Raw genomic sequence first — 143252 nt, 5'->3', positions numbered from 1 at the left:
CAAAAAATAGGACATAATCATATTTTAGGATGCAGTCTGCCACAAGATCACAGAAATCATTAAGGAAGTTAGAGTCAGTCTTTGGCCTGCATTTGATATAGCGCCTTCTAGAGTCCTGGAACCACCCAAGGCACTTTACAGCACAATCAGTCATTCACCCATTCACACACACGCTGATGTGGATGAGCTACGATGTAGCCACAGCTGCCCTGGGGCACTCTGACAGAGGCGAGCCTGCCGAGCACTCGCACCACCGGTCCCTCTGAACACCACCAGCAGGCAATGTAGGTTAAGTGTCTTGCCCAAGGACACAATGACAGCGACAGACTGAGTGGGGCTCAAACCTGCAACCTTCCGATTACGAGGTGAACACTTAACTCCTGTGCCACTGTCACCCAACCAGACAGTGTGAACAGGTTTTCTGTGAGAAACGATGTAATGAAAAATGATTATCACTGATCTACTTCTGACATCTAAAATCACTGAAGCTGAAGTGGTTGATGATCAGCAGGAAAACAAAATCCCACGTAGGATCAGGAAATAGCCACACCTAACATAGAAAACGTAAACTAAACTACAGTAATCCAGAAAGTAGAGGAATAACTTTTATTGGGGAACCTTTTTGTCTAAGAGGAGTGAACTGTTTAAGCAGGAAACTAAACCAGAACAAGAATGGGAGACAACAAAACAGATTCAACTTATTAATCATAAAAAGATTAGTATCTCCAAATCAACAGGTTAGGTTTCTGTTAAAACAAATCACTGCTTTTGTGAAAGAAAGAAGACCAAGGATATGTTGGTAATATGGGTTTATTTCCCTAGTAAAACCGCCTCCTGCCTGATTCTTTGGTTATCTTGCTCACAATGGACAGAATTCCTTTGTCCGCATCATATCCCCATTTTTAGCTGCATCAGCCTTGTGTCATAATTAGGGCTGGGGGTAAACGATTATTTTTAAAACGATTATTCTGACGATTATTTTATCGAATAGTCGACTATTCTAATGACTATTTAGAAAATTAATCTAATGATTATTTTTCTATTGCACAATTAACAAAAACCAGAAAATCTCAAATAAATTCCTCAAAAAAATTGATAAATTCTTACTGTAAGAGAATAAACACTACAGGCCTTCCATGCTTTTATTGTGTTGCAGTTGGTTATGTTCTGGTGACATGTAGAACTTGGGAGTGCAGGCTGCTGCCTGAGAGGTGGTAGAAGATGGAGTGTCTCCATGCTGCTTTGTTTTGGTCACTTATGTGCGTGAGGCGAGTGGTCTTACGGGTTAAACCAAACTCAGGTGATATTTTACACTAAACCGAAAACCCACAACACTCTAAATGTAATAAAAGGGAGATCTACACCACAAAAAAGATGAACTCTAAACCAAAACGTAACAGCTTATCCCAACGCAAGAAGCTGTTAGCGAAGATGCTAACAGTAGCTTTACCAACATTAAGTTCAAGTTACCAAGTTTAAATAAACCAAAAAACACCCAGCAGCAAACAGACCAGCACGGAGGAGAGACTGCTACCACCAAAACAGCTCTCCTAATGTCTGAAAGAAGCTCCTTAATGAAGGGAGAAGCGCTCCCGGTGATTTTCTACATCTGCGATAGACACGAAGCAGCGCATCTGACCCCGGAAGTTGTTGTCCGTTGCCGGGAGACGAAGGGGCAAAACAGGAAAATAATCTAGTAGTGGACGGACATTGTTCCGGGTCTTCGGTATTTGGCGGAGATGTTAGTGAAGGCGGAGAAGAGGGCGAACTAGAGGAAAAACAGGCAGATTCCTCCTCTATTCACAAACTCCTGGGGATGCAACAAATGGGCGCGGTGCGTCGACTTCTGGATCTGACGTCGACAAATTTTTAGAATCGAGCCGTCGACTTCGTCGAGGCTTCGCTACAGCCCTAGTCATAATAAAACTAGAGAAAGCAAAAAGAAAGAAAGAAAGGAAACGATCTTTTCTATGGCGCTTCTCAAGATACAATTCAGGAGGTGCTTCAAAAATGCTAAGAAAGAGAGAGAGTGAATAGGAAAGAGGGAAATCAGTGGATCCTGAGGAAGACAGAATAAGGAGAGGGTGGTGATGAAGGTCACACCAAAGCCAGCCTGAACAGGTGAGTTTTCAGCTGCTTTTTGAAGGAGACCACTGAGTCCACTGATCTCAGGCTCAGGGGGAGAGCGTTCCAGAGAGCTCATTTTACCATTTGATTGAATATTTCTGGACTTGTTGCATCTTTTGCTTGCCTCAGCCTGCTTTTAGGTCCTAATCCCTCACCTCCCTGACATTTTGTCTGTTTACGTGGACACCATACAAGGCACAATATTAGGAAATAATATTTTCATAATGACTCAGACTTATTACTCAGAATCACACAACATGCAGAGAGTCAATTAGCAACCCCACATTAAAATGTCACAATGCTAGTGAGTTGGTATTAAATAACTTAATCCTAACAGACTTGTTCTGCAATCAAGACATTTTATTAAAAAACATCCCCCTCAATTCAACTTTAAAAGCAACTGTGCATTCAAAAAGTATTATTCCTTATTCTCTCAACAACAGCTGATTATTGTGAACACAATACAAAAAACCCAGATGTATTAAGTTTGTAAATAAAAAAATATTGTGAAAAAGAACCTCAAATTAAACTTTGGCAAGAATTTAGAAAATGACACGTGTTGGTTTTCATTAGGTTTGCTGCTTCGGGGTTCTTGCTAAATCATTGTCACGATCAGTGTCTAAGTCGTTTAATAAAACTTAAACAAAGTAAAAGTCCAAATTTTCTGTGTTGGGCTTTCTTGTTCAAAACTTGTGCAATTCCTTTTGGCATGCTGTTATCAGATTATCTAAAATCCTGACTGATTGAAGCCCACTCCATCCATTCTGGGAATTTTTCAAAATCTTTGGGTGTCTCTCTGTCCATGGAGGTCTTGAGGATTTCCTGTAAGTTTCCAAAAGTTTGGAGAGGTTTCTTGTTTGTGGACCCAAAACCTTGATGTATTTTACACCTCAGACATCTTAGTTATGAGTTTACACTTTTTATGGTGCTGCAAATTGGAATTCTTCACCAAACTGGTTTCAGGGGAGTTCCTCTTGGAGGATGTTTAGGTACTAATCTTAATTTATGGTTCTGAGGGTAGGGGCTCGACACACAAGAGGTGACGAACGAAAAAAACTTTTCGCTGTTGCTTTGATAACCTGACTCACAGCATAAGACATGTGGCTGTGGCCAGCGGCAAAGCCAACAACACGCTCTGTTCAAGGGCGAATAGCGAGTCTTCCCTAGTTCTGATTGGTCACCAGATTGGAGGGAATGTTGGGTTATTAAAGCAGTTCAGAAGCGGTAGATATGAAGTCTCACAAGGTTTTTGCTAGAGTTAAGTGAAGTCTTACTTCTGACTTTACTGTATAAAAAATAAATATATGTGGGTTCATCCCATATTACAAACAGAAAATGAAACGGTGAATATGAGACCACACCAACCACCAACTGACCAACAATTTCCCATGCGTCACCTTTTTGTGAAGACCTCTATATTCTTTTGTATGTTGTAATGTTGTAAAGCTCTTGGAAATCTGACACAGGAAGTATTACCTTTTCCTTCATGTTTGCCCGGAGATGTACCGAGAAGCATCCTGTCCGCTCATTGGTCAGTCAGCAAAACCTCTGCAGATTGGTCCTTGACCGACGGACAGCAATGAAAAGTTGAAAATGTTCTACTTTCTTGGATCGCGTCGCCGGCTCGCCTGTGCACGACACATGCACGAGCGCAAAGTTTCACATGCACGTTTTTTGCATGTAGCTTAGCAGGAGGGAAACCTGCGATTATCGCTTTGTCGCGCATGTCTCATTGAAAATGAATTGAGGAGAGGTGATGTCACCTTTCGTGTGTCGACCCACTTGAAATGTGTTCACTCCCTGGAATGAAAAGCACCTCCTCACATAAATGATCTCGAGATTTATTTTTGTTGGTGGGAAAAATAACTTTTTCTCCTCCAGACAATCTTTTTTCCAGATGCATCAAACAGTTGGAAAGATAATTCACCCGTCTTTTAGAGTCCAATCTCAAGTTAACAAGTTCAAATAAAAGAAATGTGTTGCTAGCATAATGAACTCTCCCCAAAAACTATCAATCAAGATCTTTTAATTCTTCTGAGGGTAAATATTAAGTAATGAGAACCCGTGACAAAATCCCCAAAAGACAGTGGTGTATAAATGAATAAGTACTGCAGAAGAAGAACACTAGATCCACTGAAAACAATACAGTCCCTGGAAAGGAATGAGCAAGTATTGTTTTGCAGGTAGAAACTCATCTCTGGGCAGCATGTTACTGTTTCACAAGTTCAGAAACCTTCAACAACATACCAGTCTTTGACTTTGACAGCTCGTAAATTCCTACGCAAGCATAAAGTCATAAACAATAACTATTACAGATCATTTTCAGAATTTTTTTGGCAACAAGATCAAAAATCTGGATTTTGAGGACATTTTCTTAAATTATTAGGATTAATAAGTGGATGTGGACACTTACGGTGAAAACATCCTGATCTATTACGGTTCACACCTTTGTTGGTTTTGGCTAAAGCCTGCCACATCATATCTGAGATGTAGTAACACCTGTGATGTGGGAGAGCAGTAACAACACACAGGAGCTGTTTAAAAGCTAATTGTGCTTCCTGGGGGAAACATCTAAAGAGAGAGGAGCTTGATATTTTATTCATTAAGCTTCTTATTCTTGCGTCCCGCTGTGACACGAAGCCTCTTCCAACTACAAGGAGATTTGAGTATCAAGATGAAGTCCAAGCTGGTGGTTTTTCTTTTTCTGACTTTTGCTTTTATCAGTTGCCTTTCAGCTGTAAGTACACGAATAAACATTACTGACTGATACGTTTTAAAACCAGGACTTTAAGTATTATGTTTTTGCAGCACCGCCATCGCCGGGGCAGTCACAGCAGTGAATCTTTCAGCTTTGAGGTGAGAATCTCATCATTTGTGCAAAGTACAGCGCTTTGTTTGTCTGCTTTGGGCATGTGAAAGCGCTTTATAAATAAAGTTGATTTGATTTGATTTGAAAGTAAAGAAAACCTAATCGACGATCTTTCATTATTGTTTACGATTTTGTCTTTCTCCAGAGAAGGAAACCATTCTACGGGTTTCCTTCAATTTGTTTGCAGTTACCTCGTCTCTGCATGCCATCTCTTCCTGTAGCACCAACAAAACCCACAACTACCACAACAACAACACCCAAAACAACAACAACTACTACCACAACAACAAAACCAACTACAACAACAAAACCAACTACAACAGCAGCTCCAACTACAACAACAAAAACAACTACAACAACAGCTCCAACTACAACAACAGCTCCAACTACAACAACAGCTCCAACTACAACAACAGCTCCAACTACAACAGCAGCTCCAACTACAACAACAGCTCCTACTACAACAACAGCTCCAACTACAACTACAGCTCCAACTACAACAACAGCTCCAACTACAACAACAGCTCCTACTACAACAACAGCTCCAACTACAACAGCAGCTCCAACTACAACAACAGCTCCAACTACAACCACAAGCACTCAGACCACTGACAATCGAGGAGACAACAGGTTGATTGGATTGCCCTGACTGTCCAACAACAAGAGAACTGTTCAGAGCAAAAGGAAATGCTGCCTATTTGCTGTTTTCTGCACTAATGAAGCCACAGCTAAAAGCAAATCTGCACAGCTTTAGAAATTGATTGTTGAATAAATTGTAGAAACGGTTTAATCGGCTTTCTGTTTTCATTTTTTGTGTTTCGCTCAACTTTGTGAAAAATGAATTTTTGTCTAAAATAAACAAGGAAAATGCTCTTGTATGCATGTTTAGAGAAAAGTAACATTGAGACAAGCACTTAGGGTGTAATGAGAAGTTGTGTGTGAGAGAGTGCTGACACACTCCAGGGATGAGTGTAATCTGGTAATCCGACCTTGGTGCTTCATCAGGGAAGTCTGTCATACCATCCACCTTCTTACTGATGTGTTCATTCACCTCTCTGCACTGTTAGCTTTTCACACGATGTGGAAAAGAACATTTATCTACAAAGAATCAATTTATGTTTTTGATTTTAAATGTTTGTGTCAAAATAATAGAAACAATTGACAAATCTTTTATATTGAATGTCATCTTTTTTTCTAAGTGTGCTCTTTCGGGCTTACTCTACTAGAAAACTTATTTTCCTTAAAATGTGCACAGAAATAAGTTTTATTTGTGTTAATTAAATACAATAAAAGTAAATGCAATTAATTTAAAAACATTAATTGTGTTTTTATCTCCTTGGTAAAATGGAAAAAATAAAATTAAACAATAATTATAATTATGATGATGATGACAAAGGTAATATTTTTCTTATTTTTTATTATTATAGATCCCAGTCATTTGTTGTTGGATTTGTTTAATTTTATGATCATCAGGATAATAATTGGGAATGGGAAATTGTCTTTGGTCTTTACATTTGTCTACTCTTTACGTAGAAAACCAGATACAGTAGCTGCACTTGTTTGTCATTGGTTGCAGTCAGTTTAAGGTTTTAGTGACTATTGCCTAAAGCACACATCCACCTTGTGGTCTCTTCAGTTTTTCTTTGTTTCTTTTTAGTCATTTTTGTATACATGTACACTTATAATATCCAGGCAAATGAACTAATATGGAAGTAGAAGTAGTGATCTAATGGCAGATTCAAATAAAAATACAAATTTTAACTCCTTGTAGACTAAAATTTTCTCACAAATTAGCACCAAATCACTGCCTTAAAGCACCCAGAGGGCATACAGGAAAAGCTGCCATTTCCATTCCTGTACATTTCTACTGGATCTACATGTGGCTAGGGGCGATTTTATTTGTCTTTTGTGGCCCGGTCCGAACTGCGGAGGTTGATTCATTCTGGAAGCATAGCACAAAAAAATAACCTGGAAGCAAAAGAAACACGTTCCTGCAATTCAGAGACTCTTCCAAAACCCTTCAAGGCCATTGAAAACACACCCATCCACTTTAATGGAGACAAATTGCTGTTGTTTCGCAGACATTATGCAACGCTAAAGGCTAGTTTATATTTCTTCTGTGTCAGTACGGAGACACGCAATGCCGTTATCTGTCATCACAAAGGCTCTCCAACTGACCCGCAACGTCAGACGGAGTAGAGCCCACTTTTCTAACTGTTCGTCGAAGGTGACAGACTGCATGTCTGTGATTGGTCAGGACGCAGCTTCCTCGACTCACTTCATCAACAGCACCCTCATTCCATACTACCAAAACGAGGTCCAAAATCTAGCAACAGACACGGAGCAGATCTCACGATATAAGTCAGACAATATAAATGTTTATACACCCGTGACTGAAGGAGTACAAAGCTAACTTTTTTTCGTGTCAGGAAATTACGGGTAACGTTAGTAGAAGCGTGTGACTGGATGGAGAAGTGGTTTTCATGTTAAAATGTCTCCGAAACACATAAACACATTAGAAACACATTGGAAACATGACTGCAATAATGGCAGGATACCCCAGAAGTGCCCTCTGCTGTCCTGGGGGAGAATTGCTTCACAACACAGAAACAGTATTATTGTAGAGAAGTATTAATGTAAAACCTTTACATTGATGTGTGTGTGTGTGTGTGTGTGTGTGTGTGTGTGTGTGTGTGTGTGTGTGTGTGTGTGTGTGTGATGTAGCGTATTTCTACATACTACAATCAACATTGTTTGCCATCAGTTGTTAGATTCTGAGAACGATAAAGCACATTAGCATATGACGCTTAGATCTTGTGTAAATATCCAGGATACTTACATAATCGATAGAAGTTCATACACACACCTGCTTGGTCTATATTTAATCCAAAGATTAATATTTAATTTAAGATAATTAAATTTAATAGCAAAAAAAACTTTTTTATCAGAATTTAAAGGAATCTTTGCTTTTTCAATAACCAGAAATATACACCATTCTGTGTTTAATTTCAAGAAGAGAGTCAAGTTTTTAAAGTTAAGAATTTATTACTAACAATTTTAAACTTGACAATTTGAAACGACAATTCAGAAATGACAATTTAAATGACAATTAAAAATGACAATTCTTGGAGGAACATTTACCAGCTTTGATATTAAACTTGGTATCAAAAGTTTTACCTTTGTCTGGATGGAAATCTAAAATGAAATGAGAGCTTGGACGTGTGAATGGATTCTCAGAAGGTTTATTTCAGAGAAACGCATTCTGGGTTAGAAATGATGGTTTGCAGCTAACTGAGTCGTTTCTTAGAAGAACAGCATCAAACATCATCTGTCGAAAGTGTCTACCTCACCCAGTTTCAGGAGACCCCCTTCTGGATCCGAGATGTCAGGTGGAGATGATTTCCTCCGGGCACGAGGCTGGTAGAAGGACCTCAATGCGACCAAATCAGTCCTGGGATGTCTCCGTGGGTCCCACGACTGATGAAACTATTTGCGTCTCAAAATCAATAACTATGAAGGAGTTTTGCGTCTTACTTAAAAATCAATAACTCTGAAGGAGTTTTGCGTCAGCTGGTTACAGGTGCGTTTATTCAAAGCTATTCTATCGGCGTGACAGACCAGCAGGTAGAGGCTTCAGGGCGGCCGTTCCCTTATCCTCAGGATGGTGGTTGGTTCACGAACTGAAGTTTTGCTGCTGGAAATTTAGTTTTGACAAACCCCTCAGAACATGCCCACTCTCAGCAAGAACGCTTTGGTCATGAGTCAAAGACATGTGATGGCAGTTTGCTTTTACCCTGGATACCCTCTGACTGAAGCTGGTTACGTGCGAGATGACCTTCTGGTTATTATACCCAAAGCATAATAATTCATTTCAGTAATTAAAATACATTTATACTGAACGAAGAGATTATTTATGATGATTATAATGAACAGTAATAAAGTCAAAGAGTTTATTAAAATTATTATTTAAATTATTATTGTGATCTTGAAGTGTCCTTCAATCTGGGACGGAACAGCAGCAGATAAAGATGATTTTCAGCAGACATCATGGCTCCTGGGTTAATCTGTGGAGCCAAAAGTTACAGTCTGACCCAGCTTGACCCAGCTGGGAAAATGTGACCTTTGACACAAATTAGAGGACCTTCGTGACGCTACAGACCCCCCTGGTCAATGGTAGGTGGTCCGCAGAAACCACCTGTCGTTGAGCACCGGATACATGAAGGGGCTTTCTTTCTGAAGGAGCTGTTGCAGTCCAGGTGAAGGCTGGAGTGAGGAAACGTTCCCCCACGCCAGTGAAGACAGGAGCATATCGTGAGAAGTTGGTTAAGTCAACAATTGTAGATCATTGTAAAGTAATCCTCATGAAGGTAGCTATTTCAATAGCAGTAGATTATCAATATTTAGTAATTCCAAAGGCATATGCAAAAGGATAAAGTAGCCTGTGTTCGCACACAGAGCAGAGCAGGATGTAGACAGACGACCAGCCGTCAGCGGCAGCAGGTTCCCAGATGACCTCCAGGCGACCTCTCAGCGCAGGGCACTCAGGACGTCTCGAACCACGACCGAAGCGGAGCTCCATGCGATAGGTGACATCAGGCGGGTAGCGTCAGGCAGCGAAGTCCCTCAGGCAGTAGGTCCCTCAGGCAGCATAGTCCCTCAGGCAGGAGCTCATGAGTGAGAAGAGCAGAGCATGTGCATGTGAGGCATGACACACGAAGATTGCGTCTGATGCAAATCATTGTTACGATCAGTTTCTAAGTCGTTTAATAACACTTAAACTAAGTTAAAGTCCACATTTGCTGTGTTGGGCTTTCTTGTTCAAAACTTGTGCAATTCCTTTTGGTATGCTGTTATCAGATTATCTAAAATCCTGACTTATTGAAGCCCATTACATCCATTCTGGGAATTTGTCAAAATCTTTGGGTGTCTGTTTGTCCATGCAGATCTTGAGGATTTCCTGTAAGTTTCCAAAAGTTTGGAGAGGTTTCTTGTTTGTGGACCCAACACCTTGATGTATTTTACGCCTCAGACATCTTAGTTATGAGTTTACACTTTTTATGGTGCTGCAAATTGGAATTCTTCACCAAACTGGTTTCAGGGGAGTTCCTCTTGGAGGATGTTTAGGTACTAATATTAATTTATGGTTCTGAGGGTAGGGGCTCGACACAAACGAAAACACTTTTTGCTGTCGCTTTGATAACCTGACTTGCGGCATAAGACATGTGGCTGTGGCCAGTGGCAAAGCCAACAACACGCTCTGTTCGAGGGCGAATAGCGAGTCTAGCCTTGTTCTGATTGGTCGCCAGATTGGAGGGAATGTTAGGTTATTAAAGCAGTTCAGAAGCGGTAGATAGGTTTTTGCTAGAGTTAAGTGGTCTTATTTCTCACTTCACTGTATGAAAAAATAAAAATATATGGGTTCATCCCATATTACAAACAGAAAAAGAAACGGTGAATATGAGACCACACCAACCACCAACTGACCAACAATTTCCCATGCCGTTGCCTTTTTGTGAAGACCTCTACATTCTTTTGTATGTTGTAATAATGTAAAGCTCTCAGAAATCTGACACAGGAAGTATTATATTACCTGTTCCTTCATGTTTGCCCAGAGATGTACCAAGAAGCATCCTGTCCGCTCATTGGTCAGTCAACAAAACCTCTGCAGATTGGTCCTTGTCCGACAGACAGCAATCAAAAGTTGAAAATGTTCCACTTTCTTGAATCGCGTCGCTGGCTCGCCTGTGCACGACACATGCACGATCGCAAAGTTTCACATGCACGTTTTTTGCATGTTGCTTAGCAGGAGGGTGTCATGAGCCGGGGTGAGTATTCTTCACTTCATTCACAACCTCTGAGTTCTGATTGCAGGAGAGGGAGCAACAGCTGATCCTCATCAGCGGGCCGGCTTTATAAGGAGGAGGGTGATCATGCTACGACGCCGGATGATTGTTACTAACTGGTAGTCACTAGCCCTTCGAGTTTTGCTCAAACCTTTGATTCAATTTTTGTGCTTGGATTTTTGATGACTCGCTTATGTGAATTTTTGGTACTCACCTCAGGTTTCTGCATCCCTGGACAACCCGCGTTCACTGGAAGAAGTTCTCCGGTTCGTTTTCTGCTTCACCTCTCTTCCAGCCGACCCGCTCTCCACAACACTCAACAGTGTGCTCCCTCTCCGAATCAGCCTCCTCACCCAAATCCTCCATACATTCATCCTCTTGGACCGCAGCCTCACTCTGGATATCACCCCGGCTCACTCCCCCTTCATTTTCCTGCTTCGCTTCCGCATAGTAAGTCCCAACTACAAACAATTCCCTCAAGACTACAGCTCCCATACTCACCTCTGTTTTCCCTGTAGACGCCGCTTCCTGATTCTCAGCCGCTGGACACCAGTGTGCCCTTAGTTTCTCCTGTTAAAAGTAAAATATTTTATTTTTTACCCTTCATACTTGTCTTGGTCTCTGATTCTGTATGTCTTGGGTTAAGCATCTACCTCTGAACATGACAGAATCATCCGGCCACAATTCAAACCCAGCAGAATCAGTTTTGTCTAATCTGTCTCAACGTTTGAGACAACAGGAACAAAATCTCCCTCTTGTCATGGAACAACTCTCGGCAGCTACAGGTGATCCCTCGTTTATCGTGGTAGATGCGTTCCAGACCTGGCCGCGATAGGTGGAAATCCGCAAAGTAGGGACACCATATTTACAGTACAGTACTATATTGAATTATCGTATGATCACATTCTCTTTTTGTGGGTAAAACTCAAGAAAACATTTTTTACTAGGTTTTTTTATAGTTTTATTTCAAAAAGTGCATTTTATGATGAAATTGATGAAAAAAAACCCAGGAATTTCTTGATATTTCGCATAGAAAAATGTCGCGAATCGGTGAAAAATACAGCGAATCGGCGAATTTCCCTTGAATAAGGCTCCAAAGAAAAAATCCGCGAAGTCGTGAATCTGCGATAAACGAACCGCGAAGTTGCGAGGGATCACTGTAATCAGCAATACCAGCAACTGGAAACACTAGTTCATCAAATTCATGACACCCTTTCCCAAACTAATCACCCACCCCAACCATCAGTACCGCCATCAGCAGCTTCAGCAACAGTAAGCCCTTCCAGTCAGGAGCAAGCTACTCATATGGAGAGGTCTCATTTTCGTGTGGCACCCTCACCACAGACTGAAACTTTTGGGGGTGAGTTTGATGACTGTAACAGTTTTTTATTACAATTTAAGCTTGATTTCGAACGTTGTCCCTCTGCCTTCATCTCAGACTCAGCTAAGATCTCTTATATAGTAGGATTGTTAAGAGGAAGGACTCTTAAGTGGGCTGAGGCAGAGTCATGATGACTCGTTTTTACAAGGACCTAATAATGCTTTCCTCTCTGATTTTAAACTCCCTTTTGGCGGACACGAGTCCATCTCTGATATAAGGAAGAAGCTCTGGACACTTTCTCAAATGAAAAGAACCGTGGCGGAGCTGGCCGTGGATTTCCGCATTTTAGCTGCCAGAACAACGTGGAATGAAGACGCCCTCATAGGAGTGTTTACAGAGGCTTTGAGTGACAAGGTGAGGAACCAATTAGCCTTGTGTCCTGAACCCAGTACACTGGAGGAACTCATCAAACTAGCTACTTCAATCGATAAACGTCAACAGGAGCTCAGTAGACACGCCTCCGTACCAGTAGCAGCCGCAACCCATGACCAGAGCCCAGGCACTTCTAGTCGCTTACAACCTGACACAGAGGAGCCTATGCAGATGGGGAGGACTCGTCTCACACAAGAGGAGAGAGAGCATCGCCAAAGGTCAGGACTTTGTTTGTACTGTGGAACTACTGGACATTTTGTGAATAACTGCCCGAAACTGTCAAAAGGCAGAGTCCGAAGGTAAAACTGGGACTACTGGTGGGTGGAGATTCAAATTTTTCTTGTTCCCGGTGTTTTTTCCCCTGTGTTTTGTCCATAAATTCTAGACCTGTCACACTTGAAGCTTTATTGGACTCTGGCTGCGAGCAATCACTCTTGGACCAGGGGGTGGTGGAAAAATGGAGGATTCCAACCACCAGGCTACCCACACCTCTCTCAGTCTCATCATTGGATAATAAGACCCTCACTACCATTACCCATCAGACTATCCCTCTGTGCCTCATGGTCTCAGGTAATCACTCTGAGATGATAATATTCTTTGTGTTTCCTTCTCCTCAGTTGTCATTGGTTCTGGGTCACTCCTGGCTAGTTCAATATAATCCCTCTTTGGACTGGAGAAAAAATCAGATCTTGGGTTGGAGTCTGGAGTGTTCGCTGAGTTACCTGCCGGCCAACCACCACCACCTTCGCCCCCAGAGGACATTGACCTCACAGCAATCCCTCAGGTCTATCATGACCTCCGCCAGGTATTCAGTTAAGACCGTGCCTCTTCTTTACCTCCCCATAGGCCCTACGATTGTGCCATTGATCTTCTGCCGGGAGCCCCACTGCCATCGAGCCGGTTGTACAATCGCTCCGAACCTGAGCGTGAGAGTATGGAGAAATACATCCAAGATTGTCTGGCTTCTGGTACCATTCGCCCCTCTTCGTCTCCTCTGGGTGCAGGTTTCTTTTTTGTTCCAAAGAAGGAGGGAACTCTCAGACCCTGCATTGATGATAGAGGCTTAAATCAGATCACTATCCGTAGTAAATATCCCCTTCCCCTTCTTTCTTCCACTTTTGAACCTATCCAGGATGCAACCATCTTCAGCCGTTTGGATTTAAGAAACGAATCAGCCTCCTCAACCAAATCCGCCATACATTCATCCTCTTGGACCGCAACCTCACTCTGGATATCACCCCGGCTCACTCCCCCTTCATTTTCCTGCTTCGCTTCCGCATAGTAAGTCCAGACAACAAACAATTCCCTCAAGACTACAGCTCCCATACTCACCTCTGTTTTCCCTGTAGACGCCGCTTCCTGATTCTCAACCGCTGGACACCAGTGCACCCTTAGTTTCTCCTGTTAAAAATAAAATATTTTATTTTTTACCCTTCATACTTGCCTTGGTCTCTGATTCTGCTTGTCTTGCGTTAAGCATCTACCTCCGAACACGACAGAGGGAACCCTGTGATTATCGCATTGTCGCCTCTCATGTGTCGACCCACTTGAAATGTGTTCACCCCCTGGAATGAAAAACACCTCCTCACATAAATGATCTCGAGATTGTTTTTTGTTGGTGGGAAAAATAACTTTTTCTCCTCCAGACAATCTTTTTTACAGATGCATCAAACAGCGTCCAATCTCAAGTTAAAAGGTTTAAATGAAAGAAATGTGTTGCTAGCATAATGAACTCTCCCCAAAAACTATCAATCAAGATCTTTTAATTCTTCTGAGGGTAAATATTAAGTAATGAGAACCCGTAACAAAATCCCCAAAAGACAGTGGTGTATAAATGAATAAGTACTGCAGAAGAAGAACACTAGATCCACTGAAAACAAGGTAATTACAGTCCCTGGAAAGGATTGAGCAAGTATTGTTTTGCAGGTAGAAACTCATCTCTGGGCAGCATGTTACTGTTTCACAAGTTCAGAAACCTTCAACAACATACCAGTCTTTGACTTTGACAGCTCGTATTTAAAATTCCTACGCAAGCATAAAGTCATAAACAATAACTATTACAGATGATTTTCAGAATTTTTTGGCAACAAGATCAAAAATCTGGATTTTGAGGACATTTTCTTAAATTATTAGGATTAATAAGTGGATGTGGACACTTACGGTGAAAACATCCTGATCTATTACGGTTCACACCTTTGTTGGTTTTGGCTAAAGCCTGCCACATCATATCTGAGATGTAGTAACACCTGTGAAGTGGGAGAGCAGTAACAACACACAGGAGCTGTTTAAAAGCTAATTGTGCTTCCTGGGGGAAACATCTAAAGAGAGAGGAGCTTGATATTTTATTCATTAAGCTTCTTATTCTTGCGTCCCGCTGTGACACGAAGCCTCTTCCAACTACAAGGAGATTTGAGTATCAAGATGAAGTCCAAGCTGGTGGTTTTTCTTTTTCTGACTTTTGCTTTTATCAGTTGCCTTTCAGCTGTAAGTACACGAATAAACATTACTGACTGATACGTTTTAAAACCAGGACTTTAAGTATTATGTTTTTGCAGCACCGCCATCGCCGGGGCAGTCACAGCAGTGAATCTTTCAGCTTTGAGGTGAGAATCTCATCATTTGTGCAAAGTACAGCGCTTTGTTTGTCTGCTTTGGGCATGTGAAAGCGCTTTATAAATAAAGTTGATTTGATTTGATTTGAAAGTAAAGAAAACCTAATCGACGATCTTTTATTATTGTTTACGATTGTCTTTCTCCAGAGAAGGAAACCATTCTACGGGTTTCCTTCAGTTTGTTTGCTGTTACCTCGTCTCTGCATGCCATCTCTTCCTGTAGCACCAACAAAACCGACAACTACCACAACAACAACACCCAAAACAACAACAACAATGACAACCCCAACAACAACTACTACCACAACAACAAAACTAACTACAACAACAAAACCAACTACAACAACAGCTCCAACTACAACAACAGCTCCAACTACAACCACAAGCACTCAGACCACTGACAATCGAGGAGACAACAGGCTAATTGGATTGCCCTGACTGTCCAACAACAAGAGAACTGTTCAGAGCAAAAGGAAATGCTGCCTATTTGCTGTTTTCTGCACTAATGAAGCCACAGCTAAAAGCAAATCTGCACAGCTTTAGAAATTGATTGTTGAATAAATTGTAGAAACGGTTTAATCGGCTTTCTGTTTTCATTTTTTGTGTTTCGCTCAACTTTGTGAAAAATGAATTTTTGTCTAAAATAAACAAGGAAAATGCTCTTGTATGCATGTTTAGAGAAAAGTAACATTGAGACAAGCACTTAGGGTGTAATGAGAAGTTGTGTGTGAGAGAGTGCTGACACACTCCAGGGATGAGTGTAATCTGGTATTCCCACCTTGGTGCTTCATCAGGGAAGTCTGTCATACCATCCACCCTCTTACTGATGTGTTCATTCACCTCTCTGCACTGTTAGCTTTTCACACGATGTGGAAAAGAAGATTTATCTACAAAGAATCAATTTATGTTTTTGATTTTAAATGTTTGTGTCAAAATAATAGAAGCAATTTTCACATATCTTTTATAATGAATGCCACCTTTTTTTCTAAGTGTGCTCTTTGGGGCTAACTCTACTAGAAAACTTATTTTCCTTAAAATGTGCACTGAAATAACTTTTATTTGTGTTAATTAAATACAAAAAAAGTAAACTACAATTGATTTAAAAACATTAATTGTGTTTTTATCTCCTTGGTAAAATGGAAAAAATAAAATTAAACAATAATTATAATTATGATGATGATGACAAAGGTAATATTTTTCTTATTTTTTATTATTATAGATCCCAGTCATTTGTTGTTGGATTTGTTTAATTTTATGATCATCAGGATAATAATTGGGAATGGGAAATTGTCTTTGGTCTTTACATTTGTCTACTCTTTACGTAGAAAACCAGATACAGTAGCTGCACTTGTTTGTCATTGGTTGCAGTCAGTTTAAGGTTTTAGTGACTATTGCCTAAAGCACACATCCACCTTGTGGTTTCTTCAGTTTTTCTTTGTTTCTTTTTAGTCATTTTTGTATACATGTACACTTATAATATCCAGGCAAATGAACTAATATGGAAGTAGAAGTAGTGATCTAATGGCAGATTCAAATAAAAATACAAATTTTAACTCCTTGTAGACTCAATTTTTCTCACAAATTAGCACCAAATCACTGCCTTAAAGCACCCAGAGGGCATACAGGAAAAGCTGCCATTTCCATTCCTGTACATTTCTACTGGATCTACATGTGGCTAGGGGCGATTTTATTTGTCTTTTGTGGCCCGGTCCGAACTGCGGAGGTTGATTCATTCTGGAACATAGCACAAAAAAATAACCTGGAAGTAAAAGAAACACGTTCCTGCAATTCAGAGACTCTTCCAAAACCCTTCAAGGCCATTGAAAACACACCCATCCACTTTAATGGAGGCAAATTGCTGTTGTTTCGTGGACATTATGCAACGCTAAAGGCTAGTTTATATTTCTTCTGTGTCAGTACGGAGACACGCAATGCCGTTATCTGTCATCACAAAGGCTCTCCAACTGACCCGCAACGTCAGACGGAGTAGATCCCACTTTTCTAACTGTTCGAAGGTGACAGACTGCATGTCTGTGATTGGTCAGGACGCAGCTTCCTCGACTCACTTCGTCAACAGCACCCTCATTCCATACTACCAAAACGAGGTCCAAAATCTAGCGACAGACACGGAGCAGATCCCACGATATAAGTCAGACAATATAAATGTTTGTAGACCCGTGACTGAAGGAGTACAAAGCTAACTTTTTTATTCGTGTCAGGAAATTACGGGTAACGTTAGTTTAGAAGCTGGTGACTGGGTGGAGAAGTGGTTTTCATGTTATAATGTCTCTGAAACATATAAACACATTAGAAACACACTGGAAACATGACTGCAATAATGGCAGGATACCCCAGAAAAGTGCTACGCCTTCTGCTGTCCTGTGGGAGAATTGCTTCACAACACAGAAACAGTATTATTGTTGAGAAGTATTAATGTAAAACCTTTACATAGATACATGTGTGTGTGTGTGTGTGTGTGTCTGTGTGTGTGTGTGTGTGTGTGTGTGTGTGTGTGTGTGTGTGTGTGTGTGTGTGAGCAAATTGCTATTGGAGACGTGTAAACTAGCGTTAGCATGTCCGGTGGAAAGGCCTGGTCCAAGCATCAGCCTCACATCTCAAATCAGAAGACACATTCCAAAGCTACAACATGGCAGTGCCTTTCAACCGGATCCACTGACTTAACTTTTGAATATTGAATTTAGATGAAAACACTTTGTGCACATTTCTTTACAGTCTTTGTTTCTAGACACAGAAAACAACCACACAAGTTAAAAGGTTCTGCACATGTATTTCCTTTGTATGGAACCATTTTCTCACTTTATATCTGAAAGATGTACAAAATCCATCCATCCATAATCAGCCACTTTCTGGGGCCGAGTCACAGTGGCAGTAGCTTAGGTAGAGCGGCTCAGACCCCAGCCACTTGGACCTGCTCCTCCCGGGCGAATCCTGAAGCAAAACCTCACCAGGGAGACATCCAGGAGGCATCCTAACTAGATGCCCAAGCCATCTCAGTTGGCTCTTTAAGGGGGTCCTGGAGGGTGCGTGGGAGTTCGCTTAACCATTTGTGGATTTGGAGAAGGCATTTGATCACCACCTCCTCCTTGAACCATCACCTTGTCGTAGTGGAGGAGTTTGAGTGCCCTAATGATCCTAGGAGCTATGTTGTCTGGGGCACTTTGTGCCCCTGGTAGGGTCTCCCATGATAAATTGATCTTAGGTGAAGGGTGAGACAAAGAACCCAAGTCCTTGAGAGGGGTTGGACACTCTCCTTTGCTGGAATTGCTCCGGGTGAGAGGCGGAGGGCTGGGGTTGGCTTTTTGTTAGCCCCAAGACTCTCTGCCTGTGTGTTGGGGTTTACCCCGGGGGAGAGGGTAGCTTCCCTGCACCTTCGGGTCGGGGAACGGGTGCTGACTGTTGTTTGTGCTTATGGGCCAAATATCAGTTCAGAGTACCCACCCTTTTTGGAGTCCCTGGGGCGAGTGCTAGATAGTGCTCCATCAGGGGACTCCATTGTCCGGCTGAGGGACTTCAGTGCTCACGTGGGCAATGACAGCTTGACCTGGAGGGGTGTGATTGGGAGGAACGGCCCGCCTGATCTGAACTCGAGTGGTGTTTCGTTATTGGACTTCTGTGCAAGCCGCAGTTTGGCCAAAACGAACACCATGTTCGAACATAAGGATGCCCATTGGTACACTTGGTACCAGGGCAGCCTAGGTCGCAGGTTGATGATAGACTTTGTAGTCGTATCATCTGACCTGCGGCCGTATGTTTTGGACACTCGAGTGAAGAGAGGAGCGGAGCTGTCAACTGATCACCATCTGGTGGTGAGTTGGATCAGATGGCGGGGGAAGATGCCGCGTAGACCTGGCTGACCCAGACGCTTAGTGAGGGTCTGCTGGGAACGCCTGGCAGAAGAGCCTTTTAAGATGGTCTTCAACTCCCACCTCCGGCAGAGCTTTGACTGCGTCCCGAGAGCAGTGGGGGACATTGACTCCGAGTGGGCCTTGTTCCACTCTGCGATTGTTGAGGCAGCTGTTGCTAGTTGTGGTCACAAGGTGGCCGGTGCCAGTCGTGGTGGCAACCCCCGTACCCGCTGGTGGACACCAGAGGTTCGTGGAGCCGTCAGGCTGAAGAAGGAGGCCTACAGGGCGTGGCTGGTCTGTGGGTCTCCGGAGGCAGCAGACAGGGACCGGATAACCAAGCGGAGTGCAGCAGTGGCAGTTGCCGAGGCAAAATCTCGGGCGTGGGAGGAGTTTGGTGAGGCCGTGGAGAAAGACTATCGATCGGCTCCAAAGAGGTTCTGGCAAACTGTCCGGCGCCTCAGGAGAGGAAGGCAGCAACTTGCTCACACTGTTTACAGTGGGGATGGGGAGCTGCTGACGTCAACTGGGGCTATAGTTGGATGGTGGAAGGAATACTTTGAGGAGCTCCTCAATCCCACCTACGCGCATTCCGAGGAGGAACCAGAGCCGGGAGACCTGGGGATGGACTGTTCAATCTCGGGGGCAGAAGTTGCTGAAGTAGTCAAACAACTACACAGCGGTGGAGCCCCGGGGGCGGATGAGGTTCATCCTAGGTATCTCAAGGCTATGGATGTTGTAGGGCTGTCATGGTTGACACGTCTCTACAACATTGCGTGGTCATCGGGGCAGTACCTGTGGAGTGGCAGACCGGGGTGGTGGTCCCCATTTTTAAGAAGGGTGACCTGAGGGTGTGTTCCAACTATAGGGGGATCACACTCCTCAGCCTCCCTGGAAAGGTCTACTCCAAGGTACTGGAGAGGAGGGTCCGATCGATAGTTGAATCTCAGATAGAGGAGGAGCAATGTGGTTTTCGTCCTGGCCGTGGAACTGTGGACCAGCTCTATACCCTTGCAAGGGTGATGGAGGGGGCATGGGAGTTTGCCCAACCAATCCACATGTGTTTTGTGGATTTGGAGAAGGCTTATGACCGTGTCCCCAGGGGCACCCTGTGGGGGACGCTCCAGGAGTATGGGGTGGGTGGCTTTCTGTTAAGGGCCATTCAGTCCCTTTACCAGAGGAGCGTGAGTTTGGTCCGCATAGCCGGTAGAAAGTTGGACCTTTTCCCGGTGAGGGTTGGACTCTGCCAGGGCTGCCCTTTGTCACCGGTTCTGTTCGTTACCTTTATGGACAGAATTTCTAGGCGCAGCCGTGGTGTGGAGTGTGTCGAGTTTGGTGGCAGGAGAATCTCGTCTCTGCTTTTTGCGGATGATGTGGTCCTCCTAGCTTCATCCAGCTCTGACCTTCAGCTCTTGCTGGGTAGGTTCGCGGCCAAGTGTGAAGTGGCTGGGATGAGGATCAGCACCTCCAAATCTGAGACTATGGTTCTCGACTGGAAAAGGGTGGCTTGCCAACTCCGGGTTGGGGGAGAGGTCCTACCTCAAGTGGAGGAGTTTAAGTATCTCAGGGTCTTGTTCACGAGTGAGGGTAGGAGGGATCGGGAGATCGACAGGCAGATTGGTTCAGCATCTGCAGTGATGCGGACGCTGAGCCGATCTGTTGTGGTGAAGAGGGAGCAGAGACAGAAAGCCAGGCTCTCAATTTACCGGTCGATCTACGTCCCAATCCTCACCTATGGTCATGAGCTTTGGGTAATGACCGAAAGAACGAGATCGCAGATACAAGCGGCCAAAATGAGTTTCGTCCGTAGGGTGGCCGGGCTCAGCCTTAGAGATAGGGTGAGGAGCTTGGGCATTCGGGAGGGACTCGGAGTAGAACCACTGCTCCTCTGGATCGAAAGGAGTCAGTTCAGGTGGTCTGGGCATTTGGTCAGGATGCCTCCTGGACGCCTCCCCGGGGAGGTGTTTCGGGCATGTCCTGCTGGCAGGAAGCCCCCGGGTCGACCCAGGACACGTTGGAGAGGCTACATCTCCAATCTGGTCTGGGAACGCCTTGGGGTCCTGCCGGAGGAGCTGGTGGAGAAGGCCGGGGAGAGGACAGTCTGGAGCTACCCTAATTGGGATGCTGCCCCCGCGACCCGGACCCGGATAAGCGGAGGAAGACGACGACAACGGCATTTGACCATGTCCGTCAGGGGGCCCTATGGGGGTACTTTGGGAGTATGGGGTACCAGGCTCTGATATGAGCTGTTAGGTCCCTATGTGACTGGTGTCAGAGCTTGGTTCACATTGCCGGCTGTAAGTCGGGCTCACTTCCAGTGAGAGTCAGGCTGCCCTTTGTCACCGATTCTGTTCATAACTTTTATGGACAGGATTTCTAGGCGCAGCCAAGGTGTTTTGGGGATCCGCTTTGGTGGCCTAATGATTGAGTCTCTGCTTTTTGCAGATGATGTGGTCCTGTTGGCGTCAACAGAACGTGATCTCCGGCTTTTGCTGGAGCGGTTTGCAGCCGAGTGTGAAGCAGCTGGGATGAGAATCAGCTCCTCCAAACCTGAGACCACAGTCTTGAGTCGGAAACGGGTAAAATGCCTTCTCCGTGTTAAGGATGAGGTCCTGCCCCAAGGGGAGTAGTTTAAATATCTCGGGGTCTTGTTCACGAGTGAGGAAAAGATGAAACGCAAGATCAATAGGCAGATTTGTTCTGCGTCTCTGAATGCGCTAAACCGGTCTGTCGTGGTGAAGAGAGAGCTGAGCTGGAAGGCAAAGCTCTCAATTTACCAGTCGATCTACATTCCTATCGCCCATGGTCACGTGCTTTTGGTAGTGACTGAAAAAACTGGATCTTGGATACAAGCGGTCGAAATTAGTTTTCTCTGCAGGGTGTCTGGGCTCGCCCTCAGAGATCGGGTGAGAAGCTCGGTCATCTGGAAAAGGCTCGGAGTAGATCCACTGCTCCTCCACATTGAGAGGAGCCAGTTCAGGTGGTTCCTGGAGTACCAGGAATAGAGAAAGCCTTTTCATTATTCTTTTGAGTCACTGAACTTCTGGATCCCATCAAGTCATTTGTCTACAATTTACATGTTTGTTGCAACTGTAGAGGAAATTCTTGTTTTTTGCATGTCACAGCTACATGGTTTGAAGATACAGTAATTACTACAGCTAGACGGTGACACATCAGCCGCACCCACCGGTGATCCGAGCAACAGGAAACCTGAATGTCTGAGCTGAGCTTGTCACTGTTTGTTTATCCATTTCTATAGACATTACAGCATCATAATTAGAGAAAAAGCTGCAATTCAGGAAATTCAGCAGAATTTCTTAGGTTTTAAACTCACTTCTTAATTTACAGCAGATAATTAGGTAAATTTAGTGGGTTTTTTTCTGTGATGTGATTGGTTGCTTCGTTCCATGACTGAAGCATAAGTTCATGCTCCTGTGCGGGTAGTTCCACTTCAACTTGTTCAGCGTGGTCAACTGAGTCTTCACTGGAAAATATTTTGTTGATCCATTTTAGAAACATTTCAAAAGAATAGAAATGTTTTATTTGTTTTCAGAAATGGTTTTCATACTTTTGTTTTTGTGTGGTGCTGCTATAGTGAATGGTGTCCCGGTAGGTAAACTCACATCACAAAATGTATGTTTATGATTTAATGTGCGACATGATTGTATATGTTTTGCTTTCAGAATAATCACTTATTTTTTGGACGCATCTAATTTTGACACTGTCTTTTCTTTTAAAGCTTAGTCCAAATGTCCAAAACCCTTTGCTGTTACACAAAGGAAATCCTCCAAGAGGTCAGAATGTTGAAGCTACAAACCAGAAATCTGAAGCTCAGATGGCAGATCCTCTTTCGCCCACCTTGGATCAAACACATCCCGGGATTCCCCAGCAACCAGACCTCCAGACCTCATTACAACATTACGCCATGCTTGCTCAGGGGGGCGGTCCGGTGATCTTCTCTCTGCCTCAGAGTGTCTACACATCCCGTCCTGGCAACCAGCTGACCCTGGCGCAGCAGCCTCTAGTAGGATATTTGTAGAAGAAATTTTGATGAGATTTCTGTCATTTTTTCTGCATTTTAACCCTCTGGAGGCAGGCGTTGCAGATTAGCAACAGTTAAAACCTACCTACCTGGTTACTCCACATATGTGTTTCATGGGCATTTTTGAACTCAGGAGTACCCCTGAAGGACTTAGTTGTTCGTCCTTTTATCAAAACTTATTTTGAGCCTCAGAGGGTTAATCTTTTAGTAGGAAATTTCAAAATGATTGATTTCTATTTTTTGTCACCGTCATCAGATTTTTCCAGCTTATGGATTCATGCCACTGTTCCCCTCACCCACTAGCAATCAGATGGTAAGATATCATTATCTCACACACACACACACACACACACACACACACACACACACACACACACACACACACACACACACACACACACACACACACACACACACACACACACACACACACACACACACACACACACACACACACACAACTACAAAGCATCATGAAATCACCATGAAAGATTGCACCTTGGGGTCTTCAACGCTTTGCAACAGTGAAATGAAGGCCTTTCCCTCTTTTATGTGCTTTCAAAGAAGCGAGACAGCCTTTCACAGGAGACTGTCGTGCAAATAAAGACATCTGTGTTTTGACATAATTATTGGTTGATTTTATGAGGCTCAGATGAAACAGTTGCTGTAAATGTGGCTCCTGTTAAACACTTCTTGAAAAAAAATCAAGGAAAATTGGGGGATTTTTAAAACTTCTAGGAATAATAATCAACAATGTAACATTGCATGTTATTTTTCTATCACAAGTTCTCTCCATTTGGATTCCCAATGGTCCCCCAAACTCTGACTCAGCAGCTCCTGAACAGTCCGGTGTTACCCTTAGAAACTGCCGCAGTGGCAGCTGGACCTGTAGCAGCAGCTGGACCTGTGGCAGCAGCTGGACCTGTGGCAGCAGCTGGACCTGCAGCAGCAGCTGGACCTGCTGCACCAGCTGGATCTGCAGCGGCTTCACCTCAGCAAATCCAGAACCAGGTATCTCCATTTGTTGCTCATAAAGCAAGATCTGAATATTAGAGCATCTTGATAAGACTATTTCTCATCCACAGAATCCCCAGGTTGTATACATGCTGCAACAACCCATGGTGAATATCCAATAATGCTCTTTGTGAACTTAGATTTGAACACAGCTTTTCATTGTTACACAACCTTTTTTTCTGAGAATATTTCATGTGCTGTCATTTATCTTTAGAGCCCTTCACTCGGCGGTCTTAGCTCGGAGGAACTTCAGGTAAGAGCCAAGATTTTTATCTGCTGCTCAGCGTGTTCAAACACCCTGCTTCAGTGAACCCAATGATCCTGTTGATAAAAAAATGGTTTCTTCTCCCAGGTCTAACAACACCTGTCCTTTTTTTCTTTCAGGCTGCAGCTAAAATGAGCCAGCTGGGTGTGTACGTGCCCTCTGTGCTCACAAACCTGCCTGCAGGTGCAGCAGCTCTTCAGCCTGAGAGCCAAGCAGCTGGACTCAAAAACCCAGATCAGCAGGCTGCCGGACAAACAGCTGGAGTCCCACCGTCACAGGGACTGCCTTGCTCTGGAGCACAGCCGAATGCTAACAGCTTCCCAGCAGGCCTGGAGCGAGCAGCGCCGGAGGCAGCCACAATCCCAGCACCTGGTTGGCCCAAACTAAAGCCAGCACGGGGGAACCACGTTTGAAACTGCAGCAGCAGTTGTAGTCATGGGGAAACTAAACTCATCTTTATCATAAAACATGGACTAACCAAGCACTAGTGGAGTTTCTTTACTATATATTTCATTATTTTTGTCATTTTTGCTTTTTGATGAATGAAAAATAAAACTATAACCATGTGTGCCTGTTTTGGTTCATTTTGCTGCTTTTCTACCATCCTACCACTAATCCTTCTTAAAGTTCCAGGAGTTTCTTACTGTAAACATGATACACACCTACAATAGTAATGGCACCCTCCATAACCTACAAAGAGATAATCCACACCAAGCCGTCACAGTTCAACAATAGCATTTGTTTGGAATATTTGCGTTTGTACTCTGTTATTTCCATTTGCACCTACTCCTAAGGGAAATCTCCGTCCCTTTTTGTGTTGCTCTGTGGTTCCTAGACAGGTACAGAAGTACTCTTTTTGCCTGACAGCTTGCCAGAAATCTAACAAAGACTTCAGAGCTTTTATTGTTGAAAGCTGCTGTTTTTTTGCTGATGAAGGTAATCTCCAGAAGCCGCTAGTGAACCATTATAGTTACCCTGTTACGGAAACACGTGTAAAATTTTAAATAAATGAAAAAATGCACTGGACTTAGAAAAGGTAAAAACAGCTTCCATCTTTAAGGAAACAATTCAGAGTTTTCCACTTTTCTGGAAATATCAGAATCTGAATCAGAAAAAGGTTTATTGCCATTGTCGGTGAACAAACAATTCACAAACTAGGAACTTGCTTTGGTTCTAATGTGCTACATATAACATGAACACACAATAAGAATAAAAATAGAATAAAACTTTCAGCTATAAAAATGGCAGGTAATGGTAACATGGCCGATAACGTGATGTTGTGTCGAGTACAGAAGACCAGCATGGTTGCATGTTTATAAGCTGTTCACAAGTCCAACGGCAGATGGAAAGAAGCTGTTCTTATGGCGGGAGGTTCTGGTCCAGATGGACCGTAACCTCCTGCCTGAGGGAAGCGGCTCGAAAAGTCTGTGTCCCGGGTGAGAAGGGTCAGCTGCTATCCGACCTGCACGCCCCCGAGTTCTGGAGACGTACAGGTCCTGGAGAGATGGAAGGCTGCAGCCAATCACCTTCTCAGCAGAGCGCACAATGCGCTGCAGTCTATGTTCATCCCTCACCGTGGCTCCAGCGTACCACACAGCGATGGAGGAGGTGAGGATGGACTCAATGATGGCCGTGTAAAACTGCACCATCATCTGGGCCGGCAGCTTGGCCTTTTTCAACTGCCGCAGAAAGTACATCCTCTGCTGGGCCTTTTTGATCAGGGAGCTGATGGATGGCTCCCACCTAAGGTCATGTGTGATGGTGGTTCCGAGGAAGCGGAAGGAGTCCACAGTGGTAACGGGGGTGTCCGTCAGGACGAGGGGGAGAGATGGGGCTGTGACTTTCCTGAAGTCCACAATCATCTCCACTGTCTTCTGAGTGTTGAGCTCCAGGTTGTTGCTGCTGCACCAGTACACCAGCCGATCCACCTCCCTCCTGTAGGCGGACTCATCACCATCAGAGATGAGCCCGATGAGCGTGGTGTCGTCCGCAAACTTGATCAGTTTAACAGAGTCATGGCTCGATGTGCAGCGGTTTGTGTACAGGGAGAAGAGCAGAGGAGAAAGTACACAGCCCTGTGGAGATCCTGTGGAGAAATATGTATTATGTTTTAGAAATCTTTAAAAGTCTAAAGCTTAATTTATATCTCTCCGTCTGCTCCATGTGGGAGAGACACGCACGGATGATGACGTTTTGCTCTCGGACTTCTTCGTCTCTTGGGGAGTGTTGCAAAGCAATTGCAAGTCGGGCTCAGAGTTCAAACAGAGTCATTTGCAAGAAAAAAATAACAGTGGCTTAAAGAACTTTCGTATTCTAATTACCAATTAATCTACAACAAACTTTGGCTCATTAAATAAATGTCATCAGATTTGAAACTGGATTTTTGTATCCAATCATCAAACATTTTAGCCGACTGTCTTTTTATACAGTTGATGCTAAAGGTCTGTACAACTGTATGTCACGTATATTCTGAAAAAAGTCAGCCTCCTCTTTCCATAAACTGTAGTCTGAGTTTATGCCCTGATGCACCTTATAAAATCCATCTGCAGGAGGATCATATGTCAAAAAAGATGAGCCCAAGCCAAAAATATACTGAGGGGTTTTGCCTAGAAAAGACTGAGCTGCCAAATTTATGTTCGTAAAATATAAAAAAATTGGCTTATCACCAATAACTGTCAAAGGGTTGCGCGTTCTTTGTTTTGTCGGCAAATAAATAGGAGCAGATCTTGTCTGACAGATCACAGCCCTCCTCGGGGATACCTTAGTACCCAGGTGCGTCCAGAGAAAAGAAAGGTATGAAAACAGCTTGCATCACGTCTAAGTCTATGTCTTCATGAAATATCTTTGTGGTTTTAAAGCTTTGCATTGAAGTTAATAACCAGAATATACTTTGTTTTACAGCTGATTTCAAAATGAAATTGATCCTGCTTGCAGCTTGCATCTTCGGGGTGGCTTTCTGTGCTCCTGTAAGGAAATGATTTTTGTCGTTTCTCAAGTTTGCTTTTTCTGCACCACCCACACACGTTTAATATATAGTTGTAACTTTTATAGAAGGGGCTTTCAGGAATTTTGATTTTATCTATTTTCAAAAAAATATTTTTTTTTCATTGTTTTTAATCAAATGCAACCAATGTTTTATGTTTGTAATTATTATAGCTTTTTACATCAGCTGCATTTCACAGAATCTGGATTTTTTTTGTTTGTCTAACAGCAACAGATGTACAAGGAGTTTGACATCCATCATGCTCCAGCTGAGGTATGAGGAAATAAAAGGTTGAACGAGCTGAAAAACAAAAGATCTATTATTAAGCATCGATAATTTAACTCGGCACCATAGCCTGCCTTTGGCCAATGTCCACTAATGGTCATGCAGCTGAGTGGATTGTTCACTCCTCCAGTCTCTCATGAGTGTAAATTATTATGAATCTGTTCTTGACAGGCAGCTCATGTGATCCCTGCTGGAGTCCCAGCTGGGAAACTGGAAGTGGTAAAAGTTTTTTTAATCATTTCCAGACATATTTATAGAGTATTTACACTTTTGTATGATAACTGGAGCTGTTTTTATTTCTAGTTGCTCCCAGTGGACAGTCAGAAACAGCCAATCGGAGTAGGACCTGTGAGTGACACATTTTCTACCTTCCAATAAAAAGACAAGGAGTGTAATGATTAGGAAAATACTATTTTAGAGATGCATGATTAGTTTATGTGCTCAAATGTTAATGCATTGTCATTAAAAAGGTCCGTGGATTCATCAAGCAGGAGATCCCTCAGCCGAATGGCAAAGACGAGGAGGTGGTAAGTGCTTTTAAAGTTTAATCATTTAATTTTAAAATTGTTGTTTAACTTTACTGAATAGATTTTTCCATTTTCTGCCTCTAGTTCTACCCTTTTGGGTTTAACCAGCCAGATCCTGCCCCATCTGCTCCCGGGGTCCCCGTTGCTCCTGCTGCTCCCGTGGTCCCCATTGCTCCTGCTGCTCCTGCTGCTCCCATTAACCCATTCCTTGTTGCTGCGATCCCTGTAAGAATAACCTTTCATTTCCAAAAGAACTTTGTTAAATGGAAAACAGTGACATGTTATCCAGATGCCTGATTTGTTCTGATAAATCTACTTGATGCTGCTGAAGGTTCTCAGTCATCCAGGTCATGGTAATCCAAAAGGGTTCAAATGAAGACAACTGGACTTCTTTGGTTTCTTGAAGACGTTTCATTTCTCATCCGAGGAGCTTTGTCAATTCTGACTGGAATACGGGAGAGTCAAGTTGATCAACTGTAGCTTCTTAACAAACTGAAACTACCTATGAATACCCCTCCTCCTTACCCACAGTGGGGTTGTTCATGTCGTTAAGGCTTATTGTGTTTGAATGGTTGTTTTGATTAGTTGCAGGAGGGTGTGACTTAAGCCTGAGTCATGCTTCTCCATCTGCGTCAGTGCGGAGACACGCAACGCCATTATCTGTCCTTGCGTAGCGCCCCGGCAGGCACGCAAGTACGGACGGAGTCGAGCCCACTTTTTTAAACATCTGTCTGTCGAGATGGAGAACGCAAGCTTGTGATTGGTCAGAGCGCCGCTGTTGTCTACACCGCCGCCATTGCGCCCTCAAAAACATAAAGAGAGCCGAGGATAACTAGCAGCAGACGCGGAGAAGCTTGAAGAATACCTCGTGAAAAAACTCTAAAATATGAACGTTTAATTCCCCCGTGACTGGAGGAGTGAAAAGATGCGCAGCAAGCGTTTTTATTTGTGGACGGAAATGACAGGAAACGTGGGTTTAGAGGTGGCGAGCGCATGAAGAGATGGAGGAGAACGAGAGACAAATTTATCAGTGTTAAGTCTCTTATATACAAAAAACACAATATAAACACACTATGTGGGACCGGATGCATGACAGGATACCACAGAACAGCGCTACGCCCTCTGTTGTCCTGCCGGGGAATTGCTTTGCAACGCTCTCCAGGAGACGGAGAAGTATGAGAGCAAAACGCTTCCGTCAACCCGTGCGTGTCTGTCCCTTGCAGAGCTGACGGAGAAGCATGAATCAGCCTTGAGACTGAAACTATTGGGGAATTAGATTTAATGCTGCATCGTAGGCACTGGAAAGATAAAACCTCAGGCCTCTTCCTTTGTTTAATGTAGGCTTTTCCCGTTTAACATAGACTGCTCCCTCAAACCATCTAGTCCACAATGTGCACTTTGTCATCTTCAAAAATATGTCCGTTGACCTGAAGAGGTGGCTCTCCTGTGTTGCGCCATGCACTTGTGTAGTTGTTGTTTAGTTCCCCACCGTGTAAAGGTTTGGTTTGTCTTTTGGATGGACCAATTTCTGTCTGAGGCTTCTTGGTTGAGACGTGAAACATCTTCAAGAAACCAAAGAAGTCCAAGTCTACTTGAATGAAGCGTGAAACAAGTTTATAAAAATGTATAAAAACTACTCAAGAGAGAAAAAAAAATCTACTCAGCTTTTAGGAAACATGAAGTCATCAGAAACATTTTGAAAGCTGTTCTTTATCCTGATTGGCTCACTGAAAGCCTCTGTCATTTCAGGCTGCCAAACCCAGGGGTGATGATGATGATGAAGACGACTAAATATGGTCTGAGTCAGCAACGCTCGTGTGTGCACAAACAGGTGCTACACTGACACACACACACACACACACACACACACACACACACACACACACACACACACACACACACACACACACACACACACACACACAAGGAAAAACCTGATGATTATATGTAATTTTCTCAGCTGACTGACTTTGTTTTCCTCTAAGGTGACCGGTGACGCTGAGAGCTGCAGCCATCTCTGACGGAGACCACCAGCCAGCTCTGCTGTTTTGCAAACTGTACAAAAAAGGAAAAAAGAAAAATGGTGCTGTGCATATTTGAGGAAATTCAGCCGGCAGACGGTGCTAATTTTTTTAAACAAAAACAGATAAAACGACGTTTTCATGCTTGTAATAAATGTGATGTCATGCTATAAGAAACGATTGTGTGTTTACATGGCTGCGTGTGATTTCCTCATCAGCTCTCTAAGCTTCAGAATAAATCAAACGATTGCATTAAATTGATCAGTTGTCTTATTTTTTAACTCCACTGAGTTTACATTATGAGGCCATTTGCAAACGCCTCCCTCTGCCTTCTGAGCCACATCGGCCCCTCACTTAAAGCATTAAACTGAGGTACGTCTCTGATATTTGGAGACCCGTCTTAAGACTGCAGACTGAAGATGCTGTGCTCCAGACTGTGTAATCAGACTCACTCTGCTATTAGTCAGGAGGTGGATGTGACCACTGGTCATTTAGTAAATCTGTGGACTAGATGCTCGCCCTGCCCACCCTCGTTGGGTGACTTCACTCCGTTTGACCGTAATTATCTGTTTGGTGGACGAGCAGCCCTATAAAAGTCAAAGTGTCTCACTGCTTGATCAGAAACGATCTCGCCGTCGACTTGAGTGTTTTATCTCCTCTCTCTGGTGTTTGTTTCGATCTCAGAGGGTGAGTTGATGCTCATTTGTCCAACAGGAAACCACCATCCAGTTTTTATTTTCCTGAATTTGTAACACCGAGTTTTGTCTCCCAGGACCACAGAATGAAGCTGGCCATCCTGTGCTTGTGTCTGGCTGGTACAGCCTGCGCTCTACCTGTAAGTGGTGTTACTTTATAGAGCAGGTAACGTCGTTTTCCTCGTTTTCATCGATTCAAGCATTTCTGTTTCTGCTTTTAGTATCAGTACATGCCACATTACACAGGCTTCAGGCAGCAGGAACCTCCCACACAGGTAATTATGCACACAAAGTATAGTTTTGCATCTGATTTCTTGTATTTTTTTATTTTTATTTTGATACACTGCAACATTAAACCCTCCTCCAGGTGAAAACACCCTTCACAGCTGGTTTCCCACAGCCTGCTCTTCCAGGAGCTTATAGTGTGGAATTTGTAAGCCTCATTCTTAAAGCACCACACGTTTTCATCTCACAGAAGTATAGCGTTAATAAAATGTGCCTCATTTTTATCTTTGTCTAAGATTTATCCACACAGAATCGTTGGTGGTGCAACTGGAACAAACCAAGCGCAGGCAAGTATCTGTTTTACTGCCTCTTTACTTTATAACAACTTATGATTAGAATCACTACTTTATAAAATATAAATATTTCTGTTACTTTCTTTTCATCAGACCTTCCCTTCTTATGGATTCATCAAGTACTCAATTCCTCAGCCACCAGGCAGGCAGAGCGTGGAAGTTGTACGTCTCATTCCGTTACTTTAATCAGATGTTTGTTGTAGTATTTGTCATTTTTACTGATTTATGTTTTTGTATTTGCAGTTCTACCCCTACGACTTCACCCAGCAAAAGGTAAAGCACTCAGAAGCTTTTGCATTTTGGCTAAAATAAAGATATAATGGGTCAAGACCTAAACGAGTGTTGTTTTTGTTGCAGATTCTGCCACACATGCCCCCTTTTTCAAATAGCCCTATGGGGCAAGATGTAAGACATTTAGTTTATTCTTTTAACTCTGAACCTCTGCTGCCAGTTCACAATTTCATATATTTCACTCATCTGCTTTATTTGTACTTTACAGATTCCTCAGTTTGGATTTCCACCCCTGAGCAATCCCCAGCAGCCCATGAACGTGAGATCAGAAACCTTTAAATAATCAAAGTAATAATCAAATCTTTGCAGGCTTCTCCTCATTAATTAATTCTTGTTTTTCAGATGCCGTCTGTCGATGCCAATGCTCATCCTTCCCAGAATCCTTTGCAACCTCTGCTGCAGGACCAGCCCACACAAACCAGCCAGGTAGTCAGTGCATCACTTTGAAAATAAGCATACACTTCAAATAAATGTGTTTTGAGCAAAATGTTACGCAATTACACTGCAAAAAATGATTTTCAATAATGTCAGAAATCCTTGTTTTTTGAGCACTTTATCTGATTTAATTCTATAAACAAAATAAAACAGTAGAAATTAGGTAAAATAAGTTAAAATTTCTTGTTTTGGGCAAAAAAAATAATGAAAAGTTTTATTTAATTGCTAGTTTGAAGAACTGTAGCTAAACTTTTCCTTTCCCCCGTGGTATTTTGTTTTAGTTAAAACAAGAAAATGTGTTTACATTTAAGAATTATTTAACCATTTCAAGTAGTGCTGTTTTTGCAGGTAAGAACATATTTTTAGACTAAAAATGAGAGAAAATAAAGAAAAAGAGGCTTTTTTACTTTCTTGAAAGTAATTTTTTGCAGTGTAGTGATATTTAAATCTGATTGGTGTTTTCTGTCATTGCAGGCACCTGCAAAAGCCTAAAAGGGCGACCATTTCCCCTCTTCAACAATCACCACCGAGTCTTTTTCTGAGTGTTCAGCCTAACAAAAATAAATCAAACTACTGAAAGAAATAGTTTTTTAGAATAAGAGCAAACTACATTATGACTGACTGCTCTGAGAAGAATGAGTAAAAAATCAGTTTGATTCCTTTTGCTCTTTCATTAACAACAATGCGTAGAAATGTAACCTTTGATAAGACCCCTGCATGCTGCATTTCCCCTTCCTGTGTTTATTTTGAAAAATAAAGATTTCAAAGCAGAACTTTGCAGTGATCTTTGTTTATTTGAAGCTTTCTGGAAAATGCACAACTTCAGTGTTTGTTTTATTACATTTAAACCAGTAAACACGCACAAAATGATTCATCTTAACATCTTCTATAGTTTATGTAATGAATGTGCATTCTTCGCCAGAATTACTAACACAAGAGAAGGAAAATCTCTAAAAAGTGCAGTTCAGAAAAACCCTTTTCCAAGTTCAACAAAGTAAAAGCACCACACTGCTACATAAATCATTCATCTTTCCTCCTGCAGGGATTTTATTAGATAAGTTTTATTAGTTATGTGAGAAGAATCAAACCTTCTTTATTCACATTTGAAGAACAAAAAGGAAACTGAGAACAATAGAGGCTTACTGATCTGTGTGAGAAACTGCAGAATGGAGAAAAAGAAATTGTACGTCGCTTTGGATAAACGCGTCTGCCAAATAAATAAACATAAACATAATAAACATAAAAAGAGGTGAAATGCATAAATGAAAATAAATTAAAAGGTATAACAAAAAAATCTATTTTTCATACAAATGTAAAAGCCTAAATCGAGGATCCTGCATTTGCAGCACATCCTCAATACATCAACTGTCTTGTTTTGCTGCAGGACATCATCTGAATTGCTCCAGTGGTTTGGCAAATTTCCCCAAAGTGAAATGTAATCATCGTACAACTATAAACACCACCGAGAACGATTCCTGCCCCCCCGGGGATGAACAGCCTGTTGCAACAGGAATTCAACCATTTTCACATCAAAGGTACGCTAGGCGGCCTCCTCTCATGCTGTCACCGTCACATCTTCACAAGTTAAACTTCTATCATCATCTGAGATTCTTCTACTTTATGTCAGCGGTTTCCAAACGCTTTAACTTCTGCTGCTCACACACACAAAAATAAGTTGCAAAGGCTTGCAACCCCGAAGGCTTAACGAGACAGACGTTAGTAATATTCTTATCAAATTAGAGCAGATTGGTACTTTTCATAAATGTGTTACAATTGTTTTATTTTATATGCAGCAAATAAGGTGAAAAAGTCCAATTAGCAGCATTTTCTTACATTTTATCTGATTTCTAGAGATTGTCTGAAGAGATGGCCCACAGTAGGTGGGGATAACTGCTTCATGGTGCAGTTTCTTAAATACCCCCCCAAAACTGAAAGGGTTGAAAGATGAAAACAGAAGCTGTGAATGAATGAAAAATGCTGTTATGGTGATATGTTGGCTCATAATGTTGAAAAAGCAGAGAATGGGAGCGACACAAAGAGGGCATTCCCGATGACCTTCATGGATGTTAACTTTAGGACTTTGCAGCCACTTGTGTTAATATTGCAGCTATATAAGTAAATGGAACTGTATTTCTACAGTAGCAGAATTATTACCTTAGTTGAATATTTCATTATACATATTTTTTTATCTATTTAATACAGAGTCTCGCAGCCTTGGGCCTCAGGACACATTGTCCTGCACGCTCTGTTTCAGCACACCTGATTTGTCATCAGGAGGATATCAAGTGCTGCAGACGCCTGTTAATCACACACTCATTTATGTCAGGTGTGTGGCAGCAGGGAAACACCGGTGTTTGAAAGGGCATCATGGTAAAACAGGACAGGGGGGGTCCTGAGGACCACGGTTGAGAAACACTGATTGTGAAAATGGGTCTTGTACTGATTATTTCATGTTTGTCCTAGCTAATACTTCAAGAAGAAGATTAATTCTGATTATAATTGGTCACTTTTCATGCAGGCTGAGCATGAAAATAGTTTCCTACTCCTATCTCCTGCATGAGTTTCTGATAAGGGTAGAAAATTCATCACACTGTCACTTAGTATTCATGGACTCACCCTCTTGGCTGGCGACAGGGAAGGCGGTAGTTGGTTTAGCAACCAGGAAACAGCAGAGAACGTTCTGACTACTCGAAGTTAACCGTTAACATTAGCAACTCCACCACACGGCAGAAGCTCCTCCAGGCTTGTGTTATTTGTGGAGATAAAACATCAATGTTGAAGAGCGAATGGAATCAGTGGTAGAGTTGTGTTTCTGTTAGCCAATCAGAGGTCCAAATACCAGGAAATAAGACTCCAAATCTTGTCGTGTTGCGCCGCTCTCCTCCAGATGATTCCACTGTGCTGAATCAGGCACCTCTGGGCTTTTTGTTACCCCCGATTATGACTTATAAGGCATTCATTCCTATAGAGACCACAGAAAATGTATTGATTAAACAAGTGAACAACACCTTTGAAGATGACAGCACAGAGACATGAGGAGTAGAGACACGTTTGGACACTGAGATGTTGCATAAACATCATCCTCATGTGTGCATAATTTCCACCTAAAAAGGCACGAAATCCAGCATGATTGGTGACTTGTTGGAGACCTGTTCTTCTCCAGGGATGAAGCTTTAACGTAAAGGATGTGAGGTTTTGGAAGGCATTTTTAGAATGATCATTATTAATTTAATTACAATTTCCTTTCTGCATTATTTACGTATTAGAAACCTCAGACATTGTTATTTTCCTGTCATTGACTGACCACCTCTCACTGAATTTAGTCAGTTTGGGTGGTTCTTACTTATGGGCCATTCCCATCTGTACCGGGTCGGCCCGGGCCGGGTAGCGTAGGTTGTTTAAGCCCCATTCCCACCTGTACCGGGTCGGCCCGGGCCGGGTAGCCCCAGTCGGCCCCAGCCTGGCCCGGTTGATTCCACACATCCTTGCCTTAAGCCCATGTGGGCTGATTCTACCCACCAATCAGAGGCTTGCTCTAATGGAAGGTGTGAATTTGCTGTCAGCAGTGGGTGTGTTGGCCCTGGTCGGCCTGAAGCAGTACCCCTCGGGAAGAGGGCCGAGAATGAGCCTTGGTTGGCCCGGGAAAATTCCAGGCCACCCAGATATGTAAACAACCTATGCTACCCGGCCCGGGCCGACCCGGTACAGGTGGGAATGGGGCTTTACATATCTGGGTGGCCTGGAATTTTTCCGGGCCAACCAAGGCTCATTCTCAGCCCTCTTCTCGAGGGGGTCTGCTTCAGGCCGACCAGGGCCAACACACCCACTGCTGACAGCAAATTCACACCTTCCATTAGAGCAAGCCTCTGATTGGTGGGTAGAATCAGCCCACATGGGCTTAAGACAAGGATGTGTGGAATCAACCGGGCCAGGCTGGGGCCGACCCGGTATAGATGGGAATGGCCCATTAGAAGTGTGGGGTGATGGTGGCACAGGAGTTAAATGCCTGCCCCGTAATCGGAAGGTTGCAGGTTCGAGCTCCGCTCAATTTGTTGCTGTCGTTGTGTCCTTGGGCAAGACACTTAACCCCCTTGCCTGCTGGTGGTGGCTGGAGGGACCGGCGGCGCCAGCGCTCAGCAGCCTCGCCTCTGTCAGTGCGCCCCAGGGCAGCCATGGCCACATCGTAGCTCATTCCCACCAGTGTGTGAATGTGTGTGTGAATGGGTGAATGACTGATTGTGATGTAAAGCACCTTGGGGGGTTCCAGGACTCTAGTAGGCCCTATATCAAATACAGGCCATTTACCTGTCTACTGCTCTGAATAAAAACATTTTTCTTTACGTAGCAGAAATCATTTCTCAGCAGAGCATTCAGCTGGCCTCCCACTCCAACAAAAACAAATCCTCATTCAGCCAATAATCCCATCAGTCCTGCTATTAAAAAGCATGGGTCAACAAACCAGATATATTCATTAGAAACTGTTTTAATTCTGCTAAATGACAGTTTAATTAGAGACGAGTATTCCTGTTGGACCCAACAATAATCACCCTTCAACCTCATTAACCTTAAAAAAGAAAAAAAAACTAATCTCATCGTTGCATCACAGCGTGGCTCTGAAGAATTAATGAACTGATTATTATCTCTGAGTGGAAACATTATCCCAGCTGATTTGGCTCAAGATTGTCTGGGAAGCAAGTTACAGCCTTTTACTATCAGAATAAACAAACCTAAGACACCGTTTTGTTTGACCGCACCAGCTAGAGCGAACACAACAATAGTAACGTGTATGGAACAAAAATATTTTAACAAAGGTGCAAATAACAGTTTGAACTGTTTTATTTTCTCAAGAAAAGGTGTACAATTCAAAAGTGACGTTAAAGTGCATAAAATGTTATTTAGGCTGAATTCTTGTGCAGAAAACCACACTTATGGGTACATAATATTTTCTGCCACTGCAACATGATCAAAAATGCACATTTAAGTAGCATTTTGTAGAGGAAACAACTGGATTTAATTAAAGTTGCCTCCATCTGCACTCCTGTCTTTGTGTTTAAACCGGATTTTGTTATCTCAGCAGGCTCTCATGTAAATTTATGTGGTATCTCTTTTTAATAACTGTAACCCACACCATGTTGGGGCCATTATCTACACGACGGCTCGTTTTTCTTTTCTTCTTGTTGCTTTTAAGGCAATAAAGATGAGAAGCATGCTGGCACAGCACGTAATTAACCATAACAAGGGCCTCATCCCCACATACCTGTTTTTCCCCTTAGTTTTGACTTGTTAGGAGCTTTCTGCTTAAACACAGAGCTGTGCACATTTTCCTGGATCTGATTGGCTATTACAGGATATAAAGGGCATCCGTGTGGGACAGGAGGTAGACTTGACTCCATCTCTGAGGAGAAACGTGCCGACGCTTCCTCTTGGATAGGAACAAACGGTGAGTCTTCTGTTACATGTGGGCAATATTTGGTCACTGGCTAAGTTCTGCTGCATCATAATCTTGAAAACAAATAGTCAACATCAAGTAAATGAATCAAAGCTCATTTTCTTTGTTGTTTTCAGAAGAAAAGAGTCATAATGAAGCGTTTTGGGCTCCTGATGTGCCTGCTGGTCCCAGCTTTTGCTGCTCCTGTGAGTCATAAGCTGCTTTTGTCTACCTCAACGTGTGCTAAAGACCCTTTTATTAAACCTTTCAAGTCTCTTGTTTTTCCAAACTGATTGTTTGTTCTCTTTATTTAAATTTTTATTTATTTATCTCATTCCTCAATTGAATGAAAAGGAGCAGAAAGAAGAGCGATCCTTTATGACTTTAACAAACACGTATGCTCTTTAATTTCAGTCTCTACAAATAAAATTAAGTTGTCCTCAGAGTTGCACAATTATATCAACCTATTACAAATTTTTACAAATGAATGATGTTCTTATAATTATTTCTTCAAAATAAAACTCTATAAATGTATTTTCAACTGTAACTTACATGTTGAATGTTCTAGTTTAGATTTGTTTCCTGAATGCTTTTTACTTTTTTTATTACCTTCTGCATATTACTCCCTTTCACCGAGACGTTCCATTCTCTTACTTCAGTTCTGAATCTGGGTTTATTAAATATGTCCGTTAATTTCAGATTATAGTGACTTTTTTCGTTTTTCAAAAATTTCTCAAATGCTTGCTGGTAACAGAAAACCAGAAGAATATTATCATCCACACTATCATTGATGTTTACCACCTTGCACTTGACAAAAAGAGGATTTGATGGATCTTCATATATTTTTAAATTCACCATTCACAAAGGCCTTTTTTTAATGTAAAATGAATATAAGATTCAGAGTCGTGTTTTATTGCCAAGAAAGTGACTTTCCCATTCCTAGGAATTTGCTTCATCACATCTCAACACAATCTTTATTTATATGGCGCTTTACGGGCACAAAGGTAACACCAAAGCGCTGTACGTTAAATTACATTGAATATAAAAGGAATTTGCTCATGTGCAAACGTGCAAGTGAAAAATGAGAAGCATAAAAAAAGATTGTGAACACTAAAGATATTGGCTGTGATTGAATATGTTTGTCCCCCAAATTTCTTCACAATAAGCTGGGTGAGGCATAATCATTGTGGTACGGTAAGCAATGCTGAGTGATTTATATAGAGATGTTTTTTTTTTATCTTTAGGTACCAGACAGTGAAAGTGGTGAGGTAAGTATTTCTTTTTTTTTATGGTTCTGCCACACGCTGTCTTTGTTTCTTTTTCGTCATGTCATCAGTTAAACAGCATGGCGGGCGTCTGGGAGAGAGAGATAATTGGCTTTCATAGCAGCTCATGTCTGGGATGTCTGGTGTATTTTTTAGCAGGTCGCAGCGCATGCTAACGAGGCCCTGAGGTTGATGGAGTTGTACAGACTGTTCCAACAGCAGGTTAGTGGGATGAATCAATTAAACTTAAGTGGTCTGCTCATCATTTTGGATAATCCTCCCTGTTTTACCAGGGAGTCGGCGGAAACCCGTTCCTTCCTGCTCCTGCTGATGCCCCTGTAAGTTTACTCTTTCAGAGTGTCACCGACACACACAACACTAAACCTGGAATGTAACACACAGTGTGTGATTGACCATATTTATAAATAACTGATCTGTTCAGGCTGATCCAGCAGCTGCAGCAGTGGTAAGTGTAGATCCAAACAACATCTAAAATCCCCAAACTCTTTATGCTACTTAGGTTTAAAGAGAGTTGTTGTTGCAGGTAAATCTTCAGGCAGCCCCAGTTCGTGCAGAAGACACCTCAGATGAGGAAGCAGAGGTAAGCAGCAGCCGTGTGTACTTATTCATTTACAAAAACAACAAAAATAAATGTTTGTTGATCTATATTTGCTAGTGCATAGATGTGTTTGCAGCTTTAATGATATAATGAATGTTTATTACTAAGGTTACACAAGTTTCTATACCCTCCTGAGACCAGCATGTTTTTGGTGTGATATAAAATGAAACAATATTTATATATAAATATATTTTTAACTTAAATTCAGTATCAGATGTTTCTAAATAATAAAGAAGGTCTAGGTTAAAGAGAATAAAATATTGGACACAGGGTTTTAGGAGAATACAGCTGAAGTGCAAAACTAACAATCAGCATGCCCACAGTTCATCGTTTCCTGTCTCTGTTTTCCATGCATTGTCTGATCTTCTAGCCTTTGCCACTTCCAGTCACTTTTCTGACTCACTGCAATTTATTTTGATTTAATCTATTTTGAAACAACCTTTTTAAGAAAACATCACCCTCCAGCTACATCTGCTTGTTATATGCTCAAGCCTGCTTATTTCTGCAGTGTTTGGTCTAAATTTAACAAGCCAATTTAAAATTCCTTCCACTTTTATGACAGGATGGGAATGTCGGTCCCAAAGCTGCAGCCCCCGCTGCTCCTACCGCTCCCCTAAACTCTGATGAGGCAGAAGAAGCTGAAGAAGAGGAGACAGCCGAGGCCGAGCCAGCTGTGGTGGAAGCAGCACCAGCAGAACCCACAGCGGACCCTGCAGCAGAACCCGGAGCATCTCTGGAGCCCGCTGTGGTCGACATCCCCGTGGAAGTCGCACCGGCGGATGGTGCTGCTGTGGATGTGCCTCCTGTTGATATTGTTCCTGTTGACACACCAGCCCCCGGAGTGGCTGTCGCTGCAGACGCTGGAGCAGACCCACTGGCTGCTGATACTGGCCTGACAGCAGTGGCAGATGCTACTGTACTGTAGTGACTCCCTGCTCCTCACCAGCCTGAGTACTCCTCTGTTAGCAGAACACTATAACTTAAAATAGCCATGAGTGATGTGTGGCCTTTAGGAGAGAGGACAAAGAAAAGAAAAAGCCACGGCAAAAACCAGAAACTGCATGCCTTCAGTACACAGAAACTGTTTTTACCAGTTTATTATTTTATTCTCAATTAAAGAATATTTACTTTTATATACTGAAAGGATAATTACTGTAGTAAGAATTTATTTTCGTATTTTCTTAATGAGCCAAAAACTGTTGATGGGATGAACTTTAAAAACATATTTTTTATGGTTTATTGTTTTTTCTAAACATCAGCTTCTTTGTAGCATGTCAACTGATTTTCAGATGACTGAGACACTGTACAATTGTTAAAACTGAAATAAAGAGCATTTAAATGTGCATGAAGTAGGAACGACCTCCTGTGGTCAAGTGATGGTACTGCAGGCCGTATTTCAAAACAAACAAGTCTGCTCTGAGCTGCTGTTTCCAGTTATGGATCAGCACCAGAAGTGAAGATGAGTCATACACATCAAGTTGATTAGTTGATAAATACATTTCACTGCAACATTGTTGGTAATTAAAAAAAATAGCTTCAGATATGTTTACAGCTGTCTATATTTTTTTCTAATTCACCGTTAGCGTTGTTAGATCAATGTTATCCTCCAGCCCGCTTAATCCCATATTAGAGTAAAACAAAAAATGCTTCTATGGCTTCTTAGGGGTACAAGAAATAACTTCTGGGTCGCTCCTCTTACTGGCTAACATTCTTTCCAGAACGCTTCTGGATTTTGTTGGTCAGGGTCAAATTACTAATGCACTAGGACTTGAAACCAGGAAGTATGGAGACGGGACCATAGACAATGTTACGTCCCTGACAGGAGGTGTTAAAAAGTGAAGGAGGGGGGTAACATAAGAAAACATGATAATGGGTTTAAGATGGGTTTAATTGTCATAAAAGGTTCTAAAAACAAGTGCAAACAGATGGCAAGCATTATTAAAATAACGCCAAACAAAAAACAAAACTCTCAAAAAGATTAACATTAAAAGAACAATTACCAACATTAAAATCACCTGGGTTAAACTTATTAAAAGTTTTACCAGAACAGAAGGCGTTTTAAAACCAAAATCAATTTTAAAAAAGCATCAAACCAAGTTTACCTTTTAAACAACAATATCAAAAGATCCCTCTGAATCATCTAAGAGCTTCAACATTTCTGTTAAAACTCATGAAACGAAGGGGTTGAAACCCAAACGCTGAGGCCTGAGGCCCTGCAGTGCTGCCTCCCAGATCATTGAATGCACAGCCTTTTTATCCCAGGTGTGGCTCATCAGAGGGATTCAGCTCAGCTGAGGAGGAGCCTCGGCAGTCTGGAAGAGAGGAGGAGGAGGGGTGGTGTCGGGCTGATCACCGGGGCCATAGATATGTATATAAACACTAGATGTCTCGTCCCCGCTGTTTGCCAATGGGATGCGACGTAGGAACGCGGCGGCCATCTTACCTCAGACAGCTGCCCCCTTTCTTGCCATTGGGGTGTATGGTGCATGTACTATTTAAATAACTCTAACTTGCTCAATTTTCAACCGATTTCCAAAAGGTTTTATTTGCTATAAACACCAGAGATGTGTTTATGAAATAGGATGGTTTTGACCCAGAAATTTCTGTTATTTCACTCCACAAAGCATTTAATCTTTCATAGATAACACATTTAATTGTAAGCTACAGTAACAAAGTATACAAAGCCTATTATTATATTATATCTATCTATCTATCTATCTATCTATCTATCTATATATATATATATATATATATATATATATATATATATATATATATATATATATATATATATATATATATATATCCTGGTTTGTGAAATGAAGCCCACATAAACAGAAAACAGAAATAAAATGTTCACCCCAACAAAAGACAACCAACACCCAAATCACATCTGCCAGCCAGAACCGGCCCGCCAGCAATACAATTTCATCCAGCAAATTATTTTGTATTTTCACTATTTCTTAACTTTTGTTTTCTTACTTATTGACTTTCATTTATTAATTATAAGCTCTTTGGAAATGCTTTCTGAAAAAGTTAGGAAATAATCAAAAGATAGTTTAGGCTAGTACGATAGATGGATAATGGATTGATCTTGTGAAGGAGATTTTCAACATTCATAAAACCAGATAAACAATGTATAGAAGAAGGTAGCAGCAGCAATGAAACAACAGTTTCAAATTATTTTATTTACATAAAAACAATTAACAGACTGAATAATGTACAAGTATAGGTTTTCTTTGCAACAGTTACAGATGAAATTTTTTCTCGACTTGTCACAGCGGCGATTCGAGCATCCGTAGGCTGCACGAAAGTCAGGCATGTTGACCCTCAAGCTTCACAATTAATAAAGGTGTATTTCTGCAAACATAAATCCAGAAATGTCCTGTTTGAATATATCCCAATATAAGTTTGTGTAACAAACCAAGATGCTTAAAAATCACAGGCAATTTAGCATTAACCCTTTGATGCATAATGGTCACTACAGTGGACAAGTACTCAAAATTCTTATTTATTTGTTTTTGCTACTAAGCACAGCTGTTGAAGACTTTATTGCATTTGAGCCCCTCCATTTGGACTTCAGTAAGCCAAGCCAACATATTTCATGCTCAGATTGCACGCTGTCCACTGAGGTGGACATGTAATAAATTATTTGTAAATTATAAAATTTTACAAAAAAATAGTTGTTGAAATTTGTTTCATTCACACCTAAAGACGAATGAAAAAAATTGTTAAAAAAATCATGGTTGAAGATTTCATAATTCATGCATCAAAGGGTTAATTTATCTAAAATAAAAGGAGCGACTCCCACTGAGGTAAATAGTCAACTTTGTTTTGCTAAACAGTGCACCCACCATAGCCTCGTCATCTCTAAGCCAAGTTAGACAGCTAATAAATACAAAAACATCCATAAACACAGCCACTGGGCTGTCGTAAAGTCGTTATCGGTTTTGTAGAACCACATAAAATATCGATTGTAGTCTCAACCTGAATAACATGCAGATAGCCTAGGCGGGATGCATGGTTCACAATTAAGCCACTTTCAAAAGGAAAAGTATGTGCAAGTATGCTCTGTCAAGCCCATGTGCTATAAGGTTTGTGATCAGGGAAACCGCTTGTAAATCTGTTAATATTTCATCGAGTTAAGGGTGTTTTTGTTTAAGCTGATCACTCAACCTTTCAGCTGCTACCATTGAGAGCGGAGGGGTCTGTTGTCTGAGGTAAGATGGCCACCGTTTAGCTATGCCCTTGACTCCCACTTTCGCCATCTAGTGTTTATATACATATCTATGACCGGGGCTGGGTGATCCTGTCTCCTGCACCTGAGGAGGCCAGGCTGGTGGCCATAACAGACAAGAATACGTAGACACCCCACTGGATGCTGGAGAGCAAAACAGCATTGCCGCCATATTGGGTGGGTTCCTCGTTCTCTAAACCCAACTGGAGTAGATGCAGAGGTGGAAACTATGTCTGTTTTGTGCAGTCCACGGTTACAACAACCGGTTTATATTGAAAACAGATCACCTGGAATAACTATTGACTTTTCTAACCCACCTGTTGGGATTTATATCCATCCATCCGTTTTCATCTGCTTATCCGGAGTCCGGTCGCGGGGGTCATTAGCCTTAGTCGAGAGGCCCAAACTTCCCTTTGATTTTATATTTTAATTTATTTTTACCTATTTTGTTTAATTATATTTCTATTTTAATCATCAAACCATAACATGTCTGATTTTGTTATTTATAATATGTGTTTTTTAGAAGAAGATGAAAAAATTATGTTTTCCATAGCACCTCTCAACGTAAAAAATCACGAGGCACTTCACAAGAACAAACAAATATAAAAATAAATAAAAAAATGTATACACTTTTTTTTTTTAAATATCATGAAAATGATAAAAAAAATGTGATTAAAAAAACTATTAGGAAAGGGAAGGGAAAGAGAAAATGAATAAGAAAGAGGTTATCAGTGGATCCCGGCAAAGGCGGAATCGGCAGAAAGAGCTGAATAAAGGTTAGTTGGGTAATCATCTTCCTCAGTACTAATAAATCCACTGGGGAAAAATGGGAACTCAACCAAGATGGCAGCCCATTGCATGGCAATGTCAGTCCACGTCACGTTCACGTAGATGATGACTGTACATGATGATGCCTGTACACATTGTAAACAATTACTATGTTCCTTTGAAGAAAAGAGAAAAACTGGCAACCCCCCAGTCAGCAGAGAAGGGAATTTGTTTCAGTGTAACCTTCATTCCAACATGACTGAGACATTAGAAAAGCCTTACTTATTGCACCTTTAATTCCAGCAAAGTGGGCAATTTTAAACAAACTTTGTTGTCAGAAGGCTGTAAAAACCACACGTGCCAACAGGGAGAGCCACTGAGCCACAGGATGTCTGTATTGTACACCTCTCTTCAGCACTGACTGAGGTTCAGCTTGAATTTCACCCTGATCACTCTCACGCATTTAAAATGTGTGAGCTCCACCTGATCTGACATCTGTTCTGCTGAGACTGATCTGATAGGATCAGAGTATAGCTGAAAGTGCTGACTAAGTATAGGGTGCCTAATCCTTCACTGTTCCACAAATACGTTGCAAAATGAGAAGTGCATTAGACATGTTTTATCGTGTTGTTAATCATCACTATGAGCCCCTCTAAGTTTTGTCCTTTATTGGTTTTAATTCATTTGGACGAATAAGGAAGGTAAGCAACTGCTTCTCTTGTTGTTGGCCGATGCTAATCCACAAATCCTTGTTTGGGTCACTGAGACACAACAATATGATTAGTTGCACTGAGATCGTGTAGGTGTTAGCTGCCTAATTCATTTTTGCCACACTTAAAGAAAATAATCTATATTTAAATATTCTGCAAAAATCTGGCTTTTGCATCGGAACAAATGCTCAGAAACCAAAAGACTCCTAAGAAAAGGTAAGACAAGTTTTACAAAACTAGATCAGTTCATCATCTTTCACGACCACAGCTGTGCAAAATGATTCTACGATAAATTATTAAAGGTTTCGCTACAAGTTATGAATTTGAACCTCAGTGTTGAAATGTTAAATCTTTGATTCAGCTTCTTTTCACTCACATAGCTGTGACTTCACATGAAAATTAGATGCGTGTCACTCTGAGTTTTCTGAATAATTTAGGGTGACAAAGCAAGACTTGAATCTGAAATAGATAAACATCTGTCCATATTGGAAGTGACAGGATGGATTCAAAGTAATAAACATGCAAATGCACTTTTCTGTTTTGGTTAATATTTATGAGTGCAGACGAGACCTTAGGATCTGAACCACTGTTGGGTATTAATTTGGGACACAAACACATTGTGTGATGATACAAGGTTCCGCCGAAGCTTCAGACCTCTGACATAAGAGATGCAGAGTCACAAAGCTGAGATGTAACTTTAATGTGTTTTTTTTCTATCTTTATGAAATATAAATAAAATTAATTTGCGGACAATGTAATGTTTCTGCACTGATCTGAATTCTCAAAAGCTTGTGTCTTAAACATTTGATCAACGGTGTTATGATCGGTCTTGGAGACCTGTGAGGACAACCAGACACAGTAAGAGCTTTAAGTCTTTATTTACAGAGACGTAGAGTTACCAGAGACTGATGGGGCTGAGGCAGGGTGGAGAGGAGGCGTGGGTCAGAGCCAGAGAGATCCGTAATAATTCTAAGGGGAAAGGCGAGAGGCCAAATCCAGAGACGGGTTGGCGTTCGGTAAACCAGGTAGACTGAGAGGCAGAGTCACAGACAGGGAGCAGACAGGAGGTGAGGTCGAGAAGCAGATCCAAGGTCCCTATACCAGTTAGGCTTGTAATCAAAACAAGACCCAAACTAGGGCGAGGCAAGGTGGAAGGTCTGTGAGACAAACAAGGTCAGGATACGTGGTTCAGGCAATACAGAAAGCCTGGAGAATTTCTTTGCTTTAGGCGTTCAATAATCTGGCGTTGGCTTCTTCCTCAATGGGTGACATGGCAGGCTAAACGCCTTCAAGGCGTATTGCTGCCCCAGCAGCGATGGCCAATAGCCCAAGATTCACAACCTCCTGTACACGCCAACCTTTCAAAGCGCCCCCTCTACACCTCGATCTTCCAACCCCAACAAACTATGCAGGCCAAACACAGTCACACCAACAGTCCCCAGGAAACCCAACAGGGCCCGCCGCCCAACCATGTAAAGAAGACAGTGCAGAAGGACATGAGCAACCATTTCCCGCTCCGCACAAGCACAACAACCATCCGGATGTTGACCCACCAAAAACAAACCTCCCCTAAGGCAGCTACGTCCCAATCTCAGACGTGTCAAAACCACAGAATCCCTCCTCCCACAGTCAAGGACCGGCCCACAGGCACATACACGATTCCGCAGCCCGTAATACGTCCGCCCGGCCATCCCCGCATCCCAGAAGGCCTGCCACATGTCGATGGTTTAGAGCCACTCAACCAATCTCAAAGCGACTCTCAGTAGACTCTCAGCGTAGACTCAACCCCACCCTCAGGTCCACGTTCTGATGCTGCAGCGCATCCTTCGCAACAGCGTCCGTCTCCTCGTTGCCCACCACCCCTACATGAGCAGGTACCCACACAAAGCTCACCATACACCCCAATACCACCAACCTGTGCAGCTGCATCCGAATCACCGCCAACAGGTCAGGCCTAGACCGGGACCACTGCCCCTTCATCACCAAAAGAGCGGCCGCAGAATCCGAGCACACAACAGAGTGTGACGGCAACTGATTGGCGCTGGCTTGGTGTTGGTCCAGGTGTTTTATAGGGAGGGTTGCAGGTGGAGCTGATGAGGGGTTAATGTGAGACAGGTGGTTTGGATGAGGTTGATGGTGAGCTGCTAGTGGTTGCTGGGGAAACGGGGCTTGGCTGGAGCAGGGGCATGACAAATGGTGCTTCAATCATCTTCTGGAGTTTAAAAATGGAAAAATTCAAAGATTCTGTCCCACACAATGTCTTGTTTTAAGTTTCTCCACTGATCAGGTTTGAAGTTTAGTCACCGAATAAATGTGTCTTCATCCTCAGATTTAGAGATGTTTGCCATTTTTATTTGTGAACATGTTTATTTTTAATTTCCACAGATTTCACTCTATTATCAGTATGCGTTACGTGTTCTTATGCAGACAGATGACTTGTTTAGTACTGAGATAGCATAGAAAGCTGATTTTCTGACGACCCCAAGTAAAGGTCAGGTCTCTACAGGTGCTGAAGAGTGCAGAAGCACTTGATAATCTACTGAGTGTTTTTTGCTGCTGAAAGCTGCTCTTTGAAAGTCCCCCCCCCCCCCCCCCCCCCATTTTTTCTTGCAAACACAACCTGCTAGAAGGGCGACATTATAAAACCTTACTGTCTTTTTTTCTCCAGCATGCTTGGCAATAAAATGCAGCCACGCTGAGGAGCTAGTGACTGTTTTAAAGTGAACCATATTAAGGAAGCTTATCGAGGTCTGACATCCTTCTAAAAATCTGACATTCTATAATAATTGTGTCCCTTTTAATTTCACAAATTTAATCAGGAGACTAGCTCCAGCAGTGACAAGTAGACCAGAATAAGGCCGCATTCACAAACGGGACAGAATACAGTCTTTGATTGGAAGTTTGGTTGATTTTGTTTGAACACACAGTTCAAACTAGTTTTCATTTAATTTAACAGTGCATCTGTGTGCGTCTGTTTGTGTGTGTGTTTGTGTGTGAGTGGGTGTGTTGAAATTAACTTAGCAATCGACTGCAAAATAATAAAAAGTGAATTAATGGGGGTATGAATACTTTCCGTATCCACTATAAGTGGAAATCTGTGGTTATTTACCATTGTAACCATCACCACCAGAACATCTGGTGCATCAATGGGTCAAAACCAGCAGGAACCTCTTGTATATTCTGACTGCAATAATGATATAATGGTATATTGACAGCAGTGTAAACGTTTCTAAAAACATCTAAAATTTGAAAGAATGGAGCACTTTTTTGATGAGAACAAGACACTTCTACTGTGTCTGCACTCAGACTAGCAGTTAGCTCATCAATTCTGGAAGACAGAAAATATTTCTTTGAAAAGAGGATAGTCAAGATGCTTTTTTCACATAAACTAAAAGTACTTTGTCTTTATACAAAGCGAAACACTTCAAAAGGAGAAAAATCCCTTTAATAAATGTAATATTATTTATATTTTAGGAATCTTGTGGTCATTTACTGTTTTACATTTACACTGAACTTAAAAAGCATGTTTGTCTTCTTTAGCTGGTTATTTATGATTCATCATTGTAATTTAATGTAGCGTGTTAGGAAGTTTGTAGAAGATCACTGACATTTGAGCTCTTATTTTTACAATTTTTCAGGTCAGACCTGATATCGGTCACCATGACGACATGTACCACCCTCCCCAGCATCTCTCCAGCTGCTCATGTAGCAGCAGAGCTAACAACAGACGGTGAAGAGCAAAGTGAAGATGATGACTTGTAAGGCACACTTCAAAGGCACTCTCAATGCTTATTTAAATGCAGACTTTATAATTCCTCAAACCACTAATGGGGAAAGACTTGTCACTTAATTAACTTCTCGTGTTTCATGCTGTTCTTGTTCCTGAAGGGCGCCTCCATCAAATCATCTGGCCAATGTGAATAACAGTAATAACAATGAAGAGTGAGTTGGATTTAAAACACCAAGATAGATGAGAGACCGTCATTTCTTCTTGATACACCTTGAGTCTTTTCAGTAAACCAAATAAATGTTGTTTTCATTCCCAGGGAAAAAAAGCAGAAAAAGAAAAAGGAGAAAAAAGAGAAGAAAGAGAAGAAAGTGTAAACATTTTTACATAAAAACCCAAATGTCAAAAATAATATTACATGAGGTGCTCAGCAATCCTTGATTTGTTGTTGCACAGAAAAAAGAAGAAGAAGGATGAAAAAGAAGCTAGAGAAAAGGAAAAAGAGAAAGAAAAGGAAAAAGAAAAGGAAAAAGAAAAGGAAAAAGAAAAGGAAAAAGAAAAAGAAAAAGAGAAAGAAAAGGAAAAGGACAAAGAAAAGTAAGTAAACACAAAAAACCACATTTTTTTGCCTTTCTACATTAAATTAAATTAACCTTTAATTGTGTGTGTGTGTGTGTGTGTGTGTGTGTGTGTGTGTGTGTGTGTGTGTGTGTGTGTGTGTGTGTTTTGTCAGGCCTAAAGAGGTTTTTGTCATCAATCCTGCTGGGAATTTATATTACAACTGGCTTTTCTTCATCACTTTACCTGTGATGTATAATTGGACCATGATCATAGCCAGGTGAATCTACTGATATTTTACCGTAGAACTGTCAAAAATCCTGATTATTCTACTACCATTAAGTAGCATTTTGGAATTGCGGACAAAAAAGGCTGAGTTCATTAATTTAACACTAGGTCTATGAAACAGTGAATGTGTGTGTGCGTGAAGTTCTGAGGGTTATACCTGCTTATTTCCTGTCAACAGAGCGTGCTTTGAGGAGCTGCAGCGTGACTACATCCTCTACTGGGTTCTTTTGGACTACACCTCTGACCTTATCTACCTGGCTGATATGTTTTTCAGGACCCGAACAGGTGAGAAATGGAAGGCCTCCTCTTTAGCCAGACACAAAAACTTTCTCCTATGCTATCAGGCGTTGCTAATCCTAAAACATTGCTTCAGCTGTTAATTAAAGACCAAGTTCACTGAGAAACCTTTTTTTTTTACTTTCCATTTTTCAAAAATGATCGACCACTCTGAGTTTCACATGCAAGCTGAATGTGAAAACAGTCTTTTGCTCCTATTTCCTGCGTTAGCCGTCAATGGAAAACAGATGGGAAACACGTTGATTAGAATGACCAGTCAGATCTACATCACATGACAGTTCATTCATGGATTCACCCATTTTGGCGTGTGAAGGGGAAGGATGTTGTTGACTTAGCGTCCAGAAGAGACCAGAACATGTCTTGACTAGTAGAAGCTAACTGTTAGTATTAGCAATTCCACAACATGGCAGAACTCCTTCAGGCAAACAAAGGATGTGGGAGAGTTGAGTTGCTGTTAGCCAATCAGAGGTGAGATGTCTGAATATCAGGAAGTAAGACTCCAGATCCTGCCACTTCCTGAATCAAGAGCCCCAGAGCTTTTTTCCCCACACTGGAAATTTAAATTTGGTCTTTGACATGGATGTAAACCATCGACTATCAGAACTGTCATCATAAAAAAAAACCTAGATGATAATCAAATAAACACACATTGAGAGATTAAAGCCTGCATGGTGCACACCAGAGATAGATGCATTTTGGGAAGCTAAATGGTCACACAGGATGCGCCGCGCCGCTGAGCGCTTCTTGGAAATACATGCGATAGTCACAACATCACGCGGGACTTGAGAACAGGAAGCGGGAAGTGGCTCTTGTTCATACGTGATCAGACTTGGCGTCGTGTTTTGTGAGACTCAATCCATCCATCCATCCATACATCCATTTTCATCCGCTTATCCAGAGTCAGGTCGCGGGGGCAGTAGCCTAAGGCAAGAGGCCCAGACTTCCCTCTCCCCAGCCACTTGGGCCAGCTCCTCTGGGGGAATCCCAAGGCGTTCCCTGGCCAGGTGAGAGGCGTAGTCCCTCCAATGTGTCCGAGGTCTACCTTTAGGTCTCCTCCTGGTTGGACGTGCCCGGAAAACCTCACCAGGGAGGCGTCCAGGAGGCATCCTGACCAGATGCCCAAGACACCTCAACTGGCTCCTCTCGATGTGGAGGAGCAGCGGGTCTACTCCGAGCCCCTCCCGAATCACCAAGCTTCTCATGATCTCTCTAAGGGAGAGCCCAGCCGCTCTTCGGAGAAAACTCTTTTCGGCCGCTTGTATCCGCGCAACTCTAATTCATAAAAAATGGATAAGCACGCTATTTATTAGAATATTTTAAGATCATTAGGATAAGTTATCAAAACTGCGGCTGGGTATGTGTCGTAAAGCCGTTCCACGTCATAATGTCTGTTGTAAAGTATTCCATAATGTAGTAAACGGCAGGGCTTGAAATAGAACTGGTGCCTTTCTTCAGCGCCGCAGCGCTTCTGGGATGCGGCGCTGCCCGTGTAGCCACTCTCATTAACTATAATGTCTTCTGTTTAAAATGACACGTCTGTCTCCGGGCCGCCCAAGGCTTTAGTTTCTTTCATGAGGAGCGATCAGCCTTAGAATGTGTCACATCTAAAATGGCCCTGGCGGAAACCATCCTTGAGCACACTTTCTCATCCCTACGGGCAGTCCATGGACCTTTGTCTTTCTGTTCGGCAGATTGTCAACACGTTCAAATCTATCACAATTTAGTGTCACCATGTTGACCAGTCGTTATTTAGACAATACTGCTCGAACATTTGTTGTGCTGCTCGTAGCAACAATGAAAAAAGAAACAGAAAAGTCAACACGTCAGAGCATTTTAACATTCGGACATTCAAATATGTCATTTTTATTGCAATTTTGGCTAATGCTAAACTTGAAAGTTTAGTTTCCTTCATGCACTAAACAGTTTATAAATCATATTCCCCATTACACTCACAGTTGTGTCAATAACAGGAATCAATCTATCCTCGCTTCAGTAGGCTCCATAAATGAGCACAGGGGATGTTCGAGAGGGCAGGTGAACAACTTTTTATGGACCTAAGTCATCATATTGATGGAAAAAAACACAATGTTTTTTGTTTTCTCACAGGCTACCTTGAGCAAGGCCTGCTGGTGAAAGATGAGAAGCTGCTTCGAGATGAGTACATGAAAAGCTTTCAGTTTCGTCTCGATGTTATCTCCATGCTGCCCACAGACATCTTCTACCTTATCCTCGGCCTCGACTATCCAGAGATCCGCATCAACAAGCTGCTGAGAATTGGCCGAATGATGGAGTTCTTCACCAGGACCGAGACTAAAACAAACTACCCAAACATCTTCCGCATTGCAAACCTAATCATGTACATCCTCATTATCATCCACTGGAATGCCTGCCTGTACTTTTCCTTCTCTAAATCCATTGGCTTTGGAGCTGATGACTGGGTCTACCCTGCTTTGGATAATCCGGAGGAACCTGAGTTTGGACAACCAATGAGAAAGTACGCTTTCAGCCTCTACTGGTCCACTCTGACTCTGACAACCATTGGAGAAACCCCACCCCCAGCTCTTGACTCAGAATTTTTCTTCCATGTTATGGACTTCTTAGTCGGAGTCTTGATCTTTGCCACCATAGTGGGAAACATAGCCACCATGATTTCCAATATGAATGCAGCCCAAGCCCAGTTTCAGGCTCGCATTGACAACATCAAACAATACATGCAGGTGAATATCCACTTCAAGTCTTTATCATACCTTTTTATTGTTAACACCCATAGACAGATGATGAGCTAACTATATTTTCTTGCCTGCGTCTGAATTTTTTGTTGCTGATTTTTTTTAATAAACCACAGGACAAATGAAGAAATAATCATGTACTTAAATAACCTATCAAGAATTCCACCAACTGAACTTCTAAACAATTAAAATCCGTCAAATCAGTCAGTTTTAAAGCTACTGAATAAAGGTTTGATGCTGTAGTATAAAAGACTCATCTCTGGTGTATCTATTTGGAACGGCTGATTTAGTAAGATCTTTGCTCCAAACCTTGGATGGTTGGTTGGATGGATGGATGGATGGTTGGATGGATGGATGGATGGATGGATGGATGGATGGATGGATGGATGGATGGATGGATGGAGTCTACGCCGTTTGACTATGTGCAAACATCTAACAACCCACTTTAATGACAACCTCAAAAATGAGAAACCACTGTACTTGCACAACTGTTGGAGTCAACCTGATGTAAGATGGTTGCCTGAGTAAACTGACTTTCAAAAAACCATAACAGTTGATTTATAAACATTGAACCAAAATTTGGTGTGATAATGGCAAAAAGTCAGCCCTGACTCTTCACTCAAACACTCTGTATTGTGAGAAACATTGATATTAAGCACTTTAAGTTCAACCTTTGAGATTTTCTGTTGCGTTCAACTTCATTTCAAGCCTTTAGGATTTGGTCCATTAACAGAAGCACATTAAAGAACCTCTATCATGTTAATCTACACTCCCCAGGGAAACGGTAGCCACCGCTGGCAATATTGAGATGTAATTTCTCATAAAAATGTAAGGTGTTCTCATGAGCCATTTGTTCAACATGGAAATAAAACTCCTGGATTAGGTAAAACTTCTAACAAATCAATAGAATTTAATGTTTTTTATAAGCAAACATTTGAGACCCTTTTTTAAAAGATCTAAATAATTTGTTTTATTTATTAATATAGTGCTTGTTTATTGCATTGTTGAGCAAAAATTATTTTGCAATTTCACTGGGAGACCAAAGTACCGGACACATAAGTATGTGTATGACAAAAAAAATCTACAAAAAACAGACAATTGTACTAAAAACTGTGAAAATGTTGCACAATTAAAGACTTAAGAGCCAAAAAAGCAATGAAAGCTGGTATGTTCAGAGATCATCTGCGTCAAAGGCTAGACAATAATAATTTTCAAATAGTGACTCAAACAATCTGAGGATAGGGGCCTGTCTAATGCTCTGATACAGCCTTATTTCTTACAAATTGTGAAACATCTTGCCTTACAGAATGCACTTGCAAAGGCCATTGAATTAACCCTTGCCCTAAATTAATTTAATGCTAGCATCTTTTTATTTTTTTCATTTTTTAGGTCCGAAGAGTCAGCAAGGAACTTGAGCTGCGAGTCATCAAGTGGTTTGACTACCTGTGGAATAACGGGAAGGCCCAGAACGAGAGAGAGGTGCTGCGGTACCTCCCAGACAAACTGAGAGCAGAAATAGCCATCCAGGTCCACATGGACACCCTGCAGAAAGTTCGTATCTTTGCAGACTGTGAGGCAGGTCTTTTAATCCAGCTGGTGCTCAAACTCCGTCCACAGGTGTTCAGTCCTGGAGATTACATCTGCAAGAAGGGTGACATCGGTCGTGAGATGTACATTATAAAAGATGGAAAGCTTGCGGTTGTTGCTGATGATGGTGTCACGCAATTTGTTGTGTTGGGAAGTGGAAGCTATTTTGGTGAAATCAGCATACTTAATATTAAAGGCAGCAAAGCAGGCAACAGGAGGACGGCTAATATTCGCAGCATTGGATATTCTGACCTCTTCTGCTTGTCTAAGGATGATTTAATGGAGTCACTGACAGAGTACCCAGATGCCAAAGCCATGCTAGAAGAAAAGGGACGGCAGATCTTAATGAAAGACGGTTTGATAGATTTGGATCCGGCCAACATCAAGCCTGAGACTAAAGAGCTGGAGGAGAAGGTCACCAAGTTGTACACAACGATGGAGCTGATGCAGGTGAAGCTTAAGAAGGTTTTAGGAAATTATAAAGCCTCTGGCCAAGCTCTGAAGCAACGAATCGCAGATCTGGAGCGTCTGACTGGAGAGGAGGTCGAAGAAGAAATGGATGAGGGAGAAGTGGTAAAAGAAGATGCAAAAGTTGATGAAGAAGGAGTGAAAGAAAAGGACAAAAAAGCTGAAGGGGATGGAGAGGAAGGAGGAGGGGGGAGAAATAGGTAAAAGTGACTAAGACAAACGAGGAAAAAGATGCAGAGGAAGACGTGAAAGGATGAAGAAACAGGAAAACATAAAGCTATGGTTATAGCAACATGCATTTTATCCATCCATCCATTTTAATCAGTTTATCTGGAGTTGGATCGTGGGGGCAGCACCCTAGGACAAGAGGCCCAGATCTCCCTCTCCTCATTCCCTGACCAGCTAAGAGACATAGACCTTCCAGCGTGTCCTGGGTCTTCCTTTAGGTCTTCTCCAAGTCGGTCGTTCCCGGAGAACCTCAGGGAGGCGTCCAGGAGGCATCTGGACCAAATGCCTGAGCAACCTCAACTGGCTCCTATCAAGATGCATTATATCATGTAGCTTTAACAGAATCTTTATCACTAGTAAATTTTTCAATTCTGGACATACTCATGAAATGACTCGACAACGGTAATTGAAACATATCTGCAGAAATGTTACTGTAGATATCTGTTACTGTAGATTAATCTTAGGTTGTTCTTGTTATTTAGGTAATTGCTCCATATGTGCAAAACGACTACTACTGGAAAAACCTCTGCTTTACCCCAAACTGCACTTTTCATGTGGTGGAGGTGGAGAAACACTCCCTAAATAATCCTCAGCAGACATATTTAAATAACACAAATGGTTCGCATTTTTTCATTTAAAATATCCTTTCATCTCAAGAAAATTGCAAGTTTCCACATCTTCATTATGTAATAATTTCTAAAATAAATATCAGTACTTTGTAGTTCTTAATAAAGCTCACTTAATCTGGGTTTGTCATGGGGAGTGGTTGTTGGCGCCGTGCTAAAATAGATATTGCTGGAACATAATTACAGTATCGGTTGACATGAAACCAAATGGATGCATGTGGCACTAGTGAGATGTTTTTAGTGCTTTTTATGCTTTGCTGCAGGTAAACTCTTGGATTAGAAAAGTCAGTCAATTCCATGTCAAAATGAAAATCAGCATTTATGGATTCACCCATCTTAGGGAAATGCTGCTGTTGCTATTTAGCGTTCAGCAGAGCCTCTCGGCTAGTTGAAGCTAACCATTAGCATTGGCAACTCCACATGGCAGAACTGCTTCAGACATACAAAACGTTACCACTGCAGTGCAAACTGAGTTTGTGGTTGAGGTGTGTTGTTATCAGCCAATCAGAGATGACATGTCCAAATATCAGGAAATAATACTCCACATCCTGCAACATTCTGCTTCCACCTGCTCTGGCTCAAGTTCCTGAAACACAAGCTGCAAATCTTGTTTTCTTCTCAGGAATCGACTCACAAGACATTGACTTATACTAGAGACCACTGAAAATGCGTTGGAGGAACGACTGAACTTGGTGTTTGAGACAAATGCTAATTTCCTTACATCCAGGAAATAAGACAGGAACATCTCTCTAGATCTCGCTTCCCTTATCCATTTTTACACAAGATGACATTTGTGACCTTGGGTGTCCTGAAAGGTGCTTTGAAATAAAATGTATTATTATTATTATTATTTACTTGGGCTACCATGTACGGACTTTAATGGAAATGTGTTTCAGGTAAACCGTGACAGAACAAATGACTCAACTGAATCAAATTACTGAAATGTATTGACACTAGAAGACAGATGTTAACCGTGTGTGGCAGCAGCATATACAAAATCCATTCATGTGCAGCTATGTGGCTAAACAGGTAAGCGTGGTTTTGCATACATAAAACGCATTGCCTCAAAACCCGAGCATGATTGATTCGACTTATTTCCCCTGGAGAAGATTAAAAAGGTCTATTTTAATATCAAAAGCACATAAATGTTCTGGACTCATGCATGTATTTTACATTCACATGCAACACATTTGCTGTTTGATCTACTTACCAATTTTGGATCAAAGCAAGACATCTGAGAAAACCTATTTTAATGCCACACACTTGTTCACACCTTTCAATCACAGTGTGAAAGGAACTAGAAGGAGGCTATTGATTCCTTATCGTGTTGTTGTCTCAGCGAAGCTGGCGACGTGGCACCAGGACAGGGTCATGTTCACAAACTCCTGTGGGTTAACCAGAAATTAAAAAGGTTGGCGATAAAAGCAACAGAAGGGGCATATCCTTTAGGAGAAGCAAAACCTCTGTGATAATTATCAAAGACATACTCACAGTAGATTCTGTATTAGTTATGCAAAGGCACAAATAAAGGAACAGTGTGATGCTAAAGGTCAGGGGCGTCAACTGGGGGGGGGGGGGGGGGGGGCGTTTACCCAGGGCCCACTGCAGGAAGGGGCCCTGAGACAGCTTTGAATAAAAATGTTTTATTGTTGTTGTTTTTTCCCCCCAACTTACTTAATGTCTTAATAAACTTCCCTTTACCTGGATAAAGAGGTTAAGAAACAGAATTTTGCCTTAAAAATAATAACTGAATAATCTCTGAGGCATCTATCACCCCTTAAAAATGTGCAAAGTGGTTTAGTCCACACCAGCGGCCAGGGGCTGCACGGCCGCATGTACAGCTAATGAGACATCGCAGATGCCACAGCCAGAGCTGGAGGCAGGAGAGTCAGTCATGTCCTTTCCCAAGAAAGGGAAATCTGGCTTCCAGAAAAGAAAAGAAAAGGAGAAGGAGAAAAAGTTAATTGAACAGAAGCAAGTAGAAGGACGGTGAGCAGCAGCAGAACACAGTTTTAGCTGATATTAGCTAGCTCTCAGAAGCTGCATTCATGTTAGGTGTTCAGTGTTAAATGCCTTTGGTTTCACCATCAAGATCAAATATAAATTAATTAGTGTTATCAGTGAAAACACTAATTAATATATATATATATATATATATATATATATATATATATATATATATATATATATATATATATATATAATCAGAATGCTTGAACCGTTTTGATCCAGTTGAGCTTTCAGAGTTATCAAAAATATTAGCTTCATCTAAACCTTCAACTTGCATTTTGGATCCAATCCCAACCAAATTAACCCTGATGAACCTAATAGGTTGGGTAGATTACAGGCTTGTCTTGAGGACATAAAAAATTGGATGACTCTTAACTTCTTGCTTTTAAATCAAGACAAGACGGAAGTTCTCATCTTTGGACCAGAAATCCAGAAAAGGAAATTGCATAGCCAATCGCCTGACCTGAATGGCATTACATTAATCTCCGAGAACAAAGCAAGGAACCTTGGTGTTATCTTTGACCAGGACGTCATTCAAATCCCAGGTTACACAAGTTTGTAGGATTTCCTTTTTCCACCTTCGGAATATTGCTAAGATTAGAAGCATACTTTCCAGGAGTGATGCTGAAAAACTAGTTCATGCATTTATTACATCAAGACTGGATAACTGTAATTCATTACTCTCAGGAAGTCCACAGAATGTAGTTAAAAGTCTTCAGCTTGTCCAAAATGCTGCAGCTAGAGTTCTGATGAGAATGAAAAAGAGAGATCATATCTCTCCTGTCTTAGCTTCCCTACATTGGCTACCTGTTAAATTAAGAATAGATTTTAAGATCCTTCTTCTCTGACGAGTCTCGGGGTCAAGCTGGATGCTGGACTCACAATGGCCCCACAGATAAACTCTGTAGTGAGGTCGTGTTTTTATCAGCTTCGCCGCCTTACTCACCTCAGACGAATCCTGAAACGGAGGCATTTGGAGTCAGTCATTCATGCATTCATTACCTCTCGCCTGGACTATGCAAACGCCCTCCTCGTTGGTGTTCCGGACTCTGCCCTGAATCGGCTGCAGGTTGTTCAGAATGCTGCTGCCAGGTTCTTGACGGGTACACACCGACGTAGCCACATTACACCTGTCCTGGCACATCTTCACTGGCTCCCTGTCATTTTCAGAGTGCAGTTTAAGTTACTGACTTTTGTTTTTAAAGCGCTCAGTGACCTGGCACCTTCCTACCTCTCTGCCCTTCTCACTCCATATGTGCCCACCCGCTCGTTGAGGTCGGCTGACCTATTGCTGCTGCACACGCCGCGGATGAGGCTCAAATCGCGGGGTGAACGAGCATTTATCCATGCTGCCCCAAAGCTATGGAACTCATTGCCCATTGGAGTTCGGCAGGCTCCATCTCTGGCGGTTTTTAAATCTCGTTTAAAGACCCACTTTTACACTTTGGCTTTTAGACAGTGACTCGTTTTAGTGTTTTATTGTGTCATTGTTTTAATGTGTTCTTATTATTCATGTTTTCTCTGCTTTTAATTGAGATTTTATCCTTAGTTTTAGCTCCTTGTAATGGGTGTGTTTTGTTTTAGCCTGTGCAGCACTTTGGGCAGCTCCCATGCTGCATTTTAAATGTGCTATATAAATAAACTATGCTATGCTATGCTACATATAAAGCTCTTAATAATCAAGCTCCATCATACATCAGTGATCTGATTGTTCCATATGTTCCTAACCGAGCACTTCGCTCTCAGACTGCAGGTCTACTGGTGGTTCCAAGAATATCTAAACTTAGGATGGGAGGCAGATCTTTTAGTTATCAGGCTCCTCTCCTGTGGAACCAGCTCCCAGCTTTAGTCCGTGAGGCAGACACTTTGTCTACTTTTAAGAATAGGCTTAAAACATTTTTATTTGATAGGGCCTATGGTTAAAATCTGATGTTAGCCTAAATCTGGACAAGTGGGGGAGTAGAGGGAGGTGGAGTGTACAGTCGGTAAAGACAGCTCTCCCTTGCCCTGCCTCCAACATGCCTCCATCTAAATAGGATAGGTTATCCAGAGTTAACTCTGTAGTTATGCTGCTATAGGCTTAGACTGCTGGAGGATACACTGACCACTTTTCACACTCTACTGCTTTCTTCTACAGTCTGCTCTTTAACTGTACTATTTTGTGCAATTTCAGCTGTTAACTTTATTTTCTCTGTAAGTGTTTTTCTCCCCAGAAGAAGCTACAATGACGTTCTGCTCAGCTGTGGTGGCCTCATGGAGGGGGCCATCGACTAGCACACTGCTGCTAACCACTTAAACATTCTCTCTCTCCTGATAATAACTTTTTGTTTTCATTGACTTTTGATGTGCTACTACTAGTTTATCCGTTTAATTATCCACTAGGATAAATACAATAAAGTTTATCTCTCACCTAATAGAATATTTACTAAGACATCACAATATAACTGTAGACACATTACTTGTCTTTGTGTGTGTGTGTGTGTGTGTGTGTGTGTGTGTGTGTGTGTGTGTGTGTGTGTGTGTGTGTGTGTGTGTAAGACTAGCACTTTTATGAATTTCTGAAAAGCTCACACGAGTCCTACGAGTCCTTGCTTTACTGATGGAGAACCCAAGTAAACACCAAATGGTCAGGAGTGAATCCAAAGTGAAGCTGCTGAACGCTTAATCTGATCCAGTGTTTTGTGTTCTGGCCAGCAGGGGGCGACTGCAGAAAGCCTTCTGTGTATCTCTCTCAATTTGTGTCCAACTGAATCAGCTGGGCAAACACGTCCTCTGTAAACAATAAATTGATCTCTGTGTGATGGGCTGCTGTTGGTCAATAGCCACACACTGTGACGTTTCACACACACACACACACACACACACACACACACACACACACACTCACACACACAAATCATCTGCAAAACAGAGCTTATACACGATAGTCCTCCACAATGAAGCCTCACTTTCAGTGATTAATGTCTGAGGTTTGAACTAATTAGGAAACAACTGAGGTGCAACATTCATTCATTAGAAAATAAATTGCCGTCCCTCGTCACATTTAGAATTAATCAAAGCCAATAGCCTAAAGCGCTGACCCGAATTGTGACTGAGCGGAGAAGCAACTGGGAAGAGAGCTGACAACGAATAGGTTGATCAAATATTCCAATCCATGGTGGTGAAATCTATTTAAGTAATATGCAAAATAAAAACATCTAAAGAGGAAATATAATTCACTTAAGGAAGTCGTATCTTTTCTGTACAGAAAAAATCAAACATGGGCAGTAAAAATCTCATTTGGTCTGGTCTCAAAAGAGCCAAACATTCAACTTCATCTGCAAAAATATTCAACAAATAATGTAAAATGAGGATGTTATCCTTTAAAGTGTAAGATTATTTTCAGCGGGGGTATGTGTGTGGACCAGAATGACAACAAAATAGTTTTAGTTTGATTTATTTCTTTTTCTGTAGGTGAAGCAGAAGAACACGAGGAAAGTGTTTCACCACCTTGGGAAGTCTGCATTTATCAAACAACCCAGAATGTCGCTTTCGCTCCTCAGAATGACAATCAAATCCAAAACCTCGAGAATATTAAAATTCTTTTATTAATTTGCGGACGGTGAGTGGCTGCTCATATCAGATGTTTAACAGGGCTGGTATCTCTTGAGCTTCTTTACAATCTCGGGTAAAAAAAATGTGCTAACCTGAAACCTGATTTATAATCAGGTGAAGGTTTTATAGGAAACTACTCGATAGATCATTTTTCTACGTGTGAGGGTACAAAAAAGAGTTTTCAGCTGCAATTTGTAAAAGAACACTGGGTGTTTAATAATAAATATGAACTGTTTTAAGAGAGCATAAAAATAGTTTCAGCAGACCTCAAAAAGGGAAGTTTTTAGATTAAATCATCTCTAAGCCATAGTATTTATATTATAGAGTTGTCTCTGCAACAAACGATTTGTTATTTTTCATCTTTGATTAATTCTGCCAAAGTAAAAATAAAGTTTGTTTCCTTTATGGAGATCTTTTACGTTATTTATGTGTTTTTCCTATTGGGAGGAAACAACTGAAAATGGCCCTATTGCACATAATGTAAACAAAGCCACAAATCAGCATCCCTAAAAGTGCCAAAGAGTCCATTTCATTTAGATGACTGAAAACATTTAGACCATTAATTCAGCACAATTTGGTTTATCATAAAAACCTCTGACATCATTTACACATACTGGGAATAGAAACTGAATGCATGATATGAATTTCAATTTGTTTAAAAGGCCAAAATTCACTGAGAAACCACTTTTTACTTATTTTCTTTGAAATATGATCAGGCACTCAGAGTTTAACATGCACACTGAACATGAAAATAATCTTCTACCCCTATTTCCTGCATTAACCGCCGATAGAAATACACTGCAAAACGCTCGGATCAGAATAACCTGTCAATTCTATAGAAAATTAGTGTTCATGGACTCACCCACCTTAGCTCACGACGGGGAAGGCTGTTGCTGATTTAGAGTCCAGGAGAGAGCAGAGCGCGTTTTAGCTAGCTAACCGTTAGCTCTAGCAACTCCACAACATGGCAGAACTCCTTAAGGCTTGTGTTATTTGTGGAGGTAAAACATCAGTATTGCAAAGGAACAAAATCAGTTGTAGTCACATTGCTGTTAGCCAATCAGAGGTGAGATTTCTGAAAATCAGGAAGTATGACTCCACATCCTGCTGTTTTCTGTTCACCTCTGTTCTGGCAATCTTAAACTTCCTGAAACAAGAGCGCCAGAGCTTTTTCTTGCCCCAGAGATCGACTGACCGCAGCTTTCCGCTGAACGTGAAAGCACCGCCAAACACACTTCTCAGCAATTAGCCACAGTTGTAGTGGACTGGTTCAATTCAATTTTTGGATGATCCCAGAAGCAAACGGATGCTATCATCACCTTTTGAGTCAATTTTTTTAATGCTCTATGCTTCCAAAACACATCTAACTCCACAGTTTAGCTCGGGCCAGAAAGGAAGTCAAGTCACAAAGCAGTCTAACACATCAGGAAACTTTCAAAGTAAAAGTCATGTGCAGATAAATGTATGTATTTTCCTGTGAAACCCATGTATCTGATGTACACAGAACAGAAAATAAATCACAGACCATTTTGGATACATGCAGCTGTCTTTCTCCCTGCTTGTAATTGTGTGGACTTCTGAAATCACACGTGGTGATGCAATTCTCCTGTGATTTTTGGACTTTACAGGACCAGTGGCGTTGAACCCTTTCCCTCCCGTTTCGCAACTGAATTGCTTTCATTTGGAAGCTGAGGTTTGAAGGCAATAATTTATACTAGAGAACACTCCAAATGTATTGGAGGGAGTGAACTTGGTCTCTACTTAATTGTATTCTACAGTAGAGAATAATACTCAAAGGGGCAAATACACTGAACAAAAATATAAATGCAACACTTTTGTTTTTGCTCCCATTTTTCATGAGCAAAACTCAAACATCTGAAACTATTTCTGCATACATAAAACACCCAGGACTCTCAAATATTATTCTGAAATCTGTCTACGTGTGTGATAGTGAGCACTTTTCCTTTACCAAGATAAACCATCCCACTTCACAGGTGTGGCATTTCAAAAGGCTAATTAGACGGCATGAAAAATGTACAGGAGTGCCTTAGACTGCCTACAATAAAAGGCCATCCTGAAATGTTTACTTTATTCACTTGTTATTTTTCAGTTAGCTTATTTTATGTTTTTCCTAAAATGAACGTCATTTTTATTAAGAGTCACATAAAGAATTGTGTCGTCTCTACAAAATATTGGAAAAAGATACCATTATTTTACCATTAGCCAGCATATTTGTTGTAGAAAGAACTACGGTTCCTGCTGCATTTGAGTTCAGTTGTTTTAGTGGAAAAGTCACATTCTGATGGACAGATTAATAATCTATGTTAATAAACTGCATCTGTGGGGAGCTCAGACAGAAGCCACTGCTCCTTCACATTAAAAGCATGCAGCTGATGTGGTTCAAGCTTCTAGGACCCCTCCTGGTCGCGTCCCACTGGACGGTATCCGGTCGGCAAGATGGCGCCTGTGCTTGGCTTCGCCGCGGTCACCGGCAAACTTTTCTCCACCAACCTCCTCTTTTCCACCTTGCTCCTGTCTGCGATCCTCTTCAGTAGTGTCTCTGCTACCATCTCCTATGATCGCCAGACTCTTTTGTTCTTCCGTTTTTTCACGATCGCCCAAGATGCACCGAGGATTTACCATCTTGTTTGTTTACCTGAGCAGCACGCTGGCCCAGAAGCAATCGACGATCCAGAGCTGCGCACCTCTAGCGATGTTTGTCCGGTCCTGGGAAAACGTCGGAGGAAAAGAGGTAAACGAGCAGGAATCCAGGTGAGAATAAGACTTCTCTTAAAGCATGGTTTATCTGGTAAACATCGGCGAGATCTTCCAGCTTCTTGTCCCCTGTTTGGTGACCTGAGCGCCACTTCCGCATTACCGCTATAGGCCGCGTTGGGACGCGGTTCATCCATCCAAGTTTTTTAAGGTCGGTTTATCCTCATTCCTCAGTGGTTTCTCCTCCTGTTCCCTCCATAAGTGGTTTTTATAAACACCGTGGATCTAACCCTACTAATTTACGTCCACTAACTCCAGCTGTTTGTGTAGTTTCTGATTCCTCCTCCTCACTCAGCATGGCTCTATTAAATACCCACTCTGTTAACAATAAGTCCTTCCTGCTCAATGATCTAATTCTCTCTAAAATCCTGGATTTTCTGCTTCTGACTGAAGTTTGGCAGAAAACATCTGATTATTCTGCTCTGATTGAACTTTGCCCGAGTGGTTATTCTTTTCTTAGCCAGCCCCGGGGTTCTGGCCGTGGTGGAGGCCTAGCTGTTGTTTTCAGAGACCATCTTCCATGTAGCTCTATGACCTCTGGTCACTTTGCTTCCTTTGAACTACAGCTGATTAAAGTTGGGCGTAAAGACCCGTTCTACTGTGCTGTGGTCTATCGTCCACCTGGTCCAAACAGTTCTTTCCTTCAGGAGTTTAGTGACTTTCTATCCTCCACTGTGAAGCTGTCCAGACTGGTGATTGTTGGTGATTTTAACATCCACATTGATGATCCCTCCGATCTCTTTGCCATGAATTTCTCCAGCCTCATAGACACCTTCGGCTTTACCCAGCATGTTTCTGGCCCCACACACACCAGGGGGCACACTCTAGACCTTGTTTTTACCCTGAGTCTAAATGCTGACAGTGTTTGTCCTGAGGATGTTTATATTTCAGATCACCATTGCATTTTCTTTAACTTGTCAGTTTCTGCGTCCCCACCTCCTGCTCGCCGTATGGTTAGTTCTCGTTTTCTTAATGAGAGCACAGGTAGCAATTTTTCTGCTGCTTTTGATCCACCCTGTTCTCCTGATAACGACCCAGATTCCTTAACTTCTCAGTTTAACGAGCACTGCCTCTCCATTCTGGACAACATCTGTCCTGTCAGAACCAGATCAGTTCCTGCAGTGAACCCTACTCCCTGGTTTAATGACAGCCTTCGCAGCCTAAAGCGCCAATGCAGAAAAATTGAGCGCTTGTGGAAGAAAACCCATCTCCACGTCCATCTGCTGCACCTAAAGGATCTTCTGACATCCTTTAACTCTGCAGTCAGAGACGCTAGGGTTTCCTATTCCTCCAACCTGGTGTCCCAGAGCAAAGGGAACCCCAAGGTGCTGTTTAACACCATCAGCAGCATCGTCTCTCCTGCCACTCCTAAAGCCTCCATCCACTCTGTTACAGACTGTGAGAACTTTCTGTCTTCTTTGTGGACAAAGTCAATAAGGTTAGATCTAGCATCTCTCCTTCAGCCTTATCGCTGCCTCTCCCGACTCCAACCAGGCCCATCATCCTAGATAGCTTTGCTCCTGTTTCTTTGCCTGAGTTAACCAAACTAGTTAACTCTATGAGGACCTCTGCATGCCCCCTCCACATCTTACCCTCATCTTTGTTTAAAAGTGCTTTTCAGTCCATAGGTCCCATTATTATCCATGGTCCATTATTAATGCTTCTCTGGTCTCTGGTCAGGTCCCTGCTTACTTTAAGAACGCTGTAATCCACCCGCTTCTAAAAAAAAACGAGTCTCGACCCCTCTCTCCATTGCAGCTTCAGACCCATCTCTAAACTTCCATTCATCTCCAAGATCTTGGAAAAGGTTGTGGCTAAACAACTCACAGCTGCTCTTGATGAACAGAACATCTATGATAGCTTCCAGTCAGGTTTTCGTAGAGCTCATTCTACTGAAACAGCTCTTCTTAGGGTCTCTAATGACTTTCTGACTCACAGTGATGCAGGGGACTGTTCTGTTCTGGTCCTGCTGGACCTGACTGCAGCCTTTGACACTGTTGACCATCACCTGCTACTGGAGAGGCTGAGAGACTGGGTCGGCCTATAAGGAACTGCTCTGGAGTGGTTCTCCTCTTATCTCTCTGAGCGCTCCTTTTCTGTGGCCGTCTCCAAGTTTAGGTCCTCCACCACCTCTCTTACCCATGGTGTCCCACAAGGTTCTGTGCTGGGGCCTCTGCTTTTCCTCCTCTATCTGCTTCCTCTTCAGCACATCCTGAGCTCCTTCAAAGGAATCTCCTACCATCTTTACGCAGATGACATCCAACTGTACATCTCCTTTAAGCCCCATGAGATGTCTAAGCTGCAGCTGTTACACACCTGCTTAGACTCTATCAAAACCTGGTTGGCTGGGAGCTTTCTTCAGCTGAATGAAGACAAGACTGAGATCCTCATCTGTGCCCCAGACAAGCTGGTTCCCATGGTCAGAGACTCTCTTGGTCAGCTTGCTTCTCACACCAAACCTTCTGTCAGGAATCTTGGTGTGACCTTTGACACAGCGCTCACCCTGGATTCTCATGTCAGTTCTCTTGTTGGCTCTTCCTTCTTCCATCTCAGGAACGTTGCTAAGCTGAGTCCCATTCTGTCCCGCTCTGAACTTGAGACGGTTCTCCACACCTTCATCTCCTCACACTTAGACTACTGTAACTCTCTTTTCACGTGTCTGAGCAGAACCTCCCTGAACCGTCTACAGGTGGTTCAGAACGCCTGTGCTCGGCTTCTGACCAAGTCCTCCAAACACACCCACATCACCCCGCTTCTCCTCCAGCTTCACTGGCTGCCTGTCAACTCCAGGGTTCATTTCAAGATCCTGGTTCTGGTCTATAGGGCCCTACATGGACAAGCACCATCTTACATTGGTGATCTTCTTAGTCCCTACACCCCCAGCAGGTCCCTGAGGTCCAGTTATCAAAGCCTACTGGTTGTGCAGCACCAGGCTAAAGACCAAAGGTGACAGATCATTTGCTGCTGTGGCCCCCAGACTCTGGACCTCTCTCCCCCTGAGCCTGAGATCAGTGGACTCAGTGGTCTCCTTTAAAAAGCAGCTGAAGACTCACTTGTTCAAGCTGGCTTTTGTATGACCTTCTTCACCTCTCTCTCTCTTTATTCTGCTCTCCCCACCTATTCCACCTTCCTCAGGATCCACTGATTTCCCTCTTTCCTGTTCACTCTCTCTCTTTCTTAACATTTTTTCTTTTAAATCGCAATTGCTTATTCTTGCTCATTTTAAATATATTTTAAACATTTTCGAAATGCTTTTTTATATATTTACAATTTTTTTTATTTTTTGTTTTTGTGAAGCGTCTCGTGATTTTTATCTTGAGAGGCGCTATAGAAATGATATCTTCTTCTTCTTCTTCTTCTTCAGGCATGCCTCTCTGAGAGGAGACCCTGGGGTAGACGCAGAACTTTCTGGAGGGAATATGAAAAAATCCTGCTGGAGAGACTGGAAAGTGTTACTGAGGAGAGGAATGATGGGACCTCTCTATCTTGTTACATCTACATCTCCCTTGACTCAAAGAAAACCCTAAGTCAAAAATAGTCCAAAGTTGATGCCAAAGCCACTTTAAACAATCCACCGCTGGACTTGTTCGAGATGAGCCAGTTTTGCGCAGATTCGATCACCGTGATCGGTGCGCAGTGCTTCCCGGTTAGATTTGTGCCCGACTTGACGCAGATTTGCTCTGACGTCATGCATAGTTAGGCAATGATATCCTCGTGAGATCAAGGCAGCTGCAGATTTTGGAGCAAGGTGCTGCAGTTGCTCTCCACCAGCTGCAAAACCTAGGGGATGACAGGAAACGCCTGGCTCACACCTGATCTAAGATCTGATTGGTTCACATTCTGATCTAAACATCCGGTGGTAGAACTTGAAATGTTAGTTGTTCACAGGTATTCTGTAAATCATGTTACGTTGATGATGATGACAACTATATAGGCCATAAAGAGAAATGTGATTTATGTCATTTTCTCATGTTTCCTATGAGCACACTAAACCTACAGCTAATAACATTTACTTATTATCTTAGTCATATCTTCATATACAATATATGAAATCCACAAGCACGTGAGGGTGTGTTTCGGTTGCTAACAGGCACCAGAATTAAAATAAAACATTAAACAAGTATGAACACTAACGCCATGTCTTCATCCATCGTCACCTGTGAGCTACACGTGTAGGGAAATCTGTCCGACTTAAACGCCGACTTTCAGCCGCTCCTCCTGCTGCGTCCATCTGTTCTCGCCTGTTTTCCAGGCGAGGCGCTGCTCAACTCGAACAAGCCTGCTATCTTTATAACAGTAACATCCCGTCCACCAACAGAGCGCTGTGATTGGCCCACTTTCATGGAAATTTTATATTTCATTGCTTTAATCCTATTCACAAATGTCCTGAAGCATTCTCACACTCAGACACACCCACACACTGTTCTTCCCACACACACACACACACACATTCTCTCACACAATGACCTCACTCACATTCTTATCTATTTGTTTAAATAAACTCTGTCATCAGATGTTCGGGGCATTTTGCCTCATGCATGTGCCACAGTTATAACTGGTTGACTTGTCTGCTCATTGTCTCCTTCTCTCTTCACCACAGGAAATGGGTTTATTGATAAACATATTGATAAAATCCCTAACACCCACCAAACCAAAACAACGCTGTGATTGAACCACTACGGAGCAGCGGCCATCTTGGTTTGCTAACTTGCAGGTACATCCCGCCCATTTGGCTGACAGAGTGCTATGATTGGCCCATCAAACATACAGGGCGCTGTGATTTGACTGCTTTGCATGTCTGTCAATAAGGCAGTCCACCATTCCATCTTGGAAAAACCAAAAAAATAAAATAATACATCGGTTTTTTTTAAATAAATGCGCTGTGATTGGCCAGTCCCAATTATTTAGAAGTGTTTTGTCTAGATTACATTTTCTTGCAGACAGTAATGCTGTGCAATGTTCAAGCACTTTCTCACAGGAACAGAAATATACTTTCTATTGACTGTTTGATAAATAAAGTAACAAAAATAATTTAATTGTTTTCTTTTTTCCCCAGTCCGTACATGACATTTAGCATTAATATGCCCTGCTTTCCTGCGGGAGTAGCTATCAACACTAAATGCTGTTTTTATGGGAAAGTATTCAAAGTATTCTGAATACAGTACCAAGATTAAACAAAGTAACGTAATTCATTATAGAATACATTTTAAAGCAAGTCTTCAGTATTCTGCAACTAAATACATTCACAACGTATTCTCCCCAATACTGCTGACCATGGATAATCAGAAAATAGATGGATGGATAATTTTACATCTTGTAAAATTGCATGGTTTTATTAGATTTTTTAAGTCAGATATGTGAAATCTGTCGATGGGAAAATAAAGTCCAAGATTCTTTTTTTTTTGAGAGCGTAAGAGTAATTATAACAAAATTACTCAACACAATTCAGTAACCATGTCATTAAACATACCCTTTTTTTAATTCCTGATCCTCACAATCCCTTTTAATTAATTTGCTACAGTTAGTCTCTCAGTGTGAGTGGAATTAGAACTCCTAATTCAAACCAAGCAAGAGAGATTACATTGTTTAAAATAACATTATTAACAGTCTGAAAGCGTTTTTCAGCTTTTCCTCCTTTGTCTCTGCAAACTCCATGCATTCTAAAAGTGGGTTCACGTCAATGCACCAGGCCCCATATGATGGTAAACATCTCAGGAGACACCGCAGGTGATTGTTCCACTTCCAACAGACTGATCATGCAGGCTGGAGAAAACGTACAGGCTGCCTATAGCGCCACGCACCCCTCTGATTCCTTATTCACTGCAATCCCTTTAACGTTGTATTAAAAAGTTTCTGTTTGTGGAGTGTGGGCCAGCCTGACTGGATTTGATCAGAAATGCTTGGAGCCCATATGGAGGTTACAGCACTGACGGCTATGCAAACAGATGAAGGAGGTTTATCTAATGTGAACAGTCTGTCTGGAGGGCACTTCATCCTGATAGCTGTGAATGTTGGTGTGACAGAGAAGGAGACATCCTCTCCACCAGCAGCAGGGGAATGCCGTGAAGCTGATTCAGCTCTGCAATCAGAGCAACCTTATGACAGAAACGACAAAGCCAGCCACAGCCAGATGGGAACATTTAAATCATGACTTCCCACAGAACTGGACGGTGTGAGTTTGCTGCCTGCAGCATGTCAATATCCTGTTTGTGGCTCAGATCAGAGAAGATAAAGCTGTGCAGCGGACTGATATAGCAGAGAGAGAGAGAGAGAGAGAGAGAGAGAGAGAGAGAGAGAGAGAGAGAGAGAGAGAGAGAGAGAGAGATTGTTATTTATGAAGTTTAAAACTGCAGCTCGTCAAGTATCGATCAATCTGACTGCTCGTGCGTCACCCTGCCTGTTGCTGCTGCCGGAGGAGGCTGCGCATTCACACTCACATGCAACAGGCAGACTGTCCAGTTGTTTGTTTTATCACCAGAAGGTCCTAATGCAGACAGAGCCAGTGGAAGAGGAGTGTTTACCTTGTGCGTAATGGCGCCGGTGCGCAAACCCTCTCCTGCATCTCCAGCGTTGCGCCTCAGCAGATAAACCACCCCAGCGCTAGAATTCTTCACTCTGTTGGGACAGAAGCAGAAGAGGATGGCAGCTGTGCTCAACGGATCCAACATCACGTCGAACTACACCAACCAGTTCGTCCAGCCACCATGGCGCGTGGCGCTCTGGTCGGTCGCCTATAGCTTCGTGCTGACGGTGGCCGTGTTTGGAAACCTCATCGTGATATGGATCATTCTTGCCCACAAGCGCATGCGGACGGTGACCAATTACTTTTTGCTGAACTTGGCCTTCTCAGACGCGTCCATGGCCGCGTTCAACACCCTGATCAACTTTATCTACGCCGCTCACGGGGAGTGGTACTTCGGGAAAGCCTACTGCAAGTTTCACAACTTCTTTCCCGTCACGTCCGTGTTTGCGAGCATCTATTCCATGACTGCAATAGCTTTGGACAGGTGGGTTTGGGAAATACACAAAGAAAATGACACCAGATCTTCCATATCGCTCCAAAACTCCATCAGACACAGAATCATGCAAGCTTTTGCACTGAAATAGTTCATTAACCATTAAATAAACACATGTATTAATTCATTTTAGTGGAAATCAGCTAAACAAAGGTTTTGTTCTATTTCTGCCAAACATGGCCCATTTAACCTTCAGTTCAAATTTAATTACTTGGCTGGTTTCTTGTAATCTCCTTTCTTTGATGTCCTAACCTGTTTTTGCTTAGTGGGGTGCAGTATGTGGAAGAAAGACCTATTTACTTTACTTACTTTAACTTTAGATGCACTGCATCAATTGTTTTGTGAGTGAGTAGTTTGAAAGATGCCCCCTTGTCTTCCTTTTTCACGCTCTGGCTCTTTTGGTTTCTGTCACATGCACTCATCCTTTATGCTCTTTCACAGATTCTATTTTTGCTTTGACTGTTTCTCATCTGGCTTGGCTTAGATCTGTCAACCTTGATACGTCCCCCAATTACAATAATGAGCTAATGAGGGTTTAAACCAATAAAGTTAGCAACCTCAGGCTACACACACACACACACACACACACACTCACACACACATATGTAAATGCAGAGAGAAAAGCTGTGTTTGTGAGTGTCACAGTGGTTAGCGGTGAATCACAAGGTATCTTCTTTCTCCAGAGGTTCTCCTTGACACACAAAAAGAATAATGCATTGCTTTATTTTGACAGCGACTTCCATGCATTAGTATTTCTGGCCTCTGGCCACCCTTCAATCTTGTAAACTCTGTACAGTGAAAAAGAACATTGTGAAAGAGAACATTGCCACAACCTCCACGATGCTGACGTAACCTGCAGTGGTGCTTTTCGTAACCTCCGCATGATGCTGTCTCCACTCTAATGTCTGGAAATGGCAGAGGCCACAGTTCGTGATCATCTGAATTTGTCCTTCTCTCTTATTCTCAGCGGTGATTTCTGTCTGTAGGATGGGCACGTTTCAGCTTGTGCCTTAAACTAGAAATCTAAAACCACACACACGTTTTTATTAATGGAGTTTTGTTTTGCGCTGTGCAAGTTTAAGCGTGTTGTCCATGGACAGTGTTCTGGTTGCTCCAATGGACAAACCTAAACATTAAAAAAACCGACGTGTAAAAGTAAGTGACCATTTGTGTCTCTCTGTGAACTCTCATGTATAAACAAGCAAAAAGTAAAGATGGTTGCAAAGGGATTATCAGCCGTGTGCATCTGTATTCGCTCGTGCAGAACAACTCCAACTGTTGTGCACTGCTCGCTTCAGTTCCTCCCACAACCTTTACATCGGATTTAGGTCAGGAATTTTACCCGGCCGTTCCAAAACATTAACTTTATTCGTACTTGGTGGAAACACTTGGGTGCCAAGTCATATGGATCTTTCAACATGGCCCAATTTATTTTCAGGTCAACGCGATACAGACATGAGCAAACATTTTTCCTTTAATTCGCTGGTGTTATTCCATCGGTGCTGGGAAGTCATTCTGGTTAACCTTCTCCATCCCAGACCATGACTCTACCACCGTGTTTTTTGGTGAACTCATTGAAGGAGCACCCTCTTAAAACAGCAGACATGAAATAAGCAAGCTAAAGACACAGAACTAAAGAAAGAGATGTAACATGGAAGCTGAAGTCACAAAGGTTGAGTGAGGCCCCTAGTGGGTGGATGCGGTATGATTTATAAGTCCTCAAGCAAAAAACAGTGGCGGCTTCTGAATGTTTTATTTCTTTTTAGGTGGGGCACATTTTTGCAAGTCAATTTTCAGATGCGCTAACCACATATCCCCCACTGGAGATACCAAATTACCATTCTTATTCATCACACAGCTTGAAACGGACAAACCGGTACCAGATCAACGAGCACTTCTGGTAACTAAGTTGCTCCAAATACACGCACAAATATATGCAAACTGCAAGCAGCAGAACTCCTCCAGGCTTTTGTTATTTGTGTAGATAAAGCATCAATGTTGCAGAGCAAACAGAGGCAGTGGTAGAGTCGCGTTGCTGTTAACCGGTCCGAGGCGAGATGTCTAAATATCAGGAAATGAGATTCCAAATCTAAAGCTACTTTTTCCTCCAGCTGAGTTTTCCGTGCTGAAACAGGCACAGCAGAGTTTGTATTCCCCAAAGTACGACTTACAAGGCTTTCATTCCTACTAGAGACCACTGCAAATGTATTAAAATATGAGTAAAGTACCTTTTAAAGTGTCAGTCACCCCCTGACAAGAGTCTTACTCCACCTACACTTCCTGTTAGAAAGATGCGCCCAAAGAAGGCATTGCTCGGTGGATCTAGAGGGGCACTGAGGCAGTGACTGACTGCACCCCCCTCACCCCCCCCCCCATCCCTATGCACTCTGAGAATTTCTCCTTCAGAGAAATGAGCTGCTAACGCACACACACACACACACACACACACACACACACACACACACACACACACACACACACACACACACACACACACAGTTTATTAGCAAAATAAGTTGATTTAGAGGTAACTTGCTCTTTAAGGTTTTGTCATCGGGTCACGATAGAGACAAACTACAATAATATGAGAGCTTTAGAGCCGTAGTTGTGCTGTAAATGGAATGCATTTAATAGTATTGATAGCAAGGATGTCTTGTGGGACTGGGATGTTTGAAACTCTGCGTTTTCTTTGGCGTATCTGAGGGATGAGTTGACATTTAGTTCACACAGTTAGCCTATTTGCTGTGCAAGCTTCACCCACGAAAATCTCTGTTAGCTTCTTACCTTGTGGTGATACAACGTTTACTTTGCAGCAATCAATATCCGGTCTGAGTTTTTCTCCACTGAGAAAAAAAAAGGAAAAAGAAAGATTGAATTGGTTCTTGTCTGTAAATATCTCTGTGGTCATTCTGAGTTCAGACGGAGACCTGTGTGAATGTGCTTTTATCCGAGTACTACAGAAGTATGGTTGATGTTATACCATTGCCTTTTTTAAGCCATACTCCATAAAATATCGTTCAGTGGCTTCACATCTGCTACATCATTGTGGGATTCCTCTAAAAGAATGTCTAACAAAGACCCGGTGTGTTTTTGGTCATGTTTTGGGACTACATGTAGATGGATCTTCGTGACTAGTCTCCAAGAGGTCCTTATTTCATACAATGATTGAATTATCAGCTCAGAACTGTTGTGGTCACCATTTTATAATCATGCATCAGTTTGTGGAAATGCTACTCTCCCACCAGTTTTCAATATTTCACAGTGGTGTCCAAGAAAAAAGATCCCTGGGTTGTGGTATGAATCATTCATCAATTTCTTTGGCAAACAGACATCACCGGTCCAGCATGTGGCTCTACTCAAAATTATATGTGATTTTTCTGCAGAGCTTGTTTGAGAATCACCACCTGAGCTGAACAATTCTTCAAATAATTAAAGAGCAAGTCACCCCCAACAAGAAACTTACTTCACTCCCACTTCATGTTTGAAAAATGCAACAAATGCTGTTGCTTGGCAGACCGAGAGGGCAGAGCCGCTAACAAATACACACACACAGAGGCTCACAATGGCATTATGACATCGTAATATACCAGATGACATCATAGCATACCTCTTAGCCAATAGCGGTGGCAGATTTAAATTCAAATACAGTGCAGAATTTTTCCCTGACGACGGTGCAACACTGACAGTTTTAGGCAGAATATTTGAATTTTAACCAAGATGCACTGAACTGCCAAATTATTGACGACACGTGTCTGTAGCATGATTAGACACTCCTTTATATAGTTTATCAGCAAAAAAAATGTGATTTGGGGGTGACTTGCTCTTTAAGGTTATTACCAGAGTAAGAAAATTGTACATAATTCTTACCTTTACCCATAGAAGCTTTAAAAAAATCACTTTCAGCAATGATTTTTAGGCTTTTTATTTGATAACTCGAAGATTTTTCTGACTTTGATGTTCAAATTGCACTAAATACTATATTTAAACATCTCAAACCAAAATCATTTTGTCTACCTGCTCACATAATCTAAACCAAACTGCAAAATGAAATTATAAATCCTTATTTTCTGGTCTAAACCAGATTTGTAGAGAAGTCTGGAGCCAGTCTTGGATCCAAAGAGCAAACAGAAAAGAAGAATGCTGCGCAGGTTTTTGAAATGATGGAATAACCTCTCCAAAGTTTACACAAACTGTGAAGTTTCTTTATCCTCTTCAACCTGCTGCAGTACAGATCGCCACAGAAGGTAATTCCCACCCACAGCAGCTGCTTAAAAAGGTGACTGCTGAGTGATGACTAATTTTTTTAGTAATTTAAACTGTAATAATGTAATTTTCCTCCGTCCGGGTCGATGATTCATTCAATTTAATAAAAGGAAAACAAGATCAAATCCATTAATCAGTTACTATTTACCAGTTTGGTTAATCTAATCAAAAAACTCATTCAATCTGCTTCCGTCTCTCTGGCAGATACATGGCCATCATCCACCCTCTGAAGCCTCGCCTCTCAGCAAAGGTCACCACGGGGGTCATCGTCTGTATCTGGAGCCTGGCAGTGATTTTGGCGTTTCCTCTGTGTTATTTCTCCACCACCCGAGCTCTACAACGCAGGACCGTCTGCTACGTGGCCTGGCCTCGCATGGCCAACGACCCCTTCATGTGAGAAAATGCTCCTTTGGGAAAATGTTTCTGTGGAAAGAACATTTTCTTCTCTTCACAAAAGTGTTTTAAATGTTCTGTAATGTCCTCTGTAGTTATTGTGGTCATGTTACTTGATTACCATATGAGTGGCATCAAACTCTCAGTAATAATATATTTAAAACAAAAGCGGCTTTGTCCTGTGACGTACGATTTAATGTTGGAACCATAAAAAGAGAACCCAGAAAAACAGAAATGTTAATGCTGCTGCTACTGGTTTAACAGGATCGCCATAGTAACTATAAATCAGTAAAACACAAGAACAGATTTACAGACACACGGGGCACAGGCTCAATGTCAATCTAAAACAAACTATTGCTGTTTAAAAACTACAAGTAATCAAGTCTTCAGCCACTTTTACAACAGTTTATTATTAAAGCTACACCATATCTGCAAAATAAGCTACTTTAAAACAATATTTGCCTCTTAAAAACGTTCTAAAACAGTACAGCTATAAACATTTTGTGGAGATTAAAAAATAAAGTAAGAAATAAATAAAAAAAAAGTGGTTCACTCGCATTTGTTTAAAAACCGTGGGCCAGTAACACGGCTCGGTCAGAAACCAACGATTAGACCATCAGGTTGTCTGTCTCACCGAATTGCTGCACTTCCACGTCTACCTGGGTCCTCTACTCGTTACACACTCGTGCATTTTGCAACAGAGCACCGCTGGTGTGAGATGTGTTTGATATCAGGCGTTTAACCGATCTCTATCAGAGTACGCGTGGGGTGTCTGGAACGTTGAAGTGAGCTGATTTTGATTGATTAATGGTTGAAAATAGTAGAGGTCAAATTTTGGGTTGTCCCGGAAGGCTGAGAGTCCATATAAATAATGTGATATAAATTGCAAATGGACCATTTTTATTGCTCCCCCTTGGTGTTTTACTTGAGGGCTTTTGGGAGTGTCCATCATCTTTTTGGGGGAGCTGGGCTCGCCTCAGCTCCTACACAATTCATACCTTCATCACACTCTAGTGTTCAGTCAAGGACAGCTGTAAACATTATGACAATAATAACCTGAGATTTGTTTGCTTGTTTACAGCCATTTCCTCTGCCTCCCCCCTCAGGTATCACATCATGGTTACAGCTCTGGTTTATGTGCTGCCCCTTGTGGTGATGGGCATCACCTACACCATCGTGGGAGTAACGCTGTGGGGCGGAGAGATTCCCGGAGATTCATCTGATAATTATCACGGACAGCTCAGGGCAAAAAGGAAGGTAAGCATGCCTGAAGGGCAGCCTGTCATGGGGCTCTTCAGCTTTGTGATACAAAATCAGACTGTGAACATGCTTTTAGCTGCATGAGGTGCATTTTTCTGCCAGTTTCAAGCTTTTCATTTTACTTTAATTATTTAACTTTGTTTTAAATTTAATTGGGAGCATTCAATGAAATTTGATTTTCTAACATGTTTTTGTCTAAGGAAGAAAGCACAGACTCTTTGAATCCTTGGCGGCCTGAACTGGAAGGCGTTTAAATAGTAAGGCAGGAAATGACTTACAGTAGCTCTTTGTTTCTGAGCCTTTGGGATCTGGATTGCAGCTTCTGTGTCTGTTAGTACAATCACTGCCACTAAAAAGCATTTCTTTTCTAATGGAAGGGAATGCCAGAACACCACAGCTTTTGTGTACTCCATGTTTCACAAAAATCTATTAGGTCTATGCTGCTGATAATCAACCAAGTGAAAAGGTAGGGTCCTCTGTGGTGACATACTCAATAAAAACAAAAGACAAACTTCATTACACCATCTAATTATCTGCATTGATTGGAACAATTTAATTTGATATAAACCCTGGAGTTATTTAAGATGTAGTTTTTTTTTCTTTTTTTGCAAATAAAAAAGCATAGGATTAGTTATAAAACCCCAAACACCCTAATGGCCTTTAAAAATGTCAAAAAGTTAAACATTTCTATGGCCAGTAACATTTAACTACTGTAGTCTGAGCTGCACCTGAAACAACTGGTAGACGTGAGTACGACTCCAACCAATCGCACTGACCACGAAAAATTCCCTTTCATGTGTGTGCTCGTGCATCAGGTAACACTGCATCAACATTTCAGAGAAGAAAACCTTAATTCAACCCAACACAACCTTTGTGATTGTCACTAACTGTCGATGCGACTGGACAAGCAGCAGCTCTGAAAACCGACCGTGTCTGCAGGGTTTTTGAGTTTGACAGTGTTTGGTTTTTAACTCTGAATGCACTCGTGGCAGTCTAGCCTTTATCCTCAAAAGTCAGCATTGCGTTACAAACGTGTCTCCACAGAACTTATACTGGTTATATTCATCATGTTCATAACTACGCCAGTTTAAAGGTGCAATATGTATATGCTATGTGCTTCATGAGTGGTGATCCGAAATACACCAGACTGCAGAAAAATTGATTCAACAGAAGATCAACAGTAAAAATTGCATTTTGAAAGTGATACAGAACAGCAGTCAGTCGATGCATTTGCATGCGCTTCAGATGACCGGACTTTGTCTTAACCCTTTAGGCGCCATAGTTTTTTCAGTAAAATATGAATTTTTTATATCCCTATTTTAAGAGCTTGTAGCTTAAATCTGGTTAGAGATAGAGGAATATTGTAAATTAGAAAAATCTTCAGTACGAGCCAAGTTTTGTGATAGGAACAAATTCACTCACATAATTTGCATGTTATGATGTCATTAGGTGGCAGCCATATTTGATTGCATCACATTTGCAGATTTTTGTTGTTTTTTTATGTTTTTGTCTTATTTTCTTAGTGTTGTTATTGTTTATGATACATATATACATATTCCTATGTAGACATATATAACTATGTATGTATATACATATAATATTTATTACTTTATTGGTATTTTGTTATGTTTACTGCGTATCAATCAAGAACACTTCAGTGCTTCAGTGTCATGAACACATTTCACTCATCCCTTCTTTGGTTTATTTTGTTTATAATTGTTATATATATATATATATATATATATATATATATATATATATATATATATATATATATATATATATATATATATATATATCCTCAATCTCAGGTTTTTCTGGGGCTAGATTTCAGTTCCTCCCTCTCTAAATACTGGTGAGCATATCGGTTAGTTTAATTTGTGATGAGGGTCCAGAATTCCTCATCCAAAAAAACTGACAGAAAATCAATGTGTTCTGAATTTGACCGATCCCTGTCTCCTCAGTGTCCAGCTGGCTCATCAAAATGCCTGATCCACTTGGAATACTGTTCCTCTGCTCCCAAACTAACCCAGCCATCATCATTATTATTGCCACTGAGGCTGTGTTGGGCCACCCCCCTGCTAGCAGTGATGTTTTTCCCCCTACGTCCCCCTCCTGCTGCATTTCCCGCGATTTACACCCGCGCGTACAGAAAATGTGTTGGAGAAAAACTATCACCATAAGATCGACCTGGATCGCATGTAATCGGATGTAACTGCACTGAATGTAAAAATGGCTCAAATCCATGTTAATGAGAGATTTAACTGAACAATCAGATCAAACAACAGCGTACTAATGGGAGTTCCTATTCAGGGTTATCCATCTGTGTCTGTTAAAGCCTTTTAATCAAACAAAAACATGTCTAACTATGCCAGCCAGCCAGCCGTCTTCTGAACCCGCTTTGTCCACGCAGGGTCGCAGGGGGTGGTGGTGGGGGGGCTGGTGCCTATCTCCAGCAGTCAACGGGCAAGTAGGCGGGGTACACCCTACTCGCAGGGCAACACAGAGACACACAGGACAAACAACCATGCACACACACTCACACCTAAGGACAATTTAGACAGACCAATTAACCTAACAGTCATGTTTTTGGACGGTGGGAGGAAGCCGGAGTACCCGGAGAGAACCCACGCATGCACAGGGGTGCATAGACTCTATGCAGACTCCATGCAGAAAGATCCCAGGCCGGGAATCGAACCCAGGACCTTCTCGCTTCAAGGCAACAGCTCTAACCACTGAGCCACTGCGCAGCCCATGTCTAACTATGACTACATAAAATAGTGATGCTAAATGAGAAGCTGTGCATGGAACCAGTAATAAGTCAGTACTCATAAGGATAAGAGAAAAGTGAGCTACAACACGTTATTCTCAGCTTTAACATTATATTGATTTATATTTTTAAATTTTTTTAAAAACACTGTGTTTCTAAATTTTTCATCTTGCAATAAAGAATGTTCTCAATGATGCCACCAGCCAACACTTTTATCCACCAGATTTATGACAAGTCTGTTAAATTGTGATAGAGAATGATTTTCAGAGAGTGTGATCAATAACCAATCAAAAAAAGAACAGTTTCTGAAGATGTGTGTGCTGCTGTTTTCATTTCATATTTTAAATTTGAGACAAACTACATGATGATTAGAGAGTTGTGTTCCTGCAGGCTCAGAACTGAACTAATCAGTGATCAGCCTGAGGAAACTCTGCCACGCTTCACCTAACAAGATAACACGTTTATAAAACTGGCAAAACACAGGTTTGGTGATAAAAATTATTTATCTCTGTAAACTGAATCACAAAGAAACACAGGAATTCAACTGACTGTCAAGAAACCTTTTGTTTTCAGCCCAAAAGCTAATTAAAAAATGTGTTTTAAATAATAGCTGCTCTTTGCGTGCTTTTAGCTTTCAGATTATTTCATCAATCACAGCTTTTGCCAATTAACTCAGTGTTGTTTTGCAAATTTATTACCTGTTTGTGTCTCATTTGTCCAAACGGAGAACAAACCATGCAGAGGTGCATCAATCAAGAACTTAAGGATAATTTTTTAAAACTGTGAGCACAAAGACGATAATTCAGGAATTAGATGGACAAAGCGTCTTATTCTCAATCAACACAACTTTGTTCCACTCAGAAAAAATACAGTTTTCACTCTAAGGGTGTTTGAAATTCGTTCAACAACTGGTCAGTTTTGAAAGTGTCCTGCTGATGACCACTAATTAATCAGCTAGCTCTATAATAGACATCGATTAGCTGGTCAAGGGCTGCAAGGAAAACCTTTGAAAAGTGTTTCCTCTCATAGCCACGGGTCACTTTGTGCGCTCTGCATATTTAGTCTGGACCGACAGACCTCTACCTAGACCTCTTTTTTATTACAATGTAATTTTAATAAAAATATATTTAGTATTTATTACATTCATACATATATATATATATATATATATATATTTAGTATTTATTACATTCATACGTATATATATATATATACATATATATATATATATATATATATATATATATATATATATAGTATATATTACATTCATACATATATATATATATATATATATGTATATATATATGTATATATATATGTATATTAGGGCTGCAACTAACAACTATTTTAATAGTTGACTAGTCACCGACTATTGAAATGATTAGTCAACTAATCGGATAATTATTAAATTTTTCTTAAATTTAGCATGAGATTGCTTTAATTGTGTGAAAAATTATAAACGCAAGAAAGATGGGTACTTCAATGGAAAATGCATATTTTATTGAACTTTGCTGCAGATAAGACATTTCATACTAACAGTAAATAAAAAGGCCCTGTCTAACACCAATGAGGCACAGTGCCCAGTCAGTATAGACATAAATGCATGAATAAAATAAAAATAAATTTGTCAGGCACGGTCGGGCATAACATTAAATCTCTCTGTTTTAAAAGCGAAAACATGTTTGAAAGATCTACAATGTACACCCAAAACAAAACGTATTAGTTTTCGTGTTATTTAAATCTTACCGAGGTGAGTCAGACTCTGTTTCATTCAACTGTCCGACGTGCTTTATCTTTAAGTGATAGTGCATCTTCGAGGTGCTGCCGTGATACACAAGGACTGCTTTGCAAATAATGCAGGTAGAACTTTTTATTCACCGAATCCAGGCTAAAATGCTGCCAAACTTGAGATGTTTTGGTATGCGTAGCTGCTGTGTCGGATGCCGCCATTTCTGCTAGTTGACACTCAGCAGAGAAGCTATTGCCCATGTGCCACTCTCGGCAGAGATTGTAATGAAGTGAGATACCTCACTCGGTCGGAAAAAAACACATCTGGCGACAACGTCCACAATGACATTCATTGTCGGCTATTTCCATTGTCGATATTTGTCGACAACGTCGATGAATCGTTGCAGCCCTGCTATATATATATATATATATATATATATATATATATATATATATATATATATATAATTTTTAGTTTTAGTTTTTTTTTTTTTTTAATTTGGTCATTTATTCCTATCATGAAAAATTCACTTTTTGGAGCTTTTTACCATGTGATATTTTTATTTACTCATGAAAAATACCCCAAACCCATTTAGCATCTTCCGGTCTCAGCTGCACATTTTCAGAAATCCTTCAAAAGCCTAGATGTGTCATCAGGCCTTTCTACCGCTGAAAATCACACCTTCCACCTCCAATTGGCGAGTAGAATCAGCCAGCGATGGGTTCCCGCATGCGCAATTCATTTTCATCCTGGATACTGTTGAGTAAACTTCTCTGTTTGTAGAGCGAAGCTCCCACTCAGTGGGAAAGGAAAAGAGAGCCGTGTGTGTCCTCTGAGCAGCAAACATCTCTGCATGTAGTTTTCCCCACAACTGCTCAATGGGAGGAGAGAGCAGCAAGTGTGTGAGGACACGCACGGATATGAGAGAACCGGGAGCAAATTAATAAAATAATGTTGTTGAGGGTCTGCACTCATGAGGAAATTACTATGCAGTAATTTCTCCAAAAGACTGTGTCATCTGCGCTCTGAAAAAGCAGATATTAAAAATCAGCGCCCGCAACAACTTCATGTCCCATGAGCCTTTGCACCCGGAAGCAGCGTGATGACGTCACCAAAGCGGAGCCGAACCTAGGAACCCACAGAGTCCAGCCCGCCGGACAGCCGAGTCTATAAAAGGGAGACAGAACGAAACTTATCTGTCTTTTGTTCTAGTTCAACTGGCGTGAAGACGCTCTCGTTTGCTACGGCTCCGGACAGCATGTGCACGAGGCCTAGCTGCTGAAGTGGACGGAACACCGAGCTACTGGAAGCAACGGAGAACGCCGATTGAACACTGAGGGACGCCTCGCTGTTCGTTCATTCAAAGTTTTTTCTCTCTCTCTTTCTCTTCCGCTTCTCTCTAACATAGTTCAGAACAAGCAATCAAACCACGCGATTTGCTTTAAAGTAGCTCCGGGCTCTCCTCCGTACCAAAAACGCCATCGGATCATCTTACGAGTAAGCCGTTTTGTTTCTTTCATTGTAATATCTAAGGTTTTGAGCTGTGGCCACAGCATAAAACAAATATTTAGATATTTAATTTGCCTTTAAGTGATCTTTTGTTTTGTTTATTGATCTTTGTGAAGCGGTTTTGAAGTTTAAGTTTTACTGTGCATGAAAGTTTGCTCACATCACTGTTGAAAGTTGAACACACACACACACACACACACACACACACACACACACACACACACACACACACACACACACACGCATTCCACAAGTGGTTTGATCCCAGGAGTCAGCCATTTTGGGTTTTCAACTACATCCATCTTGTTACCCCACCTATCAGACCATTATTTCACATTATCATTATTATTTCATAATTACTTGTTATTTGTTTCATAAAATAAGTTGGTTGATGTTGATTGGCTAAACACTTTAGAAGGAGCTGAAGGGAATATATTAGGTAATAAAGGTCATTGCCAATTAAGATTTTGTCTCAGGTGATTTGTTTGTGTTGATATAAATTAACTGCAGCTCGTTACGATTTCACGGAAAGCTTAGACAAGATTGATAAGAGGTGTGGATTCATTGTTCCCTTGTTAAAGGGGTGGTGCCCCGAGGCACATCTCCGGATATCCTAATTACGTAATAAAATCGGTAAATATTTCCATATTTACGAATTTTATTGAAGAATCCAAAAAGTAAGTAAAAGCTTACAAATTATTCGTTGACATAATCACAACAATGTGGTTCAGAGTCTCCAAAAGCAACACAGCTCACGCCCGCCTTTGTTTATCTTTTTAAGGACACCACGGACTTTCCCGCCAGTCTTAAATGCCGCCCATGTGCTCGGGGATTTCCGAATTCCTGAGAACTCCTTCGAAACTACATCGTATGAGTCCGAACTGACGCTATCCTCCCGACCCTACTGACCCTAATGTAAGCGGCATTTCTCCAGGTTGCAGGCATAAAGTGGTTGATTTCATGCCACAGTTGAGAATGTTACCTTCATGTCACAGATGACTGCTTTTAACCTCCCACTTGTACCAGAGTGGAAATCCTGACAAATTACTTCTGCTTGGGAACAAAACACTTAAAAAAAAAAACTTACGTTCTGTCGACAGACGGATGTAATGGCCAGCACAGGATGTGTGTGTTAAGAGTTAAGTTAGTCTATCAAATTCATTTTATCCATCCATCCATGAATTCATTTTATGAACATTAAAATAATTTGAAAAATGTCAAGACCATAGACATATTCACAATAGTAATCACCAAATATCACTACAGCTGAGATGCTGCTCAGGACCCAAACTGAATGTAACCACTGCATTATAAGGTATTCATCATTAGTTTGTAAATGACAACTTTGCATGACAACGCTCTGCCTTCTAAAGTAAATAAAAATATAAATATACTTATTTTTCTATTAGTATCTGCCCATTTGGAGTATTTTTTAGACTAATGCTGCTGCACCACATGCAGAAATGTGCATAATTCTGCTACACTGCACACACTTGTATGAATCCTGCTGCTGGATGTGATCAGCTCAGACGAAGGACTTCATCCTTGAGAATTTCCCTTTAGTTGTCCAGATTCTAGTGTGCTGAGTTCACTTCCAAAGTCCTTATGTGAAATGATTAATGTCCCATTTTCTCTGCAGAGATTGTAGTAATTACTTATGCCATCCAGTGTTGAAGCATCTATCTTGGTGTTGCATAAATTTTGTTTTAATCAGCACAACAACAAAGCTTGGTTAGGCATCTTTACTCTAGGAAATATCCATCCCATTGCTTTGATCTCTGCGGGGGGACAGGAGTCAGCTGAAACTGGGTGAGATGTGAAGAGAAGTGGGATCTTTAAAACAAAAAACACTAATCTCCTTCAGTTTGGACAAATCTCAGCTGCCAGGAAACTCATTAGTAGTCTCATCACACCGCTTCTATTTTTACTTCAGGGATCTTTAAGGTGTATTATGTTAGTATGGCTTCTAATTGTAATATAAGTGTAATGAACCTTGGGATGATATTGTCAGCAGAAGAGCTGCATCGGAAGACCAGCTGTGATAAAAGTGTTCCTAATCAGCGCTACACATTAGTGGAACAAGCCGCCTGATGAAATCGGGTCAGCCTTTCCTGATGTTGCTTAATTGTATTGATTTGCTTTTACGTTTTAGTTTAAAGTGTTCATTCAGGCGGATTCAACGGTTTGTTTTAAATGTAAATGTACTTGGATTAAATTACTTCTTTTTTGGAGTGAGAAGATTTTTGTGTCAGGCTCAGTGGAACAGACGTACAGCAAAGCATTGGGATGAATAGTAACTTGTACAGAGGAATGCTGCTAAAGACACCATTTTACTCCAAATGAAACTTATTTACTACTACTCCCGATGATCTTGTCATTCAGTACAATAACGGTCTGGTTTCTATCCTTAATTCATTTGCTCCCATCAAATCCCGCTCTGTATATTTTACTCGGTCTGCTCCATGGTTCACCCCTGCCCTTCGCTCCTTGAAAGCTACTAACCGGAGGCTTGAAAGACTCTACAAGAAAACCGGTCTCTCCATCCATAAAGACTTATATTCTGCTCAGATTTCTCTCTACAAGGACTCCATCTCCCACGCCAAATCTCAGTATTACTCCGGTCTCATCTCGTCCAACTCCAGCAACACTAAAACATTATTTTCCATCATGAACAGCATTTTTCAGCCTCCCGACTCCTTACCCATCCATCTTTACTCTTCAGAAATCTGTAACTCTCTCCTTCAGTTTTTTAATGATAAGGTCAATAGAATCCATCTCTCTTTACCTCATTCCTCCCCTCCCTCTCCTGATTTATTTGAAGCCTCCATTCAGTTCTCCTCCTTTGAACTTCCCCATCCCTCAGAAATATTAGATTACATCACCAAATCCAAACCTTCCACCTGTCAACTGGACCCTATTCCAACAGTTTTAGTTAAATCGTGCCTTTCTTCTCTGCTCCCTTTTATAACAGCCATTATTCATTCCTCACTATCCTCTGGTACGGTCCCATCCCTATTCAAATCCGCTTCAGTCAGCCCTATTCTAAAAAAACCTGGTTTAGATCCCAATGATTTCAATAACCTCCGTCCCATTTCCCATCTTCCCTTCATTTCCAAAGTCCTAGAGAAAACTGTTGCATCTCAGCTCCATTCCCATCTCACCCGCAATAACCTTAATGAACAGTTTCAGTCTGGCTTCCGTCCCCACCACAGCACAGAAACAGCTCTCATCAAGATCACTAACGACCTACTCATTGCTGCTGATTCTGGTTTAATCTCTATTCTCATTCTCCTCGATCTGAGTGCGGCCTTTGACACCATTTCTCATCCCATCCTCCTTAATAGACTCTCTTCCTTAGGCATCACTCACACCCCCCTCCGCTGGTTTCAGTCTTACCTTACTGGCCGCACTCAGTTCATCCAGTTAAAATCCTTTACCTCAGAACCCTCCCCAGTCAAGTCAGGTGTGCCCCAGGGCTCTGTCCTGGGGCCCCTCCTCTTCATAGTATATCTCCTCCCTATCGGCAAAATCTTCCGCAAATTCAATATCCAGTTTCACTGCTTTGCGGATGACACCCAGCTCTACATTTCCAGTAAGCCCAACTCAACTCTCCCACCATCCTCCCTTACACTCTGCCTCTTTGAAATCAAATCATAGTTCACCTCTAATTTCCTCAAACTCAACGGCAATAAAACTGAACTTCTTCTAGTTGGCACTAACTCCACCCTCTCAACATCTGACAGCTTTTCTTTAACTATTGACCGCGCCATAGTCTCCCCCTCACCTCACGTCAAGAGTCTGGGTGTCATTCTTGACAGCTCACTTTCTTTTCAGGCTCACATTAATAACTTAATTCGGTCAGCATACTTCCATCTACGTTCCATAAACCGTCTCCGTCCCTCACTGACCCCTCACACTGCCGCCATTCTCGTCCACAGCCTCGTCACCTCCCGTATCGACTATTGCAATTCACTTCTTTATGGTCTCCCCAACAAACTCCTTCATAAACTGCAAATGGTCCAGAATTCAGCAGCCCGTATTATCACCAGAACCCCTTCCTTTCACCACATCACCCCGGTTCTCCAGCAGCTTCACTGGCTCCCAGTTAAATTCAGGTCCATCTTCAAAATTCTCCTTCATACCTTCAAAGCAATCCACAACCTCTCTCCTCCATATATCTCAGACCTTATAAGTATTCACACCCCATCCCGTTCACTCAGATCTTCTTCTTCCATCCATCTTGCGGTTCCTTCTGCCCGTCTCGCTACCATGGGGAGCAGAGCTTTCAGCCGCTCTGCTCCTCGACTCTGGAACTCACTTCCCCCAGACATCAGGAACATCGACAGTTTTACCCTTTTCAAAACAAAACTCAAAACACATATGTTTAAATCTGCCTACAACCTCTGATTTTATTGAACTGTTTCTCTCTTTGTTTTTTCTTCTTTGGGTTTTATTATTGTTTTATTGTATTTTATTACGTGTTTTGTGTAAAGTGACCTTGGGTGTCCTGAAAGGCGCTTTTAAATAAAATGTATTATTTTTTTTTTTCTGCACAGTTCACAGTCTCTTTGTTGTATTTTCTTGTGAATGGAAGATTTAAAGGAGCAACATGTAAGTATTTTACAGTGAAATAATCACAAAATGTTCTACTGTCGAAATCATGCTGGAAGGAAGGTTACTTTGAAACACATTTCTTTCTTGGGATTGTCAGATTCCTTTAAAAAAACTAGAGGGATGCAGTCAATCAATCTGTGAGCCAACAAGGTTGCCAAGTATGCAGCACTGGCATTGTAATGTGACATAAAGCCGGGCGTCCACTGTGCAACTTTTTCACTTTTTTGAGCCGATTTTCCACTCTTGCGAGAATTCACGAGATCGGGGCGAGTTTTGCACCGAGCGTCGTGTAGTATACAGGGGGTTATGAGAGGCGATTAACACCACGTGACCAGCTACCGATCAGCAATCGTGAGCTCGCACAAACTTCTGGCGTGTTTAATATTTTGCTCGTCCCTCGTGAGGGTATCGCACTGTTGAAGCGGCGCTGCGAGCAGCTGTGACCCAAAAAAGTATCAGAACCGCTCACGGCGCATGCGCAATCATGCATCAACACCGCTCGCCCGCTATTTCCCTAATAACACACGTTGTTCGATTTTATTTCTACACTTTTTTTTTTACCCACAAAGATTGTCAAGAAAGCGTGTTTGTCGTGTTCATGTCAAACTAAACTGATCACAAAACACACAGATTTACTTTCTTTATTTCGTTTTCCTCATCCAACCCCCATAAATCCCTATGTGTCCTCCTGCAGCTCTCCCGAAGAACAACAGGCAAGACAAGACAAAAAAGTCTGATGTGTTGTGTAAAAAGGGCTATTTTTAGCATATTTTTTAGGACCAACGTGTTGCTACCAGACGTACAGTGTGAGCAGTCAGGTCGCATCCGAGAACTGGGTCGTACAGTGTGAGCACATGACTCGTGAGATCTGCCCTGCGAGGAAGTCGTACAGTTTGAGCTGAAGCCGAGTGCTACGAGTGAAAAAGTTGCACAGTGTCCGCCCAGCTTAAGTCGGCAAAAAGATCCAGAGTTTAAAGAACCAAGGCCAGTAAACAGGAGTGACCTAGAAGCAATTTTTTGTACCCCTAAGAAGCCACATCATCCTTTTATTTGACTCTAATATCAGGTGAAGAAGGCTAGGGGCTAGCTAATGTTGTTCAAATAATGCGAGTAGTGAATTAGAAGCATGCTCAGCTCTAAAAATATCCTAAGCTACTTTTTCCAATTACCAACAACTCAGTAGTACAGTGAAATGTATGAGTGAGGTGAATGATGAGTCAATCATGGCATTTTTCTTCATTTATTGAGTCCTTTAGAACAATAGCAGCAAGCAAAAAACAACTGCATCTCCTCTAATGCTGGAGAACTATTACTATAATAAGTGTAGTAAGTGCTTTCTACCTTAAAACACCCAATATGTCATGACTCCCATCCTTTACCCTCATCTGCCTTACCCCCAAATTCCACTACCTCCGCTCCGCTCCGCTCCGGTCCGCCCCCGCCTTCCGCAGCCGCTCGCTTCCGAACTCAATTTTTCTTGGTACCCGCTCTACAACGGCTCCGCTCCGGTGCGGAGACCTGAGGTGGGCAAATAAGCATGCGCGGGATTTTCGAGATCTTGCTATACAGTCCGAGCAATAAACGCGGAAGTTAGATCCAAACACCCGTTGTGTGGGAGAAGCATCGGCAGGAACCGTTTAATCTGCCCATCATTTGTGTTGAGAGATCAGCAGTGTTTGGATCAAAAAAGTGTGACTACTTTGATAGTGGAAACTGTATTTATGGCTTACTTTTGTGCATTTAAACTTCAGCCACCATTGATAGTTGTTAAAAGTTGTTACGGAAGCAGGTGTAACTAAGGGATTTAATCGGGGTGCCAGCCAGGTCTCTCTCCTGACATATAAGAAATAAATACAATTATTAACAACTTTCCCTTGTAACTCACACTCACTTCACAACACAAAGGATGTAAACAATTTGAAGTGTTTATCACCCTAACCTGGACTGAAACAAACAAACCCAAATAATCACATAAGCAAAAGGCAAAAACGGGGGTGTATTAAATCAGATCTTTTGCAACAACATATATAAAAATTAATGGAAAGGTCCGAGAGTCCCGTTCAGATAAATTCAGTTCCGTTCAGATAAATTCAGTTCCGTTCAGATAAATTCAGTTCCGTTCAGATAAATTCAGTTCAGTTCAGATAAATTCAGTTCCGTTCAGATAAATTCAGTTCAGTTCAGATAAATTCAGTTCAGTTCAGTTCAGAAAAGAAAAATGTGCGTCCATAATATACTCAGCAAAAAAAACTAAGATTATCGCTGATTCAGTATACAGCAGCTGCAGCAACCGCTGCGTCGATCAGCTGTTTACTCACGGTACCGCTGAGGTCCCGACAGGCCGCTGCTTCGGCGGTTCACCAGAACAAACGCTCCCAGCCTACTCCTCCAGCACATCAGATAAGTCACATAGGTCAGCTAGCCTCTCCCTAGTCGTAGGTGCGATAATCCTTAGTCCATAACACCGCTTGGCAGCGTCCGATCAAAACTCACTTCCTCCTGTCTCCAGCGTCCTCCAGACAGGTGAGGGAGTACCACTCTCGGGGGCGGGGCGTGTCTCCTAACTCACCTCTTATAGAAGTCAGGCAGACAAAACGATCAATAAAACAATACTCAACGTGATGCTGTCCTTCTCTTAGGTCACAGAAATCAGCAACAAAAATAAAGACAATAACCTCCAAACTGTATGTCACACATATAAGTAATTTAACAAGTTCAACCAAAGCCGATAGGCACCAGGTGACAGACATGGGCTGTTACACACCCCCTCCCCTGCAATAAGCCAAAGCCTGCGTAGGCGTCAATCATATAGGTTTTAGTTTTACATAAACCCTGAGAAGTCTTCGTCACTGCTATCCTCCTCAAATATCCGAAAGAGATTTTGTCGCTGTGCCTGGTCGACTTCCTCTGCAAGAGGATAGCAAGGTTTTAACTGGGTTGCATGTACTACCCGTAGGTCCTCTCCGGTGTCTTCCATGACAACTTCATAATTCAAAGGCCCTAACTTCTGGGTGATACAGTAGGGACCTTTACAACGGCGGGCTAACTTGGCAGAATAAGCCAGATCAGCTCTCGAACTGGGATGAGTGCGGAGCCAGACTCGATCTCGTGACCTGAACTCTGGTTCTCTTCTTCCTTTGTCATAATATTTCTTTTGTTTTTGGCGAGCCTTTTCCATGTGTTGAGAAACCAGGTGTTTGAGTTTTGTCAGTTGCCTGGCCGTGGGATACGTATGCGAGTCAGGATCACTGAAATGGGGTTGGAGCTCATTATCCAGGGGTCCCTTTAAAGAGCGCCCTAGGTTGAGCTCAGCAGGGGTTACTCCTGAGGACTCATGCACTGCTGAGTTGAGGGCAAAACGGAACTCTGATAAGTACATATCCCAGGTTTTGTGTTTTTCCTCTACGTAGGATGCGATCATGGCTTTTAAATTTTGGTTTATTCTTTCTGTTAAGTTCGTTTGGGGATGATATGGTGAAGTTCTCTTCTGCTGGAGATTCCACCGTTTGCACGTTTCCTCGAAGACAGATGAAACAAACTGTGGGCCTTGGTCCGAAAGGATGTAGGTGGGTGAACCCCAACGGGTGAGAATTTCCTTTATCAGGATTTGGGATACAGTCTGAGCTGTGGCCTTACGGAGTGGGAATAACTCTATCCATCGAGTATAGTAGTCGACAAAGACTATCAGGTATACATTTCCATAGGTGCTCCGAGGAAAAGGCCCCATGAGGTCCACCCCCAACATCTCCCAAGGGCCACTGACCAGAGTCTGTTGAAGTTTTCCGCGGGGTTTCCGGTTCTCTGGTTTATAAAGCTGGCAGATCTTACAACTGCGAACGTAGTTTCTTACGTCCAAGCTCATCCTGGGCCAATACACAAGGGACTGTAACCTCTTGTAAGTTTTAAATCGTCCAAGGTGGCCAGATAAGGGATTGTCATGGGAGTGATGGAGCAGCTGTTGACGAAGAGGTGAGGGGATGTAGATTTGATATATAGTTTTATGCGGTAGTTGGGTCACTCTGTACACTTTATCCTCTATGATGGTGAACCTGGTGGTTGGACCTTCAATGATTTCTCCTGTTTCAATGATTTTTTCATACAGGCTTTGAATATCTGGATCCATCTGTTGTGCTTTCCAGATATCCTCGTCTGTTATATGTAATTCCGGTGAGGAGTCCTTCAGTGAGCCCAACACAGCCGCACACGTAGGTATTTGATTGAGGTCCACTGGAGCTCTTGATAGAGCATCTGGTACGGTATTATATCTGCCTTTACGGTATTCCACCGTGAAGGAGAACTCTTGTAGACGAAGGGCCCACCGTATCAGTCTGGTGCTGGGTTTGGTGGTCTTAAAGACCCAAACAAGGGAAGAATGATCCGTAACAACCGTGAAGTGCCTCCCTTCCAGATAGTATCTCCACTTCTCAAGAGCCCACACCACAGCCAGACACTCTTGTTCTGTGGTAGAGTAATTTCTCTCTGCCTTATTAAGGGTGCGGCTGGCAAAAGCAAGAACCTGTTCTGTCCCGAGTCCTGTTGGTTGAGTCAACACAGCCCCTAGACCTACTTCACTGGCGTCTGTGTATACTATAAAAGGGAGGTTGAAGTCTGGATGGCCAAGTATTGGTGGAGAGACTAGATATTTTTTAAGAGTTTCAAAGGCTGCTTGGCATTGAGGTGTCCAGATGTACTTTGCTCCTCTCCGTTTCAAAGCATGAAGTGGTTCAGTTAACTGTGAAAATCCAGGCACAAAGCGATGGTACCATCCAGCTATTCCAAGAAACCGCTGTAGCTCCTTTATGTTCTGTGGGACTGGGAAATCCTGAACAGCCTTGGTTTTTTCTGCGTCTACCTCCACTCCAGAGGAGGAGACCACATGTCCTAGGAATTTTAGTGAGGTACGGAAGAAGTGACTCTTTTTCATGTTCACCGTTAAATTCGCCATTTGCAGTTTGTCAAAGACAGCTTGAAGGTCAAACCTGTGATGCTCTGGTGTGGATGAATAAACAATGATATCATCCAAATATACAAAACAATTTTTTCCTCTCAAGTCCCCCAGAACTACCTCCATTAACCTTTGGAAGGTGGCAGGTGCATTTTTTAGCCCAAATGGCATCACCTTAAATTGATAAAAGCCGAGGGGACTGATAAAAGCTGTTTTCTCACGACTCTCTTCCTCCATTTGGACCTGCCAGTAGCCACTGTTCAGGTCCAACGTGGTGAATATGGCAGCTCCAACAAGTGATTCTAATATCTCCTGAATGTTAGGGATGGGATAAGCATCAGTACGGGTTACGGCATTTAGTTTTCTGTAATCAACACAGAATCGTGGTTTGGACTCGAGTTTTTTTGGTACCAGGACTACAGGATAAGCATAAGGAGATGTGGATGGTTCTATTATATCTTTCTCCAGCATTTCTTGTACATGCTCCTTAATCACTTGCAACTTGAAGGGTGATACACGGTAAGGCTTATGTTTGATGGGCACATTGTGAGTGAGAAATATCTTGTGGGTGAGAAGGTTAGTACGGCCCAAGCTATTGGTACAAATATGTATGTTATTTTGTAGTTGATACAACAGTTGTTTCTTTCCGAAGTCGTCTAGATGGGCATTTTGTACAGCCATTTCTAGGTAGTTGTGAGGAGGAGATATTAATTGTGCCGGAGTCATTGCGGAAAAGAAAGCAACATGTGGTTGAGAATGGTTTCCGGGCTTCCCAGCAGATGCACTTATAAATAGATAGCGTTGATGCTTATTGGCTTTGAACCAATAACTGTTTTCTGAGACATCAAACTGTAAGCCTGAAAAAAAAATGAAGTCGAGTCCAACTACTGCAGGGAAAGCGAGACTTTTTCCAGGCAGGATCACACAAGGTAATGTCACTGTTGCAGATTGTATAGTCAGTTTCAGTTCGCTCCATCCTAGCGGTTGCCGACTTTCTCCGTCTGCCAGATATAAAGGTCCCCTGGTCCAGGGCTTGAGAATCTCCTGTGGATCACTTACTGTGGACCAAACATTCTCATTTATCAGGGTGTACGAGGAGCCCGTGTCCAGGATGGCAGTTCCTGACCACGCACCAACATTCAATGGCATCATTAGCTGACAGGGCATGCTGGTTCCAGCAGGTGCAGGAAAATAACTTACAGAGGCAGTGGCTCCTTGTTGGGTATGGGGGGAAAGTGAGTGAAATGGTCCTTGAAGTTGCCTTTGGGGATTACTAGAAGTTTGTGGACTGGATACGTTTGGAGCCCTATTTTTATCAGCCCTCCACTGGGGGCATGAAGCAGGTGCATGGTGGCCTTTGCAGCGCCAGCAGTACACCTGAGGTTGGGTGAAAGCTGCTGGGTTCAGTTGGCGTGGTGTCGTTTGTGTAGTGGAAGGTGTGGGAGTTAGGTTGGAAGGAGGCTTCTGAACTGCCTTCCGCAGACCTTTCCTCTGTTCATATTGCAGTTGGTTTTGTTGGTCCTTCTCCAGTTGTTGTCCCAGACGAACAAGTTCATCCACCGAGGTGACTCTGCTCCGCAGTTGACTGGCGAGTTGGGGGTTGATATTCTTTAGGATCAACTTCACAACATCCCCTTCCGTTATAGAGGGCTTCCATCGCTTGCATAGCGATTGATACATGTAAGCAAAGTCTCTGATGCCTTCATTCTCTTCTTGGATTCTGTTACGCACTCTTTCAGCCAACTCATCCTCATAGTCCTCAGATAGGAACGCAGCACGAAACTGCTTGTTGAATTCAGTCCACGTTTGGACTTAATGACGGGCCACATCCCACCAGTCCCTGGAAGTACCGTGAAGCACATTACGGAGAGTGGCCATGAGCTCCTCATCAGTGAGTGGGTTGAGGGCTAAAAAATCTTCACATCTCTCCAGGTACTGAAGGGGGTCCGAGGAGTCATCGATTCTTCCAAATGTTGGGAACTGTACTTTAATGGGAGCCTTTCCCGCAAGCCTGCCCCTAGTTTCTCCTTGGATGGCAGTGCTTCGAGGGGAGTCAAGCAGATCATTTGGTTTACTGCTCCTTATTGTCGACTGCAGTCTGGGGTGACCTGCATGTCCCAGCGGTCTCCCACCTAAATCATCTGGCATGGTCTGCACGCTTGCCTGTCCCATTGAGGGGTTTAGCCGCGTGGAGGTGAGCTCTTCAGCCATGGTGTGCAACGTGTTAAGACAGAGGGAAAGCTCCTCTTTCACTGGTTGGATGATATCTGGTATGAGTTTCGTGGTAATTTCAGTGTACTGATCTTTAAGCCTCCATCCAAGGGAAGCATCCAGCTGGGTTCGTAAATACTCAACTCGTGTATCCACATGCTTGACTAGTTGTTTTTGCTGCTCCATGAATGACTCAGTCAATCTTTCCTTCAACTGTTCCATTTGAGAGGTTATTCCTTTGGATAACTCTTCAATGTCTAACTTTATTTCACCTATTTCCAGTTGGTATTGGGTCTGGTCTGGAGGTGAACTGGAACAATTCACTGTTTGTGTGCATTCATCTAACTTTCTGCTCACAGGAACAGGGCTGATGGCCTCTAACGGAGTGGCCAGCCCTGGGAGCTCAAACAGCTCCATATCCAAAAGGGAATATGATGTAGGAGGCTCATCAGGCAGGCCAGTTTGATTCTCTGACCCAGCTTGTGCTGCCATTTCCAAATGTCCTAATTTGTTTAGTCTTCCTAACCCTTTACAGTCTATTCTTTATTCTGTATGCTAACTATTTATTTGTTATTACCGGGTTTGTATTTTTCAGTATATTTAATATCTGCCCTTTAACGGCCCCACGTTGGGTGCCAATTTTTATGTGACGGAAGCAGGTGTAACTAAGGGATTTAATCGGGGTGCCAGCCAGGTCTCTCTCCTGACATATAAGAAATAAATACAATTATTAACAACTTTCCCTTGTAACTCACACTCACTTCACAACACAAAGGATGTAAACAATTTGAAGTGTTTATCACCCTAACCTGGACTGAAACAAACAAACCCAAATAATCACATAAGCAAAAGGCAACAACGGGGGTGTATTAAATCAGATCTTTTGCAACAACATATATAAAAATTAATGGAAAGGTCCGAGAGTCCCGTTCAGATAAATTCAGTTCCGTTCAGATAAATTCAGTTCCGTTCAGATAAATTCAGTTCAGTTCAGATAAATTCAGTTCAGTTCAGATAAATTCAGTTCAGTTCAGTTCAGAAAAGAAAAATGTGCGTCCATAATATAATCAGCAAAAAAAAACTAAGATTATCGCTGATTCAGTATACAGCAGCTGCAGCAACCGCTGCGTCGATCAGCTGTTTACTCACGGTACCGCTGAGGTCCCGACAGGCCGCTGCTTCGGCGGTTCACCAGAACAAACGCTCCCAGCCTACTCCTCCAGCACATCAGATAAGTCACATAGGTCAGCTAGCCTCTCCCTAGTCGTAGGTGCGATAATCCTTAGTCCATAACACCGCTTGGCAGCGTCCGATCAAAACTCACTTCCTCCTGTCTCCAGCGTCCTCCAGACAGGTGAGGGAGTACCACTCTCGGGGGCGGGGCGTGTCTCCTAACTCACCTCTTATAGAAGTCAGGCAGACAAAACGATCAATAAAACAATACTCAACGTGATGCTGTCCTTCTCTTAGGTCACAGAAATCAGCAACAAAAATAAAGACAATAACCTCCAAACTGTATGTCACACATATAAGTAATTTAACAAGTTCAACCAAAGCCGATAGGCACCAGGTGACAGACATGGGCTGTTACACCTGTGCATATGAAACAAAAAACGCCTTTTGTTTATAGATTTATTGTGAAAAACGGAAGTTGTGCTTTCCTGTTGGGCGGTTGTGATTTCTGTCCATTTACTGCGGAAGTGCTCCGGCGTCCGGCGAAAATTGGATCGATTCTATTTTTGAGGACGCCAGAACAGAGGGCGGCGCACTGCGCCGCACTGCCGGAGCACGGCCGCAGTAGTGAAATTGCTCTGATTGACTACAACGGGACCGATTTTGCTCCGGCGTTCGTGTCGGAGCGGAGGTAGTGGAATTTGGGGGTTATCATTTCCTCCTCATTCAGCTCACCTTGTCCTCTCACCAAGCTCCAAGTTTCTAAGTCTTGACCGGCCAGGACTCGCAACACCAGGACTCGCTACAACGCTTGTGTTGAAGCCAGTTTCCCATTAGAACCGTCCAGAAGCTCATCTATTGGCTCTGCTGATACTTGCTTTTTACTGCCACCTGCGTACTTGACAGTTCTGCATTCCTGACATTGCATTAAGAGACTCCAGGCTGTAGTTTTATGGATATTTTTTGTATACTTACTGTACTGTAAAGATCCCCCCCCCCCGGTTCTCATGCCAGTTTTGTCCACCCCATTTCTAAAGTCAAAACTACGTCCATGCCTCAATACCAAGTGCATTACAGTTAGCCATAGTAAACATCAATATGAGTATCTGTAGAGAGTCACAGTCTAAGAAGACAGTCTACCCGTATCACAGGATTTCACTTGTTAGTCCTATAAACAGAAATCTAAATATTTACTTTAAAAGGCTGTTTTAAACAACAATTGTTAACTTTATTGATCTAAAATCATTATTTATTGAACACAGCTGTGAATGGAAGTTACAAATAACCAGGATCCGTAAACATCAGCTGGTTATTAAAAAAACAACTGATAAGAGTTTTTCAAACAGTGTTTATGATTTCAGTCGAAAATGGCTACCCTAGTGTTTTGACCCGCTCCTACTACATAAATGGATTTTCACTGTTAATTAGACTTCTTTTTCACACCAAAGGCGACGGTGGCACAGAAGTTAAGTGCACCATGATTGGAAGGTTGCAGATTCGAGCCTGGCTCAGTCTGTCGTTGTGTCCTTGGGCAAGATACTTGACACATTGCCTGCTGGTGGTGTTCGGAGGGACCGGTGGTGCCTGTGTACGACAGACTCTGTCAGTGCGCCCCAGAGCAGCTGTGGCTACATCGTAGCTCATCCCCATCAGGGTGTGAATGTGTGTGTGAACGGGTGAATGACTGATTGTGTTGTAAAGTGCCTTGGGGGGTTCCAGGACTCTAGAAGGCGCTGTATCAAATACAGGCCATTTACCAAAGTAAAATAGTCCAGCTTAAATTGTGCTGCTAAAAGTGAAAAATAACTTGAAGATTGGTTGTTGGTCTCGTTGGACTATCCTACAGCTTCTGATGAAGCTGGTCCTGTCCTTGGACCCGCAATTTGGAGACATTACAGCATTGCTGAAGATGAAACCAGAGTCAACAAAAGAGATGAATGTCGCCACACCAATCTGATTCCAATCTATAAAATGAGATGCAACCGGTTTCTTTCAGAAGAACCGGATTTAATGATTGAGCCAGCACACAGAATCGGACAATTAATAAAAGTGTATTAATTGCAGGAAAAATAGGATAGATGGCCAGGCTGGGACTTGACTTAACTTGGCTTAGCTTAGCTTAGCTTGGCTTGGCTTCAAAACAGGATACTTCACTATACTTCATCTTTGGAAAACATTCACAAATTCACTTATTTTTTCAGTTTCTTGCCACCCAGTAAACATGACTTTAGTTACTGTTAAATATAAAATGGAGGAATCTTTGTGAAAAAATCAGAAAGAGCCAATGAGAAAGTAAGCAAAAGTTCACAGACATCTCAGCGTAATTTTCCAAATCTTAATTCTGCATTTTCCAGACAGAAATAATGATCCAGGTTAGAGGCTGACAGTAGATTTTTTTTTAGAAGAGACACTCATGCACTTTTGCGTTGGATGCCACTTGGTCATAACAGACATCATTGTCTGACCAACAGAACTTGACCTTTAATTGCTTTTCATGATTTAGCTATATTTGTATCTTCAAACCAGATGTAAGCTGTTTAATGTAACTGACTTTTCAGTGTCAAAGGCCACTAAACCAACAAATAAACTGAAGAACTGGCTCAAAGTGAAGGAATGAGGCTAAAATAACCAAAGATGATCCACAAATTATCTCTAAGATGCAAAATGTCTTTTTTAGCACATTGACCCATTTCCTGTGTATCCATCACATATTCAGATAGGTGATCATAAGCTTTGAAAAATTAATCTATATTATTTATTATCATGGTTGAACAGAAGATTCTCTGGCTCTTTGTCTTGACTTAATCCACTCTGCCACTATCACTATGCCACAGGTGCTCTATTTTAAACTCACGCCTGGGGCTCTGCATACAAAATGTCATTTTGAGAAAGAGCACTAATGACTCGGCCATTCTTGAAGGTAATCTTTGTTTGAGTTTTAGCATTAAGCTGCTTTGATTGTCCATTTCGTTGACTACTTTGTCAATGTGTTAGGGTGTGTGTGTGTGTGTGTGTGTGTGTGTGTGTGTGTGTGTGTGTGTGTGTGTGTGTAAGGGTGCATGTGTGTGCACATAATGATTCGAATCGATTAAGTTTGAAAGATTAGATGATTTTATGTACAGTAACAGTGTCAATGGGACTGTTTTATCTGTAGGAGGCAGGTGTCAATAGGTGTTTTTGCTAAAACGATACATGTTGCTATGGTTGCATAAACTCCTGTTTTCTATCTTTTCACCAAAGACCACACCAGTAGTCACATTTATCTGACTTCACTCATTTTACTCCCTCACCGAACCATCAGCTCTAGAACATGAGGTAAAAAAGTTGGGTTTTTGGTCATACATTTTGTGTAATTACAGCAAACACGATAAGAAGGACAACTCTTAAAGGATTGCACCAAACAATTAATAATTTATTTAAAGGCCTCGTTAGTACATAAAAAAATTGTGATACAACCACAAAAGACTTGAAACTGTGCAAAAGACAAAACATTCAGTGGAATACTTTTAACTACAATTTAAAGGTGCATTATGTAAGAATGACACAAGAATGGCCTCTGTGGTGAATTTTGGGTACTGCAGTCCATTTTCAAAACACACAAGTGACTCTCGCATTCCTGTTCCACAAGTTTCATGGCTGTTGTCAGTTACGGCTTAGCGCCAGAAGATTCTGGATGACAAGCGACAGTCATACACAGTAAGTTGATAAGTAGATAAATACATTTCACAGTAATATTGAGTTGTTGGTAATTTAAAATGTAGCCTAAGGTACTTTTAGAGCAGACTATTAGTTTCTAATTCACCGTTAGCTCAACGTTAGCTTCTAGCCTTTTTTACCCGATCTTAAAGTACAACAAAGTTACAAGAAACAACTTCAGGATCACTTTAGGATCTTTTCAAAATACTGTTGCATTTGTCAGCCAGCGTTGCATTACAAGTGCCTCCACTTTAAGTGCTGACTTGGCGAAGACTCGGCAACCCCGCGTGCCCACAGATTGTAAATATCTACGTCCTTCATTGCCCTTTTTGAAAGGAGAAAAACTAACAATCCCCAGCTGACTGAAAAGGAAATCTGTTTCAATGTAATCTTCCTTCCAACATGATTGAGACATGAGACAGTTTTGCGATAGATTTCACTTTCTAATTCTTACTTATTGTACCTTTAATGCTTTGATGGCCAAGGATTCATCTCTCTGTGGTGCCTGTGTCTACTTAGTTCAACAGCATCTTAATCAAGAGGGGATGACGGTGGGAGGAAAATAAGATCATTAAAGCTTATAAGGCAGAATGAATGAAAATTATAAACTTAGCAGACTCAACAGAACTTGAAGAACATAAACTTGGCTAAACTAACTGACAAAAAGCAGGGAGGACAATGCTTTTGGAGTAAAAGGAGTAAAAGATACCAAGAAATAGTGTACTCTCAAGAATGCAGTCAGGCGTGTGCTAGAAGTTCAAAGGAAGAATACAAATATTGATACTTGCACATTTATTGTAATAAAAGTTTATCTCCATCAAAATCTCTGAAGTGGACAGAGTGCATCACCAGCCAAACACAATATTCCTTAAAACAGAAAGTCAGGTTGGTGGAGCTCGCAATAAGAAAACCAGGAACAACCCAAACATGAATTCCAAAACTTGGAAAAAATAAAACTACATCTAGGTGTTTTGACTTGGAAAGCACATTTGTTTATGAGAGCTGCACACACTTTTAAAGATATTCTCCTTTTTTGCATTTTTCTAAAACAAACAGGGACTGCAGCTGCAGAAATGGAATGCAGTTGTCTTTAATCAACACGTTCTCACTCCCAGCGCGTCAAAAACAAACACTTAGTCAGCCACCCTCCACGTCAGACCCCTGACGCCAAAAGTGCCCTTTTTCGTTACTTATGTGCGAAAAGGGGTTTTTCCATTATTTGACTGCAGATCCCAATGCAGCGTAAAACTGAAGCGATGGGATGTCCGCTACCGTTGCATCCTAGTGCAGCGTTACACTGACGCGATGGGATGTCCGCAGCCAGGGCACCAAACAAGCTCATTGTTCCTCACCTTAACCTTATCCTCTTATTTAACCTTATCCTCTTATTTAACCTTCCCCTCACCCCTATCCTAACCTTAAACATCTTGCCAGCAAACACGTTGGTGATGTGTCGATCGCTCTAAAAGCCGGCTCTATGAAGTGAACGGCGGGAGCCGCCTCGTGATTGGTCGAGGTTGGACCGAGCCAACGCGAGGGGGAGGTTTCAACTACCAAGGGGGAGATTAAAAGTAGAGGGTATGTGTAACCTCCCCCTCGCCAGATGGTATGTTCTAACGTTCCCCCTTGGGCGGCAAATACGAAAATTCACAGTCAGACTCTGACTGTCAGAGTCAGAATGCAGGGGAAACAAATGCTTGATCGCAGTGAGAGTAACGTTTTAGGTAGCAAGAGGGTTAAGGTTAGGATGAGGGAGAGGGGAAGGTTATAAATAGCGAAACGTTAAGGTTTAGGTGCGGTTAAACGAGGTGGTTCGGTGCCGCATCGGTTAAATGAGCTGGTTCGGTGCCGCATTTAAGGTCTAGGTGCGGTTAAACGAGCTGGTTTGGTGCTGCATCGGTTAAATGAGGGTTAAGGTTAGAATGAGAGTGAGGGGAAGGTTATAAATAGTGAAACGTTAAGGTTTAGGTACGGTTAAATGAGCTGGTTCTGTGCCGCATCAGCGGATATCTAATCACGTCAGTTTTACCCTGCATTGGGATCTGCAGTTACAAAAGGGAAAAACCCCTTTTCGCACATAAGTAACGAAAAAGAGCACTTTTGGCGTCTGGGGTCTGACGTGGAGGGTGGCTGACCAAGCGTTTGTTTCCGACGCTTAGGGTGTGAGAATGTGTTGCTTTAATACACCTGTGTCAAAATAAAATGTCTGCATTGACCCATTTTGGAAAAACTGTTTTAATATCTGTTGTCAAAATTTGGTGTGAATTATATTACAAAATGTTTTGGATTGTCAAAATACTCATTTGCACAAGACAACAAATTATGAATAGTAGATCACATGTAGTGACACGTTTTGAAATGACTGTTAATGCATACATTTTTGTAACAAGTGAAACACAACCAAGGGAAAGCATTTGTCACAATTTTGTGAAGTCAACCAGGAATTGAGAAAGAATGCACTTCCCCCCTCATCCGCTAGGGGCTGGCTCCAAAATAGAACACATTTTCATTGCCTCCCATGTTAAAACAATGCCAACTTCACATTTTTACAGCCTGGTTCAAGAAACCATTTAGGTTTAATAGGTCTAGTTTCACTTTATCGCAGTGTCGTTGAGGCCTGAACCCGAATCCACACTGGGGGCATCAGCGGCGCGGAATAGCAGCAGGACGGTTTACTCGCGAGCTTCACTGCACGTCAACCCACACCGGAAAAGCATCTCAGGCGTAGAGTGGCTTCTCCGCTGTCCTCCTCACTGGACTCGCAAGATTACAAAATTCCTCAAGACTTCAAAGGTTATGGTTTATGCCATCCGGCATTAAACCAAGAAGAAGAAGAAGAAGGAAATCATGTCTGATGTCATTTAGAATGTTGTGCTTCTCCACTGCCTGAAATAAAGCCATGAAAAACGCACCGTTGCACTTCTCGAAAGATGCTGGGAGTAAATAAGCTGTTAGGTCATTTGTATTGACATAATCATCATAAACAAGAAGTAGCATCTCTTTAGTAGTCTTTTATTTTGAAAATTACCAGACATTAATATCATGTGTGATTAACTGTCTAGCCCTCTGTTAACTGCAGAAATTGACGTGTCTCAGCTTGCCGTGCATCGCTGCTAAACTTTGGATTGGGTTCTATGTTTGCCACGAGCTGCTTCTGTGAAGCGTCCGAAATGTTTGACGCTGCAGCTGGTTTGGATCACCCCTATAGACTTGAAGGGTTTCTGTTTGAAGCAGCAACATTCCACCGCTGTTCCGCGCTGCTGATGCCTCCAGCGTGGATTAGCTGTGCTTGTCATCTGTGGAGCTCTCTGAGGGTGACTGCAACCACTGTGGAGGAGCGGAACGTGAGCTCATGGGGCCCAGGTGCCTGGCTTCGATCACTGTGGTCTGACTGCTAATCTACGTCTGAGATGCTCCCCGGTGTGGATTGACTCCTCTTCAGCCTTCAGAGAGTACAGACGCTTTTTTCTCAGCTCCCTTATCGGCTTCCCCAAGGCTCTTGTCCTGTCTGCCTACAGAGCACTTCTCTGAATTTCTCCTGAAACCACTACTCTCTTTTTGGAAATATGGACTTAATTAATTGGTCATTCAACGTGATTGACAAAATTTTCTCTACGATGAGAACGGAGAAGGGGGCTCCCACCTGTCCCGAGGGGACATTCGCATCGGGATATGCACTCGATTCTTGGGAGGTCTGGCGAATCGTGTGCCTCTCTCAGCTGTCCATCGAGGACGTGGAAGATTTGTGGATATTCGGCCTGATGATCACTGGATTTCTTCTGATTGGAGTGGGAGGATATCTGGTTTTCTGGAAATTTGGGAAGACGGGAGCGATTGGAGTGCGACCCGTACCCACGGAATGTGCCGCTCGTGCGGTGACCTCACAGACTGGGACGTTACTCGAGGTGAACCGTAAGCTGGACAATGTCCTTGCGGCGTTGCCTGTGTTAGTGCGCAAGATGGATTTGATCTCGGAGAGGGTCGCCGGACGATGCGGGGATGTGGAATGTAAAATTGGCTTCACTGGTGGACATGAATGACCACTTAGAGACTACAAGACGGAGGGGAAGATTATCTCTGTCTACCCTAAACAAAGTTATGTTTATCCTTATCTGACCCCATAGCAGCCTCTCAAGGCTGCCTCAACACACCCCCACAAAAGGAGGAATGCCGACAGATGCTGTGTCCCGACCTTCACCCTCTCCCTTCAGGCTATATCTGCAGGGACCTCAATGTGCTCTCTGTTCCTTATCTCTCCCTCCCACCTGTTGTTCTGCAGCTGGTCGATGCGCCGCAGTGGCAGCTCCCATTGGAGGCTTCAGGATCCCGCCCACCCCCACCTCCCCATCGGACTCTGATGTTGTATACGTGCTGTCTGTGCTTCCATGTCGGGTGTTTTTTTGCATTGGAGTGCTACACCCTGCTGGTGTAACCCTGTTAATGCCTTTTTTCCCCTCCCTGAACTTTCCTCATGTAACACCCTTTTCATCTAACTATTAAGGTAGCGCGACTCATGTTGCGAATGACCGCAGTCACCAATTCTTGTTATGTGTCTTACCCACGTATGTCTGATCTTTGAATTGTGTGTGCTGAAACTGAATTTCATTTCTCTGTATGTCCTGCACATGTGGAGAATATGACAATAAATGACTCTTGACTCTTGACTCTTGACGCACTGAGAAGAATGCTAGTAATTTGTCCCGCTGCTGATCTGCGCCGCTGATGCCTCCAGTGTGAATTTTGGGTGAAGCTGTGCTTTTTGCCTGTAGAGCTCTCTGAAGGAGACCACAGAAACTCTGCAGCTCGGCAAGTTGAGGTCAACTGTGTTTTACTGGCTAAAAGTAAGCTTCAATTAACTTAGTAAGCTTGCAGCTGGGAGCAATGGCGGACCAAAATCCTCAAAATTCCGCTCTCATCTCCACCTCTTTGCTAATTTTTGGTTTGTCCGAGAGTGTCAAGACGTGAGATATGACAAAAGAAGGTTTATCCATATTTATTACAGCCATTCAACACAATCAAATACAGAAATAACACAAGACTTATTGATTGCTTTGATCCAACGTTGCATTTATCAGCATCAGACAAGCGCTCAAAAATGAAGGGAAAATGTTTTTTCGTGCTCTTGAACTCAATCATATTTTTGTAAAAAAAAAAAAAAAAAAACAATACTATCAACCTTGACTCTGAATTTGTGTCTCATTTTCCTAGTTTTTCTTCTTTCTAATCTATCTTCTAGTTTGGCATTTCATCAGTCAGTTGCATTCTGAGTTTTTTTCATGGTCGTCTCATCCCAGCGTTCCAAACTGTTGGCTGGACTCATTTTGGTTGCATGCTGACTAATGGGAAGTCGTTTACTTCATTAACGGAAAGAAACATCCATTTGGTGTCATGGCAAATCTCTGGACTGTTTTGCTAAATTATATCTGAACTCAGAATCCAGTTGATGCATTAAAAGAACTCATGAAATTTCCACTTCCATAACTTTTTGTTTTTCAAAATTGGGATCCTGCTAATATCTTTCCATCCTTTTCACCCATTTGGTTCCCACTCATCATTTTAATTAAACCCTTTCACACACATGCGCACACACAAAAACATGCACACACACATCCTGTGGTACTTTGAACGTGATATTTCATTATAGCTGTTTTCACAGGAAGCTGCAGCAAATTAGTTAGGCGTATTCTCAAGTGCTATTAGAGGTGTTTTTGTTTGGTTTTAAATAGAAACGTGAAAAACAAAAAAGAAATCAACCTGAACATTGACTTTCTTTACAACTTGGTTCTGATTAGGTGTGATATTCTGCTCTCAGACAGACTCTTGAGTCACTAAAGCAATTTCTACTAATTTAGAACTTTTGCGCTTAAAACAATAATTCTGTCTCCGTGTACCCTTCCGTATCACAAAACAAAAACTAAATACTATTGGCACTCGCAGAGTACAGACGCTTTTCTTTTTGCTCCCTTATCTTTTTTTCCCAAGGCTCTTTGTCCTGTCTGCCCACAGAGTGCTTCTCTGCATTTCTTCTGAAAAACCCTATTTTTTAACGATGGATTTGATTAATTGGTCATTCAACCCAATTGATAAGATCTTTTCAACAATGAGAACGGAGCAGGGGGCTCCCACTTGCCCGATCGTATGCCTCTCCCAGCTGTCCAATGAGGATGTTGACGATGTGTGGATGTTTGGCCTGATGGTCACTGGATTTCTTCTGATTGGAGTGAGAGGATATCTGGTTTTCTGGAAATTTGGGAAGACGGGAGCGATTGGAGAGCGACCCGCACCCATGGAAAGCACCGTCCGTGTGGAGACCTCACAGACTTGGACGCTACTCAAGGTGAATCGTAAGCTGGACAATGTTCTAGCTGCGATACCGGTATTAGTGCGCAAAATGGATGTCGTCTCGGAGAGGGTCACCGGACGGTATGGACAGGTTTAAAAACCAAATTGGCTTCACTGGAGGACTTGAATGATCAGTTTTAAAGACTGAAGGCAGAGAAGAAAATTATCTCAGCCTGACCCAAACAAAGTCTTGTTATCCGAATCTGACGCCAGAGCAGCCTTCAAGATGCTAACAACAACCCCCACAAAGGAATGCAGACAGATGCTGTGAACCCCCCCCCCCGCCTTCGGATTGGTGGACTTCAGCCTGGCGAGGTCATCAACCTGCAGGAGTCAATGTGCTCTGCGCTCCTCCCAAGATCTCCCTCCCACCTGTGGCTACAGAGACGGAGCGCCATACATGGCTGCTCTCGCTCGGGAAACAGGACTGTTATCTGCTGCTTATCTGTTTGAGTTTTTTTTATTTTTTTTTTTGCAGATCGAAGCTGCCCTCCTGGTGGGAGAGTAGCTATGAAGTGCCTTTTTTTCCCTCCTCCCGACTCAATTCCTCATGTTACCCTTTTATCTCTCTATTAAGGTAGCGCGACTCGGGTTGCGAATGACCACAGTCACCAATTCTTGTCATGTGTCTTGCCCAGTATGTCTGATCTCTGAATCGTGTGTACTGAAACTCTCATTTCCCTCTGGGATTAATAAAGTTTGATTGATTGATTGATTGATTGATTGATACGCATGTACAACCAGCCTCTAACTTTTAAATCCTAGGGCGAAAAAACACATTGTTTATTTTGCACCAAGACTAATGTAACATCAGGGATCAGCTAATGTTTAGAAGTTGTCTAAGAATTTATATATATATATATATATATAATTTTTTTTAATTAATTAATTTATTTATTTTAGCAACACTAGAGATTTTAACACTTGAAGCTATTGTTTTCAAGGTGGGTGAGTCCATGAATGTTAAGTGACAGTGTGATGTAGACCTGTCAGGATTTTCTAATCCTGGAGTTTCACTGTCTATTTTCTAACTGAGGCTAACGCAGGAGATAGGTGTAGGAGACTATTTTCTTGTTCAGCCTGCATGAAAAATATTTTTTTCTGTGTTCAGCACCTTTAAGATAAACCTATAAAAACACATCAAGTTCCAGTATAAGTCACAGATAGAATTATATGCAGATTTTAGAAGGAATTTGATCCCACACATCTTTGAGCCTCTGACAGCCTCCTTTTATAAGAAAATCACCACATTCATAAAACAGGAGGGGGGTTCTCTGTTGTAAATCACTTTCTTTTCTCAACCATGGAGTGTGTTTGATGAACTGCAGCGAGCAGCTGCTGTCCGTTGAGAAGCTGTATTTTACATTTATCCCTTGAAAGCTTTTCGATGAGACACGAGCGTCGATGCAAACAAAAACAGAGACAACAAAATGATTTGAAGTTATTCTTGTGAGGAAAAATGATTTCCCCCCTCTCTTCAGTAGAAAAGCCTCTTACATAAAAAGTGTTTGTTCCTACTTAAATACAAATAGATTTGACTAGCTCATTTCCTGTTTCTAAAGTGCATCACATTTAATTTTAGCATTTGCATATTGCTCATTAACATAAAGCACTTAGTCTGCTTTATTTAAAAGGGAGGACCAGCACATTTAATGGACTCGAATCTACACTTGATATCTCGTCTTGTTCAGCCGTGCAGCGCGTTAAAGATTAAAAATTGTTATTTAAGGGTAGTTGTATTTTTCTTGTTTAAGTCTACATACTTTTATTTCACCATACTTGTCTCTGTTTCCTGTTTTTGCTGTAAAGTGTACATTTCTTCCTGCTGGGGATCGATAAAGCACTCTTATCTCTTTTCTTTTTGTTTTGCCCTCCATGATTATCAGTTGCCCCCATCTGGCCACCTTTGAAAACTTTCTGGAGTTATACCTGGTAGGAAGGGGAGGACTGGGGTTGCCTATGACAATGACAATGATCTTGAGTCATTTTGACCACAGCTCATCCATCCCAACATCCATAGAAGCAGCACAGCCTGAGATCTCAGTCAGTGTTTCTTGTTATCGGATAATCAGAGAAGTTTCTATTTCCAGTCCAGAGCTGCTCGTAACACATCTATTAAGCCATGTTTGAATAATAAAAGCTAAAAATGAATCACTCCACATGTTACATGGTGATGTTTAACATGATTCAAGACCTTTAGGCTAACGTAGCACTCTGGTGACAAGTATTCAAACCGACAACCAAAATGTCACCTCAAGTTTTCAGTGAATATCAAACTTCTGCTGATGATCTCTCCTCTTCCAGACCCATTAGACACTGACTTTTGTCTCCTTGCAAATTATTAAACCAAGGCATGCAAGTTTCAACTTGTTTGCTTTAAAAGACAGACTGTTTGGTGCAAAAAGAACACATTTCCTACCCTTCTTAGCCAAAAAATTTTATTTTTAGTGCAAGATTTAAAAAAATTTTGTTTATAAGAAGTCTCCTCAAATCAGGTCTGAGGCCCTGTGTGGTCAGTAAAATGGAAAATAAAATGTTCCTGGTGTGATTTTTTTTTACAGTGACTTTATTTCTTAGCTCATTTCAAGAATCTCTTCTCAGTTCGAGTGTTGTTTTTGTCTAATTAGTTCCTCTGTGTTTCTTTACTGTGTGAAACATAGAGTGCAACAGAAATGAGATTTGTGAAGGTCAGGCAATGTGATGACCACTTATTAAGTGCACTAAAAGCCTCCCTACAATTATTAATCCACTCAACATCAGGAAGTGTTGCAGGAAAGTGTTAAATCCAGTCTGCAGTGTTTGGATTTCACAACAGAAATGTAAGCTGGTTGATAATAAAGTACTGGTACATGAGATGACCTCCAGTGATCACCATTTACCAATGATAACACTATTAATGCTAACTCAATATAATTTTATTCTACTTTTTGTGCCCCCATGCATTGCATTTTCATACAACTGTAAAAATACACTTCACATTAAAAAAAAGTGTGGTTCACTGAAAAAACATTTATTTAAATTTATATTTCATTATATAATCAGTCACTCTGAGATTTTCCCACAAGCTAAACATGAAAATGGTCTCTTACACCTAGTCTCTTACACCTAGCTCCTGCATTAGCATCTAATAAAATAGACGCTGAAAAATCTGACCGCTCTACGTCAAGCAGTGGCTTGGATTGGCCCATCATGGCTCGCGATGGGAAAGGCTATTGTTGGTTTAGCGTCCAGGAAACAGCATTGAATAAACCGGGTAGCAGAAGCTAACCATTGGCAACTCCACCACACGGTAGAAACTCCTCCAGGCTTGTGCTATTTGCGGAGATGAAGCATCCAGGTCGGAGAGCAAACAGTCAGTGGTAGAGTTGCGTTGCTGTCATCCGATCCAAGGTAAGATGTCCAAATATCTGGAAATAAGACTCCAAATCCTGCTGTCCGTTGCAGCGGACTTGTCCATGCTGCTCTAGTCTATGAGTTTACAAACACAAACACAGACAGCAGCTTAGCTTTGAATTTGTCCTAACATGTTAAAAAATGACTTTAATATAATTCATTTGCATGTGCAGCTCACAGCTTTGCTGTTAGCCCATTGTTCCAGTGATCACTCAGCAGAATTGATGGGATGGAAAACTGAATCTTGATCCCTACAGGGTTATTTTTTTCTGGTGACATTTTCCAACAGAAAGAAACAACAGTTTGTCTGAAAAGACACCAGGAATCGGAGCAAGTCTTCAGCTCACTGGCTTTGTCCGCAGACCCTTGAAGGAAGATTGGACACAATGTATGGCAGAAAATACATGTTTTTAAATGCGTAATTTTTCCAATTTAATCCCAATTTATTTACGTACATTGGGATTAATCTGTGTGGCAGCTGTCCTCAGCTTCACTAGAGCAGATTGTCTTTAAGATCAAGAGGTCAACGTACTGTACATAAAAGCACCCCTCTTCCAATAAATGACTAAACTACACATGACATGGACCTCTCCAGTCTGTTTGAGTTTCACTGAAGAGCTTCTGTGGGACAGAAATTTTGACTGAACCCAACCCAAAACCTATAATTACTTTACCCTTTAAAGTTTAGAAAATCAGCTATTTTCTTTATAAATTCCTTTGAACTCATCTTTTGTATCTTTATGTGCTGCTTTGTGGGTCACACTTCAGACTTGAGCAAAACCTGTCCGGAACGGCAAGACCGACAACCGGATGGCCTCATGCTTGCTTTTGGTCTGAAACGTCTTAATGGCGGGGGTGTTTAAACAAAAGCAAGAAAACCACTTTATTAATTTTTTTCATCTTTTTTCATCTTCACAATATATTCATAGCTACATAAATATGTTTGAATGTTAAGAAGCATTAAAAAATGTGGCTTAAAGAGGGACTGCACACCATCAGAAAATGTAACTCCACCCCTAGTCGAGATTTGAAAAATGCTATGAAAGTGGGCGTTGCTAGAAGGCGCAGAGTGGCATGGCCAAGTGTGGGGAATTTCCATCCTGGGAGGGAGGGGGAGGAGACTGTACCAATGACGTGAAATTGTACCAGCCCCGGTCAGTCACAAGTTTAAAATGCAGTAGCTGCTGTTCTGCCACAGGGGGCAGCACTAAAACGTTTTTAGACCAACATTCTAGATCAGGTGTGTCAAATATGCGGCCCGCGGGCCGTATCCGGCCAACAAGCAGGTTCAATCTGGCCCACGAGATGGTTGTGTAAACTTTATTTTCATACTTTACAATGTAGAGTGAAAATAAACTCATCTTTGTGAGCAAGTTTTCTCTGTAATGAGTATAAATAAAACAAAGCTGCGCTCAAGGTTCACACAAGAACTTGAATCACATCCTGAAGTTGGCCGCCACTCAGGATGTGACTTCTGATATTGATGTGCTGGTGAAAGCTAAAAGATGTTAAGTAAAATGAGTCAAATATACTTTAAGTGCTGCATGAAAGTGATCTAGCCATGTGATCTGTAAGCTCTTTGAATCACTAAGGAATGTTTATTTATTGATTGATTTTTTAATTTTTTTCTTCAAATTTTCAAGTACACTTCAGGTGTTGTACTATTTTGGATACACTGTCCTCAGGCTCCAGCCTTGTTTTATATTGATTGTATTAAAACAAAGAAAACAATCTGAAGTTGTTTTTAATTTACCGGTCCGGCCCACTTGGGACTAGATTTCCCTCAATGTGGCCCCTGAGCTAAAATGAGTTTGACACCCCTGCTCTAGATTGAATCAAGTTTACCCAAACATGTCAAAAAATGCACAGAAACAGACAGATTGCATTTGTAAAGACCCAATAATACAGTTAATTAGCAAAAAAAAAAAAGTTATTTTTGGGGTTTAGTTACTCTTTGAGTTAATTTGTTTTCCAAATTTGACATTGCAGCTTTAAACCAACTCTCTTCAGTGATGAAGCGACTCTGATCTTCCTCTTCACTATACAGCAAGATCATTTTAGTCATTCCAGGGCATGATCTCTATCTTGAAAGACTTGATCCAGATGGATTCTTATGGACTGCAGACAAACCAGTAAATGGAGAACTTTGCATTTCTGCTTGTGCAAATGTGAAGTCATAAACAGGAGAGCCCAAATACACGTCTGCTTTACCTCTCATCTGAAAGGCTTCTTCATTTAACATCCGAGTGAGGACACTCCGGGTTTTAAGAATAATTCTGCTTTTGGAGTTGTCACATGTGTGATATGGCCCCACCTTTCTATTCTGGTTCGTTTAGGTCACTGCCACCTGCGTGCTGTTTATCTCCCTGACCAAGGTGTGAATGGTTGTGAAATCAGCTGGAGGGGTGAACTGAAGCAGCATTTAAATCTTCCATTTGTTTCAAACTCCTGTTTTGCTGGTTTCATTTAATCAGCTAGAACTGAAGATGACCTTCAGATGAAAAGTGAAATACCTCAAGAATAAGATGTCTGGTTGTCCTTTACTACATCTTCATGATGACCAAGAGCAGAATGAATTCATGCCACTTAGAATGCTGATAATTGTGTGATTTTATTCCCAGTGTGATTTATTCAACTGACTTTGCATTAATAAAACATCAAAGCATTAAAACAATGTTGAATTTTGGTCCTTTGAGGCTATGTAGATGTCTTTTATTTGTCCATCATTCATCTGTTATTCTCATTGATCTTTCTGGGCTCATTTAAATCAGACTTTCTAAAAGGAGGATCATCTGAGGCACATCAAGTCAGACCACAAAAATCTTCAGACAGGAATCTACCTACACGTGGTAACATTTTCAGTTTGACTTGATTAGCTGTAATTAACCCGTCTGGCCTTGGCACCAGAACTACCAGAATTTTCTGACCCCCTCGGCTCTACCAGAGGTAGCCAAATGGCTTCACAACTCAGTCAGTAGCTGCGTTTTCATGTGGCAAATTTCCTCAATCCGATTGAAATCTTGGTTGATCGGAATTTCCGAATATCTGTTCACATGGACACGAACTGAAATGATCCGATCATGCCGTGCGTACATATGCACCAAGCATTTAATCCGATTAAATAGGTTGAGCATGCGCAGAGTTGCCTTTCACGAAAGAAAAATTGTAAACAAACGCCATGAAACGAAAAGAAAAATGTAAAAACAGAAATAACCATTCTTCCTGCTTTCCTGATCCATTTATTCAATTTAATATTTTTATTTAGCTCATAGAAGTTACGTTTTCTTCAGTGAATAACTGCAGATATATGCTTTGCTGCATTTTATTGTTGATTAAAATAAGGGAGGGTTATGTCTGCCTCTTGATCAGCTGGTCCGCAGGTCTGAATTGACAGCTGTTGCGCTGCGCTGCGGCACAGAGCGGGGGGTGGGGGGGGGGGGGGGTTAGCCTCATGTTTTATTACTGAGCTCTGTTGTGGCTTATTATTAATAACATGTGACGATCAGCTGAAACTGTTGAGAAAAATCTGTTCAAACAAAATAACAGAAGATGTTCAGAAAGTTTAGAAGCCTGTGTTCATCATTAACGAACCGCATCTCAGGTCATCTGCGTTTACGTGCTTTTAACGAACACGGACTTTACTGTCGTCCAGAGTATTTAACCGAGGACGTTTTCCTACCCAACATCAGCCTCCAATCAGGTCTGTAAAACCCAGATTATCCTGTGTTCTTTACAAGCGTGTCTCCATCACCTGCTGCAGAAGCTGCTGCGTTCAAAGCTGACAGAAACGGGGATCCGTGCGCTGCAACCCCCACGATAAACCTGCGTATTTCCAGTAAAGATTTGAACATCTTTGTCGAATGATTTGTGCAATAATCAGATTTTTATTTTACTTCCACAAAATGCAAGTTCTGAATTAAATATTACTGAAACGGGACGGCTTGTTGTCGGATTTAAAAGCCGCCGCTCGTTAATTACACCGTCATTTTTGAAGTCAGGCAGTCCAAATGACAGCGGAGAGGCCCGCTGGCTGTAGCACACATGCGCAGTGGGCATTATTTTACCCCAACAATCCGAATGGCTGTGTACATGCACGTCAATCGGAATGAAGAACGGAATAAACCACCTCTCTCAATCGGATTGAAATTTCAATCCGATCGGGCCGAATCGGATCAGAATATTCTGATTGACATGTTTACATGCAGAATTTTCAATCTGAATGGGCATTCAATCCGATTAAATATGCGCATGTAAACGTGGCTACTGACAATTAGCTGACTTTCATTTGTAAATGTAGCCATTATCTGTGCAGAGCAGGCCCATTGGAATGTGGAGGAATGTTGGGGGAACTTGAAAATTCTCAGTCATTTAAGCCGGGCGGACACTGTGCGACTTTTTCACTCGCAGCGTTCAGCTTCAGCTCAAACTGTACGACTTCCTCGCAGGGCAGATCTCACGAGTCATGTGCTCACACTGTATGACCCAGTTCTCGGATGCGACCTGACTGCTCACACTGTACGTCTGGTAGCAACACGTCGGACCTAAAAATATGCTAAAAATAGCAGTTTTTACACAACATGTCAGACTTTTTGTCTTGCCTGTTGTCCTTCGGGAGTGCTGCAGGAGGACACACAGGGATTTATGGGGGTTGGATGAGGAAAACGAAATAAAGAAAGTAAATCTGTGTTTTGTGATCAGTTTAATTTGACATGAACACGACAAACACGCTTTCTTGACAATCCTTGTGAGTAAAAAAAATGTGTAGGAATAAAAACGATTAATGTGTGTTATTAGGGAAATAGCGGGCGAGCGGTGTTGGTGCATGACTGCGCATGCGCCGTGAGCGGTTCTGATACTTTTTGGGTCGCAGCCACTCGCTGCGCCGCTTCAACCCTCACGAGGAACGAGCAACATATCAAACACGCCAGAAGTCCGTGCGAGCTCACGATTGCTGATCGGTAGCTGGTCACGTGGTGTTAATCGCCTCTCGTAACCCCCTGTACACTACATGACGCTCAGCACAAAACTCGCCCCGATCTGGTGGATTCTCGCACGAGGGGAAAATCGGCTCAAAAAAGTGAAAAAGTCGCACAGTGTACGCCCGGCTTTAGGTTGACCTCATTTTTTTTGCCTCTTTAGCCCTGGTAGAAAATGACTCACAAGCCCTTTTTAGAAGACACACTGTGCCGGCAAATCAGCGTAACATTACAGCAACAGAGTGTTTTATAAACTCGCCATGCTGGCATGGCGTTGTGCGAATTTAGCTGTATTTGTTGCGCCTCGCTTGGTAGTAATATTGCAGTAATTGTCTGTCCTATAAACAGCGATTGTGCCTTGGCACAACAGAGGATGTCAAATGACGTAGTAAACGTGTGGCGACCCCCGACCGGAAAGCGCACATAAACCACGTAAACATGGGAAAGTTAGTAAACAACCAGCGGTCATGGCTAATTGGAGTGACAACGGGATCGGTGAACTTCTGTCTTTACGAGCAGAAGCAGAAGTAGCCAGACAATTCTCAGGAACTGTGACGGACAGCCACCTCTTTTGTTTGTCTAAAAATCTCAAGGAGCGTGGCTTCAGCAGAGACAGAGAACAGATCACGTCAAAACTCAAAGGATTGAAGAAGTTTCACCTTTCAGTGTTTCTTTTTACATGCAACTGCAGCCAGGTAACCTGAAAAATACATTCTGTTCAGATTTAGCTGATCACCTGAAGCCTTTTCAAGGGTCTGGCTTGTTTTCAACACCTGAAAAGCAGCTTCAGCACAGCTGTTATGAACCTTCTTTTGGAACCTGGACAATCGAAGCCGGCGTTGCATAACCTGCATTATTCCCCCAAAATTGTTTGAGTTGCAATACAAAACATTTGCAAAAGGCTTGTGCATTTGAAGGCTTATTGTTCTAATAAAACCATAATGCTTTCTTGGATTGCCTGAGCATTTTGTGGCTCTTTTGTAAAAAGGGCTTCGTTTGAATCTGGTCAACTGAACTTGCCCATCCAAAATAATTTATGACTGACTTTGTGAAGACTTCAGATAAGCACACAAGTTGTGAATGCAACATAAGCTATAAAGGCTACAAACATAGTAATTGAAAAATAAAATCATGTTTTACAGGTGCCTGTATGCTCTGTCATTATATCCTGCATGTAGCCTCTGACTGAAGACACTCTTGTTGAGCAGTCGAGTGTCTCTGGTTTTTCTCTAGCTGCCTCTTTACCGACTGCTAGAAAAAAACAGGCAAGAGGGGGAGGTGAGGGGAGCACCAGCATCTCCTGAAGGGATTTACAGAACAAAGGCGAATGTTCACAAGTGATTGAGAATGCTAGGTGAAAAGGTTTCCGGTTCCAGCGGAAGCGTCTCAGAGATTCCCAAAAGGAGGGGTGAGTGTTCCATGGCCGTGTTGCGTGCAAAAACCTAGCCCGTTAGCAGATTTGTTATAACGGCTTTAACGCTCTCATTTTTTATCTGAGTTTTGAAACTTTGGCATGAAAGGAAGCAGGTCCACTTAATTCCATGCACTGGTAAAATAATATCTCGTGATGGTGAGCATGTTTCGATTCTGTCATGTTTAGGAGGGATGGTAGAACCCAAATTGCAGAACCCAGGATGACACGAGGCAGGAGTTGATATAAAGTAAAAGAAAATCCTTTTATTATAGGATGAACAAAAATAAATCCAAAGGCATGGAGCCCAAAATCCAGAAATCCAAAAGCAGGAGAACAAAGCTCAATTAGAGCACAAACTGGGGACTAGACAGGAAGCTCACACAGAGCACCAAAGACAACGCTGACTGACAACAATGGACCGACAAAAACAATGAGACAAGGAGGGCTTATATAGACAGGGAGGAGCAATTAGGGAAACAGGAAGCAGGTGTGTGGAGTGAGGCTGGAGGGAAGGCAGGTGACAACAATTATCTGGATAGGGAAGAGAACCAGTGGAGGGCAGATAAACCTGACACTATGTAAAACACAAAACTAAACCTAAAGACTGAGGGAAGGACTCACACAAACACATACACATACTGACACACACAAACTCATACATACATACAATGAACTGGGGAACAAGAGGCTGGAGCTACAACCTAAGACACACAACAGAGATGCAGACAAAGGACACATGAGGGTGCTAAGAGAACACAAAAGGAGAACCTGGAGTGGGAACTGAAGGAGCTGGGGAACAAAGGGACACAGAACATGACAGATGTGGGATGAGTTAAAAAGTTTAATTCTTCTAAAATATGGTGAAACTGATTTGCTCTTTGTGGCTGTTGGTTTTCTAATTGTTTAGTCAGTTATGTTTATGTTTGTGTATTTAGCAGATGCTTTTGTCCAAAGCTCTAAGTCACTTTGGACAAAAGCATCTGCTAAATACATAAACATAAACATAAAGCAACTTACAAGTGATAATCGGCATGTTGCCCTTGAGGCTAACAACAATAACAACAACAATAACAACAACAGTAACAACAACAACTACAACCAATTTCCAGTCAGTCGTAGGTGGCAGTGAGGCAGCATGATGAATCATGGAGAGGAGGGAACAAGGAGTGGACAGTACAGAGGGGGACGGGTGCAGGGAGGGTGCTAGTTTAGGAGATGCTCTCTGAAGAGCAGGGTCTTCAGGAGTTTCTTCAAAGTTGAAAAGGAAGCCGCTGTTCTGGTAGTGCTTGGTAGAAATGTGGAATGGCCTTTACTGGGGTTAGAATAGATTGAGTGAGTTTGAATTCCATTTGTTTATTTTTTCCACCTTAATTTCAGTTGCAATGCTTCAATTTGAAGGAATGCTGGAGGAGTTTTGTTTTTGTTTCTACTTTCCCCTTTGTTTAGTACTCGTGTCGCTTACTGTTTACATGCTTTTGCCGTCCAGCATGGTGGACCCACGTGATTAGGTGGCTTTGGTGCAAAGGGTCAATAAACACAAATACAAAAATCTCCAAATCCACACTGCACAGGGAATGAAACAAGCTAAGACGAGGAATCTTGGTTATTTAGTCCTTTTTTTCTGTTATACCAGAACCTCACAAGGGCACAAAGAAAACAGTTGGCAATATGTATCCCAGATGACAAACCCAGACAAGGCATGAAAGATTCTTTAGGAGCTTTGGAAATTAGCTTTAATCTCTACAAACAGGGTGACGTACATATATTATAGTTAGATGTAGTTTGTGCCTGCACCCTCTGTTTCTTTGATGAAGGTCTTTTCAAAGAGAATCATTAGTTTAGCTAAATTCAGTCATCATACTAAGTGGTTTTGGTGCAAAGTTTTTCATAAAATTGCACTAATTAGAGAATTTTCCCTCTTCCTCTCTCCTCCGGTTAGAATTGCTGTTCAAACACAAACTGTCAGCTGCAAAAGTTTGAACACTTTTAGTTAAAAATGGCACAATCAGCATTGAACTGAGAAAGTTTATGAGGTAATATGCAAACTCCATAAACATCAGATGAATAATGGAAATTCCTCCTCATAAATACATACTCAATTGGCCCAGGCGACCATTCCTGTTGCAACATTTATTTTACTCTGCCGTTTTTACCTCCCTGCACACGACTATGCACATGAATAATATGAAAACCTCACATTTATCATAATGTGTCAGCTAGAAAGGGACTGCAATTGTATTTCTAAACTAAACTCTGGAATTTTCGCCACGAACCTCAGGTTTGTAAATTCAAGGAAGTTTTGTATTTATTAGTGTCAAACTGTCTGAATAAGCTTTCTGAGTAAATGCAGGTTGAAACAAATTCAGTTAAAAACTATGAAACGTTATACAAAATTATCTCCATGCAAAGATGATGCATGTAGGATTTTAAATAAATGCTAAAGAAACTGATCTCTGCTTTGCAAAATGTCATTTTATTTCCTTCACTCTTTTATCACCAGCTGTCTTAACAGTGTAATGTTTACTACAACAACAGCTTTTGCATTTAAACATGGTTTCCGTCAGAAACAGTTGATTTTACCTGACTGTAAGGTGGTCGATAGCTTAATGTTTGGCTGATTGTCATCATTTTTTTGTGAGAAAGGCTTCTGTAATTCACTTTAATGTCTGTTATTAAACTAACAAAATGGGACATTTACGCAGTTAACTAAAGTCAATTTGAATGAATCAAGCTAATCCAAACAAATTAACCTTCAATATGTATTGTTTGAAACAATACATATTGAAGGTTACGTGACGTTCTTTTATTGGGGTCAGTATTGTGGTACATTTTGTCATGGAAAGAGGATTATTCCAACAGGACAGCATTTTTTCAGTTTTGTAGCTGACACTTGATATTTTGAAAAGGCCAACAGCAAATGACCGGGCAGGCAAGGGAAACCATGAGAAACACAGCATGAGGTAGAATATTCAGGAAGCTGAGATCGAGCTGTGGGATTCAGATTTAACAGGAACATAGAGCTGTTGGTGTATTCTCCTTATGGGAACACATTATTCTAGTGAATCAAATCAGTTACTTTGCAGAGCAACTATATTTAGAACAAACATGAGAATCTGGTGAATTTATCCTTACCAAGCTGCAAAGAGGTATTTTTATTTATTTATTTATTTTTTTAACTTTTTTACTATTTTTGTCCAATACTAACCTAGAAATCTAGTCCAACTGTAATAGTAGTAAAATATTTTGTGGTAAGACTTTACAATAAGGGTCCCTTTATTAGTGTTACTGAGTGCATTGTGAAGCATTAATAAGCAAATAAATAAATAATTAGCTGCATAATCATATTATGTTATAAAGCACCAAATTACAACAAGATTCGTCTCAAGGCACTTCAAACAGTAAACATTCCAATACAGGTTAGTTCATTAAGCCAATCAGTGAAAAGTTTCCTCCTCATACTAAGCAAGCATGCAGCGACAGTGGAGAGGAAAACTCTCTTTTAACAGGAAGAAACCTCCAGAGGATCCTGGCTTAGTATAAGCAGCCTTCCGCCATGACTTGAGAAGACAGAGCAGACACACGCAGCACATTCTCACACCCGAAGCGGCTAAAATTGACGATGGGTGACCAAGCGTTTGTTTCTGACCTGTTGGGACCTGTTTTAAAACTATTCTCCAGATATAAAACTGCCAGCTATTTCATATTTGTAATGATAAACCTCTCCTATAGTTGTGTTGCATGAACTCTGTCCACAAAGATTTGTTTGAAGCTAAATGAGTGTTTAGAGTTCTTCAAGTCTGCAGAATTTACCAACCACAGAGCGCTTACAGCGACTGATTAGTAGGACAAGGTTTCCGTTTGGATCCTTTTGTACTCAGCTATTGGATGAACTCTGACCTTTTGCGTGCCTTTGCACTGACTGATCCAGTGCATGCACTTTAAAATAAACAGTTTCTTCTTCAGATCTATAATTTAATAGCTATGTAAGGATTCTTGAACCACAGCGTGCTTTTAACAGTTCTACCCAAACATTTAGGTTTTATTGCTGCCATCACCTTGGATTAAGAGAGCACGGGGACTGTTTTTAATGTTCACTATGTTATTAAATAAAACTACCTCTACCACTGTTTGGCAGCCACATAGCTGAGTTTGCATCATGATTTGTGATGAGCTGTAAACCTTTCTGAAACCTTCACTCAAAACAAAGTGTGCCACGACTGTTGTTTGGATTTCAGGAGGGGCTCGCTGATGTCTGTTTTGTCTCTGGTTTGTCTGTTTTTGTGCCTCTTAGGGCTGTTACTGAACATGTTGGATGCCACAAACAGCATTTCTGTAGCTGCAAAGGACAGAAATATAAAGACTCTTATTTCTTCATGCATTTAGTTCTTCTCAAAGACAGTGCTTCGGCTCAGATAACATCTATATTGGATTGTTGCATGCGTTCAAGGATTAGTAAGAGTCATTGATTTGGTTTTAACAGTGGCGGCTGGTGAAAAATATTTTTGGTGGGGCTGTGCTATTTTTTTTTAAACAAACTTGAGCTTTCTGAGCTTTGTGCACAACTTCACTATTTCCTGAATTAAGCACAGCTCTTTTATTTCCTGTCTTACATCATTGGACAAACTGATTAATCCAGGTGTGTCTGACTATTGGCAAACTGCCTTGCAGACCAAGGTTGAAAAATACTGCATTACTGTAAATTGCACATAAAATAACATGACCATAAATGGTAAATAGGCAATGCAAGAGGCAAGTAACAAAAACATTTTGTTTAATTTCAACATTTGAGTGAACACGAAAAATTATGAGCAGGTCACTGTTACAGTAATGGTAGTAAACACTACTTAGACAAAATGCCAGAAATTTACACTGTTAGGACTTATGGAAAGTGGAAACACTTTCATAGGAAATAATGTCATCAGTATCCTCTTACAAATGTCATATTTCCCACTTTTTGGGACAATAAAACATTTCTGGTTCTCAATGAGATGTTTTTACTTCAAATGTAAAAACATCTCATTGAGGAAGTAAAAACATCTCATTGAGAACCAGAAATGTTTTATTGTCCCAAAAGCTGGAAAATTTGTTTGCTGCAGCAGAAGTGTAACAAGTAAAATGGAATCAGATTGATGTATGTACAAATTTACTTGAAATACACATTTACATGATTAAATATGTATAATAGGTATCTGTGTTGAAATTAGTTTTTACAGTTATTGCACATTAAACAATGTACATGTTATTAAACAAATGTCCCGGTTTGTGGGACAACCAAGGATTTCTGATTCTGATTGTCTTGTTCACAGAAATGTAATGTACAGCTTACCTCTGCACCCAGCTGTTGTTCTCCCTGTCCAAACGTCCTCCGTTTCTTTGTTGGCTGCTGCACTGATGCGCTGCATTCCTCAGTCAGAGAATGAATGGAGTCCCTAATGAGACACAAGTTCCACATCCACATTACTGTGGATCCCAGCCGTTTTGAATAACAAACACAGAAAGCAAAATAACGCATTAGTGTGATTGCATCCAGCTAGCCACTGCTTCCTGGTGTACCAATTTTGGGAGAAGCGTCGTGTGTACAGTTTACCCTTCTCCTTGTCCTGCTGGCTTATCTTTACGTCGGGCTGATCTGGTCCAAGCTCTTTGACATTAAGTTTTTCCACCATAGTTCTCCTCTCAAACGGATACTGGAGAAGAGACCGAACTGAATTCAGTGGCTGCTGAGATCAGGTATCCTGATTGTAGGCTCTGCGTCACGACCAAAAACGTGCTGGAGTAGTCGAGACTTCCGAGTTCTACCGAACACCAACGAAAGCCTTTGGCGGTAGCTCTATCGCCCATCATGCTTCTGAAACAACGTCGACGCTGATTGGATACATTCCCATTCCTACCGTTTGATTTTCTTGTCAGCAATTGGTCGGCTGGTGCCGTCCTGTTTGGGCGATTGAAACACAGCCCACAGCCTTTCTGTCGCCTCCACAGCTCGGCAGAGACCAATATATATATATATATACATGTATATATATATATATATATATATATATATATATATATATATGTATGTATATGTATATATATATATATATATATGATTTGTTTTTGTTACAAAACACACAATTAACTTAGAATATGTGATTATTGTTAATTTTATTTATTTATTTTTTAAAATAAAAATTAAAAACGCTGGGGAAAACTGGGAGGGTGGCGCCCTATCGCCCTCTACTGGCCAGCCGCCACTGGGTTTTAACAAGTTTTCCGTATGGTTATTGATTTGGGATTGGACAATCTGTGATTTGAGCAGTTGATCTGGTTTGTGTCTGGAGCAAAATGCTAAGTGAGCTCCATAAATGAAACGAGCAGCCAGAGGAGCTGCTGTTTGGCGCATCAGTTGAAATCTGCACCTTTTCTCTGAGACTCTTGTTAAAAACAGCTTTGCTCCAAACTTATGGCATTTTTTGCATTAAAAGAAAAACCTTGTATGAGATCATGTTGATTATGTGCAAGTAAACAGTTTTGCAAAGAACAAATTAACCAATGACATCAGCCAAACAAATGGGTGTGGTAAAAGAAACAAAAGGCTAAATTATGATGTGTGCAGCAGAAGGAAGCAGGGTTTGCTTTGGCAAGAGCATCAGCAAATAAATGTATGATGGGGCTCTGTTCTGAATACATATAAACACCCAGTCACCTGCTGAGTAAATTAAAAAGGCAAAAGAGGCACATGTTTAAGCTTTTATTCCTCAGAGACATTTTCTCCTTTTGATTTTACATCAGAATTTCTCCTATCCATGGTTCTTGTGTTTGACATTGCAGTTTGATTTCTAGATTTACAAATTCCTTAGTGAGAAAACTGACATCAGTCATTAAAAAAGCAAACAGATGCTGCTTTTAGCCTGCACTGGCTTAACTAACACAGATTCAGATATTTTAAACAAAATAAAATCAACCAGAATGTTTAATACTCTCTGACTCGCTTTCTGTGTTGCAGGTGGTAAAGATGATGATCATCGTGGTGGTGACCTTTGCCCTCTGCTGGCTGCCGTACCACGTCTACTTCATTGCGACGGGGCTCAACAAGCGTCTGGTCAAGTGGAAGTACATCCAGCAGGTGTACCTGTCGGTGCTGTGGCTGTCGATGAGCTCCACCATGTACAACCCCATCATCTACTGCTGCCTCAACAGCCGGTGGGTTCAAACATCAAGCTTTCCAACCAGCGGGGGGAGTTTTGAGAAGTATGCCACCAGGGTTTTTGTTATGTGTGCTTTGGATTGTGAGTTGGAATCTTGCTTCCCACAGATGTCATTGGATCCAGTCAGACTGGTGTGTGGAGTGGGTAATAAGCCAAGACTCTTTCTGAGTAGATTGGGTTGCCAGCTGCTGTCTGGAAGTCTGTTTTCTGGGAGGGTGGCAGCTTAGCATAAACATAGCATTTTATCCAGTTGAGAGCTTTTAGTCACTCATGATTCTCATGATGCTAACGGTTGTATCTCAACAATTCTCATGAATTAGATAGCATTTTAAAAAAGAGGAAATGCTAACACAATGCATTAGTTATGTGTTACTTGGATAAGTTTTAATTTTAGTGAATTATTCTGTACATGCTGTACTCATTCTTCCCTGCAAAGAAGAAAAAGAAGAAGAAAAGATCATTTCTATAGCGCCTCTCAAGGTAAAAACCACGAGGCGCTTCACAAAAACAAAAAAATGTAAAAATATAAAAAATAATTTAGAAAATGATTAAAAATATGTTTAAAATGAACAAAAAATAGACAATTGTGATTAAAAATGTAAAGAAAGAGAGAGAGTGAACAGGAAAGAGGGAAATCAGTAGATCCTGAGGAAGGTGGAATAGGTGGGGAGAGCAGAATAAAGAGAGAGAGGTGAAGAAGGTCATACAAAAGCCAGCTTGAACAAGTGAGTCTTCTGCTGCTTTTTAAAGGAGACCACTGAGTCCACTGATCTCAGGCTCAGGGGGAGAGAGGTCCAGAGTCTGGGGGCCACAGCAGCAAATGATCTGTCACCTTTGACCTTTAGCCTGGTGCTCTCAGGGCCGGATTATCATTGCAGGGGCCCCTGGGCGCAATGTGCCTAGTGCCCCCCCCCCACCCCCACCCCCCACCCCCCGGGTGTTGCGGCCGGCACGCAGCGAGCACTCCGCTGTTTTTGCGGTCGGTGTCTTTTAGAACTGCAGTTCAAAGGTAACTCATGAGGTATATGAAGCCAGAGAGCAGTTTTTTTTTAGGATTGAGAGGAGATGCAGGAAGATAATGAACAGAGACAGGACAGAAAAATAGTCAAATAAAAACAAGTTAGTTTTTGTACCTGATGGTTGCAACAATCAGACACCATTGCAGGTAATTAGAAGTGAGAAACATCAGTGAGTTTGCGGCCACTGCGCCGGGGGGGGGGGGGGGGGGGGGGGTGCTGAAGCAGCTGGGGAACAGTAAAGATGCAGAAACTACCATTGTTAAAAGAAATGTGTGTTAACTTAGAAAATGTGAGCGCATTTTTAATTACTTGTCAACTTGTTTCTCCAACGTTAAGACAGCTGCACACACACACAAAAAAAAGACTGCTGCTCGCGTGGGCCCCCGGGCCTGTGCCCAGTTTGCCCATATTATAATCCAGCCTTGGGTGTGCTGCACAACCAGTAGGCTTTGGTCACTGGACCTGAGGGACCTGCTGGGGGTGTAGGGACTAAGAAGATCACCAATGTAAGATGGTGCTTGTCCATGTAAGGCCCTATAGACCAGAACCAGGATCTTGAAATGAACCCTGAAGTTGACTGGCAGCCAATGAAGCTGGAGGAGAAGCGGGTGATGTGGGTGTGTTTGGAGGACTTGGTCAGAAGCCGAGCACAGGCGTTCTGAGCCACCGAAAGGTCGACCTAAGTGCTGATGTGATTTTGACACAGCTGAACTCCACCTGACATTTAGGTGTGTCACTAAATGTGCACGTTTCTGCAACATCTGGACGTCATCTCCTGCCAGTTTGAAGTGATGGTTCAAAAGCGGGTTTCTGTGGAAAGGTTCTAAGAGGTTCTGAACATGTTACCTAAATACCAGACAGCTCTTTAAAAGACCTCAGTGTAAAGAAGTTGATGAGTCAATGGCTGATCTGATGTCTTGAACCAACTTCAGTCTATTTTACTGTAATTCTTCTGGACATTAATTTGTAAACCTTAACAGTGAAATGAACTTTTCATTACACTTCTGCTGCAGCCTGGGTGAAATCTAGCAGGAATATTTTAAAGACTCTGCCAGAATACGTTTGCTTTGAGAAACTGACAGCTGCAGCTTAGAAAATCGAAATTTGATTTAACTGCTGTTATTGTTGATTTTTGTTAGATGGTTGTTTTAAAATTTGTATTGGACCCACTAAGACTAGCTTGTTTGTCCATCTGGTCAGAATTAATTTTCTTTTTTCTAAACTGAGCTCATTCAGGAGCTATCTACAACTGGTCAAAATGATGATTGTGTCAGGTTCAGGGTACCTGGACCCAAATATTCATCCAACACAGAGAATGGAGCCAATAATACAAGCTTGTTTAATGCAGGAAAAATAGAATACTTGGCTTCACAGCATTGGAATGACCTGATTACACAAACTTGACTCACTTTAGTTTAGTTAATTAAAGGAGCCATACACTCGTTAGTTCAGCTGTGGTCTTTAGTTGGAATGAACGCCTTATGAGTTGTTTTCTGTGGGATAAAAATCTCTGGCGCTCCTGTTTCAGGAAGTAGATTTTAGTCAGAGGAGTTGGGGGTGGAAAACGTGAGGAGCTGAGATGAAAAATGAAAGTAAACACAGGCAGTAAGTTTTGCTTTTGTTAACAGAACCAGCTGAGATGATAAACTGGAGTGATGAAGAGATCCAGGAGATTCTCTCCGTTAGAGCTGGAGACCGTTCACAGGGACAGTAGAGGACAGACACCTCTAGGAGCGGCTTGTCCAAAAAACTTAATGAGCGCAGCTTCAATTGCAATAAAAACCAAGTTAAGTCTAAGATAATTGGAAGCAATGCAGAGACCGCACCCGTAACCCCTTTATACCAGCATTGCGTAATCCTTGATAAGAAAGAACACGACTGCGCCCCATTAGCACCACATTAGCATCACCACGTATACTTGTCTGACCACTTATAAACGACCGGAAGCTCCCTGATGACTCCTCAGCATTGCAGCAAATTGGTGTCATTGTTTACTAAAATAGGCTTCAGATCTGTGTAGCTTTTTCTGGCCTAGCGTTCCCCCCAATTTACTTTTGGCGGCTAATGCAGGAAATATGGGTAGAAGACCATTTTCACTTTAAGCATGCATATGAAATTTAACATGACCGAATGTATTTCAAAAAGAACAAATGTCCACGTTTCAGTGAACCTCATCTTGCTACAGCGAAAGCAATTGCTATTCTTTCTGGGGTCTAAGAAATTTTCAGTTATTTTTTCCACACAGGACAACAATTGAAAACAAACAGCTCTACAGTAAACTTGTGATTTGACCGTAATGAACATTATAAGGTTCACAATCGATCATCATTGCATATTTAAATGACCAGTTCCACCACTAGGGGTTAATAATGACAACTTGACTTTGTACATGTGTCTTTTTCCACGACTGTTAACTCTTCCTCCTCTCACCTGCTGTGGCTCCAGGTTTCGGGCTGGTTTCAAAAGGGCTTTTCGCTGGTGCCCATTCATCAAGGTGTCCACCTATGATGAGCTGGAGTTACGGTCTACACGGCTGCACCCAACACGTCAGAGCAGCATGTATACGCTGACACGAATGGATACCACAATGGTTGTGGTGCACGACCCCGTGGAGGGGAACGGCGGTGCTGGAGCAAGGAAGCACTCTCTGCCTACGAGGAAGAGGAGTTACATCTCCTCTTGCCACACAGAAATCACTGGCTCCAATGACAACGGAGCAAAGGTGCAAAACGGAGTTGCACCAAAAGCTGAACTTGAGGAATTCTCTTGAAGATTAAATTTCCCCTAAATGTTTTACTGTAAATGATTCTTAAGACATGCATCATACTTTCTAAATACTAGCCATAGTCATGGTGACTGTAGATATACAATGAATTTCTTGTGCATGATGTACAAACCAAAAATCTGGCCACAAAGTTGATCTAAAAGGACCTAGTTCGGATTATTCCGGTATGACAGAGTTTACAACTGTGGAAACTGTGAGCTGACTGTGATCCAGAGAATGGGGTGTGCATTTGTCTGCCCTGTGGCCATGAATCGGAGTCTTCAATGGAATCGCTGCTGATTGAACTCTGTCTGGCCTCATGTGTGGACTGGACTTTGACTTTCAGTTATGTAACTATTGTACAAAATATGTCCCGCTGGCTGGAAAAAAACCAGAGGAGATGTCCAGTGTTCATTTACAGCTCATCCAAGGCTGAAGCATATTCTCACTCAACACCAACTAACCAGTTTTACTTTTTCAAAAACAAAATGCTTCTTTAGTATATATACTTTTATTGGGTTAACTGTCCAGAAGTATGACAGCATTGGGTTACCGTTGCTGTTTTTAGGCCAGTTTTTCTGTCGTAATTTAGTTTGATTCACTTCATTTGTGCAAATTTCATACTGGTTTGGTCAATAACTTTTTTCACGTGAGCAAACACACATGCACATTTTTGTTCATAGGAAAGCATTTCTATCTATACAAATAATGTATAAAGTTAAGGGTTTCTATAAACGCATCTTATTGAGAGATTAGATGTTTTTTTTATTTTATCAGTCTCATTAAGAAAACAAAAATGGCAAGTCATCCCATCTCATGTCTTATGGTTCCTTAAATAGATGTAAATTAACCCTTTACAATGTAAATATTATTGTTTGGCCACGACCGATAGACAGAGCTCAGTTAATGGGCCAAACGTATGGTTTCTTTTTAAACGGTCCTCACATGCAATTGGACAACGTTAGGACCTATCAGAGCAACGAATAACGTAACATATTTATCGCCACAGTAATCAGTCCGCCATACACTGTCGAAGAAGAAGCTAATGCAATATTTTTCTAAATAAATGACTTAAGTACCTCTATCTGCTCATGTCTCAAAGAAAAGCCCAAATCTGAACTGTTCAAAGTTGATGCCAAAGCCGTTTCAAAGAGCGCAGCTTCTGAACCGGCACCATCTTTGAAGTTTTTCCCTGATCTGGTGTTAAGCCTGTCTAACAAATGTAGAGCGCTACGATCATCGACATAAATATACGATTAGCAAGACACAAAGCTGCCCGGGGCAACTGACCTGCAGAGCAAAATCTTTTGCTGCTTCTACGGCAGGTCTAGCGCTCTTGGCTAACAATATCAACAAAGATGTCCAAGTGAGGTCATGCTGAATTCATTAAAGTAGAGATCACTGCATAAACACAGTCTACCAGATAGGGTTGGGGTTCATACCCAAACTAATGAGTTGTTCTTGCCGACCAAGAATCTTTAAATCTGGGAACACGTGACTTCCCCCCCCCCCCCCCCCCCCCCCCCACCAACTCTAACAACAAAACTTGTTTAAAAAGCTGTAAAAAGAACAAAAGAAAAACATGAAACAAATGATGAATTGTGCCTAAATTATAAACGTTGTAACTGTTGGTTAATTTCTGTAAGTGATAAAATTCCAGTACAACTTTGCTTTAACTGTTATCTAAAACAAAAACAGTACATAGCTATTTTATAAACTAACAAAAATAGCAATTAAGAGAAAAAAAAGTATTTTAGTTTTATAACGCTTTTGAATAACAGATCTTCTTGCTAAAATTTGTATTTGTCCCCAGTCACTCATCTAATGAACAATTAACCCTCCCACTGTCCTAATGGGTGTGACCCCGTGAGGAAAGTTGACCATTGAGCAGGGTTGATGGTTTATCCCTTGGGTCCACGTGGCAGGGGTGAGGAGTGAGCACCACCTCACCCCTGCCACGTGGACCTCAAGGGATAAACCATCAATCCTGCTCAGTGGTCAACTTTCCTCACGGGGTCACACCCATAAAGACAGCGGGAGGGTTAAAGAGCTGACTACAGAATAGGTGTGAATGCTCGGAGACTTAATGAAAGTATAAACACAAGAATGTGAAGAAAAACCTGCATTTACGTTTATCCATCTCTAAGTTGTTATCTAACTGTGATGAAAGGTGGTGAATAGTTTGTAAAAGTCCATTTTTACTCTGTACAGGTGTTTTTGAATGTACAGTACGACGTGTGCCTCTCTGTGTCAAATAGTGACTTAAATAATACGTCATGTTTTCAAGAATGGTTCGTTTATTCAGCTTGAGGCTCGTCTGTTTTTCATTTAAAATATTTTATTGTCATCACAATAAAATACAGTTAATATACATTTTTATTTAGCAGAATTGTAACAAACCCACAGCAGCAAAAGAAACTAAAACTCAGGTTGAAAACGCCGTTAAAGCAGTTCGTAGAAGTTGTGAGATTATTTTTGAAGACAGATTACAGTTTTAACAATCACTGCAGATGGAAAACTCCTGGACCTCATGATGCTGACACTCACTAATGTTTTGTTTCAGTATTCTACATCATATTTCTTGTTGTTATTTTATGTACAACATAGTAGTAGGCGACACAGAAGAAAAATAATGTTGAGTTTAAAATGAAAGTGCTTTAAAAAAAAGTTAAGGCATAATTTCCGGAATAAAAGTCAGAATATACAGAAATAAATCAGATGTTGGCTATTTTAAGAGTGGCCCGCAGAAGCAAATCACATACTTTTTTAGGTTTTTTGTCATCGCAGCTGAGTGATATTTGCGTGTTTTATTGAGAAATCTCTTTAATCTTTAATTTAAAAAAAGAAAATACATATTTTGGGAGCTCAAAGAAGTTTCATCCTTCACAAGCCGGCAAAAGAGAATTATTATTATTATTATTATATTTTTTGTATATTTGTATGCTTTCACTGAAGTGCCAGAATCAATCCATGCTTCTAAGGCAGTTTCAGGGTTAGTTTATGGAAAGTGTCCTACTGATGATGTGGGCACTTACGAGAAGAACAATCTTCTGGATTTCTTGGACTGCGGGGTTTTATTATTATTATTTTTATTATTATTATTATTATTATTATTATTATTATTATTATTATTATTATTATTAATTCTCCAGTGAAACTCATCCTGCAGTCTATAACCTATATTCACATTTTGAGTGCAGATTGCAACGTAAGTGTCATGTTCTGTATCCTCGTGGTCTCCAGCCCCCTCCTGGTTCCCCTCATGTGTCCTCTAATCTTCTGTGCCCCCCTTTTGGTCCCCAGCTTCTTCAGGTTTACCTTTAGTCACTTCACTTATCATTGGTTTATTTATCTTTAGTCTTTGTTCCAGGGGCGGATTTAGGACTGAAGAAGATCCGGGGCTTAACACACACACGCGCGCGCGCACACACACGTGACACGCACTAGTCAACATCATATACATTTGTCTTGTACCACATAATTTTTAATCTGAAGCTACATATTCAGCATATTCAGGGCAGAGTATTGTTCCTGTTAGTGTTTAGTGTGAGATGATAGTAAATATTCCCTTTCTTTCTCCAACAACTTTACCTGATAGTAAGCTAACTTTAGGCAAACCAGCAGCACAACAAATATTTTCAAATAAGACTCACAAACCTGAGTCAGCACCAGTCTCATCAAAGCTGGGGTTCTGTCGTTGTACTTTTTTGTCTAAAAAAACGTCCTTATGTCCATCTTCACTCATGCGTTTCAGGCAGAGAGTGCAGAAGAAGCCGGCTGCTGAAGGGCTTCTTCTTCAGTGGTGGAGGCTCAGGCAGGCTGTATACAAACTACTGCCAGCTGCTCCCTCTCTGTTGGACTTTGGTACTGCATGTTACTTCCACGATTTAGATCCGGGGCTTTTCATAAAACATCCGAGGCTTCAGCCCAAGTAGCCGGGCCTAACGCCACCCCTGGTTTGTTCTAGAGTGTTTAAAGTTCAGGTTATTTTAGTAGCTTTGTTTTAGGATTTAGATATGGTTTTCTCCACTGCTTATTTCTGCTTCTTCCCTCGGTTCATTAGTTTAACTTGTGCCCAATTCCCCACACACCTGCTCCTCGTCTCCCATCACCCAGCCTTGTGTACATAACCCTGTCTGTGTCTCTCAGTGTTTGCCGGTCCATTGTCGTTGTCAGTGTTGTTCTGTTCCTCCTCGTGAAACTCTAGGTTTCGCTCATCAAAGAGCCTTTTGTTTTTGTCAGTCGGGTTACTGACTTTAGGCTTGGCTTCCTGCCCTTTTTGGATTTTAGAATTTTGGACTCTCTTCCTAAATAAAGGTTTTTACTTTGATTTCGCTCCTGCCTTGTGTCGTTCTGGGTTTCTGCATCTTGGGTCCTAACCTCCTCCTGGCTCAACGTGCCAGTAAGGTTGTCTAAAAACTTTTGACATTAATCTCGACACTTCCTCCTCATTATTTTTCTCTGGCTCAGTGTAACGTTGTATATATGGCGCTGTTTACTCCACTCCAGACATTTTGAAACCAGATAGTTTGTGCTGAGTTCCCACACCTGCTATCCTGAGTTTCAGGTGAACAAAAGTGATGGAAAGGAAAAATAACTTTGGAAAATTGAAACAAATCAAAACTGAGTTTTTGGGGGTAAAACAAAAGTGACTGAATGCTTACGGATGCATAATACACTAGAAACCATGACATCATCATCACCCTGTCTATGAATTCAAATGTGCTCAACGTGGATGTTCTTGCCATCTTTTAGTGATGTATGACTATTTTAGCATTTTTATTAAAATTGTTTGGACTGAGATGTTTTTGTAAATAAACAAAAGCAAAAAAATCCAGTTAACAAAAATATCTGGAGTAATGTGAACAGAGCATACAAGGCTTCATATAGCTCTGCATCAGTATTAGTGTATAAGCTTTAAGCAGCTTTGCAATGGTCTTTTTATGGTGACATGTTTACAAGTGTGTGTGTGTGTGTGATAAAATGTAGCTGTGACTTATTGCAAAATGAGCATGGTGTTTTGTTTTGGTGTCAATTGTGAAGAAAAAACAGCGAAGAACGCCGCAACGTTGAAATATCTGTTTATTGGTACTGTTCTAGTTTAGACCAGCTCTAAATACTTCATGGAACAAATTGCAGTCGTGCTTGCTGCTTCTACGATTCCCACATTTCTTGGTCACATGAGAGATGTTTCTGGTTAATAAAAAGAGAAAGCAATATGAGACTTGTTTCTGGGGTGTATTCTGGGTCTACTACAACTTTCTTTTGTTATCTAGGAAACTGAAACACAGTGAAATGACTCCTCTTTACCGACAGTCATCGTATTAGAAATAAAATAAATAAGGTGCCAATTTACATTGATGCTGCTGTTATAAATGGCTTTTACATCATTTATAAATAAGTTATTGTGTCATTTTGAAAAAAAATCACTAAAAACATTTTTTATTAACTTATTATTGTAGCTTTCCGGAGTTTTCTACTTTCAGAAATTATGAATGGCTTTTCAGAAATCTGTAAAAGGGATTATCTTATCATGTACTGTGATGGAATGGAAGCAATACGTCTATTATTTTATTTTTATTTATTTTTTGCTAAGCACGTCCCCTGTCCCGCAGAGCTCCGTGCAATAGAAAACTGAGAACTAACCAATAATGTTAGACTACCGCTTAGATGCTTCCAACTTAAGGAATACCTCGGCTGATGCAGAGTTGATGAACTTTTCGCAGACAAGAAAGTCTTCAAAATCTAAATATATGAAAACACAGCATGACATGAGACGAATACTTGAAAAACAACGTGTTTTAGCTGTATTTGTCAGCTACAGAAGCATGTTTATAAACAGAAACGTGAAGTTGCCGTTTTAAAAAACAGAGCGACAGACTTTTTGTGTGATATGCTTGTCAGCCACTAGATGGTGCCATCGGATAAGAGAAATATTCCGGAAAAAGACTTGTCTTCCTGTCAAGAATTGACAAGAGTCAGCAAAATCCATTCTAAAAATGTTTACAAATGCTCATTCATGATTTATAAAGTGTTACAAGTTCACTAAGAAACCGGTTTTTTGCTTTAACTTCCTGAGTTTAGCATGAAGGCTGAACGTGAAAATAGTCTTCTACCCTTACTTCCTGCATTAGCAGATTAGAAAAGCCTGACAGATCTGTGTCACATTGAAAATTAGCACTCATGGACTCAACCATCTTGGCTTCTGACGGGGAAGGCTGTTGTTGCTTTAGTGTCCAGGAGTGAGCAGAGCACACCTCGGCTAGTAGAAGCTAACTGTTAGCATTAGTAACTCCAAAACACGGCATAATTCATTCAGTCTTGTGTTATTTGTGGAAATAAAACTTTAACCTTGCAGAGCAAATGGAGTAAGTGGTAGTCGAGCTGCTGTCAGCCAATCAGAGGTAAGATGTCCAAAAATCAGAAAATAGGACTCCAAATCCAGTCATTTCTGTTCCCCTCTCCTCTGGTTCATGTCTAGCTCCTGAAACAGGAGTGTCAGTTTTTCTCCCCACAGAGATCAATTTAAAAGATATTTGTTAATTCATTTATACTAGAATATATATATATATATATATATATATATATATATATATATATATATATATATATATATATATATATATATATATATATGAGAGAGAATAGAATAGAATCTATTGATCCCACAGTGGAGAAATTCACTTGCTACAGCAGCTCATACACTCGGAGAAAAGGAAGATGAAAAATAATGAGATCACAGGTAAACACACAAAGGCAGTAAGCTATTATTGTAACCTTCAACTACTGAAAGCAACAAATATAAAGGAAACTTGTGTTTCCACAACTATGCAGCATAACGGACACAGACACTAATGTACAACTACTGTTGCACAAGTATTGAACACATACTGAATATTGCACTGATGTTATTGTTTAGCACGATAATGTCAATACCAGTTAAACTGAGGACTTATAAAATCTTGCTGCAGAGGGAATGAATGACCCATGGGAATGTTCTGTTTTACATCTGGGATGTCTCAGTCTGCCTCTGAAGGAGCTGTCCATGGTCTCCACAGTGAAATGTGGTGGATGGGAGTTTTTTTTTTTTTCAAGTGGACAGCCCAGAACCGAGCTGGCTTTGTTAACTAGCTTGTTCAGTCTCTTCCTGTCTCGGTCAGAGCTGCCTGCACCCCAACAGACCACCGCAGAGTGAATAACAGAGCCAATGAAAGAGTGATAAAAGGATTTTAGCAGCTTCTTCCTGTAGCTGTGTTTAGCCCGTCTGATCTTAAATTTAAGCTCCTTATGGACTCGTCTCTGCTTCTCTTTTGTCTCCAGCCATAGAAGCTTTTCTTCTCTATAAATTATTGTGTGCAACAGTCCAAACCTGATGAAATCAAGGTACAAAAAATATGAGCATCTAACATTTTCCCTACAGAGCTCCGGACGCCACGTGACTCTCAGAGAGTAGACGCCATGTTGGCAGGCAACAAAGGTAAACAAAATGAACGGGATCGGCTTGGATTTTACTCCGTCGGAGTTTACTTCACAATTTAAAACTGAAGAAATTGCTTTATATAGTCAGAAATTAAATAGATTAAACATCTCCGACCCATACCGTGCCCCTGGGATACTTTTAAAATATGCCAGAAGCTGTCGGAGCGGACCTGGCCAGGGAACGCCTTGGGATTTCCCCGGAGGAGCTGGCTCCAGCGGCTGGGGAGAGGGAAGTCTGGGCCTTTCAACTAGGCTACTGCCCCTGCGACCCGACTCCGGACAAGCGGATGAAAATGGATGGATGGACAAATAACATAGATTTACATGTAAGTAGTTTAAATAGAGTGCTGTGCTGTTTGAATGTATAAACTGAACGCCAAGAGAAATCTCTAGTTTGATTTTTTTTCCATGATTAAAATAAATATGTCAGGCACGAGCGTCTCAGGATCTGTCTGAGATCTGTCTCGGTGAGACAGATAATAGCAATCCAAAGTGCTTTTTATGTGTGTGATCTGACAATTGATCAACCGTTGCTTAAAAATTAAATACAGCTTAGCCGGTTAATTGCTGTCATCATAAAACACGTAAACGGCAGCACGCAGAAATCACGAGGCAACGTTTTACGTGATGTTTACTTGTTGTTGTGAGTAATAAGACAGAAAAAGCCTCGCCAAAATAAGTTTAGGAAGCCCACTAAGAATTGTAATAAAAACATTTAAAATAAACACCATACACAGTTGAGGAAACGTTGGTTTAAGTACCTGATATGAAGCGGTCGCTGCATAAGCGAAAACCTACTCTCGGGATCGCACCGTTTCATTTTAGCCCGGTCACTAGCGCGTTTTAGTACAATGATCCAACGTTTGCGGCGCTCCGGATCTTGGGCAATCCTGTAGATGGCTCATTCCTTATGTCGTCCCCGTCTGTTCTGCATCCTGGGGCACAACAGGAATCTACCATATTTCCCATTTGAGTTTTCTGACAATAACAAATAGTCCATCTGCGGGCTTCTGCCCTCCAAGATGGCGCCATTTAGATTTGAACTGTTGCATGCTGGGAGATGTGACGTCAACTCCCGGAGCTCTGTATATGTTTTTAAACAGTTTATGTTGAAATGAAAGAAAACAGTCTGAACTGACAAACTAATGGCTAGTCTGAATGGAGCCAAGACCAAAGTATCATCTTAAAATGATTTTATTCTCAGACTTTTCTGTTGCTTTTTATTACTTTTGCATTGCTTTGTTTCATAAAACATGGAGTTAGTTTTCTTGAATGGTTATCAGAAGAACTGCGATGGCCTGGCTCTCTGTCCAGGGTGTACCCTGCCCGATTGCCCATTGACCGCTGGAGATAGGCAGCAGCACACACCCCCACCCCCCACACCCCCGCAACCCTACGTGAACAAGCGGGTTCAGAAAATGGATGGATGGGTTATCAGAAGAAATTAGCCGCAGCAAAAAAACAATTAAGACATTTTCAACAGGTCTTCTGTAATAAAAGTGGCATTCTTGACTAAGTGCATTGAAACTTGTGAATAGCTGTAATTAGCTGGCATTGAGCTGACTGGTTCTTTTAACACCACTGCCTTTCTATAGAACAGTTCACCCTGAACAAGCGCTGATCAGGACCACTAAATAAGGAAGTTGTTAATATGAGCCTCAGCGGGCATTTTAGCACTGGTCTGTGTCAGTCCACGGTGCTGGTCACTCACTTTTTACCCACCAAGGTGGTGAGCAGCACAAAGCTCTTGATTTCCTCAGCACCTTTGCTGCCAAAATAAACTATTTATGTGTGCTAGATAATCAGAGTGCTAGGTAGTGCAAACTGTTTGCTTCTTTTTCTTTCTTGAGGAAAACACATTTGTTGTTGAAGTCATCAATTTGTTTCTTTTTTCAACTAAAACCTGAACCTTATCATCAAAAGCAAAAACCTTTCTGATGGTAGCTCTTTGCACCACTTTACATGTGTCTTCTGCAGCGTTACAAAAAGGAAAACTGTGTTTCTGAAAGAATTTTCACCTGTTTATTACATCCGCACATCTGGTGAGTAATGAATAATGCTTTCCTGAAACTCTATTTTTGTCCAAGCATGTGAATATATAAGAAAACAAAATTGTCCTGGTAAAGATTTGTCCTCCATAAATGTTGCATTCACTGTGGAAACAATTACTTCTAGAACTGGACAGCTCTTATTGATCCAAAGCTGGTTTCCTGTGTGTGCCAGGAGTTCTGATACAAAAGCTTCAGAGTTTAGAATCAATGTACAGTTTAGCAACTTAGTCTCTATTTAGTGAGTGTTTAGATAACTCTTATAAAAAAAAGTTACTAGCTACAGATTTTGGTGTTACTGGAGGCTTTTGTAGAAGTGAAAGGGCACATTTTTCTGACACTCGTCAGTCTGTTTCCACACGTTGAATAAAAGTAGTGAACAAACTGGAAACTATTTAATTAAATGGTATATGACATACAAAAACATCTGTGTGGAGTGTGGACTGGAAGCCCCAAGGTCAACGTGGGTAACACCTCCTAAGGTGGTAGAGAATGTGCAAGCCAAGCTCCTGTGGGACTTTCAGATCCAGACAGACAAAATGGTGATGGCAAACTAACCGGACATTGTGGCAGCGGATAAACAACAGAGGACAGCCGTTGTGGTTGATGTGGCAATACCAAGTGATGGCAACACCAGGAAAAAGGAACATGAGAAACTAGAGAAGTACCAGCGCCTCAGAGAAGAACTTGAGAAAGCCTGGAGAGAGAAGACATCGGTGGTGCCCGTGGTCATCACTCGGGGCAGTAGCCCCCAGACTGGAGGAGTTGCTAAAGCAGATCGCAGGAAAAACATCAGACATCTCAGTCCAGAAAAGTGCTGTTCTAGGAACAGCTAAGAAACTGCAGAATCCTCAAGCTCCAAGGCCTCTGGTAGAGGACCTGACCTTGGAAGAATGAGACGGGATTTTTTTTTGTTTTATATATAATATATATGCATATATATGTATGTGTGTGTACAATACGTGGATGCACATTTGAATGTCTGTGTCCTGTATGCTGTTACTTCTTTGAAAATCACATTTTTCTATTATTATTCATCTTTTTTAATTAATGAAGGTTAAAGTAATAGCCTTCTACCTTTTGTGTATTTTCCTATTGTCACGCTGTGAGTTGGGGGAGGTTAGGACCCAAGATGCAGACCCAGGATGACACAAGGCAGGAGTAGTGAAAACGTAAAAATCCTTTGTTTTGGGGTAAATCCAAAGAGCTGGAAGCCAAAAACCAAAAATCCAAGAATCAAACCTGGGAATATCCAAAAACACAAGAGACCTAAAAAATTCGTAATACCTAGAGAGGGGGCGAGACGACACTGACACAAACAATGGACCAGCAACCACACTAAGACACAGACAGGGTTATATACACAAGGGCTGGGTGATTAGGGAAGTGTGCACAGGTGAGACCAATAAACAGAGGAAGAGCACAACGGAGCAGGGGAGGAAACCAGACCTAAAAATGGGGAAGGGAGCAAAATGAACTAGATGAGAAAACAGAATAGATAAAACACGTAATAGAAGACTAATGATAAAAGGTGTCTAAGGAAAAACGTAAGGGAAACCTAGAGAGCCTCGAGGGGGTTGGGGGCACACAGGGACGCTGAAACTTGGGGGAACACCTAAGGGGAAAAAACCTGGAGTGGCCTGGGGAACACAAGGAGGCACATGAGGAGGGATGCAGACAAGGAGACATATAAGGTAAATCTAGAGAGGGATGGAGGACACAAGGAGACACATGAGGGAGACGCAGGACGCAGACCATGACACCTATATGTTTGGTTCCTACTCTCTTAAGTGAATTTCCTCACTGTGCGATTAATAAAGTCTATTCTATTCTAAAAAAGACGTGATGGTGTTAGTGCTGTACAAGGAAATGAGAAAAGCATGACAAAAAAATGATTTATCCTTTAATTATCTAAACCACTTAATATGTGTTTAAATAAGAATGTTTAACCTGTTTTAAAGTGTGTTTAAACGTGTCCATCCTTAAGACACTTCAGAACCGTATACTGGTTCTGTCAAACTCCCGTGTGATTATCATGATGGGAAGCAGCAGTGGTTGAAGGTCATTAACCAGTCTGACAGAAGGCTCCAGTTCTGGGACTTGTTCTTGTTTTACACTCTGATGCATCACAGTAGGAGCAACATGTGGATCAGTAATTCATTTAGATTTGAAATGCCGAGGACGTATAAGTACTTGAGTTTCCTGATGTTCTGCACACTGCTTCATTGTCACACTGCCCTGCGCCTCAGCACTAGTCACGCCTTTCTCAGCTATTAAAGCCTCTGTGTCTGCTGTGAAAAGGACCATTGGAGCCAACCTGAAAAAGGCTTTCACACATTGGCTTTTGAATAATCACTGGGTCACATAAAAGAAGAAGTCAAGTGAATGTGTGGACATCTTAATAGGCACAAGCTGCTCCAGGTTAGAATTAGTTTTATGACGGGTGTTTTTATCTGGTGGGTCTGTCTTCAATGCAGACGGGTGAAAAGGTATACTTGATTAATCGGTGTGCTCCAAGGCGGCTTTGTCTAATGTTTATAGATTTCCCAAAAAAAAAAAAAAAAAAAGCTGTAAGGATAATACACTGCAGGGAATTATGTTAGATATTCTGACTTTTCAAACACAGATGTAATTTATTAGATAAATAATGACGCCTTTGCTCTGTGTGTGTTCCAGTACCAGGGATACGGTAACCCACAAATATATCTCACGTGTGGCCACCAGACAGTGTTAATGGTATCGTGTAGATCTGTGCATAGCTTGGAATGGCAAGGACAAATGTCAGATTTGTCAAGGATAATGTGTATTTAGGACCACAGTAGGGTTGAGAGCAAAAATCCATTCCAAAGATCAGTTACATATTAATTAACGAGTAATAATTATACAGTGAAATAATCACAAATACATGCATTCTGCACACACACACTTAAAACTGAGTGTGTGAACCAGATATGAGACAGAAATAAAAAAAAACACCAAAAAAACAGACATTTCACCTCAGTGAAACAGTGTCTGCGTACACAGAAGCATCGGCAATAAACTGAGCGCACAACTGTAGGCCAAGAGCGCACAACAGTGGTGAACGCACACTCGACTCTTGATGCACACAGCAGAATTGGATCAGTGATGTCAGAGAAACCCATGCTGGGCACAGACAGCTTCATATAGTAATTATCATGAATGGATTAGGCAATTATTGTCCTAAAAGTTATCCAGAAACAAAAAAATTTGACAAATAACACATTTAACAAATTTATATGTATATTGCATTAATTTATACGCAGGCCATCATAATTTATATATTTTAATCCTTCTTTATCAGTTATATTTTGATTTATTTAGTTCCTTGTTTTTTATCATTTCATATTTAAGACATTACCCATTGTATTTACTCATATCTTTTATTTTTGTTATTGTTCTCATTTAGTAAAACTATATTTTTTTATTTTTTTGGAGATTTATTTTCTTCTTAGCCCCTTTTAACAAAATGTTACCTTGATTTTTCCCACATTTCACTTATTTGTCATTGTTTTATTGTTCTTCGGTTCTCTTTTAATTTTCCACTCCATACTTGATGACTGATTCATCTTAAAAAGAAAAAATAAATGGAAAATAATAAAGAAATAATTATCTCTTAAAAATTAGACAATTAAATAAGTGAAACATAATTAGACTATGAATTTATGGCGTGCTCTATAAATTACAAAGTTTTCTCTGGCACTAAACCAAATCACTAAGTCAGGGCTCCTGGGTGTGTGTGTGTGTGTGTGTGTGTGTGTGTGTGTGTGTGTGTGTGTGTGTGTTTTCCATTTTTAGTTCTTTTTTTTATAACACAGACATTTTTTTAACCTCGCTGACAGTTTTGTTTGCCGACTGCAAAATGTCCTCAGATCTGACGCTGATGGTGGCGTCACTTCCTCCTCCGTTTATCCGCAGGCAGCAGAGGAAGTTGAAAAAACATCTTCTGTGTTATAAAAAAAAGAACTAAAAATGGAATTAGAAACTGGACACAGCAGGAATATACCAAAGATATGAAAATATCCATCCATCCATTTTCTTCCGCTTATCTGGAGCCGGGTCTTGGAGGCAACAGCCTAAGTCGAGAGGCCCAGACGTCCCTCTCCCCAGCCACTTAGGCCAGCTCCTCCTTGGGAATCCCAATGTGTTCCGTGGCCAGCCGAGAGACATATTTCCTGCGTGTCCTGGGTCTTCCTTTAGGTCTTCTCCTAGTTGGACGTGACTGGAAAACCTCCCCAGAGAGGTGTCTAGGAGGCATCCTAACTAGATGCCCGAGCCACCTCAACTGGCTCCTCTTGATGTGGAGGAGCAGCGGATCTACTGCGAACTCCTCCCGGATGACCGCGCTCCTCACCCTATCTCTAAGGGAGAGCCCAGCCACCCTGTGGAGAAAACTCATTTCGGCTGCTTGTATCCACGATGTTGTTCTTTCAGTCAATACCCAAAGCTCGTGTCCATAGATGAGGGTTGGAACGTAGATTGACAGGTAAATTGAGAGCTTCGCCTTCCAGCTCAGCTCTCTCTTCACCACGACAGACCGGTAAACGCCTGCTCTGGTCGACCGCTTCAACAATGGAGGCACTGAACAGGGCCCATTCGGACTCATTGTTCCTCGCCTCCCCTGGAACGTTTTGGAAGTTCTGTCGGAAGTGGGAATTGAAGCTCCTCTGACAGACTGCCAGACGTTCCCAGCAGATCCTCTTACAGTAAATTTATGATAGCAAGTTAATTATATTTTTATCAGCTAGTGTGTAAATGGACACAAAGAGAGGAACATTTTTCATATGTGGTACATTTAAACATAAAGTAAAACAAAATATTTAATGGGGCATTATGTAAGAATGAAGTAAGACTGACCTCCAGTGGTAAAATTTGGTTACTGCGGCCCATTTTCAGAACAAACCTGTCTCATTCTCATTCCCGTTCTGTGAGTTTCATGGCTGTCGCCAGTTTTAGAACAACGCCAGAAGATTCTAGATGACAAGTAATGATGAATCATACACAATGTTTTTTAGAGCTGACCGTTATTGCTAATTCACTGTTAGCATTGTTAGCTCAACATTAGCCTCTAGCCTTCTTTACTCGATATTATCGTGAAACATAAACATGTCGTAGTTTCTTAGGGGTACAAGACTGTTTGGTGATTATTTCACTTGCAAATTCTTATATTTTGAACCTTTAAAGTATATTTAAAATGCATTTCTATCCTTACAGTTGCAAAATGGAAAACAGTAAACACATGAAACAACAGTTTGAGGGGAGTTGGCTGTTCAGGAAAGTTTATTAAGTCTGCTTCTTTTGTTTTTGTGAGATTGTTGAGGTGTCTGAAGTTCACCGGTCTTTTGATTTATTGCATTTGCAAGTATTTCAGCTCAGTTGCAACTCTTTTCTTTGAAATCCCATAACTCAGTGTAGCCAAACTATACTTTTTAGGTTCATCAGTAGGCTACATGACTTATAAAATACAAGAGATTTATTTGAATTTGTGTTTTTTAGGTGAATTGAGCAGGAGTTTAGATGCAACATTATGTTTTATAAGGAGCTCTGTCAAAAACCTGAAGTTGCAGATCTCTTTATTTACATATTTATTAAGAGTGCAAAGACAGTTTCCTTTATGTTAACCATCCAATATGATTTCTGTGCAGATGTTGCAGCGGAGGTTAATTTAACATCACCACAAAGTATTTTCTAGATCTGTTAACAAAAAGAGCATTTTGACCCATTCTTTCCTACGCCCATGACATGTTTTTACCAGTTTGACATCATTGTAAAGGAATCTGCTGTGACATCCTTTTTCTCTCTGTCCCGCTGTCTTTGGTCTTACTTGTGTTTTTCCTTTGAGTGTCTGTGTTCTTTCAGGAGGTGGTGTGTTATGTGAAGTTTACAGAAGCAGAAGACACAGTGACTCAAATCTGACCTGACTATTTATTTTAATGACTACAGCCTTGTGTATACGGCCGTTTGTGTCCTCATGGATAAGCTAAATACCTGATTATTGTATTTCTCCAAAGAAAAAGATGCCTTATGTATTATTCACTTGTTTAGTATGGATTATCTGATATGTTATCAGACGTGTGGAGTAAAAAAAAATAAAATAACAAAGCTAACTTCCTTGCAGCATCTGTAAATGTGGTAAACATGCTCAGAGGTTTACCGTGAGCACATTGTTGGGACTTACTGAAATGTCTTCTGCTATACTTAGGCCTAGTCCACACGTAGCCGGGTTTTTTAAAAACGAATATCCGCCCCTCCAAAAATGTGCATCCACACCACCGCGTTTAAAAAAAACTCTGTCCACACGTACCCGGATAAATACGTTGTTAAGGACATGCCAGACCTGTAGGCGGCAGTACTTCCCCCGTTCTTAACCTCGTCCTTCGTCTGTGGTCTTCCGCAAGGAGCAGTAATTCCGCTTGCAAAAACAAACAAGCAGAAAGCGCTTGGACAATTGATGGATCGGGTAGTGACAGAGCGCAGCTCTGAGGGCATCCATGCTGTCGACTAGTGTAAACACAGGTCGCACACGTGATGCCAGCATTTTTTTTTGTCACGGAAAGTGACGTTGCGGACCTTAAATCTCCGGTTTTGTCCGTCCACACGCAGACACCCAAAACGGAGAAAATGCAGATCTTCACTTTGGCCGGAGTTTTTAAAAAGATCCGTTTTCGTGTGAAAAATCTCCGTTTTCGTGTGGATGACAGGCCAAAAAGTAGAAAAATATCTACGTTTTGGCAGATCCCCGACTATGTGTGGACAGGGCCTAAGACATCCGTTTGTAAACAGCAAATTCATTATCAAACGTTTTGTTAAGTGATAGGTGCAGTTTACCACTGCTTCTGCTGAATTTGCTGCCTACAGGTGACGGGGAGTCCAATCAGCAGTCTGCAGACCACTCGTTGACTCTTAAGAA

At 41.6% G+C, this 143252-nt stretch overlaps 7 protein-coding genes and 1 long non-coding RNA gene across 10 annotated transcripts; 7 read left to right on the top strand and 1 right to left on the bottom strand.

Annotated features, from left to right (window-relative positions):
- Window positions 1–4690: 4690 nt before the first annotated feature.
- LOC139070426 (threonine-rich protein-like) lies at window positions 4691–6073 on the top strand. Its single transcript, XM_070552645.1, has 2 exons — window positions 4691–4983; window positions 5142–6073. The coding sequence occupies exons 1-2, from the start codon at window positions 4924–4926 to the stop codon at window positions 5643–5645; spliced, it is 564 nt and encodes a 187-aa protein (XP_070408746.1). The 5' UTR covers window positions 4691–4923; the 3' UTR covers window positions 5646–6073.
- A 16441-nt stretch (window positions 6074–22514) lies between these two features.
- On the top strand, window positions 22515–24952 carry ambn (ameloblastin). Its single transcript, XM_015943664.3, has 7 exons — window positions 22515–22676; window positions 22807–23091; window positions 23366–23422; window positions 23896–24120; window positions 24195–24230; window positions 24338–24376; window positions 24508–24952. Exons 1-7 carry the CDS (start codon window positions 22602–22604, stop codon window positions 24799–24801), a joined length of 1011 nt encoding a protein of 336 aa, XP_015799150.1. The 5' UTR covers window positions 22515–22601; the 3' UTR covers window positions 24802–24952.
- Window positions 24953–27054: 2102 nt separating this feature from the next.
- Window positions 27055–30356, top strand: scpp7 (secretory calcium-binding phosphoprotein 7). Its single transcript, XM_054744806.2, has 9 exons — window positions 27055–27181; window positions 27290–27354; window positions 27600–27644; window positions 27828–27875; window positions 27960–28004; window positions 28127–28183; window positions 28268–28408; window positions 29933–30014; window positions 30169–30356. Exons 2-8 carry the CDS (start codon window positions 27301–27303, stop codon window positions 29972–29974), a joined length of 432 nt encoding a protein of 143 aa, XP_054600781.1. The 5' UTR covers window positions 27055–27181; window positions 27290–27300; the 3' UTR covers window positions 29975–30014; window positions 30169–30356.
- Window positions 30264–32976, top strand: scpp5 (secretory calcium-binding phosphoprotein 5). Its single transcript, XM_015943662.2, has 12 exons — window positions 30264–30303; window positions 30716–30891; window positions 30977–31039; window positions 31121–31174; window positions 31267–31332; window positions 31421–31471; window positions 31571–31639; window positions 31721–31750; window positions 31835–31882; window positions 31977–32027; window positions 32111–32194; window positions 32678–32976. The coding sequence occupies exons 1-12, from the start codon at window positions 30264–30266 to the stop codon at window positions 32693–32695; spliced, it is 750 nt and encodes a 249-aa protein (XP_015799148.2). The 3' UTR covers window positions 32696–32976.
- A 4530-nt stretch (window positions 32977–37506) lies between these two features.
- Window positions 37507–40871, top strand: enam (enamelin). 2 transcript variants are annotated; one of them, XM_015943661.3, is made up of 8 exons: window positions 37507–37643; window positions 37769–37837; window positions 38876–38899; window positions 39053–39118; window positions 39190–39234; window positions 39339–39362; window positions 39441–39497; window positions 40078–40871. In XM_015943661.3, the coding sequence occupies exons 2-8, from the start codon at window positions 37784–37786 to the stop codon at window positions 40438–40440; spliced, it is 633 nt and encodes a 210-aa protein (XP_015799147.1). In that variant the 5' UTR covers window positions 37507–37643; window positions 37769–37783; the 3' UTR covers window positions 40441–40871. The 2 variants fall into 2 exon arrangements, with proteins under 2 accessions (XP_015799147.1, XP_054600779.1); XM_054744804.2 differs by having other exon boundaries at window positions 37584–37643; window positions 37772–37837.
- Window positions 40872–45101: 4230 nt separating this feature from the next.
- cnga1a (cyclic nucleotide gated channel subunit alpha 1a) lies at window positions 45102–55859 on the top strand. Of its 2 annotated transcripts, none has more exons than XM_015943657.3 (9): window positions 45102–45221; window positions 48869–48988; window positions 49119–49172; window positions 49277–49330; window positions 49414–49554; window positions 49691–49795; window positions 49982–50088; window positions 52207–52817; window positions 54219–55859. In XM_015943657.3, the coding sequence occupies exons 2-9, from the start codon at window positions 48891–48893 to the stop codon at window positions 55086–55088; spliced, it is 2040 nt and encodes a 679-aa protein (XP_015799143.1). In that variant the 5' UTR covers window positions 45102–45221; window positions 48869–48890; the 3' UTR covers window positions 55089–55859. The 2 variants fall into 2 exon arrangements, with proteins under 2 accessions (XP_015799143.1, XP_054600778.1); XM_054744803.2 differs by lacking the exon at window positions 45102–45221 and adding an exon at window positions 45288–45446.
- On the bottom strand, window positions 54332–70944 carry LOC139070394 (uncharacterized). The gene is made up of 3 exons (XR_011520921.1): window positions 70805–70944; window positions 70639–70732; window positions 54332–54469 (listed from the first exon to the last, which is right to left on the bottom strand). It is a non-coding gene; the product is annotated as an uncharacterized lncRNA (long non-coding RNA).
- On the top strand, window positions 70125–128299 carry tacr3a (tachykinin receptor 3a). Its single transcript, XM_015943658.3, has 5 exons — window positions 70125–71124; window positions 75601–75789; window positions 76896–77046; window positions 122813–123009; window positions 126479–128299. The coding sequence occupies exons 1-5, from the start codon at window positions 70757–70759 to the stop codon at window positions 126801–126803; spliced, it is 1230 nt and encodes a 409-aa protein (XP_015799144.1). The 5' UTR covers window positions 70125–70756; the 3' UTR covers window positions 126804–128299.
- Window positions 128300–143252: the final 14953 nt, after the last annotated feature.

Source organism: Nothobranchius furzeri, chromosome 6 (genome assembly GCF_043380555.1).
Source record: "Nothobranchius furzeri strain GRZ-AD chromosome 6, NfurGRZ-RIMD1, whole genome shotgun sequence".
NCBI lineage: Eukaryota > Metazoa > Chordata > Actinopteri > Cyprinodontiformes > Nothobranchiidae > Nothobranchius > Nothobranchius furzeri.
Note: the sequence above shows the minus strand (reverse complement) of the source record. Positions and strands in the feature narration are given on the sequence as shown.

Excerpts from the sequence above, each read along its gene's own strand:
- LOC139070426 (XM_070552645.1), top strand. The coding sequence starts at position 4,924 with ATGTTTTTGCAGCACCGCCATCGCCGGGGCAGTCACAGCAGTGAATCT. Across the intron at positions 4,984-5,141 it reads GTGAATCTTTCAGCTTTGAG|AGAAGGAAACCATTCTACGG; the intron begins GTGAGAATCTCA and ends GTCTTTCTCCAG.
- ambn (XM_015943664.3), top strand. The coding sequence starts at position 22,602 with ATGTTTTATTTGTTTTCAGAAATGGTTTTCATACTTTTGTTTTTGTGT. Across the intron at positions 23,092-23,365 it reads CCCTGGCGCAGCAGCCTCTA|ATTTTTCCAGCTTATGGATT; the intron begins GTAGGATATTTG and ends CACCGTCATCAG. Across the intron at positions 23,423-23,895 it reads CACCCACTAGCAATCAGATG|TTCTCTCCATTTGGATTCCC; the intron begins GTAAGATATCAT and ends TTCTATCACAAG.
- scpp7 (XM_054744806.2), top strand. The coding sequence starts at position 27,301 with ATGAAATTGATCCTGCTTGCAGCTTGCATCTTCGGGGTGGCTTTCTGT. Across the intron at positions 28,005-28,126 it reads AGCCAATCGGAGTAGGACCT|GTCCGTGGATTCATCAAGCA; the intron begins GTGAGTGACACA and ends GTCATTAAAAAG. Across the intron at positions 28,409-29,932 it reads TCCTTGTTGCTGCGATCCCT|GCTGCCAAACCCAGGGGTGA; the intron begins GTAAGAATAACC and ends CTGTCATTTCAG.
- scpp5 (XM_015943662.2), top strand. The coding sequence starts at position 30,264 with ATGGTGCTGTGCATATTTGAGGAAATTCAGCCGGCAGACG. Across the intron at positions 30,892-30,976 it reads GTTTGTTTCGATCTCAGAGG|GACCACAGAATGAAGCTGGC; the intron begins GTGAGTTGATGC and ends TTTGTCTCCCAG. Across the intron at positions 31,640-31,720 it reads GCAGGCAGAGCGTGGAAGTT|TTCTACCCCTACGACTTCAC; the intron begins GTACGTCTCATT and ends TTGTATTTGCAG.
- enam (XM_015943661.3), top strand. The coding sequence starts at position 37,784 with ATGAAGCGTTTTGGGCTCCTGATGTGCCTGCTGGTCCCAGCTTTTGCT. Across the intron at positions 38,900-39,052 it reads CAGACAGTGAAAGTGGTGAG|CAGGTCGCAGCGCATGCTAA; the intron begins GTAAGTATTTCT and ends TGTATTTTTTAG. Across the intron at positions 39,363-39,440 it reads ATCCAGCAGCTGCAGCAGTG|GTAAATCTTCAGGCAGCCCC; the intron begins GTAAGTGTAGAT and ends TTGTTGTTGCAG.
- cnga1a (XM_054744803.2), top strand. The coding sequence starts at position 45,415 with ATGCTCAGAAACCAAAAGACTCCTAAGAAAAG. Across the intron at positions 49,173-49,276 it reads AACAGTAATAACAATGAAGA|GGAAAAAAAGCAGAAAAAGA; the intron begins GTGAGTTGGATT and ends TTTCATTCCCAG. Across the intron at positions 49,796-49,981 it reads TGGACCATGATCATAGCCAG|AGCGTGCTTTGAGGAGCTGC; the intron begins GTGAATCTACTG and ends TCCTGTCAACAG.
- tacr3a (XM_015943658.3), top strand. The coding sequence starts at position 70,757 with ATGGCAGCTGTGCTCAACGGATCCAACATCACGTCGAACTACACCAAC. Across the intron at positions 71,125-75,600 it reads ACTGCAATAGCTTTGGACAG|ATACATGGCCATCATCCACC; the intron begins GTGGGTTTGGGA and ends TCTCTCTGGCAG. Across the intron at positions 123,010-126,478 it reads TACTGCTGCCTCAACAGCCG|GTTTCGGGCTGGTTTCAAAA; the intron begins GTGGGTTCAAAC and ends CTGTGGCTCCAG.